Below are 141,884 nucleotides of genomic sequence, written 5' to 3'. Positions count from 1 at the left end.
GGCCTCTTTTGGTCTTTATTTTCACTTTGTATAGTATAACAGCGTCTCTACAAGCTATTCTATGTTGTTTTCAGCCATTTTTAGGAGCGGTCAAATTTTGACTTTTTCGCCATACTATACTATTGCCTTGTTGGCCATTTTTTTGACGTGCTAAAATATGAGTTTTTTGGCCTCTTTTGGTCTTTATTTTCATTTTGTATACTATAACGCGTCTCTATAAGCTATTCTGCGTTGTTTTCAGCCATTTTTAGGAGCGGTCAAATTTTGACTTTTTTCGCCATACTATACTATTGCCTTGTTGGCCATTTTTTTCGACGTGCTAAAATATGAGTTTTTTGGCCTCTTTTGGTCTTTATTTTCACTTTGTATACTATAACGCGTCTCTATAAGCTATTCTGCGTTGTTTTCAGCCATTTTTAGGAGCGGCCAAATTTTGACTTTTTTCGCCATACTATACTATTGCCTTGTTGGCCATTTTTTTCGACGTTCTAAAATATGAGTTTTTTGGCCTCTTTTGGTCTTTATTTTCACTTTGTATACTATAACGCGTCTCTACAAGCTATTCTATGTTGCTTTCAGCCATTTTTAGGAGCGGTCAAATTTTGACTTTTTTCGCCATACTATACTATTGCCTTGTTGGCCATTTTTTCGACGTGCTAAAATATGAGGTTTTGGCCTCTTTTGGTCTTTATTTTCACTTTGTATAGTATAACGCGTCTCTACAAGCTATTCTATGTTGTTTTCAGCCATTTTTAGGAGCGGTCAAATTTCGACTTTTTTCATCCATACTATACTATTGCCTTGTTGGCCATTTTTTTGACGTGCTAAAATATGGGTTTTTGGCCTCTTTTGGTCTTTATTTTCACTTTGTATACTATAATGCGTCTCTACAAGCTATTCTATGTTGTTTTCAGCCATTTTTAGGAGCGGTCAAATTTTGACTTTTTTCGCCATACTATACTATTGCCTTGTTGGCCATTTTTTTCGACGTGCTAAAATATGAGGTTTTTGGCTTTTTTTGGTCTTTATTTTCACTTTGTATACCATAACGCGTCTCTACAAGCTATTCTACGTTGTTTTCAGCCATTTTTAGGAGCGGTCAAATTTTGACTTTTTTTGCCATACTATACTATTGCCTTGTTGGCCATTTTTTTTGACGTTCTAAAATATTAGTTTTTTGGCCTCTTTTGGTCTTTATTTTCACTTTGTATAGTATAATGCGTCTCTACAAGCTATTCTACGTTGTTTTCAGCCATTTTTAGGAGCGGTCAAATTTTGACTTTTTTCGCCATACTATACTATTGCCTTGTTGGCCATTTTTTTCGATGTGCTAAAATATGAGTTTTTTGGCCTCTTTTGGTCTTTATTTTCACTTTGTATAGTATAAGCGTCTCTACAAGCTATTCTATGTTGTTTTCAGCCATTTTAGGAGCGGCCAAATTTTGACTTTTTTCGCCATACTATACTATTGCCTTGTTGGCCATTTTTTTGACGATGCTAAAATATGAGTTTTTTGGCCTCTTTTGGTCTTTATTTTCATTTTGTATACTATAACGCATCTCTATAAGCTATTCTGCGTTGTTTTCAGCCATTTTTAGGAGCGGTCAAATTTTGACTTTTTTCGCCATACTATACTATTGCCTTGTTGGCCATTTTTTTCGACATGCTAAAATATGAGTTTTTTGGCCTCTTTTGGTCTTTATTTTCACTTTGTATACTATAACGCATCTCTATAAGCTATTCTGCGTTGTTTTCAGCCATTTTTAGGAGCGGCCAAATTTTGACTTTTTTCGCCATACTATACTATTGCCTTGTTGGCCATTTTTTTCGACGTGCTAAAATATGAGTTTTTTGGCCTCTTTTGGTCTTTATTTTCACTTTGTATACTATAACGCGTCTCTACAAGCTATTCTATGTTGTTTTCAGCCATTTTAGGAGCGGTCAAATTTTGACTTTTTTCACCATACTATACTATTGCCTTGTTGGCCATTTTTTTCGACGTGCTAAAATATGAGTTTTTGGCCTCTTTTGGTCTTTATTTTCACTTTGTATAGTATAACGCGTCTCTACAAGCTATTCTATGTTGTTTTCAGCCATTTTTAGGAGCGGTCAAATTTTGACTTTTTCGCCATACTATACTATTGCCTTGTTGGCCATTTTTTTCGACGTGCTAAAATATGAGTTTTTGGCCTCTTTTGGTCTTTTATTTCCACGTTGTATAGTATAACAGCGTCTCTACAAGCTATTCTATGTTGTTTTCAGCCATTTTAGGAGCGGTCAAATTTTGACTTTTTTCACATACTATACTATTGCCTTGTTGGCCATTTTTTTCGACGTGCTAAAATATGAGTTTTTTGGCCTCTTTTGGTCTTTATTTTCACTTTGTATACTATAACGCGTCTCTATAAGCTATTCTGCGTTGTTTTCAGCCATTTTTAGGAGCGGCCAAATTTTGACTTTTTTCGCCATACTATACTATTGCCTTGTTGGCCATTTTTTTCGGCGATGCTAAAATATGAGTTTTTGGCCTCTTTTGGTCTTTATTTTCACTTTGTATACTATAACAGCGTCTCTATAAGCTATTCTATGTTGTTTTCAGCCATTTTAGGAGCGGCCAAATTTTGACTTTTTTCGCCATACTATACTATTGCCTTGTTGGCCATTTTTTCGACGTTCTAAAATATGAGTTTTTGGCCTCTTTTGGTCTTTATTTTCACTTTGTATACTATAACGCGTCTCTACAAGCTATTCTATGTTGTTTTCAGCCATTTTTAGGAGCGGTCAATTTTTGACTTTTTTCGCCATACTATACTATTGCCTTGTTGGCCATTTTTTTCGACTTGCTAAAATATCAGTTTTTTGGCCTCTTTTGGTCTTTATTTTCACTTTGTATAGTATAACGCGTCTTTATAAGCTATTCTACGTTGTTTTCAGCCATTTTAGGAAGCGGTCAAATTTTGACTTTTTCGCCATACTATACTATTGCCTTGTTGGCCATTTTTTTCGGCGATGCTAAAATATGGGTTTTTTGGCCTCTTTTGGTCTTTATTTTCACTTTGTATACTATAACGCGTCTCTACAAGCTATTCTATGTTGTTTTCAGCCATTTTTAGGAGCGGTCAAATTTTGACTTTTTTCGCCATACTATACTATTGCCTTGTTGGCCATTTTTTTCGACGTGCTAAAATATGAGGTTTTTGGCCTCTTTTGGTCTTTATTTTCACTTTGTATACCATAACGTCTCTACAAGCTATTCTATGTTGTTTTCAGCCATTTTTAGGAGCGGTCAAATTTTGACTTTTTTGCCATACTATACTATTGCCTTGTTGGCCATTTTTTCGACGTGCTAAAATATGAGTTTTTGGCCTCTTTTGGTCTTTATTTTCACTTTGTATAGTATAACGCCGTCTCTACAAGCTATTCTATGTTGTTTTCAGCCATTTTAGGAGCGGTCAAATTTTTACTTTTTTTCGCCATACTATACTATTGCCTTGTTGGCCATTTTTTCGACGTGCAAAAATATGACTTTTTTGGCCTCTTTTGGTCTTTATTTTCACTTTGTATAGTATAACGCGTCTCTACAAGCTATTCTATGTTGTTTTCAGCCATTTTAGGAGCGGTCAAATTTTGACTTTTTTTCGCCATACTATACTATTGCCTTGTTGGCCATTTTTTTCGACGTGCTAAAATATGAGTTTTTTGGCCTCTTTTGGTCTTTATTTTCACTTTGTATACTATAACGCATCTCTATAAGCTATTCTGCGTTGTTTTCAGCCATTTTAGGAGCGGTCAAATTTTGACTTTTTAGCCATACTATACTATTGCCTTGTTGGCCATTTTTTTCGACATGCTAAAATATGAGTTTTTTGGCCTCTTTTGGTCTTTATTTTCACTTTGTATACTATAACGCATCTCTATAAGCTATTCTGCGTTGTTTTCAGCCATTTTTAGGAGCGGCCCAATATTGACTTTTTCGCCATACTATACTATTGCCTTGTTGGCCATTTTTTCGACGTGCTAAAATATGAGTTTTTGGCCTCTTTTGGTCTTTATTTTCACTTTGTATACTATAACGCGTCTCTACAAGCTATTCTATGTTGTTTTCAGCCATTTTAGGAGGGTCAAATTTTGACTTTTTTACGCCATACTATACTATTGCCTTGTTGGCCATTTTTTCGACGTGCTAAAATATGAGTTTTTGGCCTCTTTTGGTCTTTATTTTCACTTTGTATACTATAACAGCGTCTCTACAAGCTATTCTATGTTGTTTTCAGCCATTTTTAGGAGCGGTCAAATTTTGACTTTTTTCGCCATACTATACTATTGCCTTGTTGGCCATTTTTTTCGACGTGCTAAAATATGAGTTTTTTGGCCTCTTTTGGTCTTTATTTTCACTTTGTATAGTATAACGCGTCTCTACAAGCTATTCTATGTTGTTTTCAGCCATTTTTAGGAGGGGCCAAATTTTGACTTTTTTCGCCATACTATACTATTGCCTTGTTGGCCATTTTTTTCGACGTGCTAAAATATGAGTTTTTTGGCCTCTTTTGGTCTTTATTTTCACTTTGTATACTATAACGCGTCTCTATAAGCTATTCTATGTTGTTTTCAGCCATTTTAGGAGCGGTCAAATTTTGACTTTTTAGCCATACTATACTATTGCCTTGTTGGCCATTTTTTCGACGTGCTAAAATATGAGTTTTTGGCCTCTTTTGGTCTTTTATTTTCACTTTGTATACTATAACGCGTCTCTATAAGCTATTCTATGTTGTTTTCAGCCATTTTAGGAGCGGTCAAATTTTGACTTTTTCGCCATACTATACTATTGCCTTGTTGGCCATTTTTTCGACGTGCTAAAATATGAGTTATTTGGCCTCTTTTGGTCTTTATTTTCACTTTGTATACTATAACGCGTCTCTATAAGCTATTCTGCGTTGTTTTCAGCCATTTTTAGGAGCGGCCAAATTTTGACTTTTTTCGCCATACTATACTATTGCCTTGTTGGCCATTTTTTTCGACGTGCTAAAATATGAGTTTTTTGGCCTCTTTTGGTCTTTATTTTCACTTTGTATAGTATAACAGCGTCTCTACAAGCTATTCTATGTTGTTTTCAGCCATTTTTAGGGCGGTCAAATTTTGACTTTTTCGCCATACTATACTATTGCCTTGTTGGCCATTTTTTCGACGTGCTAAAATATGAGTTTTTGGCCTCTTTTGGTCTTTATTTTCACTTTGTATACTATAACAGCGTCTCTACAAGCTATTCTATGTTGTTTTCAGCCATTTTTAGGAGCGGTCAAATTTTGACTTTTTTCGCCATACTATACTATTGCCTTGTTGGCCATTTTTTTCGACGTGCTAAAATATGAGGTTTTTGGCCTTTTTTGGTCTTTATTTTCACTTTGTATAGTATAACGTCTCTACAAGCTATTCTATGTTGTTTTCAGCCATTTTAGGAGCGGTCAAATTTTGACTTTTTCGCCATACTATACTATTGCCTTGTTGGCCATTTTTTTTGACGATGCTAAAATATGAGGTTTTTGGCCTCTTTTGGTCTTTATTTTCACTTTGTATAGTATAACGCGTCTCTACAAGCTATTCTATGTTGTTTTCAGCCATTTTTAGGAGCGGTCAAATTTTGACTTTTTTCGCCATACTATACTATTGCCTTATTGGCCATTTTTTGACGTGCTAAAATATGAGTTTTTTGGCCTCTTTTTGGTCTTTATTTTCACTTTCTATACTATAACGCATCTCTACAAGCTATTCTATGTTGTTTTCAGCCATTTTTAGGAGCGGTCAAATTTTGACTTTTTTCGCCATACTATACTATTGCCTTGTTGGCCATTTTTTTTCGACGTGCTAAAATATGAGTTTTTCTGCCTCTTTTGGTCTTTATTTTCACTTTGTATAGTATAACGCGTCTCTACAAGCTTTTCTACATTGTTTTCAGCCATTTTTAGGAGCGGTCAAATTTTGACTTTTTCGCCATACTATACTATTGCCTTGTTGGCCATTTTTTTCGACGTGCTAAAATATGAGTTTTTGGCCTCTTTTGGTCTTTATTTTCACTTTGTATAGTATAGCAGCGTCTCTACAAGCTATTCTATGTTGTTTTCAGCCATTTTTAGGGCGGTCAAATTTTGACTTTTTTAGCCATACTATACTATTGCCTTGTTGGCCATTTTTTTCGACGTGCTAAAATATGAGTTTTTGGCCTCTTTTGGTCTTTATTTTCACTTTGTATACTATACTTGCGTCTCTACAAGCTATTCTATGTTGTTTTCAGCCATTTTTAGGAGCGGTCAAATTTTGACTTTTTTCATATACTATACTATTGCCTTGTTGGCCATTTTTTTCGACGTGCTAAAATATGAGGTTTTTGGCCTCTTTTGGTCTTTATTTTCACTTTGTATAGTATAACGCGTCTCTACAAGCTATTCTATGTTGTTTTCAGCCATTTTTAGGAGCGGTCAAATTTTGACTTTTTTCGCCATACTATACTATTGCCTTGTTGGCCATTTTTTCGACGTGCTAAAATATGAGTTTTTGGCCTCTTTTGGTCTTTATTTTCACTTTGTATAGTATAACGTCTCTACAAGCTATTCTATGTTGTTTTCAGCCATTTTAGGAGCGGTCAAATTTTGACTTTTTCGCCATACTATACTATTGCCTTGTTGGCCATTTTTTTCGACGTGCTAAAATATGAGTTTTTTGGCCTCTTTTGGTCTTTATTTTCACTTTGTATACTATAACGTGTCTCTACAAGCTATTCTACGTTGTTTTCAGCCATTTTTAGGAGCGGTCAAATTTTGACTTTTTTCGCCATACTATACTATTGCCTTGTTGGCCATTTTTTTCGACGTGCTAAAATATGAGTTTTTTGGCCTCTTTTGGTCTTTATTTTCACTTTGTATACTATAACGCGTCTCTACAAGCTATTCTATGTTGTTTTCAGCCATTTTTAGGAGCGGTCAAATTTTGACTTTTTTCGCCATACTATACTATTGCCTTGTTGGCCATTTTTTCCGACGTGCTAAAATATGAGTTTTTTGGCCTCTTTTGGTCTTTATTTTCACTTTGTATACTATAACGCATCTCTACAAGCTATTCTATGTTGTTTTCAGCCATTTTTAGGAGCGGTCAAATTTTGACTTTTTTCGCCATACTATACTATTGCCTTGTTGGCCATTTTTTTCGACGTGCTAAAATATGACTTTTTTGGCCTCTTTTGGTCTTTCTTTTCACTTTGTATACTATAACGCATCTCTACAAGCTATTCTACGTTGTTTTCAGCCATTTTTAGGAGCGGTCAAATTTTGACTTTTTTCGCCATACTATACTATTGCCTTGTTGGACATTTTTTCGACGTGCTAAAATATGAGGTTTTTGGCCTCTTTTGGTCTTTATTTTCACTTTGTATACTATAACGCGTCTCTACAAGCTATTCTATGTTGTTTTCAGCCATTTTTAGGAGCGGTCAAATTTTGACTTTTTTCGCCATACTATACTATTGCCTTGTTGGCCATTTTTTTCGACGTGCTAAAATATGAGTTTTTTGGCCTCTTTTGGTCTTTATTTTCACTTTGTATACTATAACGTCGCTACAAGCTATTCTATGTTGTTTTCAGCCATTTTTAGGAGCGGTCAAATTTTGACTTTTTTCGCCATACTATACTATTGCCTTGTTGGCCATTTTTTTCGACGTGCTAAAATATGAGTTTTTTGGCCTCTTTTGGTCTTTATTTTCACTTTGTATAGTATAACGCGTCTCTACAAGCTATTCTACATTGTTTTCAGCCATTTTTAGGAGCGGTCAAATTTTGACTTTTTTCGCCATACTATACTATTGCCTTGTTGGCCATTTTTTTCGACGTGCTAAAATATGAGGTTTTTGGCTTTTTTTGGTCTTTATTTTCACTTTGTATACTATAACGCGTCTCTACAAGCTATTCTATGTTGTTTTCAGCCATTTTTAGGAGCGGTCAAATTTTGACTTTTTTCGCCATACTATACTATTGCCTTGTTGGCCATTTTTTCGACGTGCTAAAATATGAGTTTTTTGGCCTCTTTTGGTCTTTATTTTCACTTTGTATACTATAACGCGTCTCTACAAGCTATTCTATGTTGTGTTCAGCCATTCTTAGGAGCGGTCAAATTTTGACTTTTTTCGCCATACTATACTATTGCCTTGTTGGCCATTTTTTTCGACGTGCTAAAATATGAGTTTTTTGGCCTCTTTTGGTCTTTATTTTCACTTTGTATACTATAACGCGTCTCTACAAGCTATTCTATGTTGTTTTCAGCCATTTTTAGGAGCGGTCAAATTTTGACTTTTTTCGCCATACTATACTATTGCCTTGTTGGCCATTTTTTTCGACGTGCTAAAATATGAGTTTTTTGGCCTCTTTTGGTCTTTATTTTCACTTTGTATACTATAACGCATCTCTACAAGCTATTCTATGTTGTTTTCAGCCATTTTTAGGAGCGGTCAAATTTTGACTTTTTTCGCCATACTATACTATTGCCTTGTTGGCCATTTTTTTCGACGTGCTAAAATATGAGTTTTTTGGCCTCTTTTGGTCTTTATTTTCACTTTGTATACTATAACGCGTCTCTACAAGCTATTCTATGTTGTTTTCAGCCATTTTTAGGAGCGGTCAAATTTTGACTTTTTTCGCCATACTATACTATTGCCTTGTTGGCCATTTTTTCCGACATGCTAAAATATGAGTTTTTTGGCCTCTTTTGGTCTTTATTTCCACGTTGTATACTATAACGCATCTCTACAAGCTATTCTATGTTGTTTTCAGCCATTTTTAGGAGCGGTCAAATTTTGACTTTTTTTCGCCATACTATACTATTGCCTTATTGGCCATTTTTTTTTGACGTGCTAAAATATGAGTTTTTGGCCTCTTTTTGGTCTTTATTTTCACTTTGTATACTATAACGTCTCTACAAGCTATTCTATGTTGTTTTCAGCCATTTTTAGGAGCGGTCAAATTTTGACTTTTTTCGCCATACTATACTATTGCCTTGTTGGCCATTTTTTTCGACGTGCTAAAATATGAGTTTTTTGGCCTCTTTTGGTCTTTATTTTCACTTTGTATACTATAACGCATCTCTACAAGCTATTCTATGTTGTTTTCAGCCATTTTTAGGAGCGGTCAAATTTTGACTTTTTTCGCCATACTATACTATTGCCTTGTTGGCCATTTTTTTCGACGTGCTAAAATATGAGTTTTTTGGCCTCTTTTGGTCTTTATTTTCACTTTGTATACTATAACGCGTCTCTACAAGCTATTCTATGTTGTTTTCAGCCATTTTTAGGAGCGGTCAAAGTTTGACTTTTTTTGCCATACTATACTATTGCCTTGTTGGCCATTTTTTTTCGACGTGCTAAAATATGAGTTTTTTGGCCTCTTTTAGTCTTTATTTCCACTTTGTATACTATAACGCGTCTCTACAAGCTATTCTATGTTGTTTTCAGCCATTTTTAGGAGCGGTCAAATTTTGACTTTTTTCGCCATACTATACTATTGCCTTGTTGGCCATTTTTTCGACGTGCTAAAATATGAGTTTTTTGGCCTCTTTTGGTCTTTATTTTCACTTTGTATACTATAACGCGTCTCTACAAGCTATTCTATGTTGTTTTCAGCCATTTTTAGGAGCGGTCAAATTTTGACTTTTTTCGCCATACTATACTATTGCCTTGTTGGCCATTTTTTTCGACGTGCTAAAATATGAGTTTTTTGGCCTCTTTTGGTCTTTATTTTCACTTTGTATACTATAACGTCTCTACAAGCTATTCTATGTTGTTTTCAGCCATTTTAGGGCGGTCAAATTTTGACTTTTTTCGCCATACTATACTATTGCCTTGTTGGCCATTTTTTTGACGTGCTAAAATATGAGTTTTTGGCCTCTTTTGGTCTTTATTTTCACTTTGTATACTATAACGCGTCTCTACAAGCTATTCTATGTTGTTTTCAGCCATTTTTAGGGCGGTCAAATTTTGACTTTTTTCGCCATACTATACTATTGCCTTGTTGGCCATTTTTTTCGACGTGCTAAAATATGAGTTTTTGGCCTCTTTTGGTCTTTATTTTCACTTTGTATACTATAACGTCTCTACAAGCTATTCTATGTTGTTTTCAGCCATTTTAGGAGCGGTCAAATTTTGACTTTTTTTCGCCATACTATACTTTTGCCTTGTTGGCCGTTTTTTTTCGACGTGCTAAAATATGACGTTTTTGGCCTCTTTTGGTCTTTATTTTCACTTTGTATACTATAACGCATGTCTACAAGCCATTCTACATTGTTTTCAGCCATTTTTAGGAGCGGCCAAATTTTGACTTTTTTCGCCATACTATACTATTGCCTTGTTGGCCATTTTTTTCGACGTGCTAAAATATGAGTTTTTTGGCCTCTTTTGGTCTTTATTTCCACTTTGTATACTATAACGCATCTCTACAAGCTATTCTATGTTGTTTTCAGCCATTTTTAGAAGCGGCCAAATTTTCACTTTTTTCGCCATACTATACTATTGCCTTGTTGGCCATTTTTTTCGACGTGCTAAAATATGAGTTTTTTGGCCTCTTTTGGTCTTTATTTTCACTTTGTATGCTATAACGCATCTCTACAAGCTATTCTATGTTGTTTTCAGCCATTTTTAGGAGCGGTCAAATTTTGACTTTTTTCACTATACTATACTATTGCCTTGTTGGCCATTTTTTTTGACTTGTTAAAATATGAGTTTTTTGGCCTCTTTTGGTCTTTATTTTCACTTTGTATACTATAACGCGTCTCTACAAGCTATTCTACGTTGTTTTCAGCCATTTTTAGGAGCGGCCAAATTTTGACTTTTTTCGCCATACTATACTATTGCCTTGTTGGCCATTTTTTTTCGACGTGCTAAAATATGAGTTTTTGGCCTCTTTTGGTCTTTATTTTCACTTTGTATACTATAACACGTCTCTACAAGCTATTCTATGTTGTTTTCAGCCATTTTTAGGAGCGGTCAAATTTTGACTTTTTTCGCCATACTATACTATTGCCTTGTTGGCCATTTTTTTCGTCGTACTAAAATATGAGGTTTTTGGCTTTCTTTGGTCTTCATTTCCACATTGTATACTATAACGCATCTCTACAAGCTATTCTATGTTGTTTTCAGCCATTTTTAGAAGCGGTCAAATTTTGACTTTTTTCGCCATACTATACTATTGCCTTGTTGGCCATTTTTTTTCGACGTGCTAAAATATGAGTTTTTTGGCCTCTTTTGGTCTTCATTTTCACTTTGTATACTAAAATGCGTCTCTACAAGCTATTCTATGTTGTTTTCAGCCATTTTTAGGAGCGGTCAAATTTTGACTTTTTTTGCCATACTATACTATTGCCTTGTTGGCCATTTTTTTCGACGTGCTAAAATATGAGTTTTTTGGCCTCTTTTGGTCTTTATTTTCACTTTGTATACTATAACGCGTCTCTACAAGCTATTCTATGTTGTTTTCAGCCATTTTTAGGAGCGGTCAAATTTTGACTTTTTTCGCCATACTATACTATTGCCTTGTTGGCCATTTTTTTCGACGTGCTAAAATATGAGTTTTTGGCCTCTTTTGGTCTTTATTTTCACTTTGTATGCTATAACGCATCTCTACAAGCTATTCTATGTTGTTTTCAGCCATTTTTAGAAGCGGCAAAATTTTGACTTTTTTCGCCATACTATACTATTGCCTTGTTGGCCATTTTTTTCGACGTGCTAAAATATGAGGTTTTTGGCCTCTTTTGGTCTTCATTTTCACTTTGTATACTATAACGCGTCTCTACAAGCTATTCTATGTTGTTTTCAGCCATTTTTAGGAGCGGTCAAATTTTTGAGTTTTTTCGCCATACTATACTATTGCCTTGTTGGCCATTTTTTTCAACGTGCTAAAATATGAGTTTTTTGGCCTCTTTTGGTCTTTATTTTCACTTTGTATACTATAACGCGTCTCTACAAGCTATTCTATGTTGTTTTCAGCCATTTTTAGGAGCGGTCAAATTTTGACTTTTTTCGCCATACTATACTATTGCCTTGTTGGCCATTTTTTCGACGCTAAAATATGAGTTTTTGGCCTCTTTTGGTCTTTATTTTCACTTTGTATACTATAACGCATCTCTACAAGCTATTCTATGTTGTTTTCAGCCATTTTTAGGAGCGGTCAAATTTTGACTTTTTTTTGCCATACTATACTATTGCCTTGTTGGCCATTTTTTTCGACGTGCTAAAATATGACGTTTTTGGCCTCTTTTGGTCTTTATTTTCACTTTGTATACTATAACGCCTCTACAAGCTATTCTATGTTGTTTTCAGCCATTTTTAGGAAGCGTCAAATTTTGACTTTTTTCGCCATACTATACTATTGCCTTGTTGGCCATTTTTTCGACGTGCTAAAATATGAGTTTTTGGCCTCTTTTGGTCTTTATTTTCACTTTGTATACTATAACGCATCTCTACAAGCTATTCTATGTTGTTTTCAGCCATTTTTAGAAGCGGCAAAATTTTGACTTTTTTCGCCATACTATACTATTGCCTTGTTGGCCGTTTTTTTTCGCCGTGCTGAAATATGAGGTTTTTGGCTTTTTTTGGTCTTTATTTCCATGTTGTATACTATAACGCATCTCTACAAGCTATTCTATGTTGTTTCCAGCCATTTTTAGAAGCCGTCAAATTTTGACTTTTTTCGCCATACTATACTATTGCCTTGTTGGCCATTTTTTTCGACGTGCTAAAGCATGAGTTTTTTGGCCTCTTTTGGTCTTTATTTTCACTTTGTATACTATAACGCATCTCTACAAGCTATTCTATGTTGTTTTCAGCCATTTTTAGAAGCGGCAAAATTTTGACTTTTTTCGCCATACTATACTATTGCCTTGTTGGCCGTTTTTTTTCGCCGTGCTGAAATATGAGTTTTTTTGCCTCTTTTAGTCTTTATTTTCACTTTGTATACTATAACGCATCTCTACAAGCTATTCTATGTTGTGTTCAGCCATTCTTAGGAGTGGTCAAATTTTGACTTTTTTCGCCATACTATACTATTGCCTTGTTGGCCATTTTTTCGTCGTGCTAAAATATGAGTTTTTAGCCTCTTTTGGTCTTTATTTTCACTTTGTATACTATAACGCGTCTCTACAAGCTATTCTATGTTGTTTTCAGCCATTTTTAGGAGCGGTCAAATTTTGACTTTTTTCGCCATACTATACTATTGCCTTGTTGGCCATTTTTTTTCGCCGTGCTAAAATATGAGGTTTTTGGCTTTTTTTGGTCTTTATTTCCACGTTGTATACTATAACGCATCTCTACAAGCTATTCTATGTTGTTTTCAGCCATTTTTAGAAGCGGCAAAATTTTGACTTTTTTCGCCATACTATACTATTGCCTTGTTGGCCATTTTTTTTCGACGTGCTAAAGCATGACTTTTTTGGCCTCTTTTGGTCTTTATTTTCACTTTGTATACTATAACGCGTCTCTACAAGCTATTCTATGTTGTTTTCAGCCATTTTTAGGAGCGGTCAAATTTTGACTTTTTTCGCCATACTATACTATTGCCTTGTTGGCCATTTTTTTTCGACGTGCTAAAGCATGAGTTTTTTGGCCTCTTTTGGTCTTTATTTTCACTTTGTATACTATAACGCGTCTCTACAAGCTATTCTATGTTGTTTTCAGCCATTTTTAGGAGCGGTCAAATTTTGACTTTTTTCGCCATACTATACTATTGCCTTGTTGGCCATTTTTTTCGTCGTGCTAAAATATGAGTTTTTTGGCCTCTTTTGGTCTTTATTTCCACTTTGTATACTATAACGCATCTCTACAAGCTATTCTATGTTGTTTTCAGCCATTTTTAGAAGCGGCCAAATTTTGACTTTTTTCGCCATACTATACTATTGCCTTGTTGGCCATTTTTTTCGATGTGCTAAAATATGAGTTTTTTGGCCTCTTTTGGTCTTTATTTCCACTTTGTATACTATAACGCATCTCTACAAGCTATTCTATGTTGTTTTCAGCCATTTTTAGAAGCGGCCAAATTTTCACTTTTTTATATACTATACTATTGCCTTGTTGGCCATTTTTTTCGTCGTACTAAAATATGAGGTTTTTGGCTTTCTTTGGTCTTCATTTCCACGTTGTATACTATAACGCATCTCTACAAGCTATTCTATGTTGTTTTCAGCCATTTTTAGGAGCGGTCAAATTTTGACTTTTTTCGCCATACTATACTATTGCCTTGTTGGCCATTTTTTTCGACGTGCTAAAGCATGAGTTTTTTGGCCTCTTTTGGTCTTCATTTTCACTTTGTATACTATAATGCGTCTCTACAAGCTATTCTATGTTGTTTTCAGCCATTTTTAGGAGCGGTCAAATTTTGACTTTTTTTTGCCATACTATACTATTGCCTTGTTGGCCATTTTTTTCCGTCGTGCTAAAATATGAGGTTTTTGGCTTTCTTTGGTCTTTATTTCCACGTTGTATACTATAACGCGTCTCTACAAGCTATTCTATGTTGTTTTCAGCCATTTTTAGAAGCGGCAAAATTTTGACTTTTTTCGCCATACTATACTATTGCCTTGTTGGCCATTTTTTTCGACGTGCTAAAATATGAGTTTTTTGGCCTCTTTTGGTCTTTATTTTCACTTTGTATACTATAACGCGTCTCTACAAGCTATTCTATGTTGTTTTCAGCCATTTTTAGGAGCGGTCAAATTTTGACTTTTTTCGCCATACTATACTATTGCCTTGTTGGCCATTTTTTTCGTCGTGCTGAAATATGAGTTTTTTGGCCTCTTTTGGTCTTTATTTCCACTTTGTATACTATAACGCATCTCTACAAGCTATTCTATGTTGTTTTCAGCCATTTTTAGAAGCGGCCAAATTTTGACTTTTTTCGCCATACTATACTATTGCCTTGTTGGCCATTTTTTTCGACGTGCTAAAGCATGAGTTTTTTGGCCTCTTTTGGTCTTTATTTTCACTTTGTATACTATAACGCATCTCTACAAGCTATTCTATGTTGTTTTCAGCCATTTTTAGGAGCGGTCAAATTTTGACTTTTTTCGCCATACTATACTATTGCCTTGTTGGCCATTTTTTTCGTCGTGCTAAAATATGAGTTTTTTGGCCTCTTTTGGTCTTTATTTTCACTTTGTATACTATAACGCATCTCTACAAGCTATTCTATGTTGTTTTCAGCCATTTTTAGGAGCGGCCAAATTTTGACTTTTTTCGCCATACTATACTATTGCCTTGTTGGCCATTTTTTTCGATGTGCTAAAATATGAGTTTTTTGGCCTCTTTTAGTCTTTATTTCCACTTTGTATACTATAACGCATCTCTACAAGCTATTCTATGTTGTTTTCAGCCATTTTTAGGAGCGGTCAAATTTTGACTTTTTTCGCCATACTATACTATTGCCTTGTTGGCCATTTTTTTCGTCGTGCTGAAATATGAGTTTTTTGGCCTCTTTTGGTCTTTATTTTCACTTTGTATACTATAACGCGTCTCTACAAGCTATTCTATGTTGTTTTCAGCCATTTTTAGAAGCGGCCAAATTTTGACTTTTTTCGCCATACTATACTATTGCCTTGTTGGCCATTTTTTTCGATGTGCTAAAATATGAGTTTTTTGGCCTCTTTTGGTCTTTATTTCCACTTTGTATACTATAACGAGTCTCTACAAGCTATTCTATGTTGTTTTCAGCCATTATTAGGAGCGGTCAAATTTTGACTTTTTTCGCCATACTATACTATTGCCTTGTTGGCCATTTTTTTCGACGTGCTAAAGCATGAGCTTTTTGGCCTCTTTTGGTCTTTATTTTCACTTTGTATACTATAACGCATCTCTACAAGTTATTCTATGTTGTTTTCAGCCATTTTTAGAAGCGGCAAAATTTTGACTTTTTTCGCCATACTATACTATTGCCTTGTTGGCCATTTTTTTCGACGTGCTAAAATATGAGTTTTTTGGCCTCTTTTGGTCTTTATTTTCACTTTGTATACTATAACGCGTCTCTACAAGCTATTCTATGTTGTGTTCAGCCATTCTTAGGAGCGGTCAAATTTTGACTTTTTTCGCCATACTATACTATTGCCTTGTTGGCCATTTTTTTCGTTGTCCTAAAATATGAGGTTTTTGGCTTTCTTTGGTCTTTATTTCCTTGTTGTATACTATAACGCATCTCTACAAGCTATTCTATGTTGTTTTCAGCCTTTTTTTGGAGCAGTCAAATTTTGACTTTTTTTGCCATACTATACTATTGCCTTGTTGGCCATTTTTTTTCGCCGTGCTAAAGCATGAGTTTTTTGGCCTCTTTTGGTCTTTATTTTCACTTTGTATACTATAACGCGTCTCTACAAGCTATTCTGCGTTGTTTTCAGCCATTTTTAGGAGCGGCCAAATTTTCACTTTTTTCGCCATACTATACTATTGCCTTGTTGGCCATTTTTTTCGATGTGCTAAAATATGAGTTTTTTGGCCTCTTTTAGTCTTTATTTCCACTTTTTATACTATAACGAGTCTCTACAAGCTATTCTATGTTGTTTTCAGCCATTTTTAGGAGTGGTCAAATTTTTGAGTTTTTTCGCCATACTATACTATCCTTAATCTTCCCTGGGGTCTCCTTCCGGTGGGACTTGCCCTGAACACTTCACGAGGGAGGCGTCTGGGAGGCATCCAAATTAGATGCCCAACCCACCTCATCTGGTTTTTCTCAACGCGGAGGAGCAGTAGCTCTACTCCAAGCTCCTCCCGGATGACCCAGCTTCTCACCCTATTTCTAAGGGAGAGCCCAGCCACCCTACGGAGGAAGCTCATTTCGGCCACTTGTACCCGCGATCTTGTTCTTTCAGTCACTACCCAAAGCTTGTGACCATAGGTGAGGGTAGGAATACAGATTGACCGGTAAATCGAGAGCTTTGCCTTTAGGCTCAGCTCCCTCTTTACCACGACAGATCAGTGCAGAGTCTGCATTACATCAGACGCCGCACCGATCCGACTGTCGATCTCCCACTCCATCCTTCCCTCACTCGTGAACAAGACCCCGAGGTACTTAAACTCCTCCACTTGGGGCAGGATCTCTTCCCCAATCTGGAGAGGGAACTCAACCCTTTTCCGGCTGAGAACCATGGCCTCGGATTTGGAGGTGCTGATTCTCATCCTGGCTGCTTCACACTCGGCTGCGAACCAATCCAGTGAGAGCTGAAGGTCTGATGAAGCCAACGGGACCACGTCATCTGCAAAAAGCAGCAACCTAATCCTGAGGTCACCAAACCGGACCCCCTCAACGCCCTGGCTGCGCCTAGAAATTCTGTCCATAAAAGTTATGAACAGAATCGATGACAAAGGGCAGCCCTGGCGGAGTCCAACCCTCACTAGAAACAAGTCCAACTTACTGCCAGCAATGTGGACCAAGCTCTGGCACTGGTCGTACAGGGAGCGGACAGCCCGTATCAGGAGGTCTGATACCCCATAGTGCAGGACAACCCCCGACAGGACTCCCCGAGGGACACGGTCGCATGCCTTCTCCAAGTCCACAAAGCACATGTGGACTGTTTGGGCAAACTCCCATGCACTCTCAAGGATCCTGCCAAGGGTCCAGAGCTGGTCCACAGTTCCACAACCAGGACAAAAACCACATTGCTCCTCCTGGATCCGAGGTTTGACTATCCAGCGGACCCTCCTCTCCAGTACCCCTAAATAGACCTTACCAGGAAGGCTGAGGAGTGTGATCCCCCCATAGTTGGAGCACACCCTCTGGTCCCCCTTCTTAAAAAGAGGGACCACCACCCCAGTCTGCCAGTCCAGAGGCACTGCCCCCGATGTCCACACAATGCTGTAGAGTCGTGTCAACCATGACAGCCCCACAACATCCAGGGCCTTAAGGAACTCTGGGCAGATCTCATCCAACCCCGGGGCCCTGCCACCGATGAGCTTTTTGACCACCTCGGCAACCTTAGCACCAGAGATGGGAGAGCCCACTCCCGAGTCCCCAGGCCCTGCTTCCTTACTGGAAGGTGTGTCGGTGGGATTGAGGAGGTCTTCAAAGTGTTCCCTCCACCGATCTACAACGTCCCGAATCGAGGTCAGCAGCGCTCCGTCCCAGCCATATACAGTGTTGACAGAGCACTGCTTCCCGCTCCTGAGATGCCGGATGGTGGTCCAGAACCTCTTTGAAGCCATCCGGAAATCGTTGTCCATGGCCTCACCAAACTCCTCCCACGCCCGGGGTTTTTGCCTCGGCGACTGCCACCTCAACAACGGATGCACGGAACATGGCTCACTCGGACTCAATGTCCCCCGCCTTCCCCAGGACATGGTCGAAGCTGTCCCAGAGGTGGGAGTTGAAGCTCCTTCTGACGGAAGACTCTGCCAGACGTTCCCAGCAGACCCTCACAATGCGTTTGGGTCTGCCAGGTCTGACCGGTGTCCTCACCCACCATCGGAGCCAACTCACCACCAGGTGGTAATCGGTTGACAGCTCCGCCCCTCTCTTCACCCGAGTGTCCAAGACATGCGGCTGCAAGTCCGACGACACGACTACAAAGTCGATCATCGAATTGCGGCCTAGGGTGTCCTGATGCCAAGTGCACATATGGACAACCTTATGCCTGAACATGGTTTTTATTATGGACAATCTGTGGTGAGTACAGAAGTCCAATAACAAAACACTACTCGGGTTCAGATCAGGGGGGCCATTCCTCCTGATCACGCCCCTCCAGGACTCACTATCGCTGCCAACGTGAGTGTTGAAGTCCCCCAGCAGAACGAGGGAATCCCCAGAAGGAACACTCTCCAGCACCCCCACTAAGAACTCCAAAAAGGGTGGATACTCTGAGCTGCTATTTGGACCATAGGCACAAACAACAGTCAGGATCCGTCCCCCCAACCGAAGGCAGAGGGAGGCTACCCTCTCGTCCACAGGGGGAAACTCCAACATAAAGGCACCGAGCCGGGGGGGGGCAATAAGTATTGTCACCCCTGCCCGGCGGCTCTCACCAGTGGCAACTCCAGAGTGGAAGAGAGTCCAACCCCTCTCAAGAAGACTGGTTCCGGAGCATGTGCTATGTGTTGAGGTGAGGCCGACTATATCTAGTCGGAACTTCTCAACCTCACACACAAGCACAAGCTCCTTCAGCTGCCACCCAACTCACATCGCACCCGACCCCTTTGGCCCCTCCTGTGGGTGGTGAGCCCATGGGAAGGAGGTCCCACGTTGCCTGGGCTGTGAAACTTTGGACCATTTATGTGTTCCATCATAAGGGGTCTGGTGAGCTACACTTAGTCTAGTATGTCGAAAAAAGTCAAATTTTGACTTCTCCTAAAAATGGCTGAAAACTACATACAAAAGCTTGCAGAGATGCATCAATGTATAAAAAGTGGGAATAAAGTCCAAAAAAGGCCAAAAAAACTCATAATTTAGCATGTTAAAAAGTGGCAAAAAAATCGCCTAGTATAGTATGTCGAAAAATGTCAAATTTTGACATGCCCCAAAAAGAGCTGAAAACAACATAATAGCTTGTAGAGATGCGTCATTTTATACAAAGTGGGAATGAAGGCCAAAAAAGACCAAAAATCTCATAATTTTACTACTTTATTATGCAATTTTTTGCCACTTTTTAACATGCTAAATTAGGACGTTGTCCTTGGTCAACTCCATGCAGTAAACAGGAAGTTCGCTTTTCTCCTGCAACCTGTTTCCCTTTTGTCTTGTTTGATCTGTTTAAGCCACTCACCAGTTCCTCAGAAGGATGAAATGCAAACACCCAAGGATTGTTGAAAAGGTTAAAACTACTCGAGCCAGGCTTTACTCAAAGATAAAAAATGTCACATGCATAAATCAAAAACAACAGTTCCCTCACTCACTATTTCAGGAACTACATATACTGCTCAGAAAGTCACAAATAGACTCACACAATGGTCTGCTGTTCCTCTTCATCTGGAGGTTCGTCATGTCATCGCTTTCTCCACTCTCAGTCGCATTGGCTCGCCTTGGGGATGGCACGTTCAAGTAGAAACTTCCGTCTGCTGCTTGGGGTGTCATATGCAGGTAGAAACTTCCTCCTCCTACTGCAGGAGAGATTTCTCCCTTCCTCATGTAGTTTCCTGTCACTGTTTGCTCAGACGGCTCCTGCCGCTGGTTCATAAACATGTTAAACATGCTCATGAGCCAGCGTGCAGCCGCTTGCATGTTCATGAAGGGGTTCATTTCTCTTGGGAGGAAATGTACAACTTGTATTATGATTTGGGTGTGACATACAATAGCGGAAAAAAAGCCAAAAACTTCATAATTTAGCATGTTGAGAAAATGGCAGAAAACCACATAATATAATCTGGCCAAAAAATGTCAAATTTTGACATGCCCCCAAAATGGCTGAAAACTACATATTATAGCTTGTTGAGGCAATCATAGTACACAATGTTGGAAAAAAAAGGCTAAAAATGTAATTTAGCATATCGAAAAAAAGGCCGAAAACCGCGTAGCCCCAAAAATGGCTGAAAACAACATATAGCTTGTAGAAGCGCGTCATAGCATACAATGTTGGGGGAAAAAAAGGCAGAAAATGTCATAATTTAGCATGCCAAAGAAATGGCTGAAAATCACATAGTATAATATGGCAAAAAACGTCAAATTTTGACATGTCCCAAAAATGGCTGAAAACAACATATTATAGCGTGTCATAGCATACAATGTCGAGAAAAAAAAGTCACAGACATCATTATTTAGCATGTCCAAAAAATGGCATAAAGCCACATAGTATACTATGGCGAAAAAACATCATATTTTGACATGCTCTAAAAATGGCTGAAAACGTCATTTTATAGCTTGAAGAGGCCATCATGGCATACGATGTTGGAAAAAAATAAGCAAAAAACGTTCTAATCTAGCATGTCCAAGCAACGTCATATTTTGACATGCCCAAATAATGGCTGAAAACGACATATTAAAGCTTGTAGAGTCGCGTCATAGCATACAATATTGAAAAAAAGGCCGAAAACGTCATAATTTAGCATATTGAAAAAATGGCTGAAAATCACATAGTATTGCATGGTGAAAAACTACATATTATAGCTTGTTGAGGCAATCATAGTACACAATGTTGGAAAACAAGGCTAAAAATGTCCTAATTTAGCATATCGAAAAAAAGGCCGAAAACCGCGTAGTGTTGTATGGCCAAAAACATCAAATTTTGGCATGCCCCAAAAAAGAATTATAGGTTGTCGAGGCTATCATAGCATACAATGTTGGAAAGAAAGACCAAAAACGCCATAATTTAGCATATTGAAGAAACTGCCGAAAAGGCCAGAGTAAACTATATCGAAAAACATCAAATTTTGACATGTCAAATAAATGGTTTAAAAAAACAAAATATTATAGGTTATAGATATGCGTCATAGTGTACAATACTGAAAAAAGGCCAATGATGTCATAACTTAGGATGTCGAAGAAATGGCTGAAAACGCCATATTATAGTTTAGAGACAATTCATATTATACAGTGTTGAAACAAAATGCAAAAAGTGTTATCATTTACCATGTTGAAAAAATATCCAAAAATGCCACGGTATAGTATGTCGAAAAATGTCAAATTTTGACATGTCAAAACAATGGCTGAAAATGACACATTATAGCTTGTAGAGACGTGTCACAGTATACAATGTTTTAAAAAAAAAAGGCCCGAAACAGCATTTTTTGTCGAAAAAAATCGCTGAAAACGTCAAAGTATACTACAAATTTTGACATTTCGAAAAATTGGCTGAAGACATTATGTAGCTTGTAGAGACATGTCATAGTACCGCAGGCCAAAAATGTCAAAATATAGCATGTCGAAACCATGGCTGAAAACGACATATAGTATGTCGTCAAAACTGTCCCAAAATGACCAAAAAACATCATAGTAGAGTATGTTGTCAAAAATGGCACAAAATGGCACAAAATATGGCCAAAAAGTCATACTATAGTATGCCATCCAAGATATGACCAAATAGTCATACTAGTATGTTGTCCAATATATGGCCAAAAGTCATATTATAGTATGTCACTCAAATTATGGCCAAAAAGTCATACACTAGTATGTCATCCAAAATATGGCCAAAAAGTCACACTATAGTATGTCGTTCAAAATATGGTTTAAAAAGTCATACTATAATATGGGGTCCAAAATATAGTCAAAATGTAATACTACTTTATGTCGCCCAAAATATTACCAAATAATCATACTATAGTATGTCATCCAAAATATGGCCAGAAAGTCATAATATAGCATGTCGTCAAAATATGACCAAAAAGTCATATTGCAGTATGTCGTCCAAAATCACACAAACATCAAAATACATTATGTCCTCCAAAATAGCATAACAATGTCATAGCAAAGTATGTCATGTAATATATGTCACAAAATGTGGATATATGACATTTATTATTTCAGTCATCATATCTCATATAATTGTCATAGTATGTGAAAAAAAGTCATAAAAAGTTATATTGTGCATTGTAAAAAATGTACAATTAAAAAACATTAATATGTATAAAGAGTACTGCATCAAATCCACTCCAGTGTTCCTCTCTCCCTATGCTGCAGTATTCTATCTCTCTGAATGGGGATCAATGGTGAGGCACGTCCCAGAATGACAATGACCATCACTTGAGTTTTACATTCACCACTAGAGGGAGTTAATGTATTTGCAATTTTTACTGCAGCGTCAGGTGGAGAGCTGCTAATAACATTTAATTGGTCTTGTGTTAAGCACTCTGGCCATCCTATTCTATAAGAGAGGCAGGGTCAGTTTTACATGTTTCTTCGGGTGGATGTGCTGACGTGCTGCTGTTTTATCTGTGCCCTCTGGGAACAGTAGGGTAGAGAGAGTGATGCATCAGTGGCCCTGCTGCTGGGTTTTGTGCACTGAGGTGCAGCGATGCAGATGGAGATGGGCAGTATAGAGCTGACATAGGACATTATTTCATGTCAGAGATTTGTTGCTCTCCTGTAACTGCTTTACAGTTACAGTCCCAGGTGGACACAGTTTATGGCATCTATTGCTGCTGACCAAGACTGTGTACTCAAGTGAACTGAGTTCGATATAAAAGAAAAGACTACTTCACATGGTTTCTGGGTGGATGTAGACACAGCAAGCAACCTCTACTCACAGAAGTGCAAGATACTATTCTCAAGCAGTTTATAATTTTCAAACTTTGCTTGCTATGAGGAGGTTAACATGAGTTTAAATTCCGTTTATTTGCACAGGTTAAAGGGGACCTGTCATTAATCGAATGGGTTGCCACCTAAATGGACGTGGACAGATGCGACTGACAGACAATCTCCTCCATTGTTTGAGGAGCCAAAAGACTACCTGGCCTCTCCATCAACCGAAGTCTCCCTTGCAGAGGGAGAGCTAGCCCCATCACCCCCCCATTCCAGCCCCAGACCCCATCACCACCCAGACCCCAGCCCCTGACACCCACACTCGTATCCTCACTCTCCTCTGACTTGGATTCTCTGTCAATGCCAAAGAATAATGAAATTTCCAGTCACATCAAATCAGTAACTTTATCTGCCTATTAACATTTAAAAACATTTCCAGAGTCAGAGGAATAATGTCAAAGCAAGACCATCAAAGGCTCACCCATGCCTTTATTTCCCATAGGTTAGATTACTGCAACGGTCTGTTTGTAGGCCTTTCAAAACAAGCTGTTTGGCAACTTTAGCTTATTCAGAATGCTGCTGCGAGAGTCCTCACAAAAACTAGGAAATATGGCCACATTACTTCACTTCCAAAATCCTCACACTGGCTACATGTCACTCAGAGCACTGATTTTAAAATCTCGCTGCTTGTCTATAAATCACTATGTTGCTCAGCGCACAAATATATCTGACACGCTTGAGACATATGAACCCTCAGAACATCACCGGCTGGCCTAATGACCGTCCCAAGACTCAGAACTAAACATGGAGAAGCAGCATTTTGTTATCATGCGGCACAGACCTGGAATAACCTCTCAGATGAGGTTTGACAAGCCCCAACTCTGACCACTTTACTCCACCCGCTAATGACTATAAACTTATTTCAAACTTGATTTTAAATCATTTTTATCATTGCACCTCTTGTCAGCTTTAATCATTTAGTAATTGAGTTTACCTATTTGTATCTTATCTCTTTTCTCTTGTATAGTGAATGTCTTTTATTATGTTTTTATATTTTATTGCTCTGTACAGCACTTTTAATTCCCCTGTTGTATGAAATGTGCTATACAAATAAAGCTGCCTTGCCTTGCCTTTGATGGTTTTGGGGTTTTTCCTTTTTCTTTTTTGTATTGCATGGCATTTTTGTGGTTGTAAAAGATCTCCTAAGTAATAAATGAATTTTGAAGACTGAGCTAAACCCCAAAAAAAGCACAGAGCTAAAGGGAATGTCAAATACATGAAGTTGGGTTGAGAGACAGGAAAGGCAGTCAAGAGACAGGAACTTGAGGGAAAGACAAGAAGTTAAGTTAAGAGACAGGACTCATATATCAGTCAAGTTTTTGACAGACCTCACTGCTAATCCTAAGCAAAAGTGAATGTCAAAAGAGAAACTCATCAGAAGGTTTAGCTCAGTGGGTAAGTCTGAGGGTTAGTGTCCCTCAGGTTAAAAGTTCAAGCCTTAACTGGAAGGAGTGAATTCTACTTTTATGGCATAAATAAAATAAAATATTGGCTGATATATCTGTGTGCTCTGCTGATATTAGTCATCAATGACATACCTTGTAATGAACACTTAAAACAGTTAGAAAGCACACAGTTGTCTTCCTGTCTCCTGAATTTTCAGTACAGCCAATACTGAGTAAAACTGAACGTCGAACAAGATTGATGTGTCTGGAGGTTTAGCTCAGTGGTGAACTCCAGAGGTTAGTATGCCAGAGGTTGTTGGTTCAACATGCAAATTTTGAAGACTGAGCTAAACTCAAAGCAAGCACAGAGCTACAGGGAATGTTGAATACATAAAGTTGCATTGAGAGACATGAAGAAACAGGAAGTTGGGGGAAAGACAAGAACTTAGGTTAAAAGACAGGAAAGTCAGTCAAGTTACATGTAGTTGGGCTGTGAGACAGGAAGGACAGTCAAGATACAGGAAGTTGAGGTGAGAAACAAGTGGTTGGGTTGAGAGACAGAAAGGTTCGTGAAGTTACAACAAGTTAAGTTGAGAGACAGGAAGTTGAGTTGACAGACAGGAAGTTGAGTGAAGGTGGAAGATAGAGGTAGAGGATGATAGTATAAATAAAATATCAGCTGATAGAAGGGTCATATGGTGTTGAAATGCAAAATTCAGTACTGGCAGTGATGTCTGTTGACAACATGACTGACATATGAGTCGGGCCAAAATTTTTTGAATTCGACAGACGCATCTGCCAATACTGGTTTTACCTGTTTCAGGATCAGGTTACCTGATTTATCGGCCAAAACAATATATCACTCAACTTTATGTGCCTTAATTTGTTCTGTAATATCACAATCAGTGTCTAAACTGTATGAATTTTCAACCAAATTATATTTTATGGCATAAATTAAATTATCTTACTTTCTGACCCTTTCTCCTTTCTATTTTCACCTCTTATACTCTCATCCTCTACCTCCATCTTCTAACTTCACTCAACTTCCTGTCTGTCAACTCAACTTCTTGTCTCTCAACTTAACTTGTTGTAACTTTACTAACCTTTCTGTCTCTCAACCCAACCTCCTGTTTCTCACCTCAACTTCCTGTTTCTTGACTGTCCTTCCTGTCTCACAACCCAACTGCATGTACCTTGAGTGACTTTCCTGTCTCTTAACTTAGCTTCTTGTCTTTCCCCCAACTTCCTGTCTCTTGACTGTCCTTCATGTCTGTCAACCCAACTTTATGTATTCAACATTCCCTGTAGCTCTGTGCTTGCTTTGAGTTTAGCTCAGTCTTCAAAATTTGCATGTTTCAGATGGGTCTTGAACCATCAACTTCCAGCATACTAACCACTGGAGTTTACCACTGAGCTAAACCTCCAGACACATCAAGCTTGTTCGACGTTCAGTTTAACTCAGTATTGGCTGTACTGAAAATTCAGGAGACAGGAAGACAACTGTGTGCTTTCTAACTGTTTTAAGTGTTTGTTGCAAGGTACATCATTGATGACTAATAGCAGAGCACACAGATATATCAGCAAATATTTTATTTTATTTATGCCATAAAAGTAGAATTCACTCCTTTCAGTTAAGGCTTGAACTTCTCATCCCAGGTACATTAACCATCTGATTTTACCACTGAGCTAAACCTTCTGATGACTTACAAGTTTTTGACATTAACTTTAGCTTAGTATTAGCAGTGAGGTCTGTCAAAAACTTGACTGATATGAGTCCTGTCTCTTAACGTAACTTCTTGTCTTTCCCTCAACTTCCCGTCTTTTGACTGTCTTTCAAGCCTCTCAACCAACCTTCATGTATTTGACGTTACCTTTAGCTCTGTGCTTGCTTTGAGTTTAGCTCACTCTTTAAAACTTGCATGTTTCAAATGGGTCTTGAACCATCAACTCCTGGCATACTAAGCACTGAAGTTTACCACTGAGCTAAACCTCCAGACACACTGCCATGATGCTTCCTTTAACTCACTATTGGCTGTGCTGAAACTTCAGGAGACAGGAAGACAACTGCGTGCTTTCTAACTGTTTTAAGTGCTCATTGCAAGGTACATCATTGATGACTAATTTCGGCAGAGCACACAGATATATCAGCCAATATTTTATTTTATTTATGCCATTTTATTTATTACTCATTAAAGTTAAGGCTTGAACTTCTAACCTTAGGCACATTAACCATGTGATTTACCCACTGAGCTAAACCTTCTAACACCAAACCTGTTTTCGTCAGTTCACTTTAGCTTAGTATTAGCAGTGAGGTCTGTCGAAAACTTGACTGATATATGAGTCAGGCTGATAATCAACGAAGTTCTTGGCAGGGAAAAGTCAGTATTCAGTATATGAAAATTCAGGAGACAATGAGACAATTGCCTGTTTTACAAGTTCGTTACAAGGTACATCATCGATGAATTACATCAGCCGATATTTTATTTTAATTATACCATAAAAGTCAATTGTCACCTGTCCCAAATAAGACTCCATCCTCAGACATACAAGCTACCTCTCTTACCCACTGAGCTACACTTCCCAACAGCAAATGTTCTTCGACATTCTCTTAATCTCAGTATCGGCAATGACGTTTCTCGGAAATTCGACTGATATATGAGTTTTTGGCAGGGAAAATTCAGTATTCAGTATGTGAAATTTGGGGCCAAAATAGTGGTGAAGTAGTAAGTCTTAAAATGCAAAAGTCCATTAGCCCTTTAGCACTTCTGGTTCACTCATCTTAAAGCCTATAGGTTTTTGGTAAAACGCCTTAAATAAGGTCTGTGGTTAACACAGGCTAAAGGTATTTAGACAATTTGTTCTGCACTTTTGAGGTTTTACTTGTCTTAAAAAAGGTGGTTGCTGACAAGTGACTAAATGGGACTACAGTGTCTGTGGAGGACATTAGATGTCATCACACCGGACACAAAAACTCATTAAACCCACTTGTCCACCTTCACAGCTTAACAGTGTCACACCCAAACTTGTAGATTTACTGTTTATAATATTTGTCTATTGTATTTTAACGTGTTTTTACAGTGTTTGTAGTTTGTGCGACCGCAATGTAGTTCATGTATAGCTTAATAATAGCTTTTTGCTTCAGGCATACTCATTTACACTTCAAAACACACAAAAGTGATTATCATGCAAAACAAAACTTGTAAGTCTCATAAACTTCGCCACTGTATTGGCCGATGCAAAGTGAAGTTACAACAATTTCCTATTTGGCTGAAAATACCACGCCACCATGGCAAAAACATTAAGGGAAAACTCACAACCATAAAAGTTTTGTGCAGACCTTTGATAACTTTTCATCACCAAGGGGTTAAGATTGGACCCACCAAATTTGAAGTTAATAGGTCCAAGAGGCTTTTTTGTACGTCTGGACATGATAGACACGTACCAGATTTCATACATGCAGGTGAAATGCAGTGAGAGGGCTGCCTTGTTGAAATATTATAGGGGACACTATTGAGGCACATCAGCATACTGACAGAAAATTAGCATATAGACCTGCTCAGGGCTGGACTGAGGGACAAGTTCGCAAAAGTACGAGGCCTGAAATCGCTAAAAATAAGCACAAAATTCAAAATGGCTCACTTCCTGTTGGGATTCGGGGGGTGGGTCCAAGAAGCTCTTTTGTGCGTCTAGGCATGCTACATAAATGTACCGAATTTCATAATTGTAAATGAAACTGGCCATTGGGGCTACACGTTAGGGGGACTCTGTGGAGTCATTTTGCCATGCCCATTTCCGAAGCCACCAAAATACAAAATTGTTCACCAGGCCAGACATGCCCTACCAAGTTTCATGAGTTTTTGAGCATGTTTAGACCTCCAAAAATACTATTCATATAGCAGAAAAATAATAATTCCTTGCATTCCAAGAGGGTCCTCGCACCGTATCGTGCTTGGGCCCTAAATATTCTAATAGACCCCCAAAATACAAATATGATCCCAAAATGAGCATCATAGTGCGTCTTTAAAGTTGGACAAATAACCAGAGTTGTAAATGCAATATCATACAATTTCACGGCATTAGGAAGCAAGTGGGATAACAGGATTTAATAGATAAGCAATGCTAAAAATGCAATTTGAGAACATTTTTTATGAAGAATTACAGAAGTTGTATGCATCCTTATGTTGCCATATAAGTAGTAATGGTAGTACATAATTGTCATAATACATTATATAGGAGGGTTTTTTTGTGACTGTGAAATAGCCCCATCGTTTGGACATTACCATTAACTACAGCGCTTGATAAATTATGCCATCAACTGAATGAAGCTGCCTGGACTCTGCTCCAGTCAGCTCCATCTTCATAATTAACTGTGAATGTCATCACTCGCTGTCTGAATAAAACCCCGCTGCAGTCAGGCAGTCGGGTGGATGTGGGCGCGCGCAAGAAAGGAGGCATAAAGAAGAAAAAGGTATCATGTAAATTCAGTTTTTAATCAACATTTGAAAACAAATTGGACAAATGAAAGACTGTTTTTGCTTTTTATAAACTAGATGTGTTGTTTTTTTTTAGGTTTTTAAATCATTTAAGAAATCACATTTTTTTCCAGAGAGAGAAAAAAAAAGAAATTAAATGACAGTGACACTGAGAAAGCAGATTTCAGAAAGTAAGGAGTAACATCTCATAAGTGTTATCACTGACACAATCTCTCTTCAGCGCTGTCTTAAGCAACCAAAATGAAAGCATAGTCTCAAGCCCGTACAGTGTGAGCGTGTGGTCCTCAGAGAATCAAGGGCAGAAGATGAGGGAGATGAGAGAAAAGCACAGACAGTGTTTAACATCCAAACAACTACCTCTTGGATTAAGTGAAAAAACACTAACATAATAAAACCATGAACGCTAAACACTAAAATGTGAAATGATTTTGTTTGTTGTAATTTAGTTCACTAGACAATAACAAGTCTGAAGTCTGCGGGCTTTAAATTATCAATCCAGGTGTCCTAAAACGGGCCTCTCCAGTTATTAGTTTTAATGTTAACGTGTGTAAGAGTTATCGCTTATGAATTTATCTAGTTTGATGGGACAGAGAGAAGTTTTGTGGTTTTGGTTTCACTCTGCGGTACAACATGAGCCGTGTGTATTAGTCACGTGTTTATTTGGTCTTGTCAAAAAGGTGAGACTTTGCACAAAAATAACAACAGGGTCCAACACATCTTACACCCCAAATCTGCTGGGAAACAAGGAAAAAAAGAAATCTAGTGATGCAAGACTTGAGTACAAGAGAGTGACATCTATAAACATACAGACATCATAGATAGAGGGGCATGCCGAATTTTTTTCCTTAGTAAATTGACATGTAATAACATTAAGGCTTTTTGGTAAGGAAGATATAAATCCCCTATTAAATGCCAATCTGTTTGCCTCTCCCCATCTTCCTTTGTTTATTTCCTCTTGAATTAAATCAGGACTGAACTGCTGAGACACAACAACCTTGCCTGTTAAAAGCTGTGCACAAAAGATGGACGTAAAAAAAAAAAAGTTACAGAAAGTAGAAAAGAAAAACTGGCATACTTGAAAACTTTCGTTTCTGCAGCTCATGTTATTCTGCGGCCTGAATACAAGGTGATATTACAGCTCAAATCAGTGAAGCTACACACACAATTACAGTTGACATTCAGATAGAGTCCAATTAGACAGTATATTCTCTAACAATCATCCTGAGGGGGGCAGCAGTCTGATGAAAATGAAAGAACATGAAGATGGAGTCCAAACAGGAAAAAAAAGTCTCCTTTCACCTTTCTAATGATGGTGGCAAAACGGAAGTTGATGTTACAGCTACTGAATATCTAGACTAGATGATCAAACAAAAAAATGCCCTCATCTTCCTCTCCATCTCCCTCACATCTCCCTCTCACAAATAAACACTCCTGTTTTCTCTGTCCCCCCTTTCCCATCACATAAGTCCAGTTAGTTCCCAACTGCACCTCCTTCCTAATGTACTTAAAACAGGCTACCTCCATTTAAATACAAACCTTAAAGTGTGGCACCCCCCTCCCACCCAAAATGACATCCCTGTCTCACAAAGTATAAAAATTGTTAACCCCATCCTGGACCTATTATTACACACATTTCTCAAAAATCTTCGCCCCCCCCCCACCCACCCAGCTACACCCTCACCACCCAAACATAGCCCCCCCCACTGTTATGGACTGAATATAAACCCTGCCCCTTTTCTCCTTTTCCAATTCTGAATTTTTTTTTTTAACCTCTGGACGTTTCAAGTAGATCTCAAATTATAAATGGGATATCACCGAAGCTATTTGTCAGGTGGTTAATACTCCAAGATCTACCTGAAATGTTGTTTGGCCAATTTAATCAGGGGGCTGATTTGGAAATGGGCAAAACATGTTCCCTCCCCACCCCATCCCCTCTTGTTTTCGACCTCCTCTACCAGAAGTCCCGGCGGTGATAAGCGTCTGGATCGCAGTATTTGGTCACCACCACCCTGTTGGCAAACTTCCTTCCTGTCAGCCCCTGCATGGCCTTCTGGGAGTCAAAAACGGACATGAACTCCACAAAAATCTAGAAAAAAAGGAAAAAATAACCATTACAATAACAACTGATAGACTATCACCTTGAGGTACATTGGTTTCAAGGTGTATCTTAAACATATGAATATATGAACATCAACAGTTATCATACATCTGCTTTTCTACAGTACTGAAACTGTTACATTTGTGTTTGTTACATTTGTTTTCAAAAAGATTTTTTACACATACTTCTGTTTGAAAAACTGGTTTCCAGTTTAAGTTTTAATAAAACATTTGTTAAAAAAAAAACATTAATTTGAAAGGTCACTGAAACTGATAACAGTTTTAAACCCTACAGTGATATTATCTGAAGTTATCATACAATTAAAATCACACGCTGTTGCAACCCTAGTATCATCATTTAACAGAAGCTATCTAACTTTTTACACCGTGTACTATCTCAGAAATTATTACGCTTTATAAGTGCCACCATTTGATTAACTTAAACACACAGCGGTGTCAGACATACCTAGTTTAGCTGCAGACGGCTCAATCAGGAGGCAGGTTTGTAACGTCCTGTGTTCAACGCCTTTTTAAAATGTTACTGATGAAAACGGAGCGTATGCCTCGAGAAATCTTCGCATCTTTTTTTAAAGAGTGCTCCGGCTGTTTTGCGCACCGACGCTCCGTGAACTTCTAGTTGGACGTCTGAGCTTTTCAGAAAGGCGCAGGTGACATCTCCTTCAGTTACTGTACGATACGTCGCTCACAAATCACAAGGACAGGTAAGCGTGGGAACAGATCAGCAGGACGACGAATGTTCCTGAAATGTCACTTCATTCAAGCGCTTCATAAAATATGCGCTGGGATGAAGGGCTCCCCACCTCCCTGCCACGACTTTCCCGTTTACGAAAAATGCTGTGTGAACACACTCCCTGAGAAGTGTTTTATCGAGTTAACTCAAATCACTCTTGTTTTACACCATTCGCTGCTAGCAGGCAAAATTCAGCGTCGTCCGCTTCAGTTTGCAGCCACGACTGCAGTGATTTTAAACCATTCATTTTTTCTGTCGGTTTTCTCTCTTACCATCAGTTTAACTCAAAACTAATCATGGACATGTGTGAGCATGACGTTCATGAACGTTACTATGTTTGAATGCTAATACTGAAAATAGTATTGAGGAAAATTTATTTTACATTAGATATAGTATATATAATTTAGATGGGTTTTGTATACAGTGTTTTGTTAGTGTTACATATTTGAAAAATAATCTAATTTTTTTTTTAATATATTTCAGAGATTTCGCCTTAAACCACTAGAGGGAGACAGCGTGTCACCAGTGGCATATGTACAATAGTTTGAGACCAGTGATATATATATCATCTTTTTTTTTTGCTATCTAATTCAAGACAAATCCAATTATGGATTATCGAATCAAATATAGCTGTTCCTACCTTGCCGGTCCCAGGCACCTCAAGGCCGTCCACAGGTCGAGGTATCTCAATGCTCTTAACTTGGCCGTACTTGCTGCACTCGTCCCTGACGTCCTCCACAATCTCCTCATATTCTTCATCATCCAGCAGCTCCTCCGGGGCCACCATGTTCATCAGACACAGCACCTCAGTGGGCAGGCCACCCATTTGAGTCACGGAGCTGTTCAGACCTGGCACCTGCAGCGTCACCGGGGTCTGATTTATACTTGTCTGCAAAGACAGGCAGAAAGGTTGGAACAGGGTCAGCGGCATATTTTAGATAACAAAGTACTCCGAGCATTGCGACTTCTTCAATGTCCTACAATGTAGACCTAACGGAGGTGAAAAACAAGATATGTCATATTTATCTGCTGACTGGTGCTGCCACTTTTATAAAAAAAAAAAAAAAAAACTTACAGTGTTGGTTCACATTAATTACAAAACATCTCCTCACTGACCTCTATATATTTTTGTTTTACTTAACCCTAGGTACTACTTAAAGTGTGGAAATACTTTTTATTGGTGAGTTAAGTAAACCAAACATTAAAAACCCACATTTTAAATCCAGCCCTATGCTGTTGTGATTATTTGGCCGTAATCTGTAATTTACCGACAGTTCACAGTAGGTGAATATAGTGCACCACATGTCTCATCACCTGAAAATACATAAATGAGTATTTTCACTGGCACTACATTGCTTTCTGCACTGCCATTATACACATAATTAATCATAAATGATGAATGTTAGAAATAGTTGGTGCGCTGTAGTTGCCTACTGTAAAGCAAGTGGTTACAAGTTTAAAATCCACGAGCAGTGTGTTAAAATTCAATGTGCAAGAAGCTTAAACAGGACAAGTTTCATAGTAATCAATATCTGATGTGTATGCAAGATATTTTCTCGGACTACTTTGCAAACAAGTTAACTTAACAGGAAAAGTTAAACACTTGCACTTGTCAGCTGTGTGTCTGAGAGTGTGGCAGATATATTTGTACAGTAGATTTCATCAGCAATGTGTCTTTATCCATTTTAGCAACTCCAAAAGAGCATCCAGCCTCCCACCACCCTGCTGTCATCTGTCCAGCCTTTGCACACTCACCAGAGTGGCGTTCTTGGATCCCACACTGGCTCTCTGCACCAGGAGCTTCTTGTCTCCCAGCTGCATGCCATTCAGTCCAGCAATAGCCTGTAACAATATCAAGGTTTATGAATTATGCTTTCCAAACCCCCCATACAACTGTGGAGGCTTGAAATGATAAAGTAGTATTTGGACAGAGTGTATTTATAATTTTCCAGCATGTTACCTGGTCATTAAGGTTGACATCAACGTATTCACAAAAGGCATATCCTTTAGATAAGCCTGTAGCACTGTCCTTCACCAGGTTGAAGGCCTTCAGGGGGCCAAATGACGTCAATAGCTCCTTCACCTGAGACACAGAGGACAAGAGTCACTTTAAGTTCAGCGGTTTTCAAAAAGCTCCACTGACTCCAACTTTTCTATCATGTGAACGAAACTAAAACAATTTCTCCTTCAATGTTTTAACTGTCGCTTTGATAAATGTTTCAATAATGGTGAAATTAAAACAAATAAATAAAAAAAAAACACTAATATTTGAAGTGTAAACGTGTACAATTTTATAAAAACAGAGCATTCAACAAAGAGGAAGCAGCAGAAAAGGTCATCTGGAGCACTAAGAACTTCCTGACTGGATGAAATATAAATGTGCTGTACGGACAGAGCGTGGCACATTAGCTGTCGCCTAGTTTGGAGGCAAAGCTTTTTCATGCAGAAGTACTGACCTGGTCATCGTTCAGGTAGTTGGGCAAGCCGCCAATGAAGAGCTTGTGAGCTGAGTCTGGTACCACTGTGGACACAACACCTGCAGGAGACATGAGGACAACAGTAAGACAACACAAACAGACAAGCACAGAGAGCAAGCTCCTGTGATGTATTAATTTTTGAATACTCATGAATTATGCCACAAGTACTTAGGGTTAAAAACCATTAATTGGCTGTGTACCAGGCACATAGACACTGGGGTTCTCGCTCATGCCAGGCAGGGGCTGGTAATCGTGGGGACGACGAATCTTGAGACTCTGGCCTTGAAAGATGATGCCATCAAAGGCCATTGCCTGTGTTGTTTCGTCAACTGAACGAAACTAAACACAGACAAATTAGAGGTGATTAAATTCTAAATTGCCGGATTAAATCCGAGGAGAACAAATGAGATGTTTACGGGATATTATCTCACCTCAAGGAAGGCAAAATTCTTATCCTGGTTGATCTGTACTGCAAGGACAGGGTTTCCAGGGGCCTGAGTAAGACCACCCAAACGCATCTGGGCATTGAAGAAGTCCATCATGGACTCCTACAAAGAAGAGAGGGAATGAAGAAACACAGTTATTAAATTATAATGAAATAATAAAAAAAAAAAAACACTGAGGTGGAATCCCAAAAACTCCAGGTTCCTACAACTTTAAGACTATTTAAGACCTTTTAATGCCGCTCTGAAAATTAAGACAATTTACAACAGACTGAAGACAACTGAAGACAAAAAACCCCACAATTTTTGGGGGAAACACCTAGCGGTTGTTGACGTTTTTGATTCCCATCGTGGCAAGTTTGAAAAGCTTTTTGCTTGAAGTACACCGAGCCTTGTATGCGTTGCCTTTTAAAGATCTGACCCATGTTGCAAAGTCTTGGTTTAAAAAGACATTTTTTTGTTGAATTTGCAGAGTAACGCAGATGGTGGTTCCTCTGCTCTGAGCGTTCCAACCACGAACAAAATATGAGTGCTGGTGGTTCTGCTATCCTGATCTGTGACATTAATGTGAGATGCATTTGGTAAATTATTAAAAAAAAAAATAAAAAAAATAAAAAAAAAACAAACAACTAAGGCGTCAGCAATCCTACTCCAATGTTTTAGCATTTTTAAGACTTTTAACACATTGATTTAAGACATTTAAATACCCATTAAGGCCTTATTTTTAGATTAATTGTTTAAATGCCTTCTGAGGCTTTTTAAGGATCCGCAGTCGTGTTTCTCACCTCTGTGATACCAAAGGGGATGTTGCCCACGTAGAGCCGGCGAGCCTGCCGGGTCATCTGGCTGCCCACTACAGGGACAGGGGTGGGAGTAACAGCCAGGCCATCTGGAGTCATGGTTGGCAGGAGGGCTGTGGCCGGGATCTGTCCCGCAGCTGGAGAGCAAAGTCAAAGACGGATTCATTCATCAGTCTAATTACATTTTTCGTTCTTATCGAACAATAGCATGATACGCATATTAATGATGTGCTGGAGTAAGGTGACATCTAGGAAGCTTTTTTTTAAAAAAAATGCATCAAACACAAAAAGAGAACTGGGATGGTTACCTTGCATGGCTTTGTACTGCATTGGAGTGATGTGTTCAAAACCAGGCGGAGGGACATCCCAGTACTTCTTCACCTTGTTCTTCTTCTTCTCGCGGTGTGGAGAACGGCTGTTGGAGGAACAGAGGGTGAGATAACAGCAGAACCGACAACATATAATTATATTTCTTCTCGTTAGCTCTGCAGTAAAATATTAGATCAGATCATGTCTTCAAAAAGTATACGACAACATCCAGTAACTTTTGGGGCCACTGCATTAATCAGAAATGTGTAAACATGATGGGAAAGGGAATAAAAGGGACAGAATACCCCATCCAGGCAGATATTTACACAATGGGCCAATGCCACAAAGAATCAGAGGCAGGTCATTAAATTGCAGTTGTTGCAAACCAGCTTTGTGTTAGTTTTCTGTATTACCTTCCAGCATTGTCCTGGGGGTAGCTGGATGGTGAGCTGAAATGACATTGGAAGGGTTTCACATTTCTCTGAAATCACTCATGACATTCACCAACATTTCTACTTCACATAATGAGAACCTGCATTTCTATGAGCCTCACTAGGTACTACAGCTCACCGGCCTTGGCGATCAAGGCGCAAAATCAGTTGAAGTTCAGACGACAAACGGAGCATTCAGTGAGCCTCACAGCTGACATGCAATGCTTTTTGTGAACAACTAATGATGTCACAAAAGCAGAAATTATATCCTCAGAAACACACAGCAGCGGCAAAAGAGAGGGGTCAAATTTTGCATCTGCTCACACTGAGTGACCTCCAGTAACTTGTATTAACCCTTTGAAACCTGGACCGACATCTATTTTCTTTTCCTGCAGTCAGACATCATTCAAAAGCATTTAAACCTCTGAAACCTGAAAAAGTGGTTTGATTTCTTTAGAAAAGATTAGAAAAGTGGGGGGCAGCCGTGAGCAATTTGACAAGAAATGTCCCACAAAATTCAACATAGAAGTAAAAAACTACAAGAAAATTACCTAAAACTGATTAAGAGAGGGAGGTAATGTTGAGATAACTATATAGATAATTTTATCTTTAAAATGATGTTATAAAAAAAATACATGTTATTACATTTGATTTACTTTTTAGCACTTTTGCTTGTTTGTTTGTTTTCTAATTGTTCTTCTTTTTTATTGTCAGGGAATATACTTTTTACATTTTAATCTCCATACCATTTCTTAAATTGCTCACTGCTGTATTCCCATGATTTCAAGCCAATTTGCTCAGGTTTCATAGGGTTAAATTAGCACTGGGAAACGTGGAGCTACAGAGAGGCCAAAGGTCACATTCACAGCCAACAAGACCAAGCTTTATAAAAGTCCATATTTTTTTATTATCGGTCAGTGTTAGCCATCTGACCAACACTGACCGATACCAGGTTTACTGAAAGCATATTTTTAAAAATACATCATTTTCAACAATTTTAATCATCTCCAAAAATACAAACAGGTGTTTTGTGTCCAACATGTTTCCCTGACAACAGCCAGTATTGTCACATTGGTAGGTGTTGTCAGAGGTTTTGGCAGCGTTCTAGGAAGAACTTGCACCCATTTGAAAATGTCCCTATAGCCACAAGCCTAAATAGTGCAACAGATAACCACAATAATTGTGCACTTTTTGAAAAAAGCAGTAAAAATAGTTAGGGCATACCATGATGTTTATTTTCAGATGTGGAGGGAAGTTAGGCAAACTAAAGTTGGCAAATAAAACCTTCTGTAGCAGGTCCAGTTTTAAAGCTAGCCAAAAGACCCAGACATCATATTAAACTCGATGACAGCATGCACTGGTTGATAAGTGGACAACCCACTCTACCTCCTGAGCCAAAGCCGCCCCATAATGGTAATGGTAACACGCAAAATAAAAATAAAAAAAGGTCCTATACAGCCTCATTTTCACTGCACAAAAAAACCCACTAACAGGACCTTTATGTCCGTGGTAAGTGCACAGGTATGTCTTAGTGAAACTTAAATGTTTCTTGAAACCCAATTTTCACGTGTTTTGCGATTTATAGTTTGATTAGGCATGACATTTTTGTGATTATAGCCAATATTGTTGTTCCAGTTGTTTGTATGTGTTCAATAAGTCTAAAATGTTGTTAACATTTGGAAAGTAGTCTATCATACTTTACGGATGGGTATTAGGAATAATATAATTATAAATAAAGGTATTATATGCTATTATCCTTATGAGCCTGAAGCTTTGGATCACTTCCCCTTAAACATTAAAATCATGTCAAGAATTAATCCACTGTCACTGCAAGAAAGGATACATACATTGGACGGTGCAATTAGGTGATGTGAGGCTCTAAGGGCAGAGGGATGTCGTACACTTTAAAGCCCTCTGAGGCAAACCATGTTTTGTGATAATGGGCTCTATAAATAAAATTGACTTGACTTGTAAGTGTGTCAAAGCTCCACTTAAGTGCACTGCACAGTGCTTTAGTCCTGGACTGTTCGATTGTGATCACCATGATCATTGTTATCATTATCATCATTACAGCTAAAGGGACAGACCACCACCAAATCAAAAACACATAACCTTTCTTTTACCTGTGTTGCTGTTCATCAGTGTAAAATTTTGGTGTGAGTTGTCAGAAATGTCATTCTTAAAGAAGCAGACACTATGACCTGTTTACTCTGGATAATTGACAGACCTTGTTGTGAGCAGTTTCATGGAGGATTTTTTTTCTTTCTGTAATTTCTGCATATCACTGTGCAGAAGGAAGCATGCATCTATGGCAAGCATACCGCACCACTGAGCTAGCTAAGGTTACAGCTCAGTCGATGAGGACGACATCAATGTTTACATCTCGCTCTGTCGCGAGCACCAGCGTCTCATCCGTGACTCGATGCACGCTTCCATCTGCGTGTTGATGCAGTTGGTGGGCTTAGTTAGTTCCTGCATGATAGCGCCCACAACCATGTCTGTGGATTGTCTTGTGTAACTGGGTCATGATTTCTCGGAGTGGACATTGCCATTGAGTTTTTGAAATGTATTTCTTCTGGGGTTGTAAAAGCCATAAGCCAATTACTAATTAGTTCCATTATATTTGAGAGAAGTCAGACATCTCTACGGCTGATATCTCCAACACTCACATCAAAACTCTAAAATCTAAATCTAAATCTAAAATGATAAACAGCTATTCTAGCAGAATTCTGGTGATCTCAAAAGTGTAACCAAATGAATGGGCATCCCCAGTTTCATTGGAAATGACATCTCTATTGTTTTTCTGCACTGTTTGGTTCTAAAATTAAACATGTTTGAACATCAGATGGCAAGGACTGGTGGCCATCTTGGATGTGACCTCTCACAGTGCCCAGAGGTCAAATCTGACTTCCCTCCACAGCTGAAAATAAACATTATGGTATGCCCTAACTATGTTAGAAATGTCATGCATTTCTTAAAAAGCTTACAATTTTCACAATTTTGGGAGCTTATCCACTGTACTATAAACAGATTCCATCAAACAAAGCAGCTCAGGCTCATCATGATGAGAGAATCACACACGCTGCATGTGACAAAGACATCTGATGTAATGCGACACCAGAGTGAGTATGCAAATGAGCCAAATCACAAAGTAATTCTTGTCACAGAAGATCTATTAATACCAGTATTTGTGATTCATGGTTCTGGGGTGGATCTGAAATTCTTCATAAAATCATTTATAGTTAGTCTTGAAGCTTTGCGGTAAATTATCAAAAATACAAAGCAGCAGCTGTTGCTTTATGTATTAAAGAGCTTGTCCCATAAGCTTGAGGCAAAATTACTACAATGTCATTAGCACCTGTGACAAAAAGCTTAGGGATAAAGAACATAAAAATAACATCATCCAAAATAGACTGTATGACAGTCAATCTGTTAGTGAACTAATATTAATAATTCAGAAGCTTAAGTGCAGACCATTTTCAGTGGAGGCCAACCAGCTCATCTTAAGTCAGTCTAAACCAATCACTGTGATCCACAGCTTCACTTTACAGCCGCTACTTGCTGCAGACACCTGTCAAGCTTTCTGAATTTACACTGTGGCCAAGACTGGAATCTGCCAGTGTTGCTGCTACAAGATCAACACCCCAAATTTCAAAAGGATGACAGGAGCATGCTGGCGAGGACATGACTTAAGTTTGTTAACATATGCTTGAATTTGGACTTTGCAGCCATGTACGATACAGTAGGCAACTGGTTAGAAGCCAAGACCAAGTTGAGTGTGTGGAGACGACACGCTGGTGTGGCAACAACACATGTCTGTGTGCACACTCTGAGTGATGCCAAACTCCAAAAAGTGTGTGCATGCTTGTGTGTATCTGTAAAACTGTGAAATAACCTCGAAACAAAAGATTCTTTAAATGAATATGGTCAAAAACATTTTACCCATCTGTATTTACAGGGACGACATAATGGAGGTGCAGGGGTACATGATTAGATTACATTTTTTGGTCCAGGTGTAGGTACATAAAAAGTTCTCACCTGCGTCTGTGTCTGCGCTCCTTACTGTCCCCACGGCGGTCCCTGCTGCGTCTATCCCTGTCTCTGCTTCTCCTTTTCCTCTCTCTGCTGCGGCTGCGGGAGGAGGACCGGCGGTGGTGGCGGTTCTCTTTGTCCCTTTCAGCTGCAGAAATAAAGTGCTTATTAAATGACAGAACTGTTTCTACGATGTAATAAACAGCTAGTCAGTCTGTGGAACAAAGAAAACATAGTATGTTACAGATACTTATATCTGTCATAGCATACAGACAAGGACTCTCATATTATCTGATCTTAGATAGATAAGACATGCCATGAGCAACACTGTTCAGTATGACTGCCCATTTTAAATGTTGTTAATGTTCAGTTTTATTTACAAAGCTCGATATCACAAATCACCGTTTGGCTTAATGGGCTTTAAAGTATACAGCATCCCTTTGTCCATGGACCCTCAAAGCTGATAAGGAAACTGGAGAAAAAAACTTAATCAGGGAAAAAATGATAGAGGGGTAACTGAGGAGGGAACCCTCTTCCAGAACGGACAGACAGTGCAACAAATGTAGTGTTTACAGAGCAATACAATTACAGTAATCAATATAACAAAATGATACATAGGAAAGAGAGAGAGAGGAAGAGAGGGAGGGAGAGAGAGGTGCACAGCAACAACAATAATGATGACTACAACAACTATAGTAAAGATATGAATATCCATAAAAGTAGTTTATGATGATATGCATGTTTCATGGATGCATTACAGTGTATGTATGTGACAATAATAATCGCGTTTATACAGTCGGCATCAGGCAGGACAAAGGCATCAGCGCAACCATGGTCACTGTAAAATTGGTGGACTATGTGATGACACTTTTTGTGCAAGAGTCCAGCTTTCACGGTAGTGCATTGATGAAAAAATAGTTACCAGTCAATCTAATGATGTGTCTAATCTGTTTAGAATGAAAACTAAACAAAAAATATGCGTATAGTTTGAACTTTTGGTTCAACGTGCCAATTTGGCCAGCTCATGGGCTAATGTAGAGCACAACCAAGGAGCAGTGTATTAACTGTCCATGTAAATCTGGGTTAAAGAGAGCTTAATTAGGGATATGGGTAAAGGCTCTGGTTGGCCACGTTACTGGCTGGGTGAGAGAAAGCTGAAAGCAATAACAAGTAAATAGCAATGGAAATGTTCATCGGACGCAACAGCTGCAAATAATGCATGCTAGCTGCCCCAGTCATTCAGTCAGCTGGTACGGGCAGTTGGATTACCAAGATATAGACCGCCCCTGTCTTAGAGAAACAATGTTACCTTAACATAGCAACGCCTGCAACCGATATTCAGATACTATAAATCATAATCGGTCCGACAAGACTGCCCGAAAGTCAAAAGTAAAACTACACCACATCTCAAATGGTTCGAGAGTGTGGGCTAACAATTTAGCTTACAATGATCCAGTAAATAGACATATCCACAGTAAGCTGAACCGATAGCAGAAATTACAATTAAACGTTATATCACCGCCATTTCACATCTCTGATGTGCAGGCGGACTATTTACCTTGTTTGTTTTCAGAGAGCTGCCTCTCGAATTCGTCGAAGTCCGACATCTCTGTGGTTTGAGGGCTGCTACGCTTTCAGCGACTGCGTTGTTCAGTTGGCGGTGGCTAGCTTAAGCTAGCAACAAAGTGAACAACACTTTTAAAAGAAAGCGCCTCGCCGATGTAGTTCGACTAAGTTTGCCTCACCTAGTAGCCTACTTCACACAAGAACTACCAAAAATTAGTAAACCAGCACACACATCAGCGGTGTGGTATTTATTTACAACGTAACAGACAGAATCATTGAGAAAGAAAACGTGTTCGCATGGGTTAGCCTGCTAATGTTAGCTAACTAGCTTGTAGCAAAGTCCAGAAGAAAAGGCCCGCTGCTCCAGACACCAGTGTGGGAGCTCGTTAGCTAGTTAGCCTGCTAGCTTGCACGAAAGACGGATGAATGAGACTCGTTTCCAACACAGATGCAACCCCCGGGGGTCAATCGTCCACGAGGCGCAATTGTTTGACTATATCAGTCAAATGCGTACGCTTTTAATTGTTTAAAGGCGTGCGAAAACAATATAGATTTCGGTATGCCCGCTTTTTTGCTCCGTCTCCCAGGTACCCCGTGACACCGGAAGTTGATGAATGACAAGTTTCCGGTGACTGAAAGAGACGCCTCCGATCAAACCGGATTAAACACTCAATCCTTCAGGGTCCCTCAGAAGATAAATTCAGATTTTCACTTTTGCCTCTCCCCCAGAGACCCTGCTTTACTTATCAGAATATGAGAGCGGTTGGGGTGGGACTTTTCTTTATATCGGGGATACTCATTCTGCTTTGCTTAGGGGACATTTTTGCAAAATAATAGGAGGCCAGCTGCAACAACTCCATAGATTTGTCCAGGATTTTAGGACATTTCTGTGATTCTAGGAAGTTTCTGGGATTTTAGGACATTTCTCCGATGTAAGGACGTTTCTATGATTTTAGGATATTTCAAGGATTTTAGGACATAAGGGGCTTGTCAAGGGGTGCAGGGGATCCTCCACTTGCACATTTTTTGATAAACAAGCTCTGTTTTGATGCTGTTTTATGCACTCCTGATCCTATATATATATGTATATATATATATATATATATATATATGTCCATACCAGCATGTAAAGTTTTTTTTGGAATTAAGTTTTTTTTTTATTGTGGCTTAGATGAGGAGCATTCAACTTTAAATGGCTGTATTTTGTATCTATTTATTTTTTTCCCAACTTTTAAAATTGCAAAAATTACACAATTTATCATAGCCAGAAACTGTACAAGCAAAAATTACCATTAAATTTAATAATTTGCAAAGGTCCTTGAACACATTTTATGGGATGAATGCTTCCTAAAGACAAAAACATCACCAAATCCAAGCTTAACATAGGGATATTTCATCAAAACAACAATCAAACAACATTCTACATCTCATTTAAAATTTTGTCAAAAATAAATGTTTGCACCAACTAACCAGTATGTACAACATGAGTGAAAAACTAAGATTTTTCCTAACTTCAGGGTTTTGTCTTATCACTTTCAAACATCAAAGTAGAAGTTTTCAAAATCTAATAACTAATTCATGATAGAGAGGGTCAAGCATTTTTCCTAAGTCATACGGGCAAGTTCAAGGAGAAATATTTGTAATTTTGGAGAGGGTCAAAACCCAGACACCCCACTCCTCTAAAAAATAAAGTCCCTTATGTCATAAAGATCATATTTGGCATCTTCCTCCAAATTCTGACTACATCGTCTCAGCTTGAGAACAGAATTTCAAAATAAAGTGTTCAAAGGAAAGCCATATTTTGTTTTGGCCAAAACACTGTTTACTGCATAATGTGGTCGCCCAGTTTCTGATGCTCAAAAGAGAAAACAAAATCAATTTTACACATATTTCTTTGTATATGTAATTGGTGGGGTTCTATCTGCCACACTTGCCCACAAACAGACCAAAAGATATAAAAATTGGTAGCAATTTAATCCCCAATAATTAGCATTTTTCAGTAAGTGATGTTGGAGGTCACAGATTAATAAATCTACATTTTTGTAATAAAGGCCTTAATGAGAATAGTGCCTTACTGTACATTTGGTGAATGACAGGCATTGTTTCACGCAGTATACATAAACATGAGACACAAAAATGAGATAGATTATTGTTTAAAACACTCTACCCTGGTGTGATTTTGCACATCTCCTTGGCAGCTGCACAACACTGTGCACTGCATGCTTTTAAGCCATACAAACAACCAGACAATGAACATGACATAACCTTTAAGACAAGAACATTTTAAGGAAATTTAAAGCCAACGGTCACTGTATTTGACCGTTACCTGATCTGTTTTAAAATGAGATCTCTTTAAACATGACACATTATCGTACAATATAACCAACATGTCTGCTGCTTTGAGAATTCTGAATTTTGACTTCTATAAACTGCAGACCGTCAAATAGCTATTTTCATGCATTTGTAGCGGAGCTCTGGGAAGCAATAACAGATCCTCTGTAGGCACGAGCTAGTTGCTTTTGCTGTAACTCACGCTGTAGACTCGTTTGTGTGATTAATGCCCACAGTTTTCACACAGAATAGAAGAGTTACAAATAGCTAGCACAGTAAATGCTCTGTAGTGTTTTACAAAAGGTATTATTGTCACTAAAGCATTACAGCAAGAGCCTCAGTACCAGAAGCATAAGAAGTGACATTTAATGTAATTTAGTGCAGATCATTTACAAAAAGGGTCAATACAACCCTCAGTGGAATAACAGAGTAATGCAGCAGTGTTGTTGTTAAATCTGGGCCCAAAAACCAACAGGTGTCATTATGAGTCAAACACATACAATATCACCAACATACTATACGCATCTGTCTTTGATTTTTAACTAAAAACAAGTGAAACATGATGCAAGAAGTATGTCTCTGACAAAAATGCATCTGCACCACATAACACTGGACTAATCTTTTCTATAGTCAGTTCATGTTCGCATGTGTCCTTCTCCTCAGGGTGGAAGCAGAGTGAGGGTTTCTGGCACAACTTCACCAACTTCAAAGGTGCATGGAGAAGGAAGAAAGTCTTGAAGAGGTCAAAGAGCTCCAGCAACACTTGTAGTTTTGAGAACAACTTTATTAGACTCACGTGTTTTGGCTTGTGGCCTTCATGACTTTGATGAAGGCCGAAAGTCAAAACAGGTTTGTCTGATAAAGAGCTCTTCTCCTCAGGGTGCTCAGGGACTGAAAGTGGACCAAAGCGGTTGCTTGTTTCACACGAGGAAATTGCAAAAGACGCATTAAGGCAAGTGAAAATGGTTGATGATATAATGACAATGCCAAAAATAAAAAATACAATAAAATAACAGAACAATTTAAACACGATGAAATGACCAGGTTTTTTTTAAAAGTACAGTATAACTCTATAAAATCTATTAAGTGCAATATGATTTTAAAATACAAAGACATTGTGATTGAACGCTACCATATTTTTAGAACTGTGTCAAAATTGCACACAAATAAAGTGATAAAAATTGCTATACTTAAGAAATATTTGAAATGTCAGGAACTGAAACAATCGAGATAATCATTTAATGAGCGACTAACCACAAGCCGACCCCGATGTGCAGGAAAGAAAAAGTCTGTGTGTCTGCAGACACTGAGGCTAAAACATGAACGAGTTAAATTGGTTTACACTCACTGAAGAGCTGAAGAATCTCCTCTATAATCACAATAGTAAAGACACATTCTTACTCACTAAAGCTCACAGACGTGTCATGTTTGCTCTTATAGCACTGAGAATCATGTTTTTTTCCCTTTTCCGGCTGCAGCAGACACTCCCACGTCCTCAGTGTTCTTGGAACGATGGTGATGGATTTGTCAAAGAAACTGACATCCTATTGATAATAAAAGTGAGATGTGAAAAGTGTCTGTCTGGAAATCAAGGATCTCAGCCGCAGTTTACTTGGCCATACCCGGGACGCTGAGATATAATTCCTCAAGCCTCCAGATGTCTCTGTGCTGGGAGGTGAGCTGAATACCGAACCGTCAGTTCCACTGTTTTCCAGAGAGACGTCCCATTCCTCTGTCCTCCTGTCCTCAGTGTCTAAACCTGTAGGAGATGGGCAGGAGCAGGTTATTCTTCTTCAGGGCCTGCACCCTGCTAAGTGTCTCCTCATCCAGGGCAGTGTAGCAGCGCCGGGCGTAGTCCAGCAGCTTCTCCTTGGATGGGTCGAACTCGCCCACCTCTGCCACCTTCTCTGGGGCCACCAGTAGCAGCTCAGCGATGGGTGTGGTGGAAGCCACCGTGTTGCGGTCCACACCGTGGATTTGGAAGGCTTTGGACATATTTTTCAGACGCTGGTATGTAAGCAGGATCTTCTTGTAGCGAAACAGCACTCCAGCAGCATCTTTCACTGAAGAAGAAGAATGTAAAAGAGAGTTAGCTCCAGCAGATTTTTGGTAAGTAATGATACTGAAACGCTGATTGAGTGCTGATTAAGCAATTGATGATTAGGAAGACAAATGTTTGATAGGGGCTTTGAGACATTTTATGGATCCAATAGCACAATTTAAACTAGAAATATTGAAAGTTATGGTATAAGAAAGAATTAAAAAGAGGAATTCAAACACTGAAGGAGTTTATTTGTGATTTAAAGATTAGGCAAAAGGTTTATGATTCAATATTCAACGCTTTAAAACCTGAGCAAATGGCTCTGATTTCTTTCAAAAGTACTGGGAGAGGGCAACGAGCAACTAAACAAGACATGACCCAAAAATAAGCAAAAAAAAAAGTAAAAAAATTAAAATATGACTGATTAAATAAAAAATTAAAAAAAATACAATAAGTGCTGAAAAAAGATGTTAATTTTATATATTTATTCATATTTTTTCTGTAACATAGTAACATAGTATTCTGTAACATTTTTCTGTAACAATATTTCAAATAAATAATTGTTAAAATTATAAAATACAATTTTCTGATTTTTTTTTTTTTAATTTCATGATAATTTTCTAATAATCCTCTTCTTTTAAACCAAATTGTAGGTCAAATAGCTTAAACAAGGCCTTTGAACGCAGCACAAGAAAACTGGTGTCAGTCCAGGTTTTAAAGGGTTTAGGAATGGGCAGTGTGTCTGGTTTCAGTAAATGGCAAAAATAAATTAATTTCAAAGAGTGCTCTTGGAAACAAAGGGTTTTTTTTAGAAATGCAGTTAAAATGCTACTTTATAAAATAGATAAGCTCAGAACTCAGTGAAACGTCAAAAAAAAATGTGACTGTGACTGATTGTGGATGCATACAAACAGCTTTCTACCAAGAGTCGATGTTGCTGCACTCCTCTATTTATACTGTATGTCTGTGAAAACCCATTGAAACTTATGTGAGAAGAATTTCAGGATCCGTCCCTTACCTCTCTGCCGCTCTCTAGGTGCTCGGAAGACCCGCCTTCTCTTTAGCTGGTGTCTGTTGCTGTTGATGGTATCCTGCATCACATCTTCCCCTGATATCATTTCCTCCTCCTCAAGAAAGCCGTCCTGCTCCAAGTACTCATCAGATTCTCCCAAGAGTGAAAGTGAATCTGACAAGGACATAAAAAATAAAAACTAAAAACTTCACAAAACCCACAAGATAAAAGCCACAGGCAACATTTTCCCTCTCAATAATCAGGTCATGTAAGGTGATGGGATGCTGTGCCATTACCTGGACCTATGTTGCTATGTCCACTCATTTCATTCATTGATGACCTTGTGGCACTGTTGCTGTTGCTGCTGCTCCCGCTGGCAGTGGTATTGGGAGTATTATGGCTATGGCCTTGCAAGAGGGCTTGGGATTGTGTAGAGTTAAACAAAGCATTAATAGATGCAAGCTGATTGGTTAGAGGATTGGACACATTGTTTTTGGAAGGCACCATGGTTGGAGGGCCAGGCCTTCGTTGGATAAACTGACGTGAGGGGAAATGCTGCGACTCCGACTTCTGTTGCTCTATGAAAAGAGGGAAGCAGCATAAGTGAGAATACATACAGTATATGTTATATATTAAACAATGAAAATGCTACACTTAAAGGGTTACTTTGGTATTTTCAGTATGGACCCTATTTTCCTATGTTTTTGTGTTAAGAGACTAATAGGAACAACCATTTTTTAAACTGTCCAGTATAAAGAGACAGGGCTGCAGCAGGCAGTCCAAACAGGCTGCAAAGTAACCACATTGGGCAATTATGTACTGTCAGTTTACGTCCACCAAAAGGGCTTGTTTTTGCACCTGACAGGGTCCGATTGTTATTTTCTGTGCCTGACAGAAAAAACACCCTCCAGAGGTCGACCTTTTTGTTAAAGAGTAAGATCCTTTTTATTTAAACAGAAACAGCGCTGAAATCACTGTCACAAAACCCACCAGAATCCATTTTAATAAACAGATATTTTAGCGTGTATAGAGCCAGCAGCATATTCTTACACCTAACTGAGTGAATTTAGGGTTTAACTCAACCAACCTAGAGATAACTAACAGTGGAAAGATGGACCAAGATGGCTTTTCTTTGTTTTATTCTGTTGAATTAGGTGTTTCACAAAGATAATATTACTGTTATTTTAAATGGAACCTGGTAGTTTAGCAATTTTAGGGGGTGTTTCTGCTCCGACAGAAACGATCCTACTCAAAGAGGTCCATCTCTGCAAAGATCCTTCATGATGTTGTTCGACACTTAAAATTACTATCCGAACCTGTCAGTGTCAAAACAAGCACTTTTAGTGGATGCACACTGACGGTGCATAGTTGCCCCAAATGCCTCAGACATTACAGCCTGCAGACTGCAGCCCTGTTGCTAAATACTGGACTGATTTCAAAAATGTTTCTTCCTATTCGTCACTTCGACACAAAAACATGGGAAAGAAGGGTCCAGGTTGAAAAATATCTTAGTTATCCTTTTAGCTCAAATCTATCTCACCACATCTACACATAACCACTTTAAACTTGTCAGTTAAGTGCATAAATCTTTGTTTTACCAACAGGACGATCTTCCTCTCTTCTTACCCTCCAGTTGAATCGTCTGGATTCATAACCTACAAAGACAAATACCACAAGGTAAGAATTTGTTATCCATCCTTTGAAACTTTCCTTGCAAAAGTTCTGCTCCTGATCCATTTTTTTCCACAAATCCTTGTCAAACAGGTAATCATCTCACACCTGTCTCCTGTTCTTACCGTTACTGTACTGGCTCTGACTCTGCTCCTGTCCCTGGCTCTTCGTGGAGAAGATGAAGCGGTCCAGCTGGCAACGAAGGAAGTCCCTCTCCTCTTCCAAATCTTCAATTCTTTTCTGCAGCCAAGAATTTTTCTCCAGAGAGATCTGTAGCTGCGTCCGCAGGTTGGTGATCACCATGTATGAGTTGTTTACAGGAGACGGGCCAGCAGATGGGGGCGACTCTGAGGAGGACAAACAGGATAGTTTAGGAAATGAAATTATCATATGAATTGAGAGAGAGAGTGAACTTTCAGGTATGATTCGGACATTCACCATCAAAATTCTGATCGCTCTGGTTGAAAAATCCTTGCTGCTCAAAGTTGCTCTCCTCATAGGGGATAGCAATTTCATAGGTGTCCTCGTTTTTGGGAGCTGAGAAGGAAGAAATGTGCACAGTATGTATTAAATGCATTACCTAAATGCTTGAGACTAATATTTATTTGCAGTTTTAAGACCTTACTCTGCAGGTGGAGTGAGCCTGCGTGACTCTTGGATGTGGAAGCAGCATCAGTCCTGTTTCCGTCCTCCATCTCATAACGAATCAGCAGACAACGTGAAAGAAATGTTTATTAGTTTATTTGTCACCTCAAAAAAACTCTCGGGGACATTTCACACTTATACAACACAAAAAAATACTTCGATGCAGTAATACAGTGCTTGTGATCACATTTATTTACACAAAATAACGTTGCAAGCTCTCATTATGTGCTCTGACGTGTTTTTTGTTTTTTTTTTTGCAAGCCCTGACATCAAACAAACCAACGCTAATTTTATTAAATACTTCCCTGATCATGCACGCATAACCCAAACCCTTTAAACTGGATGTGCTACACAAACACACGTTTAGCAGCCAGGTAATGTGCTCACAATGTGGAAGCGAGTTAAGGTTTAGTTAGCTCAGCACTTCGTTAGCCCGGCTTAACGCTAGCACGAATTTAGCTGCGAATATAAAATTACAATTCCTTCCTTTCTGTACACTTTAGTGTTTAATTCGGTCATTCACACATTAATACAACCTCCGTGCTACCAATATATTGTGCAGAAATTGGTACATACCACTTTACGTTTGTAATAACTTAATCGCGCACATGTAATAAGACGTTATTACTCTGTCATATCTCCATTCACCAGTTCGACTGCTAGCTAACAAGCTAACAATAACAATTACCGATGTTTTATTTTTTCAACGCTGTCCTGCGTCATTTCCGGAAGTAATAAAGTTACCGGATGGGGCTTTGTTTGTAAAGTGTGAGACTGAATTTAAAGCAACGAGTCTTTTAAAACGACAACAATAATAATAATAATAATAATAATAATAAAATAATAATAATAATTTGTGTGCAGTTAAGTTACATATTCAGGAGAATTTGACGTTAGCATTATGTAATTATGTAAATAATGGATGCAAAAAGAATAATTTTGTGTGCATTCAGGTTATACATTCAGGAGGGTTTTTTTCTTTTGATTTGAAACGTTATATAAATAACGAATGTAAAAAAAAACATATAATTTTTAGTGCAGTTCTATACTTTCATACAAAAAAATATGCAACGTTATATAAATACTATGTAAATTGTGTGTTAGATATTTAGAAGCATTATTTTCTATTTATGTTATGTACATAATGAATCAAAAATACATATGTTACAAAGTTATATATGTGGGAGCAACTTCACTTAAAATATGTAATTTTATATGAATAATGGATGTAAAAAAAAGATTTTGTGTGCAGTAAAGTTACATAGGAGCGTTTTTGCCTAAAATACTTAGTTATATGAATAGTGGATATAAAAATGAATTTTGTGTGAAGTCAAGTTAGATTTTCAAGATTTTTTTTTTCTTTAAATATGTAACATTGTATAAGAAAGATATAATGTTTTTGTGCAGTAAAAGAAAGGATATTCAAATCAAATTTTACTTAAGATATGTAACGTTGTAGCCAATAAATAATGAATGTAAAAACGATGTTTTGTACAATAAAGTTTCATAGTCTGGAGCAATTTTGTTGATTTAATGGAAAATTATAATATAGGTCTTGGGCTAAATTCTGAGACAAAATGTGCACAAACATTTTTCAGTGTCGACACCATATGGTCGACTTACCGGTGGAGCAGGTGAGGAGGTGTCAGGTTTCAGTGTCGGTTGCTCGCTTTCTGGAGTTGATCCGGAAAAAGGGACGATTTCTTATGTGACGTTTGAATTTAATATACATAGTAACGTAACGGTAAGTTTGTTTTTTTATTTTGCCGTATATATATTTGTAATAATGTAGACTTTGCTGCCGCGTAGTTAGTCTGCATTTAAAAGAAGTCTGTTGAAACGCGCGGAACAGGTGTGGCACCTGTTTTGCTTGTAAATGCGGGACCAGTTTAAAACAGAGTACAGTCTTGTAAACTTTAAATGTACTTTTCAAGTTGCTGTTATTTTAAAATAACTGTGTCTTATAGACGTTGATGGGAAATATTGTTTTTCTAACCTATTAGTTGGTAAATGATTGAGTTTAGAATAATTGTCTTTCTTTTTATTGTGTTGAGGAAACGTCCTAAAGAAAAAGCATTTCACCCTTCACTCTCTTTCCTAGTGCAGTCATGGCACCTAAATATGATGGGTTGTCCCACTGTAAACTGGCCCTGGTGTTTGCTGTGCTCATGGACCTGCTGGGTGTGATATCCCTGCTGCTGGGGGTCTTTGCCCCTCTTGAGATCCAAGGCCGAGACTTTGGGGATCTGCTGGTGTACTCAGGAGCCCTGCTGGTGCTGTTCTCCCTGGCAGGCTGGGTCATGTGGTACAGTGGCAACATTGAGGGTCTGACCTCCAAAAAGGAGCTGGGAAAAACTTTTGGAGCTATGGATCGTCTCGCCCGCTCCCTGAGCCGCAGGATACGCATCCCCAGGACTCACAGCAGCCCCACATAGGAAGAGGAGTCCAAAGATACAGACTGACTGACTGTTACATGAAGGGCTGTCCTGAACCAGGCAGCTGGCCAAACTGCCTGAGGCAAAGGAGTGTCATTGCTGGTTGTCATCACTGAATTAACAAACACATGGTTCACATGGGAATAAAGTTCTCACTGTGATTTATCTTTTCGAAAAATAAAACTAGGAGAATTTGTATCCTCTCTACTTAAGAAGTTGTATGTGGACTACAATCAGGTTTGTAATGTAAAAAGCATTATCATATCCCAACATATGAATATTAAAAAGATTTATCTGCTGTATTATTTTGTCTCTATCCTCTTTGCTGTGTTGCACACTCGAGATTTTTATTTTTTTTTTAAACTCTTGGTGTCAGAATCCACTACATTTTTACTGTCTTGAACCTCTCGAACAGAGAGGACTCAGGATTTTATTTCAAGCCCAGTTAAGACTACAATTGCAGAGGCATCTCAAAATTGCCCTTTCAAGAAAGGAGTATTGAATATTTTATGATTGTTTGCATTTACTCATGGAAAACAAAGAAAATGCATTTACATAAAGTTCAACTCTGCAATGCATTTTGATTATTTTATCAAGACATTTATCATGGTGCATCTATACATATACAGTTATATACAGTTTGGCTTTAAAAATGGTGAATATAGAGGAATCTCCATTTCTTTTGTATGGTGTTTTTTTATGGGAATGTGGCTCTTTCAGATCAATTTCAGAAGTACCTATAGATTGCATATTCCACATTTTATTGTCACGCAGCGTGGGGCTCAGTGATCTGGTCTTGGTTTGATTTTGTTCTCGATACTCTATAGTTTTGGTCCTGTTAGTCTCAGTTTAGGTGGTCTTGAATACAACACTAATGGTTTGTGTTGCTGCAGTGGATCACAGCAAAACCACTCAGAATGAAAGTTACCACAGTAACCATTGAAGACATTTTTAATGACAACAATCATGTTTGCACAAGGCTGAGTCAGAAATACCCAAGTCTTAATTTTCTTCCCAAGAAGGATTAAGGAGATGCTGTGACATCAACATGAGTGCATATAAATACTGCATAGGACATTTTAAAGAATTCATCTCCCTTATAACACAGAAGATACTGAAATCAAATTAAAACATAAAACAAATTAAGACGTCAAAACACATTAAAGGCAAAGAACTCATTGAGAAAATAAATAATTTCTAATGGCAAGCACTGAAATAATTCATTTAGAAGATGGGATATCACACATTTAAAATGTGCAGTTTGTAATTACACCACATGTAATGCGGAGGGGTAGAATTTGAAAAGAAATTTAAAAAAAAGCAACACAATCACATTTAAAGAAGTTATACCTGATCTCTGCAGCATCAGGAGATAAGAGGTGTCTGATTGTCGTCACGCTGAGAGAAGATTAATACCTGTTCCAGTTCACAGTTAACAACAAAATATGTACACAGCAGCTTCTACAGCAGCCACATTATTACATTAAACTTTATGATCAACAGATGTAGGACAGAAAAACCTGGTGCCCTCCGGCTGGAATGAGTTTGTGAATGAATGAATGGTCTGGTAGAAAAATGCATCACAGAGCTGTATGTCAGGGAAATTACATGTTAGTGCAAAAGGAAAAATGAACTTTTGACAATCAGGCAGTGATTGACCAGTTCAACAGAAATTATATACAATCAGATGAAGGGACACAGTAAGGCGTCAGCATCCACCAAGATAATCCAGTCAAAAGATAGATGCAGAAACTGAACGAGGTAAATAAGGTGAAACATGTATTTTTACAAGGATGCGTTTAATGCTGCCGCACTGAGACGCTGGTACCTTCAGTTCCATGAAAGCGCCGTTTCAATGTTGTCTCTAGCTTTGCTGGTGTACAGTACATGCCTGTTGTGTCTTTATTTCACTCCAACGGGGCAGAACGAGGAGGTGATGGATGTCAGAGCGCGGGGCTGGGAACAGAGGGGGTGGGATTCTGCCAGATGATCATGTGACTGCGTTCAGACCGCTGAGGTGTAGCTTGGGACAACTCAACTGATCCCTCATTTGCATCGTCTCCTAAAAAAAAAAACAGACGGCTCAGTCAAGCATTTCATAAAGAAAGAACTGACTTAACTGCAGGTTCCCAACGACTGGCGCTCCCAACTACCACCAGGGGTCGCCAAAGCTTCATGGGGGGTCGTGAGGCCTTGATTTTAAGGGTTGTTAGAAAATATACAGTAGGACTAAATCTCAGCACTTAATTTCTGCAAGAAAACAAAATAAAATTATCATTTTTTAAAATGACTACTTAAAGTTTTTTTAGGGCTTTTTTGACCTCTCTTGGGCAGGACGGCTGAGCATGGAAATTGGAGAGAGAGAGGGGACGACATGCAGCAAAGGGCCAAGGGTGGAATCGAGTCTTTGTACATGGGGTGCCCACTGTACTAGGTGAGCTACTGGGGGCCAAAAATGTCTATTTTTAAGGTTCAGATCTTTATTTAAGATGTAAAATTTAAATAAAACTCACAGGATAAGAACTCACAGAGCCTTAACTCTGCTACAGAGCCGTGTCCATTAAAAAAGTGAGACATGATCACATCATTCCAGTTTCAGCCTCTTTAAATTGTTTCCCAGTATGTTTTAAAAATAGAATTTAAGATTTTACTGGTCACTTTTAATGCTCTTCATGGCCTCTCTCCCAGCTAAATCTCTGACCTCTTAGCACCGTATATGCCGAACGATCTTCCCAAGAAAATCAGGTTGGACGAGTCAGTGGTCTCTTTTAAGTCCACTCTTAAAGCATACGTTTATTGAAGAGCCTTTACTGATATGACTTGCCTTCTAATTTCCTTTAAATTGTCTTTTAATTCCTCGGTTTTATACAGCAAATTGTTATTTTTTTGTCTGTTATCTTTTAAAATCTTTTGATTATATGATTTGCCAAAATGCTATTAGAACCATGGTCAAGCGTTGGAGACGAAAACACTGAATTTGTCAACAAAAAAAAAAGAAGCCTATTAAGTATATGAAATATTAACAAGAAATAATTTTAATTTTGCTTGTTCTACACAAATTTCCTGCAGTTATCATATTCACAATTTGGGTAAATTGTATGGTTTATAAGTTTCTCTGTACTGTTATTATTATGCTTTTAGTATAATATGAAATATCCATAAAATATGTCACTTAGTTAGGGGTCATCACTTTACTCAATGATAGAAAGGGAAAAATGTTGGGAGCCGCGGGACTGAACTGTCAACAAATGCACCGTACACTAAGAAGCGCTGATCCAATGTATCAGACAAGTATCAACAATGTGACACCACAATAATATTTTCCCTTTACTCACCAATTCTGAAGTTAATATAGCCCTCTCCTCCACTGAGGATAAGCTGAGAGGTAGTGACAGTGCTGCAACCGGGAGAGACGATCAAACAAGCTGCGGGACAAAGAAGATCTCACGGTTACTGCAGGACCACTACACCATGCAAGGATCTCCCTGAATGAACAAGCTGTTGAAAATGTTTAGTATGTTCAGTTCAAAAATGATCCGATTCTTACCAGGAGCAGCGATGATGAACCTGACAGCTTGTCTATGTCCATGGTAACACAGCTGGGCGGATGAAATGGAGCAATATGGGATGGAAACATCCTCTGATGCTGTTGATGGTCATTGATACAGTTAATACAAAATGGAGCACATTTCTGACAATATAAGATTCAAGCATTTATTCGTCAGAGTGAATAAGACTCACTTATGGATAATGGGATGGAGAAAATGGCACCACCTCCCGTGCCCACCCACAGACGGCCCGAGATGACTATGAGAGACGAGATCTGCAGAGGAGCGAGTGTCAGGAAGGATTGGCCTGCAGAGGGAGACAGGAGCATGTTAGCTGAGCTGCAGGAACGAAGCTGTCGGACACGAAATAAACAAAAAATTAACACGGTTTGTTGAATTCAGATAAGGCATAAAGACATGATATATATCCAGTATTTGTATTCCCCCGGCTCTACCGATAACTGCTTTGTCTTTAGCAGGTAGACCTTTTGTCAGTTCTAATATGAGTTGCTGCCACACACCCACAGGGAAACTTGAAGCCGCAAGGGCTGCAAAAATATAAATCTCCTTAACGTGTGATATATTAACAAATACCATATCTCAGTGACAAAATTAAGAACAGGAAAACATAGCATACTAAAAACAACAAGATTTCAAAGTGTCCAGCTAATGACTGGTGTGAGTAGTGCTGTTATGAGCTTAAACTGTGCCTGCTAACATTATAGAAAATAACTACACTATTTTTAACTATACTGCAAAAACTGTAGATTCCAGTATATTCCAATGTATTCTTTTCACATTTAAAATGATTTGAAATAAAGAAAAAATACCTAATGTTTTAGTGACCAGAGCGGTAAAATCGACTTCCTGTAGCGGCCGTCCTGAGGACCAGTCAAACAGTCTGAGGATTGGGTCGAGTCGGCAGGACGTCCACACACCACTTCCACCAGCACACAGGAAGCGAACCTGCTGCTCGCTGCGCTCAGAGACTGAGAACGTTTGCTGTACGGTCAGATAAGGAGATTCAGTGAGTTCAAAGATGTCTGTAAACATGAGACACAAACAATTTTGGCGCCTCCATAATTTCTTACCTCAACCTTCTTGCTGTCAATGTCAACAACATGGACTTTGTTCCAATATCCCACCCACAAGCGGCCACCTTTTGCAAGGCAGCAGCGAATGGGCTGCACAGGGTTCGATCCAAGAGGCATCACCGAGTGCGACTGTAGATTCCAGCCACCTGTCAATAACAGCACTTACTGTTTTATTATTTAAGTCACTAAAGATTAAAAGTCGACGTGCTTTTCCAGGTTTTTTAAATGGAACGGCCCACAAAAGCAGCGACGGAAGTTGGGGTTAAGGGTTATTTCGGGTTAACTTGATTTTTTTATAAGTAGGGTTTTATGAGGTAATCATCTACAATCAGCGTATGTTTATCACTACTTTACCTTTCTGTCAGACAGCCCTTTATAACTTATACCTTTATAACTTTATAACATCCAGCTCCTTTGACAAAAACAGCAATTCTACCTTGTAGAATTACTGGTCTACCTCTGCCTCGATCGGTTAGTTAAAAATATGTATTTTATGTTATAAAATATCAAACAAAACAAAATAAAAGACAATTACACCATAAACGGATGCAGAAATGGCAACATTTGGAGCATAAAAATTTATCAGAATGTAGGAAATTGCTCAAAATGTCCCCCATATGTTGAAACTAAACCTACACACTTGTCAACAGCACACTCACAAAAAGGTACATTCAGCAGCTCTGGGGTTTATATGTGGCTATGTCACCATGCAGAAACCTACATTAGGTCATGCAGAAAAATGTTTTTAACAGGGCTTGGGAAAATTGCATTTTGACGTTACAACATACATACATACTTTACCCAAACCAAAATTTGAAAGTTCAAATTTGATTACTTAAAGAACAGTAGTTGGAAGCTACAGTATGATATTAAAAAAAAACAACTCAAAAAATAAAAACAAAGAAGCTGCCCTCTACATTATTAGAAGAATGCAAATTAAGGAGATTAACTGACAGCAAAATTTTTCAACAAAGAGGAAACAAAGAGATGTTACCTGAACTGTGTGAGAAAAATGCTAAAGTCCCATCAGCTAAACCGGCTATGACTTGACCCTCGGAATACCTGTCAGATTTAATCACCAAAACATAGCTTTTTTTTAAAAAAGATTTGTGGATGAAGATATGAAAATAACTCAATGCCACAACATAACATAATTGCATGCTTATATTTATATATGAATACGAATATTTTAAACACAGAGCAAAAAGAACTCACACGAGCGAGTGAACACCTTCTGAGAGAGAGACAGACTGCAGACAGCGCCTCCTGCCAGCAGAGGCTGAGTGTATCAATATACTGTGAGACAGAGACAGCGGGAGAAAGAAAAGGGAGATCAGAGGCAGAGAGTTGCTGACATGAATTTTCCTCAGAGAAAGTGTTATTTATTGGAGCGAGCTGTTTGTTCAGCACACACTACCTTCCTTCCTGAGTCCCAATCCACACAGTTCCTGCAGTGTCACCTGACAGAACAAGACCAGGGAGGAAATGAAACGAGCAGTGTTGATTTTGTGTTTCTAGCTGTCAGTAAAGTATGAGGGGATAATAAAAGTACAGTACACATTAGATAAGTTGTCTGTAGGCAGCTGTTGCCGCCCACTGTACTGGCACTGACCTATGGGAGGTACAGCACAGAGGCAGAGGGCCGGAGCTGTGGGAGGGAGGCTGAACTGATCCAGTACTGTGTTGGACCGTGCTGGGTCAATCACTGTAATATCACTGCAGGAGGCAGGCCCAGAAACCACCCACACAGAGCACTGGCAGAGAGGGGCAGATATGGAGTTTGGACAGATGAGTGGCGTGAAACAACTTCTCCACGGGCAGTGTTAGTTACGGTTGGGTGACATTGTACATGGTGATTAGAGTATGACTACAGTTGTTTTTAACCACGATAATGACAGACTTACTGTGGCCTCTCCTGAGATCTCAGGTGTGACTGCAACCGCACAGTTCAGCTGAGGAGAAAAATAAGTTTAAATGCACCGGAAATATGCAGGGTTCCTGCAGCCTAAGGCTAGGTAGATTTAACACTTTCTGAGACTTTTTTTTTAATGCCACAGTTTAAGACCAAATGACCAAAATTTAAGGACAATTTTATTTTGCTTAAATGTTTATTGTGACAAAAAACATTTTTGTCCAGTGAAAACTTTAGATTATCTATGCCAAATGTTTTTTAAAAAAACAAAAAAACATCTTTACAGTAAAAGACAATGAACGTGTTTCATTAAAAGTATAAAAGAATAAAAGTATAAAAGTATCTATTTGATTTACCAACAGAAGTGGGAAACATCTGCCGTTTCTGGCTGTTTTTCTTGGGAATTTTGTGTTTTTTACTCTGCATATGAGATTCCCAGCATTTATTTAATCATTTAATAAAAAAATAGATGTGACCAATTATTTTGAGATTTCACTATGCGGCGTCAGAAAAAAACTATTCATAAAATGCTTCCCATGTATGAGCATTTTATAAAACTTGGAAGTTTAATTTCAGCCTTATTTTTAGATGAATTAATTTAATTGAATAGAATATTCCTTTATTGATCCCCCATTGGGGGAAATTCCAAATGTTACAGCAGCATGAAAAAAGAAAAGTGAAATGTAACAAAGAAAATAACAATAACAAATAACAATAAATAATTAATAAAATAAGTATGTACATAGAGGAAATAAGGTATGTACACATAATAATAATTAAGTAATAGAATAGTATGTACACAAAAGATGGATTAGAGAATAAGATGGATTAGAGAATAATGCCTTTTTTATAATAATAATGCCTTTTTAGACTTTTTAAGGATCCGCAGGAACCCTGGTTTGATGTAAATGCTGCTTACTTCTTGCGTTAAGAGTTTGGCAGTGAAAAGATCTACCTTAGCTGTGGAGTCTCTTTGATCCAGCAGTCTGAGCTGCATTAGAACAGGCACCTCCTTCGGCTCGGGGACAGGTTCCTGGGATTCCTGCGATGATGACAGATAACCAGCAGGATATTGTTAAGATAGTGGAAATGTACACGCCTGAATACTCTTTGTGTAAAGAAGGCAAGATTGTTTTTTACTGGTTTAGATCAAATAAATGCTGTATGGTAATGAAAAAGCACAACTGCGTCTCATAAAAGCCAGGGAGTTTAAAGTGCTGCAGGACTGAGTGATGACACGTGGAAATGAGTTGGCGCTTTTCCACTTCCGGCTCACTTAAGACAAGGTTAAAGAAGTGGTTCACTGCTATAAAGATGGTCTTTTCACAAATCTGGGCTGTCTATGCAGTAGAAAAATGCAAATACTTTCAAAATTGGTGCTACACAAGCAGAGAAAACATACAAAAAAGACTGGCATTTGCCAGAGAGGTGGAAAATCCATAACTACCAGAATGCAGTGCGCCGCACCAGACAAATAAACCCTCCTACTGGTGCGTGACAGCGAGTTGCCCACCCAAAATTAATATGTTGGCCGGCTGGTAAAGCACAATCTCATATCACAGTTAAACAGTAAACTAAAAAATGTTAATAGAAAGATTTGGGGCGAGAAATAGAAAATACATTAAAAACAAAATCTTTGTTCACATTTCATCAGCACTGCTTTGTTTTGTCTTAGTTTGAAGAATACAGCAAGCAGTATGCTGCCCACTTCCTGTTCACAAACTTGTATTACAGCTAAACAGTGCACTAAAATATGTTTAGTGCACTGCTTGAGACATTTTTGTTCTGGTAAGATAGAGGGAAGTTTAACGTAACAAATACTACCCACAAAATTTGCAAAGTATCCCTTAGAGACATTTTCATGTTTTGTTCTACAGTTCAGAATATGACAGGAAATACACCAATGGTGATTTTTGAAGCTTTTATGTCTACAGCAACATTTAAGTCATGCAAACATTGTGTAGTTTATTTACAATTAGCTTTTTACTTCTGGGGACAGCAGTTAGTATGCTTCAAAAATCTCAAAAGTGGTGTGTATTTGTGAAGTTTATCTGAACAAAACATAAAAGTATCATAAACATTTATTTGCCACAGATATTATTTTCCACATAATCCAAAATCCAATGGCGATGCTAACTTTCAAGTTGGCCCACAAAAAAAACCCCAACTTATGCCTGCAGTACCCTAATCGCCACACCCATTTTTAATCGTGTACTCTTTAATATATTCCCCCTCAGACTGTAGCATTTCTGTGTTTCTATGTGCACGTTTCTACTACCTGTGTGTTTGCCAGAGGTGTGCTCCAGCCGTGTATCTGCCGTTTTCCAAGTGATCCCCAAATGTGGGAGCGAATTTCTTTGTAGAGTTCTCTCCTCCTGACACGAGGGGAGAGAACAGCAGGAGAAGCAGATCTAGAGGGAACGCTCCTACTGATTATTAATCAGCTCAAACGAGTGTTTTGTAATGATTCGACAAAAATAATGGAAATAATGACAAAGCACATCCAAGAGTGACATGGACAGAAACACTCGCTTACTCAGCATGAGTCTGAGCTGGTGGAGACTCCAGAGGAGAGCGAGTGAGTGACGGAGAGGTTGGCAGGGCAAATGCAGAAGAAGGAGGTGGAATTAAAGGTCCTCTGGTCAGGCCAAACAAACGGTTGAACCTGGAGTGAGAAAAAACAAAAACAAAACACAACAAAATACTAAATACTAATACTTGAACGGACCATAAATGACCGAATTGACTCTCTTTAATGCCATGTATTCAAGTACATCTAAAACAAAATTGAACCTGAAAAGGTAATTATCCCTGTGACTATTGAAGAATGTGCTCGCTACATAGCTACATTTCCACTGCTTTTGTATTTGATATTTTAATGTGTTTATTGACTACATGTTGCTGCATCACCAGACGGTCAATGCAACCTATCAAACTCGTGTTTTTTCCCTATTGTTCTTCTTAAATATCATATTGTTTCACACGTTATTGGTCTGCTTCAAAGTTCCCCTCTTGGTATGTAAAAAATACTTTGCTACGATTTATTTGACATTATTTTCTGATACAAAAAGTTAAAAACAAAACTCTGGAAAGGCGCTGTCAGCACATCTGTTCTTCGCCGGCATTTGTATAGACAACGATTTGCTTTCTAACTTGTAACGTTTACGTAATCTAGCTTGCCCAGTGTACATTTGAATCTCAGGGAGAAGAACACAAACATCTCCCCACTCAGTAAAGGAATGAGAAAACGCCTCTCTTGTGACAAACTTTCAGACAGAAGTCAGTCTAGTCAAGGTCAGACGTTTTAAGGGACATAAACGTAAGAAAAACATATATTTGAGTGGAGGGGATCTTCAAAGTAATCCATAATTACAGTATTTCAGTATCATAAGGCAGATTTACCGCCTCTGGCACACAGGAGCACAAGCACCATTTGGCAAACTATCCGAAATAACTAACCGAAGCTGCATCAGCCAGCATTTTGTGTTATGAGGACATAAACTGTACTGCAGTTTTTACAGAGAGGGGGATGGTTATGCAGTGTAATATAATTAGACAAACACTTACTTTCTCCAAACACTAGACCTTTTTTCCTCTGTTAACCTCTCCTCCTTTGTTGCTCTATAAAAAAAGAAGAAAAAAAATACAAAATCAGGGTTGGATATTTAAAAAAAAAAATCTAAAACACAACTTTTATTGTTTTAACCACATTAAATTACATTAAATTCTGTATTGGAACAGGAATCAGATTTAAAAAAAATGAAAGCATAAAATATATTCAACTATGCTGATTCAAAAGCAAAGTCACCTGAGTGTCTGACTCCGTCTTACAGCCTCCTGCAGCTCAAAGAGACGCTGCTTGTACTGGTTTTTCTCCATGACCACACGAGCCATTTCAGAACGAGAGAAGTGGCGCATGGATGCGGGTAGAGAGGCCTGAACGGAAAGACGTATGACATTTAATTGGGCATATGCATCTGTTTCATAAATCAAAATTAACACTGAGAAATTATTTAGTTTTATTATAAAATGCAGTGCTACTGTTGCTGCATGATACAGCAGATACAAATTGAAAATGAGCTTTGTCTCCTTACATCAGGATCCTCAGATTGGCATACTTCCAGTTCCTTTCGAAGTCTAAAAAAATAAAGCATATAGAGAACAAAATGACTGTAGCAGCATTTAGTATTTAGTATATTATATACTACAATTGTAATAAAAACAATAATGTGATTTTTTTTTCAAAAGAGACTGACAATTAACAGACATTATAATGGGAAAACATCTTCAACACCTCTTAATTTCCTCGTCCCTCTCCTTCATTCGCCCATCCAGTCGTGAGACTGTTTCCTCAAGAGAGGTCACCTCCAGTTTGAGAGATGAACGGTCATCAGTGAGCTCGACTACTCGATTTATCAAAGCCTTACGGGCAGCTTCTACCAACTCACTGAAAAAAGAAAAAACAGAGCAAAAGATAATTAACTTAAGAAAATACAGACTATCACTCTGGTAAAGCGTAAAGGTGGCGGAAAATGAATAAAGCATGGTGTCATGATATTTTTACATGGCAATATCAAATCAATACATGGACGCCAAGTATAGGTTAGTTAATTATAGAAATGATTAATATTACTAATAAAAAAGAAACTCTGGTAGCCCACTAGAATAAAATTCAGTTCAACAGATACATTTTGCTACAAAAAAAAAAGAGAAAGTGAAGAGACAAAATTTGCAGTTGAAAAAAAGGCAATGAATTGCAATATATGTTACTGCAATACTCAGCACATTAACACATGATTAAAATCATAATAATATTGTATCTTGACTTAAGTATTGTGATGATATCCCATTAAGCGGCTACAAACAACAACAAATTTGTGGCTGTAATATTTTTTGTCTAATCTATTTGTTTGTACTGACACAGGAAAACCAAGAGTTTGGAAAACCCCGACACACGGGTCAGAGAAATTAAATATAGGACTCACTGGGTGACTTTCAGTTCCTCGTACTGAGAAAGAATCTCCTCAAACTGGTCTGTACTGCCTGCACGGAGAAAAAAAAAAACTAAAATGTTTTAGCAGACAGAGAACGCAGAGAGAAGAATACGTCAAACTGGTGTTGATTTAAATGATGATGATAAATTATTTACTCTTCATTAAAATCCAAGAAGAAAACTATATAGAATGAGGTAAAATGACAAAAAGGAAGTAAAGCTGAAACTAACAGAGAGACCTTTTTAACTGAGGGTAAAAATATCCTCACACACTGATGTCTGTGATCATTTACTCTGTGCTTCAGTGCTGCTCAATACAGGCTTTGTTTGGTACTGAAAAATGATAACTGGCTAATTCCTGGCCAGTTGGCGTTTTGTAAACATAAATTAAACCTCTGGTCAAGATGAAGAGTAACAACATCAACTCCGTTTGTGAAAAAGATGTATGAATGTGTGGATTTACCTCTGACGCTGGCCCCTTGGTCTACACTCTCCACATAATCCCGACTCAGCTCTGACAGCTCAGAGAACACCGAGTCATTGTTGCGCAGCTCCCACTCCATACTATCATCTTCCTCCTCCTCCTCTTCCTCCTCGTCTTTTTCCAGCCTCTCTTCCTCTAGCACCTCTTCTTCTTTGCACTCCTTCTCCTCCACCTCCCTCATCTCGTCCTGCACGCTGGTCCCTCTCGGCAGCTCTTTGGCATTCGGTCTGACCGAGGTGCTGTAGAAGATGCAAATGAAAGAGTAAAAAACGGCAGATACACGTGAATTACTTTTCACTGAAATCTCCGGCTGACAAAAAGTATTTCATGGTTTAAGATTATTACCTTTCATCCATGCTGCCGTGAAACTGCCTCAGCTCGGGAGTAGAGCTTATGATGTCACTGATAAACTGATCTGCGGGGGGCTTTACTGCAATGTCAATCACCTTTTTTTCCATGGCTACTAGATCTTCTAAACAGGGGGGGCCAGAATGTGAATGTGGTCTCTGAATGATCTGCAGAAAAAAGGGGTGTAAATAACAGCTATTTCTCTGCCAAAACTGTACATTAAAATTGCTCAAAATAAAGTTACAGGTGTACAGCGAGAATATGTTCACCTTTTCGTTCACACTGGATTCTGATAAGGCTGGGTTGGATGGAAATTCAGCGTTCTTGGGACGCACATGATTCCTAAACACAACAATCAGTGTCACAACGTACAGCAAAGTCACCCAAACAAACAGTATCGATGTGCGATTCTTTCTTAACACTTTACAGCCCACTGCAGCCTGTGAATGCCTATATCCCTCCTGTGTGCAACACTATCCAAAGCATAAGAAATGAGTTATAGATAAATGAGAGCTGAATAAGAACAACCTTAAAGGAGAATCTCTTTCAGAGTCCTTTCTCTTTTCCAGAAGTTCCCGATATGTGTGAGTCAGCTAGAGGGGAGAACATCAGTGACATTTTAGAACCAGAGAAATGACAAAAAAAAACAGGTAATATTTAAAATACTCAAATACTTTTATTGCACAAAAATGCAGCACTGCGTTTACTTCCATGTTGTGCGACATTCCTGTTCATGTACAAATATTTTCATTAAAATACAACTTATTCACAGTGCATCTCCTCATAGCAAACTATAAATAAAATGGTTCCTTTTTTTCCCCCCAAAATTAAATCAACAGAGCACCGATATAATTTTAAAGGTGTGCTATATTCATGCTAAATAACATCAATTAAATAAAAAAAAAGATTTAAAATAACATTCTTCTCTACCTGAATTTAGTGCATGTCCTAAAGGCAAAATATAAATAAAATTCTGCCCAAAATATAGGCTAACTAAAAAATAAATATGCTGTTACACTATGCAACCAAATGAAAACAGTGTTTATGAGCAGAGCGCACATTTTAAACATTAATATCGCAGTCCATCGTTTAATAATGGGAAGACAAAATTGTGATCGCAATTAATATTCAATTAATCGTGCAGCCTAAATATATTGTAACAGGGTGTTTAAGAAGTCACTGTGTTGTGATACGAGAGACTGAGCAGCCGTATCTGACCTTGTTGTGTGTGTTCCTCAGTGTGCTCAGCTCTCTACTCAGATTTGCCTTCTGCTCTTCTAAAGCCGCCACTGCAAGAAAACATCACATGTAGCTTTAGAATTAGTCTCCTGATTCGATGCCACTCAGACTTTACAAACCACTGTAGCTCTAGATGCTGATATGCTCTCTATCATCATCATATATTTAAATACTCACACTGATCAGCTTGCCCTCTTGCTACCTTCTCGAGCTCTCTTTCCCGCCGCTCTCTCTCCTTTTCCCTCCCCCTCATGGCTCTCCTCTCTTGTTCAATTTGGTCGTCCAGCTCCAGATACCTCTGAGGAAAACAAATTGCTTTAACACCTCTGAGCACACACAGCTTTTAAACACACATTACCAGGGTCCCTGCAGCATAAGCCAAAGTAGATTTAAGACTTTTTTTTAAATTCCACTCGGAATTCAGTTTAAGACTTTAGATAACTTTAGATTATCTACGTCAAATGTTTTTACAAAAACAGCCCTTTATCCAGTGAAACACACTGAAGACAATGCACATGTGACATTATTTTAAAAGTATCTATTTGGTTTACCAACAGAAGTGGGAAATATCTGGCGATTCTGGACGTTTTTTTAGCGAATTTGTGTTTTTCACTTTGCATGTGGGATTCCACTGCTTGGATATTTAACGAAAAAATAGATGTTACCAATTATTTTGAGATTTCACTATGCACTGTCAGAATAAAACTAGTCATAAAATCCCGCTTCCCATGTCTGGGCATTTTTAAAACCTTTGAAATATCACGTTAAGTCAATTTAATACCAATTAAGGCCTTATCTTTTAGATCAGGCATGTCAAACTGGTCCACAGGGGGGCCGGTGTGGCTGCAGGTTTTTGTGCCAACCAACCAAGAGCACACAGTTTGACCAATCAACTGTCTGAAGACGGAGATCAGTTGATTAAATGAGTCAAGTCTGGTGTGCTGCTACTTGGTTGGAAACAAAACCTGCAGCCACACCGGCCCCCCTGTGGACCGGTTTGACATGCCTGTTTTAGATTAATGAACTTAATAACTTTTAAGACGTTTTAAGGATCCGCAGGAACCCTGATAACCTAAATCACGGTATACTGCACCACACTACATCAACACGACTCCATGAATCCAGACCTCCTGACTCTCTTTCCTGAGTGCTTTCTCTGCTTGATATCTCTCCAGCAGTTCTTCCCACTCAGCCTTGTCCCTCTCCACCTCTTCCTCCTTGTCCCTCAGCTGGGCTTTGCAGCTGGCCAGCCCCTCCAGGACCCACACAAATATGGGTACCAGTGACTCCACCACACCTTCACCATGGGTCTCAATGACAGTCTGTGATGGGGCAAAGAAGTAGTGAGAAACCAATCAGAAAAAATGAAAACAATAATGGTAAAGACGGGAAAAACAATTCAGAGAGCTGCTTTACCTGTAGCTCTGAGTAAAGCTTCCCTGCCTCTTCGCTCACAATGTTGGGGTCCAGCTCCACCTCCCCTGTCCCACACAGCACTCTCTCACTGTACTCCATTTTCCAATTACTTGTATCTGTTGTTAACTGTCAAAACGGGTTTTCCAAATCAACACTGAAGGTAAATTTTTTAAACTCTGTACACCAATTCTGTTGCTCCTCTAACTAAACTTCCTTACCAACCACTATAACTAGTTTATCTGGCTTTCTAACATTTCTGCTGACACCAGCACCACCCATCCCTCACAACATTATGTTTCGGTTGTCCTCGACAGGGTCAGCATCATCTTAGACTCCATTCTGCTTGTTTCTTTACTATGAAGTTTATTTGATGTCAGGGGGTGTTTTAGAGTCCATCCTGGGGAAGAAAACGAGGAAAATATAATCATATATAATAACAATCTCTCCTACAGTGCAGCTAAGTTTAATTGCAAAACTGTTTTGTGCAATGTGCAAGCTCAGACATGCATTTTCCCCCTTTCTTTCTCCAGCAAATTACCATCAGCTGATAAATGGTTGAACTTGGTCATGTGGTTTTCTGTTTTTATAATCTGTGAGTAACGTAGTTTAACAGCAGATAAAAAACAGAGGATCTGCTCAGTAGGGGTGATATTCAAATTTCAAGGGCTGTTTTTTTTTAAACTAAAGACATCTATCTCAGATCGGATCAGAAACACATCTGTCAGGCTTACAGACAGATGTAGTTGGACGCCTGGATGGATTTCTCTTTTAAGTCGCCATTCTCAAAGGCAAACACAAGTTAGGTGTATCATGTATTAGTAATTTCAAGCAAAAATGCCCAACACTCCCTTGATTCAGCTTCTCAGTTGGGAGAAATCCTTTCATTAATTTGTCTTATGTAGACAGAATATACTGAACTGTTGGGGGGTATTTTTGATTGTGTGTGTGTGTGTGTGTGAGAGAGAGAGAGAGTTTTGCTCCTGTGTAAGAGAGGTGGTGGGGCCTTTTACACATCTGTACCCAGGGGCCCATCGTCTCCTAATCCGCCCATGCTTACAATACTTTTAGGCTTTAGAGTCGCTGATGTGCTTTATAAGCTCTTTAGCATTTAACCTGAAGATGTTGGGGAACGTTATGTAAAATATTTATGTATCTCTAATGAGGATTATGTAATATGTAGACAGACTGTGTGCAGTGTGTGTGTGTGTGTGTATGTGTGTGTGTGCGTGTGTGTAATAGCGCCACAAATAGCACACAGAAATTCAAACGGTTAAATGTAAACACACAAACATGACAGCACGCGAACAGCGACAGGTTATTTTCGTCGCCTCTTCGGTTAGTTTAGCGGAATAAAAAGCCTTTAAGATTGACACAGCTGAATTGCCATACTGTATAAATAAGTAACATGACTGACAGTGGACACCTTGAGAGATCTCTGCCAGCAACTTTACAAAGTTGTAATTTGACTAAAGAAAACGAGCCGAGTGGTCGCGCGGTTCAGCGGCCGTTTGACAAACTCACCTTAAACGGATGTATCTTCCGTAACTTTCATTTAACTTCCCCGAAAAACACTGAAACTCCAGTCGTTTTTTCTTCGGGGACGATATCAATTACACATAAACGAGTTTAAAGAAGGAGGTGTTGTTTGATTCTGACGTGCGCAGACATGTCCTTACCTCAGCCAATCAGGGAGCTGTACTTTTCAGCGTAGCCAATAGGCGGGGAGAGGAGGCGGGACATCTGCAGTTTTGTTTTCACAGGGGGAAAAAAAAGTTTCCTGAAACTTGAACGATGACACGTGACCAAGGAGGTTGCAAAGGGCTGTCAGGTGACCTGAGTAATGCACTAAAGAGCCTAATACCTGTCAAAATACTTCACATACCTGAGAACCGGCTAGTCTCTTTCCAATCATCTCACCAAATGATAACAATAGTACATAAAGATACAATGTTTGTTTTGTGGACAGTTTTTGTAGGTCAGAGATGCTCAACTTGCCTTGCTTGGGGGCCACCTTTGCATTGTCACAGATGCCAGGGGCCAGTCATTTCTGGGATTTTAGGACAATTCTATGATTTTAGGACGTTTCTGGATTAACAATATTTATAGAATTTTAGTATTTTTCTAAGATTGTGGTACATTTTTAGGATTTTAGCACATTTCTAGGATTTAGGGACATTTCTAGAATATTTGAATGTTTGTAGGATTTGAGCACACATGGATTTTAAGAGGGCTCTAGGATTTTAGGTCATTACTAAAATTTAAGGATGTTTTTAGAATTTTAGGATGTTTTCGGCATGTTTCTAGGATTTTAGGACGTCTCTAAGATTCTAGGACATTCCTTGGATTTTAGGACCTTTCTCAAATTTTAGGACATTAGGAGCTTAGCTAGGACATCTGTCAGGGTTGTGTGGAAAAACATGCTCTATTGATGTGTTTTTATGCACTCTGGCACCTTATGTACTGTATGTAATTTATGTAAAAGTACATAAACAGTTTTCAGTGTGAATCACTTAATTTTTATTGTGAATTTATTTTCAAATTCACTATTGTTATCATCTGGAGTGAGATCGGGGGATAGCGGGCCAGATTTGGACTGTAAGCTGTAAATTGAGTATCACTGTTAAAGGTTATTCAGGTGTCAAGTTAAAAGGCAAAGGAGAAGTCTTTTTATGAGGACATCATTGCAGAACCGTTTTTGTTTTTATTACACAAAAATATGCTGTAAAATAATCACTCTGAAAACAGCTTGGACAAAGGTCAACACACTATTTCACACAGTGAGGGACAGCAGGAAACAACAGGTACTTTAAATCACAGTGAGGAACGTCACTGGATGAAGTACAGTTCATGTTTATTCCAGCAGATGGAGGTACTAACACATTTCCCCCTCGATGTCCTCCCTCTCGCTGCGTTCTTTTGATTTCTGTTGATGTTGTTGGTTTCTGTTCTGTTGACCTGAACTTAAAAGCCCTTTAAAGATATAATGCTACTTTTCTGACCTTAACTCTTTATATTCCCCTTTCTGCATGAATTCACTTCAAAACATAGGCCTACAACATCTTCCACATCCATCCTGACAAGTATTTACATTAGCCTTTTGAAACCTGAGTGAATTGGCCTAATTTCTTTCAAAAACATGGGAAGAAGGCAATAAGCATCGAGATCGAGAAACAACCCAAAAAAGCAAGAAATTAGTTACAAGAAAAACACCTAAAAATTAGCAAAAAGAAAAATGAAAAAATGAAAACAAATAAAGGTAAAGAAGTGCTAAAAAAGGGAGAGAAAAAAACTGTGACATAATTTTGAACGTCAATTTATAATTATTATAAATATAGTTGCCTGGGCACTTTTCCCTTTAAAAAAATCTTATAATTCTCTGTCTGTCTCTCACTCTCTCTTTGTTTTCTTTTGGTCACCTTTTGCTAATTTCTTGCAATTTGCTCATTGTCTTTTTTTTCCTATTTTTTTTTTTACAAAATAAACAAAAAAGCTTGGGTTTAAAAGATTTAAATGTTTGTGAAAGGTGTCTGAATGCAGCAAAAGAAAACTGATGTCAATCCAGGTTTGAAAGAGTTACAGGGTCACTTCATTAGCAACATAATACTTTTATAGCTGCTTACAAAGTGTAACAAAAGAAGAAAAGGTTATTCTGCCAGCAGTGGTTTAGCTGAAATACAATGCTGCGTTCAAATGGAGTCGTGTTTACTGTGTTCATAAGAACGCCTCCCTGATGTGGTATTTATGACATAAGCTGAAATTTTCGGAGAACTAAGAGTTACCGACTTTCTGTACACAACTTTAAATGGTTTAAACACAATTTCCAGTGAAACACAGCACAAGTTGCAATCGTTACCTTCACAGTTAAGGGCCCTTGTTGAACCATTATCTGTAGTTATCCAACTAATTTGAGATAGCCTATTAAAGTTATTTATTCTTTCTGCGATCAGTTTAGTAAACAAACTAACTCTTATACTAGCTGTCTGAAGTTAATTTGTTGCATGACAATTAACTGTTGAGCTAATTATTATGTGTTGTTTGGGTTTTTTTGCCCTTAACATCACTCTCGTGGGCGCTATAAATTTGTTTACTGAATTGATTAATGTGGTTTGTACTTTCTATAGGGACGTCTTAACCAGCCGCAGGGGGTATGGTAGGCTATTTTAGTAAGTCTGTGTTTATCATCGTGGCAAAATGTGGACCTTGATTCACCTATTGTAGTAGATTTTGTCAAAGCAATAGTGTCACAACTGCTCAAGATGCAGTCACAAAAATTTTCAGGTGTGCAGTTGAGATCACATTGAGCGCAAAGATTGTAGATAGACGTGGTCTGAGCAAAAGGAACAAACGTAAGAGGTAAGATGTCGGAAAGGTACAAGATACAAGGTTGATTTTTTTGTCATTTTTCTTCAACACGTTTTAAGAAGAAATGAAATTAAAGCTGACCCTAAATCATGCTACATCTTTTTACTACACACTTTACGTCCCAGGCTCACAAAACGTCACAGGTGTGCAGCTGGGATCACAGTGAAGGTCGAGCTCGAGGATAAGTATGGTCGGAACAAGGACGACGAAAGTACAATAAGAAGTAGGAAAGTGTCCATTACAAGCCTACATTCAAGTCACGCACAGCTGTAGTGCGGCTGGAATGATCCAATCACAAGATGGTTTCAAGTGATTCTGTATTTCTTAAAGGCATGAGGGCCAACATAGCTAATAGAAATGTGTAAATGATGTGTGAATGATTTGTCCCTTTTAGAATTTCACCATCACTCTATCACACCATCAGTCTCACTGGGACACTTGAGTTTGTCTCTGTTTTTGTATTTTATGACCGTAAAGCACTTTGGTCAACTGTGGTTATTTTAAATGTGTTCTACCAATAAAGTTTGATTTGACTGACCAGGTATTAGTTGTTTGTGCTTATCCTACCACAACAAGTCAAATTTGCTTAACTATTGCTGTAATGGTTCATTTTTACAGTCGGCCTACCTTAATCTTCATCTTCATCCTGCACATTTTTGTACTTATTTATTTATTAATATAGTTTATTTTGCACAGTATTATCTTGCTATTTTGCTATCCCTTTGCTGCTGCAATGTTGGAAATTTCCCCACTGTGGGACTAATAAAGGATTATCTTATCTTATCTTATCTTATCTTATCTTATCTTATCTTAACACAAATGGGACACATTTTACATGTAGTCCATTTATAACATACTTTATACAATCTGCCTAAATAGTACATGTCAAATTACCAGTTGTGAGATTAAAGAAAATATAGGCATTGTGGGTAAAAAAAACCCAAAACATATTTATCATGCAGCAGAATTGCCCCTTTCAGAGTATTATATTTAACCACTTTATATACTACTATGTAGTTTAATCTATAACAATCCAATAAATTATACAAAACAAAACATACAGGTTGATCATATGTTTTGTACGTAAAATCTTGATAATCAAACTAAGTGAGTTAAAATAGATATATATGAGATATACTGCAGTAAAAAGAATAGTTTCTTTTAAAATGTAGAGGAGGGGAAGTAGAGAGTATCATAAAATGGAGGGGATATTTTCTTATGAAAACAGGAATTGCATTTCTACATAATTTAGATCATATGATAAAGGGAAAAGCAGGGACTTTTTAAAAGATTACAATGTGTTTCCTGCCCAATATGGCTGTCTATTATTTACAGAAAGGTCCATACAAAATTTTATGCAAACTTGTCATAGATTTCTCTGATATTCTGTCGCTAATTCTTTACACCGTGACTTTTTTAATCACCCTCCCACTCTCTACAAGAACTTCTTTTCCATCCTCTCTCTCCTCTCTTGTCATCTCTCTCTTCTTCCTCGTCAGCAGGTAAAACGCCACCACGCTCCCCACCGTCACGAAGCTGAGGGCCAGAATCACAAGTCCAAGTCCCAGTAAGTGAGAGGTTCCACCTTTAGACTGGGTCAGCTGGTCCCACAGCCCCACAGAGATACAACTGAAGCCGATGAGAGTTCCCCAAAAACCAAACGCCATCATGCAGGATCCACAGGAAAGCTCAACACCCCCCGTCATCACTGTGATGCCCGCCACTGAGACGACCCCTTCTGGTAAGATCACTGTCTCAGATTTAGGGTCGTAGGTGACGGTAGAAGCCACGTCTGCTAGAGCTGAAGGATCAAGCGTTTCCATCTTAGTCGTCATGGTTAGTTTTAATTTCTTTGTCGAATGGCCAAAAGGGATTTTGCATGCAGCTCCTTCTTTCTTATTCCTGTAAAAGAACACATAGTCTTAAAACAAGCACTTTTAATGGATGCAAATTGACAAGTAATTGGTCCCTAAGTGGTTACATTGTAGCTTCTTTCACCTGTAAGCCGTGGCCCTCTCACTCAGTATCGGACTTGTTTTAAAAATTGTTGTTCCCGTTAATAACTTAGCCACAAAAACGCAGGAAAATAGCGGTCGTGGTTGAAAATAACGAGCCTACCCTTTAACATACTTAATCTTCAACCCAATGGATAACAGGTCTATTGTTAAATGATGTTATGCAAACAAAATTGCTCATAGAAAATGAAGATCAATAATTTTCCATAGATATATATCTTTACTTCTTAATCAGTTATAGAAGAATATATGACAGCTTACATCAGGAATCCAAATGCAATGATAAGTAATCAAAATACTATAGCAATACTATTAACTCAATAAAAACAAAAATGTTGTATTAGTATAATAAGTACAGCATTTCTTACCTTAGTGTTGAATGTGGATTGAAGATGTTGGTGGAATCTGTGTTAAATGAAGGACTTTACAATTCATAGATGTATTTTTTTATCCAGTTATGTGAGAGATTTTAGTGAAAGCCTAAAAGTGCTGCTGACTTTCTCTCTCTGGACGATGGGTGCAGAAATGTGAACAAGGGCCCAAAGTGCTGTTAGCTTTATCATCTACGTCACAACCTGAGGCCTCTCAAGATGGTGGACACAATTGTAAAGATTGTTGTCAACACTTGTTTGTTCCTCTCTTCCCTCGTGTTCAGTAGGAAGCTCTTGTCTGTCATTAAGCGTCATTATAACCCATTACCAGATATTTATCTAGGAACAACTCCCTTCCTCTTTCCCTCTCTCTTTCAGTCTCAAGATCTGAGTTGTGTCCCACTGAGGCATTGTTTGGGCTGAGATTGGATTTTTCTTTTTGTAAAATGTTTTCCTGTTCAACATACCAATTTCTCCAGTCACTGGCGGTGAGATGCATATGATTTCATCAGGGCTTTTTCTTCTGAAAACATTTCAAAAAACGAGATATGAAAATAATTAGCATGTCAAAATAAAGTTTTAAAATGAACTTTTTTTAAATGGCTTTTCTCAAGATAACGAGAACCACTCGTAAAATGATGACAAACTTTTTTCAATATATTGAGTGAGTATCGCAAAATAATACCTACCTCAAAATAATGAGACTTTAAAAAACTTTAAAAAATGAGAGACTTTCTCAGAATAATGGGAAATGTTCTCTGAAATAATGACTTACTTCCAAAATAATGAGAATTTTATTCAAAACTGTGTTAGTATCTAATAATAATTATTATAATTATCTCAAATTAATGAGAAACCTTGTGACTATCTTGAAATATGATAAGGAAAGATCACTGAGTTTCCTACTGAAACAGTGGAAAATTTAAGTGGTTACCAGGCCTTTATTTGGGAAACAACTATTAATAATCACACATAAATAAAGAATTTAAAGAAAGCTTTATTAAGCTTATTGTGTGTTTAGTTCTCCTACCATGTGAAACAGACAATGAATGGGCCTGACCTTTTGACACTGAGTGTGGCAGATTTACAGTATATATGTCAGTGCTGACGTTGAGTTGGCTCGCAGGTTGATACTGCAACACGCGTGAAGATACTGTCCAATTAATTGGCTCTAATGCTGCTGAGCCAACTGGGAGGTTTCCAGAAGTGAGTCACTGACCTCATTGCAGATATTTAAATGTGCTGACTTCTAAAAAACTTTCACCTGTTTCTGCAATATTTTTGTAATGCGTTTTAACTTTATTGCCTGCAAAGGGGATATTTATTGTTGCAAAGCAATACAATAGCTGCTGCAAAGAATTCATCATTTCTTTATTTCTGAGTGCCATCACTGGTGTTTTGCTTAGATAATATAGATTGTGCTTAGACATCCATGTTACTTGAATCCTCACCTTCACCACAGGCAGAAAAACACTGACCACAAATCCTTGCTTGCTTTAGCTCTGGCTATTAGTCGAGCTGAAGGTACAGGTCAGTTGTCAGAGAGTGTTTTGCGGAGAGGAGGGGGTAATTGTATTGGCAATGGCGCTCACAGGATGATGATGATGGTAATTGGCTAGTGCTGGATTGGGTGGGCTGGGGCAGGTCAGAAGTAATCCAATAGATGGACTCACTGACAGCTCGCTGACCTGGAACATGTATGTTAAGGGTCTCTGTAGCAGACTACAACAACGTCTGCACTTCTCACGGCTACTAAGAATTCATGGTGTCTTTGAGAGCCCAATTATATACAGCATAGCAGAGTGGTTTGGTAATCTCTCTTGCACTTCAAGTCTTAACTGGTCCGACTCATGCAGACTGCATAGATAACAGGTGCAAAACAGCATCCCTGCAGCCTACCTACAAACAGGCTGTTTTGGGCCAAACAATAATGACCAACCCTTCACACATGCAAGTACCAGCTATACCATCAAGGAGGAGGTTTAAAGTAGTTGTAAAAGTAGTTGACCACTAATAAGTTTTAAAAACGTTTTTATCAGTACTTTAGTTAAAAAATTAAATGTAACAGATCTCATAAATGAGGATGGAACTGAGAAAGATGTAGATTTCTTTCAGGCATATATAAAATGATGGGTTTGGGGGAACTTCACCAAAAAATTTGTATTAGATGTTTGTGATGTATTTCAGCATCGGGGTATTTATTATTATCATTATTATCATTATTATTATTTCCTTAGATGTGTGCTGTGGAAGCCCGATCCAAAATTCTTACAGTGTGGGACAATAAAGTGAAACTTGAACTTGATATTTATGGATAAAAAAATTAGGCTGCAAAAATAAGACATGAATGATTATCATAAACAAGAACTTTTATCATTTCAACACACACCCCCTTAACTTTGCCATCCTTTTCAACTTTCATGCTGAAATAGTCTCCATTCAGACAGAGACCCAGAGGACTGAATAGAAACTTTCAAACCAGTGAATATGAAAGTAAAGTAATGAGTGTGCATGTTTGTGCAAGTCAGGACTAAAACAGGACGCCTGAAGTGCACGAGATAATACTTTGTGAAGGGAAAACTCAAGCCAACAAAGTCCAAAACGAAGCAGAATTTGGCAGCCAGACAGGGGTGTCACAAGATACTGATATTGAACATAATTGTTGTTTTTGAAATTGAAATATTGATAGGTTAATAATACCCTGTTTCTTTCCCTAAACCTGGCCATAGTAACTTTACTTGCCTAAACCTTACCTCCATAACTTTACGTACGTAATGTTATTCATGGACCGTTAATTTTCAGCACCACAGCAGTTGTCATGAGTAGTGAAATTAGCAATCGAGACCAAAACTGTTTTTTTTTTTGTTTTTTTGTACCAGGCTACAAAGATGTTTATTAACATGGGAGTCTGACTCTGTTTTGGAGTCAACCTCAAGTGGAAATTGGAGGAACTGCAGTTTTTGGCAGCCTTGGAGGTTGCTACTTGGACAAAACGCACAATAAACAAAGTTGGAGATAAAGTTCACTGATAGTATTATTCATTTATTTTTTCAAATCTATTTATAGATATTGCGATAATATTGTTATTGTGAACTTGTTATTGTGAATAACAACAATTATTGCTTAGTAAAAATCTCATGCCAGCCCTACATAACAACAGCAAAAATGTAATATGGTAAGGAAAACACTTCTAAACATTTGGCTCAGTAAAAAAAAAAAAAAAAACTGACTAGTGACAGAAAAGTTAGTGAGAGGTCACATCGTCCGACCGGAAGGAGGTCATACACAGAGAAGGACGGCAGTGAGGGGCGTGGGTGGGATTGGAGGTGGAGGGGAGTTAAACTTCCTGGACAGATGGTAGTCTGGAATTAGATGTCAGTGGTCAACTAAAACCACTGAAAGGCCACTTCTGAAATAGCAGACACACTGCTGCCAAAGCTAGCTTTGAAAAGACCCCACGTGGAGCCGTGTGAACGTGTCTGTTGATCTGTTGGTCAAAAGTTATATTAAGGTCATTTTGAAGGTTTTCTGCAACAATCAAATACTTGCTGATTTTATGAGAGAGTTGTGCCCACAAGAATACCGTGAAATGCATTGATTTTCTGGTGATTGTTTTATACTGAGTCAAGACTATTAACCTCATAAATGCACTACCACATGGCATAACTCAGATTTCCTACACTTTATTTCACAGAGGAAATGAACACTTATAGTGCAGCTATTTCTATAATTCTAGACCCGATAGAGAAAAGTAGGATCCGGGGGATCATTTTAGTCAAAAGCTCAGCCAGGTAAATCCCGTGTTAACGTGATTAACCCACTCGCCCGTGGTAGGAGTGTGTTTCCCCCTCCCCTCCTTATCTCTCAGCGTCTTACTGTCCAGACACAGTCTCAATTCTCCAGCTATCAGCTGCCTGCACAACACACAGGTAAGCTTTTCCTATATTACTTCTGATCATCCTTGCAATGTGATTTAATAAGTGGTTTCAACCAATTTAGGATTTGATAAGTGGACTGAACCATATGTGTAATCCTCTTTTTTCTCTTTAAGGGTTCTCTTTGGCTTCTAAGATCAACTGAAGAGGTCGAGTAAGTGGTAAATATTCTGTACAAGGAGAAGTTCAGGCAGAAAAAAAGAAGAAAAACTCAGGTGGCAAATATTTGCCGGTGAGTTCGTCAAAACAAAGACACTAAAAGGAACCAGCATGGGAAATACCACCAGTAGCGCAATATCAAAGGAGATCCTGGAGGATCTGAAGCTCAACACCAAATTCACTGAAACTGAGATTTCCCAGTGGTACGAGAACTTTCAGACGCAGTGCCCAACGGGACGAATCACGCCAGAAGAGTTCGAGCAGATCTACGCTCGCTTTTTTCCAGACAGCGATGCCAAGAGCTACGCACGACATGTGTTCCGCTCCTTTGACACCAACGATGACGGCACTTTGGACTTCAAGGAGTACATCATCGCACTGCACATGACCTCCACTGGGAAGACTACCCGAAAACTTGAGTGGGCCTTCTCGCTGTTTGATGTGGACAAGAACGGATACATCAACAAGACAGAAGTGACGGAGATCTGTCAGGTAAGGCGGATACATGCAGCGATGTGATAGATAATGACAAAAAGAGTTAGTTGTGGTTCTAGTATGAGCAGTTCAAAGGTGCTGTATGTAACTGGAGAGAGATTTCGTTGATTGCTACGTCTAATTCCCAGGTTGTCAAATATCGGCGCTTTGGGTTGATTGGTTCAGTACAACTACCACATCAAAAAGTTGGTTTATGATGAAGTGGGAATGAGACTCAATTATTGTCTATCTTTGTCCAGAGTTACACTCATCCCTTTAATGGTATCCACAGTTTCTAGTGTAGAGTGATCTGCTCTAAATATTTTTGCCATTTCAGATTCATTTCAAAACATGCATCGTATCTTGTGGAGAGCAGAATCAAACTATGTCGACTAGAAGTGCTAAAGACATAAATGCTTTTTCATTTCACCATGTTTAGCTTTGCTGCTGTTACAATCATATAATATCAGAAATTTAAGCTGATCTGTTGCTCCTCAGAGAAATGTTTTTTTCTTAAGTTGTCAAAGCTACAAAACACACAAGATAAGAGGATTACTTGACATCATGCAATCCAATACGACAGTCTTGTAGTGAATACTACTTTTTAACTTTTCTTTTCCAGTGAAGTATTGATTTAACTCTTTAGTCATTTTTGAGGAAATAGTTTTGGAGAATTATCGTACCACACCATATTTTGAGGTTTTTCTGGTATTTCAACCCATTCTCCTCGAAATTATGTTTGTGTGTTACTAAACTGCTTTCTTAATTATCTTGTGGTAACTCACAGCCACTCCTGCTTAGGAGGACTTCTCTTTGCCACAAAACTGTTTTCCCAGTGCAATAAAATTATTATTTTTGCAAGAGTGCAGGAGTTTGTCTGCAGGTAACAAAACATCACAGTCTTGTACTGTTTAGGCTTTGCAAGCTAGGAAGGTGGGTGAACAAATGCAGGACTTTGACACCAGCACCCCAGGTTTACATCCAGACTCGTGTCTTATGCAACAAATGCAATTAATTTGAGGTTAAGTGAAAAATGTGATTTTGGTTAAATATTTATTTTTAAAAAAGTTCGTAAAACAATAATTCTGTAGCCAATCTGAGTGGATACTGTATTGCAAGATCGGCTATTTTGGCAGAAAACAATTGAAATACATTGTAAGCAAACATTTTGCTGTTCAGTACAAACATTTTTGCAGCTTTAAGTTCATTTCTAGGAGACAGGGCTGGGTATTTTGTTGAAGGAAAGTGAATATATGCACATCACAAAGGTGCAAGGCTATCAAAAAACTGTTTGCATGAAGAAAAAAAGTAACGCCTGCACGCTTACTTAACACCACAAACATTTTGCAGCATGATGTGCAGGTATTCATTTTTCCTGGAATTTTGCCCACTCCTTTTAATCCATGTAAAAAAAGTTGCTATTTACTGGAAAGCACCCATCCCTCTTACGGTATGTAGGTCCCAGCACTAATTGCCAGCCCAATTAGCTGGTCTATTTGAGCCTCAAACCCCTGGTAATCTCTGTGATTACAGGGTTGACTCTCAGACAATGTAGGCTGCGCTACTCTTAAGCAAGACTACCGTTGCATTGCTCCGTCTATAGAAGGACCGCTCATCATCCCTGAGTCTAATCCATGTTTCTCTGATCAACAAGGCTACCTCTTTGGACTGTAATTTACTGTATAGTAGCTGTTAGTCATTGTTTTCACATAATTAAATCTCTGATGGAGGTTGTTAACTTTCTTATCTTCTGTTTTAAGATGAATGATATAGAATTGTAAGAGGTTTAGACAGATCAGCTGAGCATCCAGCTGGCATTGTAATGGGATTGCATTCCTGGCCAACTGGGCTGAGGCCATATGCATCACGTTTACAACCAGTGTGCAAAATAGCTCCATTTTAAAGCCACCCTGCCAAAAGCTCAACAACATACAAAAGAATTAGACTCAGTGGAGAGGTAGAAGAGAAATAAATCTGCTATATGCACAGAAATGAATACCATTATTTAAAAAAAATAATCAAGATAGGACTATATTTGCTTTCGTTTGTGGGTTTGAATATGTGAGTAAGGAAGGACGGGCCTGCTAAATATTATTTAATCAAGTATAGTAAACTACACTGAATGATGAGACAATGACAAGTAAAAAAGAGTATAAATACGGTGTATCTTTGAGATTTCATCCACATATGTGCGTGATACAGATCTGGTTTAATTATTAAAAAATTATTGTTTGTCATCTATAAACTCAGTGTGAACTATGCAGACCACAAAATCAGAGGGGTAAAATGGAGTTACAGTCCAGGGAGAAAATAGAGGACATCTTGGTGTTTGGCCTGTGGCCTGAGTCTTGGCACTAATCCATGTTAATCTAGGTGTCTTAAATGTGGGAGATGAGTGCTTCCTCTCTAAGTGGGACACACTTAAAGGCCTGAACCTAAAGTGCACAGTCATTTAGTCATTTACAATCTGCTGGAATCTAAGTGGCATATTCCAGACTCAGAAATGGCACACAGGCCTAAAAGTGCTGCTGTGGGCTGCTTAGTAATGATTTATTATTATTTTTAGTTTGTATACATAGTCTACATGTGAACTGCGATGGGCAAGCCCTCCAGGATTGTTCTTGTAGCTGCTTCAAGCAGATCAGATGTCATGCGAGGATTGTAGGCTTAATTTTGTGTGAGACTTAATTGTAGGCTACTTGATTTTGTAGCATTCAGGCAAATTACGCAGCATGTACAATGGCTAATGACAGTAAACAGTGACTATGAGAGAAAGCGTTGGCCTGTAGCTTTTCTCTAAATGTCAAATTGTTTTGCATCAGACGCTCCACAAACCCAAAGACACTCATTATCTCGAGCTTACTCACTCGTCCTACAGGCTGCATGCTTCTTTGCTTGCACACACTCATTTAATTCTGTGTTGACGTTACATACATTATTTGTGTGTTAGAAATGATGCAGCATTATAACCAATCTTATACCCAACCCCCTCTCAGGCCATATTTAAGCTGATCCCAAAGGAGGAGCAGGCCAGGCTACGAGAGGATGAGAACACACCCGAGAAGAGAGCCAACAAGCTGTGGTCTTACTTCGAAAAGAAAGACAACGGTAAACAAAATCACACGCACGTGTGTCTAAACTGTGCCCCCGCAGTGCATGACAGGTCATCGTGTTCTTATCGCTACGTACTTAATGTCAGAGGGAGATAAAATCAGTGTATAAGCTCTTACTACCTTTCCTCAGCAGCTGTTCTTGCATCCTTTAGTGAAGATTACATTTTGCAGCTGTTTGGCTTCACAATAGTACATGTGATAAATCCACCTGGGGGCACATCCCAGCGTCACATGTGTCATGCAAGCTTTAGCATGATTGTACCAGCCATGTATCATGACTCCACTGCTTTGCATGTTACTGTCATACATACATACATTACATACACACACATGGGAGATAACACCGGATTTCTTAGATAAGACACATTATTCAACCTCTTCACCCCTCACTCTTTACTGTATATCTTGTTTACTGTTTTCTCTTTCTTTCTTTTCTCCTGTAGAGCGACTGGCTGAAGGCGAGTTCATCAAAGGAGTGATTGAAAATGAGAATGCAATGCGTCTTATCCACTACGAACCAATGAAACAATAAAGTAATTCCTCTTTCGTCCCCTCCTTCTTTCTCTCATTATACTCTTTGAAACTTTTATTTTCCCCTCTCAGACGTTTTCTTCCCTCCTCTTTCATCCACTTTGTGTAAATACTCTTCTTTGCAGTGTTTTGGTTACAACTAACTTTTCAGTAAGTTCATGTCATGTTTGTTTTGTTTGTCGATGAATTTATATCAAATAGAGGCTAAAAGAGGCAAATTATGGCGTAGTGTTTAAAATGTGTGTACAGCTAAAAACAAGATTTTTGGTGACTATTGTTGATGCTATACATAATATATAGGCAGATTTTATGTGCACCCAGGTGTTTGTAGCCAACAATGCTATTTGCAAGAGGGATGGGATAGTCAGTGTGGCCATTTACACCCACGCAAATGTTCATTTCTGGGTATCAAACGTCGAAATATAACGTGTCTATTCAGCTATTCTGCTTAAGTTTATATAAACAATGTGCATTCAGCAGCATTGTACTCAACTTCTTTTTAAAAAAAGGTCAATTAAGTTTACAAAGCCTATTCTCATTCCCAATTCATCAAATACTCCCCCTTGGTCAGTGATTTTGGTGTCAGATGCCAACACAAAAAGGCAACTTTCCAGGTGGTATGATGTGCAACCAGGTGGTGTCAGTTTATAACGCCACTGGATGGTGTTGGTGTGAAACACTGCCATTAAGGATACGCTGCAATCTTCGAAGCAGTATGATATACTGCTGCACCGCATCAGTTTGAAACGCTGCCAGTAACAACGTAATATTAGGGGCAGGAAAGTCCCAATAGGACAGGCAGGATGGGTGATTGACGGGTCCAGCAAACCCTGGAGAGCTCGCTGTTCGCTTTACGTACGAATGTAAAGCCAAAGCATGATGTTTTCTTTTTTTCTTAAACCTAACCATGTACTTTTGTTGCACAAGGAAAAAAATGGCAATACAAGGTGTTTTACCTACATTGTAAGTTTACTTTGACAAAGACTGTATGCGTCTAACGAGCAGAAACTGCACCTTTTATTTCAAAACAAAAGTGTATTTTGAAAAGCTGCGATATTTGATGAGTTGGGATGAGAATATGTTGGTCAAAAAATACTAAGCCAATGCTGACAGGCACAGCATTCAATCCCCAATCTCCCATATGTCATTCCTGCGCATGACAATTTCACCCACCCTCCATGTACTCTGTTGCTCTTTCACTACATCACCTGATTTTCTGGAACTTTATTTCCAGATCCTGAAGTACAAAGAGCAGCAACGAAAACAAACCTAGTGGAGCGGAGGGTTCATTAGAAAGTATATTTGTGAGTTTTTTCTGCCCGAGTTTTAGATGTTTCAGACCTCAGCACATCAATTTGACAAGTTTTAGTAAATCACAGCACATAGGTATACTGTGTTGTAGGGCTGGATGTAAATGGCCGAATAGCCAAATAGTCTTACTTTTCTCACCTGAGTGCAAACTGACAATATATCAATATATAAAGAATGTGTATGACAAATATTTCCCTATTGTTAATCTTTTAAATTGTTCAAATTAAATTTTGGATCCAGAGAAGTTAATGGTAATGACAACTGTATAGGCAAAGTATCATACTCAGTTCAGTTTTTTTTATATTACTTGAAATGTCTTAATAGAGGTGGTAGCTCTCACACATTGTACTCTATTCACTGTACAATCAATTAAAGGTTTTCTCATAAATATCTGCTTTGAAAATCAATTTATTTGTCTTTCCCAAGAAACAATAAATTATTAAATGACCTAGAAACATATGGTGTAATATAATGCTGTAGGTTGACAAAAGTAGCTCTTTAAGTTTTTCAGTTGTATTTATCGCCGACAGTAAATCCAGGAGTATCCCACATGTAAAACCTTCAAACATTCGAGGTAAATTTTGGTACATTTATTTAGAAATTGATGCTGTATAATCTTAAGTTAAACATACCGAATACCTGAATGTGATGTCCATGTAAAAAAAAAAAAACAAAAAAAAAAACCAAACAATTATTTCCCTGAAAGTGTGATGTTTTCATGGTGCAGATTGTGTTTGTGCAGTCTCTGGGTGTGCGTGCCTGCGTTTCTTTCCAACTTTCATGCTGACCCCCCACAACCCGCTCCCCCCTCCACCCCTCCATCCCTTCACATGCCTTCCATCTCGCCTCACTCTATTCCTCCTCCTCCTCCTTTCCATCCAACTCGGGATTACTGGTTTACACATAATCTTCTGTTCAACATCAGAGAGCAGACTTTTCAAAATCTCTGTAATCTTTCTATCACTATGTGTCTATCGTATGGGGTTTGTCTGTGCATCTACAGAGAGACTGTGTTTGTCGTAGCCTCTGGTGAACATGCATAGCAAGAGACAAGACACAAGAGAGAGAACAGCTCAAAAAAGGAAACATGTTGAATGTCCCACTCAAATAAATAAGAAATGATTTACTCTAAAGGACAGGCTGATCTGTTTAGGTATTAACAAGAAAAGAAACATCCACCCCATCCATGCAAGAAATTGTATCATCGCAATATTTTGTCCTGATACATTGCATGTTAAAGGTTCTGTATGTAATTTTTTATCACTATGAACTGTTTTTATTGTCAATCAGCCAATGGGTAAACAGGTTGTAACATAACTTTAAAAAGGAGACTTCCCCAGTACTTTTCCAGTAGCCTCCAGCAGCCTGTGGACTGACCTCTATGTAAAGTACTGCAAAATCCAGAGGAGGTGATGTTACGCATGTTCCAGAGTACCTTGCCTCTCTTCAGCTCTGCTACAGCGCTTACAGTTTGCAAAAATAGCTAACATTAAATGGAAATGGAGTCGACTAACGTCAACAAACGATCAGCATCCACCTAAAAACATTTTGCAACAGCCGCCCGGCAGAGAAGGACATGCACTTAGCGCCCTGCAGCAACTCAAAGTCCGTCAGAGCAAGATCAAACACCTGAGTGTGAAGGGTGTAATCGTAGACTTGCCCGAGTCCCGGGACCAGGACGCTTTGTTGCTGCTGTGGGCCACCAGCACGCTGTGAACCACCAGGCTGAGGTTTGCCCTTGCCAAATTGAAATCGCTGCAGCAGCTAAGATCTGAGATGCTGTCCGTTCTCTTACCTGAGAAGTAGTGGCCTGGAGGATGGGAGTGAGGGGGAGCTTACACAGGCAGTGCAAGATTGCTTATTCTTGTAAACCATTAAATTCAGGGCCCTATTTCATCATTTCAGTGCCTCCAGGTGCTAAAACGAAATCCTGAAATGTGCATTATATTGTGATCAGGCCAGTTCAGGCCTCCAGGAAAGCAGCTCAGTCTTGCTTCCAGTGGCCACTTGTGGTATTGCAGTGAAAAAAAAATTCCTGCAGTCCAAAAACATTTTCCTCATAGGCCACCATTATAAAAGACACGTCTGCAAAACTGTTAACAGGAAACCTCCAACTGCAAGTCAATTATGACTCTTTCTATTATTTATTTTTTGATTGATGTCGATTTTACTTATGTAAAACTTTCCTTGAGCCGAGAAAAGTGATTTAAAAATCAATTGCGTCATCACAATGTCAAGTTTTTGAGCCAAGCAGGAACTCGCGGGCGGGGCCAGCGAGAGAAACATTACTGCACATATGCAGTGGGCCGCATATTGAGGAAGTAAAACTGGGAGCTAGAAAATCTTTATGGCGAGCATATCCACTGGAATGAATAAGCGCCATCTTGACATCCATATCTAGTTATTATTATACATCTATGACTGCAGGTCACTTAACGGCCTCAAACAGAGGCGTCACATACAGAACCTTTAATATATACACAATAAAATAATATAATTTATGCATTTACGTATGAAGACAAAAATGTACTTTCCTACCATGAGGCACTGAAAAATACCCAGAAAACATGCAATCTTGCATGTCAGTGTGACATATCTATACACTGTAGTCTTTGCAATTAGATATGCGTTGAATCAACGACCGCAAAGTGCAATAAGTACGTCCCAACGTCACTGAAAGTCAAAGTGAAAGAGAAGAAACAACAGATCTGTTTGCTCACATCAATCCTTCTCCTGCACGGTGACAGCGTTTTTCCTTTTTCAGCCCTTTTAAGTTGATGAGTATAAATTCCCTAACAAGGTGAATCGACTCGGTCCATGGCCTCGTCCATCTCATCCATCTCTCTCTCACAGTCTTCACACCCCTCTGGCCCACAGCCTCCTACCAAAACCAACGTTGGCACATCCCCATTTCCCACTCCTACCACACTTCCGTTCGGGGCCCACGCTACGTCAATCATGCTGTCTGGACACTGCAGCAGGCCGCTGACAGAGTAGAGCCCACCTCCTGGAACAACCTCATCATAGGCAGGAGCGTGAGTGGCGGCTCTGGCTTCCTCCAAACGCAGCCTCTGTCTGCGGCGGAGCTCGATGATGGTCTTTGTGTAGGAATTGAGTGTGACCACAGCGGCTCCCATGCAGCAACTGAAGGACACCCAGGCAAGACTGGGAACAGATGAGAGAAACATTTCATCCCAGTCTGTAAATAACAACTTTTTAATTGACGTATTTAAATAATAAAGGCTTATATGCTGTCACTGAAGAGCAGACACCTACGCGAATGACCAGCCGTAGTCCCAGGACTGAGGCCGCCAGTCTTTGGGGCCCACAATGACTGTCATCTGAAACACTGTCGTGTACATCATATGGGCCACCATCCCAAGAAGACCTACATAAGGATGTGAAACAAACAAAAACAGACATAATAAAGAACCACAGAAACAGAAAATAACACATAGAGAAGCAGGTGGTTATGATCTTAGTGGAAGAATGAATCTTACCTGATAACACAGTACAGATCGCTGCATAGGCATTGATTTTTAGTGAGTGCATCTCTTTATGAGAACACAAGACCTCCAGCCACATCAGTAAGAAGCCCATGCCCAGCAGACCGATGTATGTAAACTCTGAAATGACTGACAGCCAGAGCACACCTGCAACATTGGAAAATACATGCACTATTCACACACATGCACCCATGTACAAAAAGTGTTGAAAAAGCAGCCAAATGTTTTTGCATTTTAGCCGATAACAACTCACCTTGTGTTTCTCCAGGTGTTAAATCTATAAAGCTTCGACATTTCTCCCCTGCCAACCAAATTAACAAATGGAGACAGAAATTAGTTCAAGGGACAATATTTTTGCAGAGAGTTGAGACTTAAAAGAATCTATGAAAACTAGTAAAGGAGTGTAACCAATATTGCAGCCAGTGGTGGACAGTGATGATGAAGTGCATTTACTTAATATTCTAAGACCTGGATTGAAAATAGTTTTCCTAGGCTGCATTCAGAAGCCTTTCACAAGCATTTAAACCTCATCAGTAGAGACAGGTAGAGACGAGGGGTCATCAACAGGAGGTTGTATTTGGTTATGCAGCGTTAGTATCACCCACGGCTGCAGATGGAGATGAAGATTCCCCACCAGATCACCCATGGCCATATCTCAAGTCCATGTTTGACATTTTTGTGACGGAGAGAGGTTTGTATCATTTTAAATGTTTGCTCTGTTTACTATGCAAAAACTTCAACACGGCCTACAAGATTATGGGCATCTCTTCTCTGCAGCATATTCAATAAGTACAGGTTCTATAGGCAAGTCAGTTCAGTCATTCAGTGGGTTGTTTTAGAGTCATTTGATTCTGTAAATGTGCATTGAGATTTAAAAAAAACAAACTACTTTCAATACTTAGTCATTTTTAAATGCAAGTACTCCAGTACTTTAACTAAAGTAATAATTTGACTGAGCAACTTGACTTGTTTTGGAGTAACATTTGACCAGGAGTACCTTTACTTTGAATCAAGTAACAGAGTTGACTACTTTGTCCACCACTGACTGCGATTAAGAGCAACTTTCGTAGTTTACGTGTGACTGGACGTCGGCTTTGTGACCTCACCATCATTGTGTTTCTCGCAGCTTTCCCAGAAACCAGTGTGGAAGTATCTGAAAGCAAACTTGTCTTCTCCCGTCTCCCAGATGTATTGAACTGCGTTGGCCAGCTGCCTCTGTCTGATTTTGGCCAGCTCTTCCCGCCTGGCTGGAGACAGGGTGCGGTTGAAGGGGTTCTGAGTGGGACTCTCTGTTTGACAGAACAAGAGGAAGACAACGAGCATTTTAGGCACATTTTTGAACCTGCATGTTCCTCTCATGATGATGGAGTTAGTGGCTGGAGCATTGTGCATGTGCATTGTGTATGACATTTCCATATTTGACATATTTCTATGGCACATTCCCTCCTTTTGATCACTCGTGTACTGATGGCAATTAACACCGGAAATTTAACTTAGTGCACCCCTCACATTCAACACGAGGCATCTCTTTACAGACTGATACAAACTCCACCACAGAACTGGCTGACAAAGTCATTTTGAAGGTTTTCTTTTACTCCACTCTCTGTACTGCTCCATGTACATACTCCATTATTTTGGAGTATGTGCATGGAGCAGTACAGAGACAAAAACAGGCCCAATGCATGGCGACAAAGAAGTGAGGAGGTTGATCTGTCAGGTTTGTTTTGTAAAATATGTAGTTAAAATACATACGATGTCGTCAGAACATGCCGATGAACATTTCACTTAAAAATAATGTATAAATGGAGCTGTGATACATTTATTAATCTGTTGGCTAATTCGGTTTTATACTAACTTCCTGAGGCACAGTGCAATTTGTCGCAAATCTGACGCAGCAGTTCAATTTTTTCAATGTACTCAAAGTAAATCCCAGACCAAAAAAAAAACAAAAAAAAAAACAGAAAGAGGAGTTTTGTAAACACATCAGAGATCACAGAGGTTCTCATAGGAATTAATGGACTTTTGTTTGACTTGTATATCTACAAATAGCAATGCGGAAACAAAGGGTTACCACTACCGTAATATCAGTGCAGCGTGGCAGGGTAGAAGCACAGGTTGTTAACTTGTTTGCTCAGAGCGTGAAATTTAAGTTGAAAACAAATCGCGAGCATCCATGCTTTCTATCTCCATCAAATGTTATTTTGCTCTTCCATTAGTCAAATATGTTTCATTAAATGCCATTTATGACTATTTATTATGTATTCAGGTCTTGAAGAGTCCCATTTTATAAGGGAAGAGTTCAAGGAAAATGGGATTGGGCCATAGACACCAACACATTGGCACTCACACATATCTGTGGCCTCAATCCAGATCACATTTCTGAAGAATGTGGAAAGGAAACCCACATACACAGAGGCAATATCATGCAAACATCGAACAACAACAGGACCCTCTTCCTGTGAACTACCAGCATCAACATTCAAAGAGTTACATTCATTACATGTACATAAACACAGAAGTGCATTCTGCAAATGCAGTCATGCCTCATAAATATATAACTTTGACTGAATATTTTCCAATATATCAAAAACTGGATGCACCAAAAAGTTAGAAAATGTAATGACTACCACACACTGCATGCAGATGTGTGTTGATCGAGAACTGTTGGAATAAAAAAAGGAGTATGCGCTTAAGAATAAGAGACAGTTTCAAAACAGTGAGCACAACACAAGTTAATTACACCATGGCCTCAAAAGTAACACGGCTCTGTGTTTTCCAGTCACATGAAGGCTTGGCAGACTGCACCTTGTATCCAAAATGCACCGAGTGGATCATTTCTTCACAGACATAAAGAGACACCAAAACATACATGCATACATCCACGTGTGTTTGTAAATCAGGTTCAGAAGCATAAGGGAGAGTTAAATCCAGCACTGTAAAGGTAGATCTTTCTGTACAAGTACACAAAGTACATGCAGCAATCAAAGATGATTCCTCCGTGCAGTAAGAGCTGGTAATCTCATTGTGGATTAAACATATCTGTTGAGAAAATAAAAAAACAGGCAGCAGGCAGCGCACTATCCCCCACAGACCAATAAACCTTTGGGATCTACACTCACACCCCACAGATTTATTCTAAGCCATAATTCACTGTGGGACTAAGGTATGTGCAAAAAGAGATTAAAAAACATCAAACCAAGGACAATCACACAAGGAGACGCCTGTCAGTTTATCCACTCAGATTAGTTTGAGGTATTGGTTGTTATGCAGTGAAAAAAAACCCTCAATACTTGTGTAATCAGGTCAAAAGTCAAGGCCAAAATTTTGGTGAAGTTAACATCTCAAAACTGCATTTTATGCCTTTGGCGCACTTTGGAAGAGATAGAGCACAATAACAAACTGATCACACGCACAGACGCTCAAACAAAGGTAAACATAACATACCATGTATGCACAATTGTAGGGAAAGTTCATTTCAAAATCAAAAATACATATTCTTCCTCTTCCCTGTAGCACTATTTATCAGTCTAGACTGTTTTGGTGTGAGTTGCTACCAAAGTGTGTTGATTTTCAGGGCCGATACCACGACCGATTACTAGTAGTTAATGAGACCAATGAATGATATCTGGAACCGAAATCCATTTAAAATAAACATGAAAATCTTTCTGTCAATACTTCGAATTTGAAACTTAACAAACTCCAACATAAACCATTGTTTAAATGCCTTTAGCAAATGTTTAATCAAAACTAAAACGTTCAAAATCATATATAGCAAGTTCCCAGCAACTTTTTAAAATAAAGTTGAGTGATTATTGAAATAAGAAATGAATAAATAAAACTAGTTCCCTGAGGATTTACACAGTAAAAGTTCCTTCCATGCTGACACTTTCTTTGCACTTTTTAATTAAATAATTTTATCGGCGATCATTAAAATAAAACGCTGATACAGAAAAGTGGCAAAATGAAGAACATCGGCCCCAATAATTGGCCAGGCCGATAATCTGTCGACCCCTATATCAGACTGGAGGTGTCTGTCTTCTCTCCAATATAATGGAACAAGTTGGCACTCAGCAACAGTGTCTCTTTCCAGAAATCATGACCCGGATACACAAGTTAACCCACAAGCCTTGTTGGGAGCAGTTTTCTTTCTACTACACCCACCAATCAATTCACTGCACAGATCAATATTTGTATCTACTGCCAGAACACCTCGCACCACGGAAAGATCTCTAATCACATCGAACAGTCTCAAAGAGTTTGTTTGTTTGCGCTCGATGGAGTCTAACGATGACGGACATGAGATGCAGTGAAAAAGTTCCAAAAAAAGCTTGTAAGTAGACCTTCAGTTAGGATTGTTTTGTCAAACTATGATGCATATTTTTCAGAAGTATATAAATAATAAAAATACCTGTTTTTCATTGGAAATCAGACTAATGTTTCTTCAATAACTTAAAACAATGATGCATTATGAAGCTAGGAGTAGGCCTTTAAAGCTGAAAAATATCAAACCGTGGCGATAATGGGTGGAACCTGGTCAGTAAATATGTTTCAACATTGAAATTATGCCTAACTATTGCAAAAGCCTGGGAGGACATCTGGAAAACATCTGACTGTTGACGTCAGGAAGGATGAATCCATATTTATGACAAACTGTGAACATGTTGCAACAGATACTGAGGTCAGCAGGCATCTTATAGTTCAGTATTGTCTTATTTCGCTTTAGCCGAGCAAAGTTTAATATTGTGAAATACTCATATTCGCCATTGTGGAGTCATAAACTTTGATAATAATGTGGAACATTATAGATATTTACACTTACTGGTTTGAAGATTAACATCTTACATAAAAACAGGACCATATCATGAAAAATATGATGCCAAAGAGAAAGTTAAATCATTTAAATTAGCTCCATCTCAACCAGTTACAACACTGAAATGCTCTGCAGTATTTTTACACTGTAGTATCTCCACATTTGGGTCATGATTTCTGAAAAGAGACATTGCTGTTTTTTTCATGTGTTTTTCGAAGCGCCACAAGCTGACTGTCATCTAGTCCCATTATATTATAGAGAAGGCAGACATCTCTAATGCTGATATCTCCAACACTCTCCAACTCAAACCAAAATAATCCAGACTATCAAAGAGCAGTACAGGAAAAATATGCATTTTTAATTTGGGGAGAACCGTCCCTTAAACAGTAGCTAAACTTCTACACCCTGCTTAAACACTTAAATGTTCTGTTGAGACTCAGATTATTGTCAAAGTCAGATACGAGCTACTTGCATAAATGTGGGTGTGCTCCTCAAAAAAATAGATACCTCAGATCCAGTGAGTTGGATTTAGGGCCATGCATTGGCAGAAATCATATAAAATAATAACAACGATATTTTAATGAGTTTAAAATCACATGAAACTAAAACTTTTTGGGTTTTATCACCCTAGAATGAGATGTTTATATTTATATATAAAGCCCTTCCCACCGAGTCTGCCATGTTTTTCTACGGTAGCCCAGCACAGACAAACCAAATACTGGCTCTAGATAAAGCCGTTCCCTTTTCTGTGTTTTTGTATCGGCCACCATTGTTCCTTACACAACCTCAACGTTCTACCTTGCTTTTGCCAACAGGGCCCCTCGATTTTGGGAATGACCTGCCTGAGGAGATGAGACTCGGAGAACCAGTGACATCTTTTAAATCACTTTTTAAAACTCACTTTTACAGCCTTGCTTTCATGTGATGTCATCTTTATTTATTTAATCTCTCTCCTTCTGTTCATTCATTTTGCTGCTCTTCATCTGTTCCTTATCCTTCGTATGTCCTGTTCTTACCATCATTTCCTGTTTTAAATGTATTTACTTGTTCATCTATCTCTTATTTATTTTTTTAATCTTCTTTTCTTTGTTTTAACCCCACTGATGTGATGTCTTCTTCTTGTATTATTTCTTAGATTATTTTTATCATCTTTTATTGCATTTATTCTTTTATATTTTCTGTTATTCATTTACTACTTTAACTGCCTTTTCAGGATTTGCCTGCTTTATTCCTTTTATTTGCTTTATTCTCATTTTGTTTTCACATTTTGTTCTTGCCTTTTTGTTTGACTTTTATTTGCCTCTTCTTTGGCATGTTTGTTAATGTTACCTGAGATTGTGCCTTTGCTTTGTCTGTAAACAACAGTTTTTTAAAGATGCTATATAAATAAAGTTATTATTATATGCCACTAAATCCTACACATAAAAATAAATGTATGCCCACAAATTTTCCAATAACAGTAAACGAACAATGTAAGTTCCAGTATACTTAAAAAAAACAAACCAAAGAAAGAAATATGATGCACAAAACACATTTTTACATGTAGAGGTCAAAACCAAAGTGACACCTACCTGTGGTGTAAGGCTCGCTGTTGTTCTGACCACAGTTCTTCATCTTGACGGGCGACAGGCAGAGGGGCTTCACCACCTTGTGGGTGCCCTCACACCAGTAAGAGGTGCAGAGAGCCAGGATGGAGAGGGCCAGAGCCAGAGTGGTCAAGGTCAGGGAGAGCAGGGAGCGAGAGCGACGGGACAGACGCTCCAGCATGGCCACACAGGTGAAGAGAGACGCGGGGGGAGGCCAGAGAGAGACAGAGAGAGGGGAGAGTCAGGCCAAGAGGGGGCAGCTGCTGCACGTGGGAATAGGACAAAGAGGACAGAGGGTACAACTGCAGTCACAGATGGAGCCGTGAGGGCAGCACAGATGTTTAGGGGTGGTTTAAAGAGGTGATGATCTGCCAGGTTTTAAACGGAAAGCAAAAGATAAATGTGATGTAACAGTACGGACAGAAGATGACAAAACACAGCTGACAAAGTGATACTGTAAACTCGGCGTGATTAAAAGAGAGATAGATAAAGAGAGAGCGTGAGGGGAGGGAGGCGGATAAGATGCTCTGAAGTTGATACACGTGGGAAAGGACAGATGGGACAAAGAAATGAACAAGAGGGGATTTAGGTGGACGACTGTAGGAGAAATGCAAGGATATAACAGTATGCTGACCAGACAGCTTTAATGTGATATCCTGCTATTGATCCGTGTGGCCATACATCCCCTGACCTCAGCGGCTGGAGACCCTTTAGTGTGCACTCGATAAGTCAGTGTGACTCTTCCAAAAACAAAATAAAAGATCCTGGAATTTATCGTTAAAAAAAGAGGAGATAGAGGACATCCTTAAACCCAATCCATCATCTGGCAAGAAAGCCAAATTAAACGTTGAATGGGACACACAGAGACTAAAACCAGAGTGTCCATATGGTGACATCTAACATGAATGAATGTCAGCAAGAGCCATAAAACCGCCTGAGGTCACACACGTCCTCCAGCTGTTTTTAAGGAGAGGTTATTAAAGAATAAGTAATGTTTGCTATGCTGCTAATGTCTCCCTGCTTCCTGATCAACACACTCAGGCCGGACCCTCGTTATGAGCCCCGCAGCTGGACCCTAAGTGGAAGAGAAGACGGAGGGGAGCAAAAACAAGAGATTACTGTTTTTGATGAAATTATGGATAAACCACAGATCTAAATGAGTTTTTGCCAGTAATCCCTGATAATCTGCTTGTGTTAGGTGTGTTTTAGTGTGAAGTGTATTCTGACCATGACTGCTGTGTGTCTCTCTCATGCAACTTCTCACTGCCAGCCCACAGCCCCTGAAACACAACAGAACATCAGTTAGGTGAGAGAAATTAGCAAAAAAAAAAATTTAAAAATAAAAATCTACCAGGAACTGACCCATGTTGGTTTCTAGTATCTGACTAATAATAATAATAATAATAATAATAATGGCAAAAAATAGGTCACAACATTTTTAAAAAGACAATGAATAAACAATACATTATGTCTACATATTGAAAAGAATACAATCTGTAAAAATCTGTTTCTTGACATAGATTTTATTTTACTGAATCTGTAAAATATTCTCAATTAACCCTTTGACACCTGAGCAAATTGGCCTGATATCTTTCCAAAACGTTGAAAATACAATGCGAATCTTATCAAGAAATTACTCCAAAATAAACAACAAAAAAAGAGTAAAAAGTACAAGAAAATTATCCAAAAAGACAGACAAAAAAAGAAAAATTTTTTTTTAAAGAAAAATTGGAAAGATGTGAAAAAAGTGGCTAAAAATAATAACAATTCTGTAAATATTTTTTCATTTTCCTTTCCTTTTTCGATTTTTAATTACGATAATTATAAATATAGTTTTTGCGGTATTTATGCTAGATTTTAAAAATGAATCATTTTCCAAATTTACTAATTTCCTCACATAACTTTGTGCCAAGATGCTCTTTGCCTTCTTTACATTTGCATTTACATGTTTCTGAAAGAAATCAAACTCATTTGCTCAGGGTTCGAAGGGTTAAAAACCTGTGAAGGGCATCTGAAAGCAGCACAAGAAAAGTGATGTTGATCCTGGTTTTCGAAGGCTGAAGAACATTACTCTAAAACCTTTGGTTGTAATATATTAAACACGAAATACAGTGTGACCAATTTAAATTCGCAAACGTTTACAGTATGAACAAGCTGGATGCAAACAAACCCATAGATTTTTTCCTAGAATAACCACTATCTAGCATAAAGATGATAACACCGATATAACTTTTAGTTAATCATACAAAGAAAATTGGTGAAAGCTTTTTTATAAATCATTGAGGGGTTTTCTTGTCTTCATAAATAATAAGTATAGAGCTGCAACTAACCATTATTTTCATTATCGTTAGATCTGACAATTATTTTTACGAGCAGTCAAACATTATTTAGTCTGTAAAATGAAAAAAAAAAAAAGAAAAAAGCTCATCGCAGTTTCCCGGAGCTCAAAGTGACATTTTCGAATTTTGTCTTTTATCCAACCAACAGCCCAAAACCCAAAGACAAACATACAATTACTGCATCATAGCTCAAACAATATCATAAATCCCAAATAAAAGCACCGATTTTCACATTTCAGGAGGTAGACTCTGCAAATGTTTTATAGTTTTGCTTAAAATGACTGAAACACTTAATTGATTATCAAAATGGTTGATTTTCTTTTTTCAGTAGACTAATTACTGAATTGGCTGATTGTTGCAGCTCTAATTAAGTAACCAATCAAAGTGGAAACTGGACACACAACCGTTGGCCTCATTTAATCTGCACTAACCAAAATATCTGAGAGCTGTAATACTGGTACATCAAAAAAGATCCATTTGGGCTAATATACGAAAAGCAATACATGTCTTGAAATAAATAAATTATTTTATCTATTTATCATTTAGAAAATAGTGAAAAATGACCATTATAATTCTAAGGAACCTAACAAGAAATTTTCCTTTACTTGTTTTATTGGAACATCAGTAGAAAAGAAAAAGCTTCTCAGTTTTACTATTATAAACGACAAAGAAAAGCATCAAATTCTCACATCTGACAATCTCAAAACTGAAACAATTTGTTTTCTGTTGATTAACTAATCTTTACAACTGTAGTTATTCTCATAAAAAAAGAGACGTACCTACCAAAGATGTTTTTCTTGCTCCGTGTAGTACTCCAGGTCTAACATGAAGTTCAACAACCACTTTTAAACACTTTCAGGATTCACTTTTTGCCGCCCTACAGCCCTCCGTTATCTCTGCTCTTAATCAAAAAGCTCCATAAGACCTCGTTGCTCCATCCTGACCAGACTCTCGTTGTCACTGCCCTCTTCGTCTTTTTCTGTATCTGTCACTAGTATTCCTCCTCCAGGATGAGCATCAGTGACCCTTACCTCTCCAGCTGCCCTCCTCCCTTTAATCCTCCTGGCCAATAGTCGGTCGGAGATGCAAGCCCGATGGAGCGACTGAGCGTCTGTCTCCACGCCACTCTACTCTCTTTTCTGTCTTTCTTGGGAATTTATGTCACAAACCCATCCTGAATCATGTAATCCCTCTAAGTCCATCTGTTACTGTAGTGCCCCCTCTCTTCCTGTGTCTGTCCCTTATTACACTCGGTTCCTTCTCAACCTCACAGAAACCTTCACCTCCAGCCTGAGCTCCTCACCATTTTGACTTCACCAAGCATTCAGTTATTACACTAATAGATTGGATGAAAACTGTGGACTAATGGACTAAACCAATGCATCCGTATAAATGGGCTTTTCCTTTTTTCTCCCTAATCAGCTCCAGCGCTGTGCAAAGCCAAATCCTGTGCCCACTAATTTAAGAGTTTATTTTTGGGTGCCAAAGTGACGCTTAGAAAAACAGTGGGAAGAGATTTCTATAGTTACAATAATTTATTTACAATATGTATGTACAGAAAAACTGAAAAAATGCCAAAAATGGAGAAAAAACAGGTGTGCATGTTGGGAGGATAGATTTAAGAAAGGAGGAGTTGTAGAGTTTAACCCCAGGCTTGAGATTTACAGTAATGTAGAACCAGCTTTCCATCGCTGCCAAAACACTGAAAAAATGAGAAAAAAAATACATAAATGTTAATTTTAAATAAAGACAGATGAATGATACAACAGTGCAGTTTCATAAATGAATGTGTTCAAAACTAATATTAACTGGTAAATGTAAACTGACTTTGATCTGTCAAGCTGTGCAGTGGATGTCCAGTGTGAATTCTGGACTCGGCTATTTCTTATTTTAATCAGTGGTTTAGGATTTTGGCTTTTGAAACATGGAGCGTCCCTCTTGTTGCCCCCTCTGCTGGTCAAATCCCACATGACAAATTCACTTCTATTGACTGAACCTTGTAGGGCTGCACAATATAATATGTACGCATTTCTCTTTTAAAAGGTAAAGGAAATACTTTCATGTTGATATTCTCGAAAGGTTTTCATCTATAGTCACTGATAAGGCTCTGCTCATTTGCTTCACTTTTTGAATACACAAAACAAAACTTTAGTTTGTGATTTTGGCAAGTAGTGACGTAAATATTATTAAAATTGTCTTTTGTGTGTGTTGCACTTTTACTCAGAGACATGATTAATGTTTGCATGAGAGGTCCAGTTAGCAGCTTTTTCTGAGCTCTTAACCACATATAACTGGAATTTAACTGGATTTTGCAGATGATTCGGGTGAAAAAAACTGGTGAGTGGACTTTAGAGGTGAGATTATTTAGTTACACGTTCTGAGCCGAAGGTCATGAATGAACTTTCATGCTCGTGTCTTAAGTGACAAATGTGACTAGCATTTATCTGTAGTTTGTTTCTATTTGAAAGCACTCTACATAGAGAGAGCATTAAAACAGGCATTGTACTCACATCAAAGAGGACGCCTACTTCTTGATCCGGTGAGGGGGCAAAAGACTGGTTGACATATATGAACTGGAAAAAAAATGAGAGCAGATGTTTATAGAGTTGCAAGACGTGATGCATGTTTTCACAAATATGATTTGGGGAAGTGAAAAATGTAAACAAACTTTATTCTTACCAGTTGTTCACTGCCATCAAGCTTGAGGAAGCGAGAGATAAACTGAGAAAGGGACTGTACCGTCCTCCCCCTGTCCACTGCCCACTTCTTTGTTTTCATTATAGGAGTGTCTCCAACTGCCTTCAACAGCACGTCAACTATCAAAACAGAAAAAGTAAAAAGTGAAAGCGCTGCTACCAGGGGGGTATTCCAGTAAGGAGGTTCAACAAACTCTGAGTCTAACCCTGAACTCTGAGTTTATTTACTCAGAGATGAGAAACTCTGAGTTCAGTTGATCTGAATTAGTTCAATAAACTCTGAGTATTTTCACCTTGAGTTTAGCATGTGCACGACCTCAATAAGAAGCCATCATCAATGAACCCCGATACCTCGATTCACCATGGCAACCACTGAGAAAAAAAAAACAAGCTACTTTTCCCCATTGGAACTAGTGGTCCTCATGCTGCCTAAGGCGAATATGAGCCCATATTTAGAAAGAAAAATAACACAGTTGCAGCAACTAAGGAGAGAAAAGCAGCATTGGAGAAAATCGCTGCCCATGTCATTTGTGTCAATGCTTAAGTTTGAATGCATGTGTCTACAGACTGAACATTAACCTCATATTATTAAAATTGTAGCATACAGGTGAAAAAGTGGTGGATTGATTTTCATTGATGTGCAATCCCACAGGGGGAAATGCACTTAGAAGCAACTGAAAATGTATATATATATATATATATATATATATATATATATATAAATTACAATAAAAGATAATACTACAGTAGATTGGTATGCAGTAGTAATTAGTGAATTAACTGCAATATAGACAGGATAAAAGAAAAAATACTTAAATAAATAAAGAGATGCAGAGATGTAAACAGATAGTAACAAGAAGTAGAAGTAGGTCCAGGGCTAATAAAACTGGAGTTTATCTACTTCTCATAATAAACATGGTGAACTACAGCCAATGTGCAGGCATTATTTATTTAAAAGTGTTTATTTATTTACTTTGATATGATTACTTTTACTTAGAGTATTAAGACACAGTGATGTAATATTATGAGTTCAAAATTATATGTATGGCGAGGCGACTCTTTGATGATTTTCAAATTGACCCTGATTTCAATTCAATGGTTTAATATCATGGTTGTTGATAACAGGCTATAAAATTGTTTAATTTATTTATTGTTTAGTGAAATAACTCTAAATAAGAAAACAACTCACATTACATCGCAAACAACTGATGAAAAAAAAAAAATAATAAAAAATTTTAAAAAAGAGGCTGTCTCGCAATTTCTTAAGAAACGTAGTTAAAATCCCCAAAACATAAAACACCATATTTGTTTTTTAATAAAACTGGGCTGTGACAGTTTGACAGTTTTAAGCTAACCGGAGTTTGTTAGCTTAATATTAGTAAAGTATTATTATGTGCAGACGTGTGGTTGCTACTCGTGCCAGAGTAAAACAATGCTTGATACCTTATGGAAATAAACCGCCTATCTCTAAAAATATATATAACAAACTTTAAAGTCAAAATTTGATGTTTCCTTCGCAAACATTAGCTTTAGCTTTAGCCATTCCCCACAGGAAGCACCACATGTTTAAAGCAAAATGTTTATTGGCTAAACAGAAAAAAATAAGCCTTCCTATTGGTCAAAATCCTTGTCAATCGTCTTTTACGTCACATACCCGGAATTGTTTCTTTCCGCACTGTCAACAACCCTCGTAAACAGATAGCTATTATTCGCTAATTTCGTATGACTTTCGATATATTGGACTTTCTTACTTTTCTTCTTATCATCGTTTGTCGTCGAGTCGTCTGACGGCGGTTGTGACTCCTCTTTTTGCGTTTCTGTTGGGGACTCTGCATTGTCGGACATCTTCAGGTGACCACTGAGGGTTGAGTTCCCGCCCACCAGAGCAAGCACGGCGATTGGCTGCGAACAGAGGCTGCTATTGGCCAAGAGAAACGTCAATAACTTCGACACGCAATTCTATTGGTCAATGCGCTTCTGAGAGTGGTGTTTGTCAAAGAACGGTGGTTAAACTTGTCTGTCTCCTTTGCTACATGCTAGGTTAGTTATTGTTTTGACTTTGGTTTATTATATTTGATATAACGAAATCGTCTCATAATGAATTCAAATGTTGATTGTTTGAATGGGTGATCTCGTGCCGCTTTGTTTCGATATTGAATGCGTTCTTCTTCCTTCACGTGCAAGTAAAATAGGCACATTTTCTGTGGGTTTCTTATTACACAGGACGCGTCACATGGGACATTATACTTTAACCTGACAGCTAACCTTTCTGCAGCCCTGTTTAACCTGTCACCCACTGCCCCTTCTCACTGTCGGACCATTCAGACAACAACAGTAAGTTTATTTTTTTTATGTTTATGTTCGCCACATCAATTCATTTGTGTTACAAAAACCATGCAACACCATTGAGGATTTTTTTTTGTATGAGGAAGATAACTTATTTCCTCCTTAACCCTTCGAGACCTGAGCAAATTTGCTCGGTTTCTCCATAAAACATAGGAGGAATGCAATGAGCAATAAAAAAAAAAACGACCCAGAAATCAGTAAAAAGAAAAAGAAATTAGTAAAAAGTACAAGAAACTTACCTGGAAATTAGTTAAAAACAAACAACAACAAAAAACACACACACAAATGAAGAAAAAAAGAGTTAAAAAGTTAAAAAAAGACTCGGAAAGTGGTTAAAAATTTATAATAATTCTGTAATATTTATTATTATTATTTATTATTATTTATTATTTTTTTAAAAACTACACATCTTCCCTAGCTTTTTAAAAATATATACATTTTATAATCTACTAATTTCTTTCAATTTGTGAAATATTTCTTACCAAGTTCCTCATTGCCTTCTTTTCCCCACATTTTTGGAAGAAATTATACCAATAAGCTCAGAGTTTAAAGGGTTAAATATTGTGAAAGGCATCTGAAAGCAGCAAAAGAAAAAGGATGTCGCTCCAGGTTTCAAAGGGTTAAGTAGACATAGATTGCACCAATGTGAAAAACTTGATTTAACATTGCAAAGATGTTTAAGAGTTGCCAAGTGTTCCTGTAAGCCAGTGGACCTCTGAACACAATTATTAATTTTCTGTAACCTCGTTCTTGAAGTGGCGAGCGTTGGCCGGCTCTCCACCAAGGATGCAGTGCTCTTCCTGTGTGACATGCAAGAGAAGTTCAGACCCAACATCTTCCAGTTCACCAACATCGTGAGCAATGCTGCCAGAGTGCTCCAGGTTGGAAATACTCACCATCATGCAGCCATATCAGCCAGTAGGGTTTCAGTAGTATAATGTGAAACAGTATACCAAGATATTGAAATTGGCAGTCATCACACTGTGTGCATTTGCTTATCTATGGTAGTGAAAAAAAAAAATTGCAAGTGGACGAAGAATCTCACCTGCACGTGTGCATCTTCCATCCTCCTTCTTGCTTCTATTAAAAAAATGGTTTAAAATTTCAATTACAACACAGCATCGGTTCAACCAACCATTCCTTTAACTAACTGAAATGTCACTGATTCTAATAATATATACCATGAAACCATGGTAATTTCTGAGACAGGTGTTGTACCGTGAGAATCTCATACTATTGCGGCTCTACTTAACATTTACATAAGTTAATAGCCTTAGACATTCATTTTTAAGTAATAACTATTTCTCTCCTCCTTCTTACAGGCCAGCCGTGTTCTGGGTATCCCCTCGATTTTGACGGAGCAGTACCCAAAAGGTCTGGGTCCCACAGTACCAGAGCTGGGAGCAGGAGACCTGAAAGCTCATGCTAAGACGTCATTCACCATGATGATCGAGGATGTGGAGAAGGAGCTGCAGGCCCTGGGGAACCCCAAACAGGCTATACTCTGTGGAATCGAGGCACACGCCTGTATTGCAGTATGACCAGATTACTGTTATAATTACCCAGCATTGTTTGCAGCATCACAAAAGAACAAAAACACAAGTGAATACATAAATGTTTACAGTCACGATCATCTTATTCTTAGTTTGCTACAATGTGTGCATCATCAAGCCTAAATGAAGCATTTTTAACCCACTTTATTTTTAATTTTTGTTTTGTGTGCACTAGGTTTAACTCCTCTGTTTCTACTGTTTTAAAATCAGGCTGACTATGCTCGTACACATCAGCATGTGACTTACGCACTGACTCTAGCATGAATTCTTTATTTTTAGAAAAAGACCTACCTTCTTTATAAGTGGCCCTTTTTGAATATGAGCCTCTAACAAAAATTTAAGGTGCACTTGAATAGATGTGCTTGTATTATATGTATAAGACAATTATGAGTTCCTGCAGTAAAAAAGACCTAAAAAAATGATCACGAGGGAGGAAATGGTGTGATCATTGAGCTGTTATGCTATCTGGTAATGTAATTATTATGTCCGTATGTGCCGCAGAGCTTCAGTTAATGAACGAGGACATCTGTTTTGTGTGATTTTCTCAGTGCACAACATTTGACCTGCTGGAAAAGGGAATGGAGGTTCATATTGTGGCTGATGCCGTCTCATCCAGAAGGTATCTGTGTATTCTGTGTTTTTTTCTGCTATATAGCATAATTTCGGTATAACCTGTGATAAATATAAATTTGTTCCTGTGTGTCTCCCTCCACAGCCAGACAGACCGTCTGTTTGCTCTGTCCCGACTGAAGCAGAGTGGAGCTTATCTCACTACCACAGAGGCCGTTCTGCTGCAATTGGTTCAAGATGCCAAACACCCCAACTTCAAGGAGGTGCTTAAATCAAAAGCTGTTACACTCCTGAGTTACTTTTGTTTGTTTCGATGTGATTTGAATATAATGCTGCATTCTATTTATCGCGGGGAGTTTATTGTGTTCCAGTACAAGTAATAAAAGCCAAGATATTGTTAATTATACTAGTTCATAACAAAGGATTACGCTGTATTTTGGGCATACAAACACTATAGCAATATGTCCACAGATACAAGTCTGACAGGACTGTTTGTATGACTGCTTTAATATGACACAAATAAGACAGAAGTGCTATAAATAATATGTTACTATAGATTTCATCACTGCTAGATTTTGAGGTTGGTGAAGTTTCCCTGACTTTCTGAGTCGAAAATCCGACTTCAGGGGGTGCTCCAGTTGGAGCGTCTGTCTGGGAACTCAGACACAGACTGTTTATATACGTGATTTATTGAAGTTATTAGCACTTATTTTGTTTCAGCTCAGTGTGAGAGTCTCGCATTTAGTGCTCGGTGTTTCTCCGCTCTGCTTTGAGGAGAGGAGAGCAGAGTTTACTACAATCACACTCACCACTGCAAGTATGCAAGCTCCACAACCAAAAAGCCATCATGTAGTAATGAAGCGTCATCAGCCCAAAAGATGTGAGGATGACAAAAATTAACACTCAAGGGAACACAGCTCATTCAGGTGACTGAAATACAGGCTGCCCTGAAGCAACAAACACTGCAGAACAGGCTACTCCCTTAAAGGGACAGACACTCCCCTGAGACAGGCCAAAAAGATTAAACGGACGTTTTGCCAGTTCATATTTTTTTGGTGAAATGAATAAATAAATAATAATAATAATTGGCGAATGCATTGCAGAGCTTTTGATTTATTCATATTGTCAAGCATAGGCTATACATTTGATTGATTTTAATAACTAAGGAGCCTACTTAAAGTGTGCACTGTGCCCCTGTATTATCAAGGGAAATTGAAATATTGGATCAGGACTCTGAATTGGCAGATACTTGATATAAAACGACTGAGATCAGGGGCAAAAAAACTTTATCAGGACATCCAGAGTTATTTCTATAGCTTCCCCAACTATAATGCGCAAAACACCAATATTTGATTTTGAGGTTGAACTTTTTCAACTGTCAGTATCGGCTTGCGACTTCCAAAATTTTGACTTCCCAGTGTAAATGGAACGCACTAAACTGGCAGTAAACCCCAATTCAAAATTTAATTTGCACATTCCCAGACTGCTGTCAGTCAAGAGACTGCAGCTTCGGGGCTGCCAAAAATGCGCTGCCTACAATCTCTATCACTGACACTGTCGACCAACTAAAGGTGACCTTAAACTGTGGTGAGGGAAGCCCTCATACTTAACACAGAACACAGTGATCAAACCTAAGTGTGCCGTTTCTTTCTGTGTTTGTAAAGCTGCCATCTTGCCCTTGAAAACATGCAGAGACCGATTTCATTCTGATCTGCCAGAGTAAGTGATGAAGGTGACAAACATATACTCTCTTTTTTACAGATCCAGAAGCTTCTGGCCCACCCGTCCCCTGACACCGGCCTCCTCGCCTTCTTCAGCGCTCTGTAGGGAGATCATCACCTTTCATTCTGTCCCAAAAGATACTGTACAGAGTTTCACTGCTTCCAACACACTGATAAAGAGCTTCAATAAAGTGATGCTGCTACAAATCTGCTCTGCTTCTGTGCTCGTGTTTCTGAATCAAACCCTCATGGCTTGTTCGGGAGGGTCTGGGGCCTCGTGGGTCAGAATAGTCCGAGGAGAAACGTACAGGTCGTCCCTCTTTATTGATATCCTGCTCAGCCCAGAAAGCTGCAGGAACTTGTACTACAAGCTGTGAGAAGCTGAAGAGGAGGGCCCAGCTCACAGAGGAGGGCCCAGCTCACAGAGGAGGGCCAGGCTCACAGAGGACGGCCCAGCTCACAGAGGAGGGCCCGGCTCACAGAGGAGGGCCCGGCTCACAGAGGAGGGTGCAAAGAGTTATGTCACTAAGAGGGAGGGTTAAGTGACATCATTCTGGTAGAGTCAGAAAGGGAGGGGAAGGAGACAGGGAGAGAAAAAGGAAGCTCTCCGACAAGTTTTTGTGTGTATTTCTTCAAAGTTACACAAAGTTTCACAATCTAAAGGTATTACTGGAGGCCTGGTGGGGATCAACATGCTGAGGAGGGACATCTGAAGGGAGGGACGGACATCTGTTTGCCAGCAGTCGTGCACAGCTGATGACAACATCAAATATAACACTTTTTAAGGCCTTGGGCCTCGAGTGACCATAAGAAGGTAAGCAAGTCTCTCTTCTTCCTCAGAAAATAGAAAGTGATGGTGGAATAGTCACATTTATCTGCAGTCACATTCTTGCGGATGTCTTTGCACGTGAGTGGAGAGTTTCCTGAGCAGCACAAAGTGTCTGAACTTGCTGGGTGAAGTTCAGGAACGGAGCGAGTGACAGTGTTACATTACAGCCAGAGAGGAATCTAATAAAGCATTCACAGTGTGTTTGTGGCTGCTGTGTCCAAAGTGAAAGAATCCAGTGCTTCCTATTCTGATCCCTCAGATCCTGGACAGAGAAAAGGACACAAAATGTCCTCTGAACTGGACTCCAGTCTCACCAGTATTGACTGGCTGCCTCAGCTGGGAATCAGTACCCTGCGCTCGGGGAGAGAAAGAGGTGGAGGAGGAGGAGGAGGAGAGAGGGACAAGAAGAAAGACAGAGGGAGGGAGAGAGACTTTCTACCCTCTGTGCCGGACCCCTCCCCTTCTAACTACAAAGGAAAACCTCCTCACAGCTACGCCACTCTCATCGCCATGGCAATAGCAGCTGCACCTGAGAGGAAGTTGAGTTTGAATGACATCTACACCTGGATCAGTGACACTTTTCCCTACTACAGCCGAGCCGGCCGTGGATGGAAGGTAAGCTTTAATGTAGAACAACAGCATAGTATCGTTGTGAAAGAAGACAAATAACTCTGTTACTAACGTATAAGTTTATGGTAAGAGGTGATTCATAAACAATTTTCATATTATTTGCATCACAGGCTGGTTTATGACTGACTCATTTCATCACTTTGTGTTTACAGAACTCCATTCGTCACAATCTGTCCCTGAATAAATGCTTCAGAAAAGTTCCTCGGCCTCAGAATGACCCCGGCAAGGTGAAGTCATTTTTTATTTCTATGTCATGATCTTAAGCATATATGTGTTTTGCATCACTGGGATGGAGAAATGATTGCTTAAAAGAGCATAAAGATAGGAACTTACTGGATACTGGGTGCTGCGTTTGTAGGGCTCATACTGGACGATGGATGGACCTGCAGAGGTGAATCAAGCGAGGGCACCGAAACGTCCCTATCCAGAGGAGGAAGAGCAGAGGCTGGATGTGAGTTGTTCAGTATCAGTTAACTTGTTGACTGATTGTTGTTAAAATGTCAAATACTCAAAGGTGTAAAGCAGATATATAATGTATAAATTTGGGGTTCTGGCATTTTATCCCCATATTTTACTTTCTTTCTGTACTTCAGTTGTAATATGATACTGTTATAATCACTAGTTCCTTAGGAAATTAAGATTTTAAACTAAAAACATCCTTTCATTTTATTTATTTATTTATTTATTTTCATGATTTTTTTATTGGTGAAAGTTCAGGCACAAAGGTAAATAACAAAAACAAGAACATCCTTTTATGAATTCAATTATACAAATTATTTCACAATTAACTATCTGAAGGGACCAGTTTTTAAGGACACATTTTATTACTGAGAGCTGTTTACTTTAAAGGGTCAGTTCACCAAAAGGACATAGTCTATTTTTTAATTTAACTCTAGTATTTAGTCATGGAGATACTGGTTTTATTTGTCTGAGTTTTGAGAATATGCATCTCTGAGATATCTACAGCCACAGGAACAAAAATGGTGAATGAAAGCTGATTTCTGATATTTTACACAAAAAATATCTAAATATAAATATAAATATAAATATAAATATAAATATAAATATAAATATAAATATAAATATAAATATAAATATAAATATAAATATAAATATATTACATAAAAAATTTAACACCAATAATAGCCTGTTTACTTCTGATGATCTGCAGAATTTGGTGTTAGCAGTTTTAATAGGGCGTTCATTTACATCGCATTGGAGGGCAGGAAGAAAAATCGCAATCTGGGCGACGAAATCCTGGCCACGAGAGCAAAACTGATATTTCTCTGTATTATAGTATTTTGGGGAATTTGGGGAAAATTTAAATTTTCACATTTAGAAGTTTTTGTCAAGTGCTTACAAATACCTAGATGCCTTAAAAGAACATTTCACCTGCAACTTAATTTAATTTCAGTTACTCACCTCATGATACACTGAATTTGTGAAGAAAAGGTTTTTTTTCTCACATGCCTCCACAGTGAATGGAGAATCAAATATATGTGAGTATTCTTTGAGAGGGGTCCGTGTCAAACAACAGCTAAACTATATCAAAACCTCTGAGTACAAACTCTCACACACCTGACACAGTTTAATCCAAGTCTCATTTATCCAGGTGTATAGTCAGTACTTTTGTAAAATCCTACAATGTAAAATATTTGAGCCTATAAGTAGCGCGCCTGAGCATGTGTGTGCTCACAAGCTCCACTTTTGCAGCTCAGGCAGTGTGCATCTGAACATGACCCGTCACTGCATGACACTGTACTAATATGTTTAAAATGTTTGCATTTTAGTGAAAATGCATTTATTTAGGAAGTACTGAGCATGCAACTGGATAAATGAGATTGCAGAAGTTGTGTGAGAGTTTTTAAATGGAAGGTTTTTTTTTTCAGTTTTACTGTTGTTAAATATTGTCCCCATTTACTTCAATTCATGAAGAATGTCTTTTTCCATTCCCCATGAAGGCAAACAAGAAAGCTTTCTTTAGGAGCTCAAGGTAACATGTTGTAGGTAACTGATATATAAATTGATCATATTGTGGGTAAAGTATTCCTTCAAATTATCTCAGCTGTAACTCCTTTGCATCATTTAGTATGCACAGATCTATGAATATGCAAAGTAGACTCACCCGTCAGTCGCTCGCCTGCTGCTCAAGTGTAGCCGGTCAACTTCAGTTTGCTCATCAAACGCACAAATCTCTGCCTGTAAACAGAAACAGATATCATGAGGCCTTGGCTTGGCTCCGTTATTCAACACCTATCAACACTAATGTGTTTCTAATGTTAGATAACCCTGCAGTGCTGACAAGTTGAAGTGACAGTGAAACCTAACCCTCAAAACATACATATGTAACTACATCTGGCTTCTCCTCTGATGCCCCTTGTCCAGCTGTAGCGTTATGGAAAGCCCCACCTCGCAAGTTGTCGGGATTGGTTGCTCAGGTTTGTGATGTAACAAACCTGAGTGTCAGAATTCATGTTCTCGAGACTGTTAATAGTGCCGTGCAGTTCCAAGAGAGAAATGCGCAGCCATGGCATTAGGGGGGTTTCCATGACAGATTTGTGCAAAACTTAAGCAATATTTTTGAAATGTTGATAAAATACAATTGCGAGTGACGTTATGCAACTTCTCTTCTTGCGCTAACATTTCAAGAAGCATGGCAATAGATGTTCAAAACATTAACAGGTTTATTTCTGTTGCAGCTACCACACGAGATGTCATTATTTTCAATCGAAGGCGACATAAGCGTGTTATGTGGGTGATAATGGAAAGTCAAGCCCCTTATACATGGGAGCGGCCATGTATGAGTGATTTCTGTGAGTTCATAGTCAACGACTTCACAGAGGAATAAAAAACTTCTGCACTATGCGCTCAACTTTTGAAGTTATGTGATGCAATAACACCTCTTGTAGCACCTGCTGCATGATGCCCGAGGCAGCCAGTTCCTACCAATAAGTGCATCACCATCATGTGACTTATAAAAGCGCCAAAAGAGTTTCCATTGTTGTTTTGCAAATATGACTTTTTTGAATCACATGAATGAATGACGTGTTTCCATTGGGCGTAGTTTATATTCATAATTTCAATTTGCGTGATTTGAAACCCATCTACTGACTGCTTATTTTGCTCATGATAACTGTAGCATAGAAAAAAACACCATATGGACATGTTTCCAAGTTTAAGAACTTGATTTTCTACTTTTACGTCTCTACAGGATGTTAATACCATCGCCAACTTTTCAAATCATAACACTGCGCTCTTACAGGTTCCTCAAGTCCAGGGGACACAAGCAGTGAGAGGAGCCTCTCCTCATCAACCGCCACAACCTCCCTCCCACACGGACCACCAGCTGCTCAATACAGAGCCACTGGGAGCTATCCAGCAGCAGTCGCCCCACTCTGCGTCCCTCTCTCCTCCCCCATGCAAGGTACCGTCATTTCCTCCCCTCTTTATCACAGTCAGCATTACAGCATCTTATCTGATTATTTCCTAGTTTATCTTCCATTTTTCCTTTAAGTAATGATGAAAAATTGTAGATTTTGATTCTGAGTATGTGGGTGTATGCATGTTTAATTAATTAGAGGTTTGAATTAATAAGGAATTGGTTAATAAAAATTCAGTGATTTATGGAGAAGGGGTGGGATTAAATAAGTTTTTAGTACTTCTTCTCACACCTTTCCGAATACGTAAACCAAGTCATCATATGTTTTTGTATGTTTATTTTGGTTTATGTTTTTCATTGTTTGTAAATTTTACTATTTTGTCTGTCTAATTTTGTATAATAATTTCTCTATTTACTTTTTTACATGTTCGAAATAAATCAAATCAGATGTCTTTATCTTCACAGCAACCGTCACCCTACATGCCGAGCCCTGGGTCCACTCACCCTGTCCATCATCCCTCTGCTTCTCCTTCAGCTGGGCTCCCACCTGCTCCCCCCATTTCTTCCATTAACTCCTTCCCACCTCCCCATCCACCCGGCCCCACTTTCTCCGTCCCCACTGCCTCTGCTACCCCTCTGTCTGCAGCCAACATGTCTGCAGCGTCTCCAGTGGCTCCCTCTTTCTCTGATGCCACTCTGTCCTTCCCTGCTAACTCAGTATCTGTCCCCACTTTCTCCTGCGCTCCTAATGCAGCACCTGTGTCTGTCTGCACCGTGTCAGGACCCATTCACTCCTCTGTGTGTGTCGTCCCTTCATCTGTTGCTCCTGTTGTCTCAGTAAACTCCTCCACTGATCCTCCGCTGCGCTTCACCTTCGATGAGATGATCTTACCAGACCTGTACGCGTCTTTCAAGTCTCTATTCAAGACCATGCGTGAGAGGGGAGGCTCACAGTGTAAGTACTCTTGACTGTAAAAGTACTCTATTACTCTGCTAGAACAAGTCCTGCATTTAAAATTTTACTTATGTAAAAGTATATGAGTAGAATCGGGAAAATGCATCAACAGTAAAAGTACTTGAAGCAGAAACATTGTAGTAAATCAAATATTATTAATAAGCGCTAAAATAATAAAAAGGAAAAACAAGTTGTCATTTTTGCATGTAAAATTAAATCAATTTTCTGGTCAAAATAATTGCCAGATAATTTCCTAATCGGTCAACTACTGTTGCAGCTGTACTTGTATGTTTTCATATGGTTCGTATGATTTTTAATATTTTTTTTAATATATAACATATAATATATATTTTAATTTGATGAAGGATCTGAAGTCATCGTATTTCTGGATCTTAAGTTATGAAAGAAACAAGCTGATTAAAAAGCACTTTTGTAACCTTGTTAAGAAAAGTGCTACATAAATAAAGTTTATTATTATTATTATTATTATTTGCATCAGCTCAGCTCTAACCTTTGCTGTGCCTAATAACACTGGAGAAACACTTATTTTTTTAACATGAAAGTGTTTGTAACGGTTTAAATCACTCGGTCTGTTTGTTTCGGAGCGGAAGAAACCTCTGGACCTCTGAACATCTGGATCTTAAATTATCAGATAAAAGGGGGAGCAAACAATAGCAGGTGTGTCATCGCTGTCATGCCAAACACCATCAGAGAAACACGGATATGTAACTGATTCATTCAGTGTTTTTAATGGTTTAAATTACCTTGTCCGTTTTTTTTCTGACGATAATTCAGCTCCTCAACAATAAAAACTGAAGGACCACAAAGACAGCATTGCTCTGTCTTTTGCTACTGATTTTACTGAGACCCCCAGCAGCCGAAAATTACATATTATACTTTGAATTATCTCTACAACTTGTAAAGTTAATTAATGTTATCAAATAATTGTAGGGTGTAAACAGTGAAATATTTCCCTCTGAGGTATAGTGGAGTATAAATGGAAAGTTGCACGAGGTTAAAATACTCCAGAGAGTAAACGTTATACATGGAAGCAGCTTAACCCTTTGAAACCTGGAGCAACATCACTTGTCCTGTGCTGCTTCAGACGCCTCTCACAAGCATTTATACCTTTCAGTCCTGAGCATATTAGTACAATTTCTTCAGAATACATGGAAAACCACATTTATAATATTATAATCAATATTTAAAATATGTTCCAAACTTTATTCAGCACTTTTCCATGTCATTTTTTTTCTTTTTTCCCTCTTTCTCAACATTATTATTATTATTACTTTTTAGTTATTCATTTTTTAATGATCTTTTTAAAATTTTTTTTAAACTAATTTTCTTATTCTTTTTTATTTATTTATTTATTTATTTAACTAATTTCTTGCTATTTTTGGGGTCATTTCATCTACTCTTTTTACAGGAAATCAAGCCAATTTGCTCAGGTATGAAAGGGCTAAATGAATGACTTCTTCATGTTCTTTCCAGCGGATGTTGCTCCTCTGGCTGTTCCGCACAACGACACTACCCCGCTTCACACTCCGACCCTGCTACCGTTGTCTCCTCCCCCTGCGCCTGCACTGCCTGCACCACCTGCACCGCCTGCGGCAGCTGCACCAGCTGCACACCCTCCTGAGACGGAGCGCATCCCACAGTACAGTGAGTCTCACATTACCGTACAGACCACAAAAATGCTCTTACTGTATTAACAGCAGCAACGTGACACGGGAAAGATCAGTGCTTTCTAAAGTTACCTTCCTCCATTCCACTTTAGCGGTGCCAGCTGACTGGTTCAGTAACCCAGATTCTCTGAAGGAGAGCTTCCGCATTGCCAGCAGTCTGGACTGGGCAAACATAGACCTCTCTGGTCATCCAGGTCTGTGCTGTTTACCAGAGTCTTGTTTGAAGGGCAGTTTCAAGTTTCACTCAAATCACAAAATAACATTTTCTCGCTTACCTATGGCGTTAGTTTGGGTTTTATCTGCTGATGTTTTGAGATATCAGTCGAGTGTCACTATGATTCATCTACAGAAAACTCATCAGTCTGGGAAGTATTACATAAATTAAGACAAGAGCCAAAATGTTGAGTCAGTCACTGTCCCATTTTTACAAGTTAAAAACATGATGAGACACAGCAACGTGCTTACCTCCAAAAATCTTTCACAATATATAAAGGTGCACAGTTGTGCACCTTTATATATTGTGAAAAAAAAATCTTTAAAAAATCCTAATTGCGATCTCTTAGCATTTTTAGATTAATCAATCCAATGCCTTTTAACATTTTTTTAAGGATCTGCGGAGACCCTGTTAGGCTAAATGTAATGTTTTTCAGTGGGATGACAACCTAATACCAAATACCAAATTCCAGTTGTCTAAATTATATTAGGGTGCAGGAAGAAATCTCAAAGACGGATATCTCAACAAATAAAACTTTTTGGTTTAAAAAAAAACTAGAATAAGTGAGAAAATGTTTTTGTATTTTTGTCATTTGGGTGCACTGTCCCTTTAAGATGTTTGTATGTTTTTTTAGCTCACGTAACAACATTTTATTAGTCGTAATGTCTGACTGATGACAGATAATGAAACAATAAATATGACCATTTAAATTTTTGAAGAATGATAGAAATGTTAGTAAATGCATCATCTGCATCGTTTAAATAGGGCTTTTCCTTTCTTGATGACTTGTTTTCTTCTAAAAGTCGTTCACTCTCTGTCATCAGACCTGCTGGAGAGCATGCGGCAGGCGGAGCTCTGTGACTGGGCCCTGGACCCGGCCATCTTCACTTCTCTCTGTGACTCTCTGAACCGCTTCTTCACTCAGAAAGGCATGATCACCTCCGGGAGCAACTCCCCACTCGCCCTCGGGGCACCTCACGTACAGGTCCCACCGTTCCCCTCCAACGCTCCTCCTACCCTCGCCAGCCTCACTCACCCCTCACCCCTTCCTTACTCTCCCATGGCTCACCCCATCAGCGCGGTGCAGCCGCCCCGAAGGGCTCTGCACATGCAGGGACAGGGCCTTCAGAGACAACAGCTAACACAACCTGCAAACACCACCGGTAAGATCTTCATGTTCTAAAAGAGGTTTTAACTTTTCCAGTATGTGGAAGGATAAGTGCACATTTTTTGAGTCTGATTTTAAAAAATATTCATGTTAGCTGAAAGATTACTAGTAGTCACTCTCATCACTCCTCCTGTCTGAAGAGATTACTTCTTACTGTCATTTAATTTAAGTTAAATTAACACATTTTACATGTGACTGTGTCCTCCACCACCAGCAGTGAATGTAACACAGTATTTATTTGAGTACTGTATTAAGTACAAGTGTTCCATTTTATGCCATTTTGCAAGTCTATACAGCATTTTGGGAAATATTGTATTTTTGACACCACTACACTTATCAGACAGCTTTAAGATTTTTGCGCAAACATCAAATTAAGTTTCTGAATTTTTTTGTTATAAACTACCCACCTGTTTAAACAAGTGCTGCTGAAATAATTAATCAATTAATCTAACGACAGAAAATGAAATGGCGATTATTTTGATAATTGTTTGTCATTTTTCATACAAAAACATTTTTACCCAGCTTCAGAAATGTGAAGGGTTACTGCTTTTTCTTTTAATACTTTGAATGTATTTTGTTAAATTTGTGGTTTGGACTGTTTGTTGGAACAAAACAAGCATTGTGGGCTCTGATAATAATCAGATGAATCCATAATGGAAAATAATCATTAGTTAAAGGGGCTCTATCAAGGAACAGTGCTGGGCATTGAAGCTAATTTTATAACATTGGCCAGACTGTGAAATTACAACTTTCAGGTTCATCACATGAGGCCTGTGGCCCAAAAATATTTTTTCCAATTGACTTACTTTGTGAGAGAGACTTCTGTAAAAAAAAAAAATTTTCATGTCACAACCCCCCACAAAATGTTCCTCATTTAAGTTAGAGGAGCGCTTAACTGGCGAGCCCTGCACCTGCTCTATGAGCCCCATGATGCAGAGGATCTGGGTAAATATACACCTGGAAAGTCATACTTTTTCGGCTTTGTACGCCACCAAACAACTTTCATAAGAATGAACAAGGCCCCACCTCCAACACTGTATCCATTTCTCTTTAAACATCTGTGGGCTTTAGGCAAAAGTTATAGTGCATAACTTGTCTGCACACAGGTGGCTGAGCCAGTGGCCAGCAGCTAACAGTGCCAACTCCAACTCCACGCATTAAACAACAGCAACAGTGTTGACAGAGCTAACAGTGTTAACCGGAGGGGGGGTTGGGAGGTCGAAAACGCTGTCCTGATATCAGTAGTAACTGCCGTAAGAGCACAGAGCAAAGTGGCAGTGATGAGTTAGCCAATGGGATACACACAAAAACCCACATATACGCACAGCCAGACCAGTTTCCACAACAAACCACAGAGAAGCTCAGATTACAACAGAGGAAGTATGACTTCATTCTCTGCTCAGACCGCCACTACTCTACTATATCTTAACATAGCAAGTTGAGGTTTTCTGCCAGAGGAGGTCGAAACAGGTGAGCAAAGTAGTGGTGACACTTCCTCAAAGAAGAAAAGGGTTGGTGCTCGCTCCCGTCGTTCCTCCGCCTCCCACTGATCCTCCTGCCCCCATCACTCCTCCAGTCACAGGAAACAATTTTCTGCATCTGTATATTTACTTTTAACACTTAAAGTAGATTTCCTATTTATAATAACACTTTTATGTAACATTTTAAATGCAAAACTTTTTAGGATCTGAATACTTCCTACATTACTGCCTGTCACTTAAATTAAAATTGCATCAGGAAGGATTCTTTTCAAGGCCAGCGGCAGCACGTACATACACATGTGACTGTTTTAATAAGAGAAAGAATTTGAACCTAACGTTTTAAGTTTCTTAGCTGTTTCCTGGAAACAGTAGACGCAGTTCACAGTAAAGGAGAAGTCATTTCCATAGAAATAAATCCTCCCAGTATAATCTCACTTCCTTTTAGCTGTGTGCAAACCTGGTCATGTTTCTGTCTCTGTCTCAGCTGGGATGCAGCCTCAGTCTATGACTCCTCGACAGCGTCCTCCGTTAAAGAGTCTGCACAGCAACAGTGAGGAGATCCAGGACGACTTTGATTGGGACTCTCTGCTCGCCTGAGCCTCGCCGTCTGTGTGGAGAAACGATCACAAGAGAACTTTTCAAAAAAATGTAGCTCCTCGCAGCCGACTTCACTAAACTGTATGCAGAGGTTGCCTCATTCGTGGGATCAAGTTTGTCACATATGACTGAATGCTGTATTTCAAAGTTGATATATTTTTTTCACGTTTTATTCAAATTCATATGCTGTAATAACTTCTGTTAAGCTTTTCTTCTGCAGGTAATTAGCAGGGTGTTTTTTTCTGTCAGATTTTAGATTTCTAAACATGTTCACTAAAGAAAATAAAGTGTACAATCATTCCTGTCAAATTATTGCTCTCTGCAGCAAAAACCACATATTGACATTAACTACAGAGCAAGCATGAAACAAGCCAAACACACATCCGGTGTTTTTGATTTATTTCATAAATTCCTTTTGATTTTTTTTTCCATTTTACTTTTCAAATGTGAATGTTCACAGTCATCACCACACAAAATTCAACCTTACCCGATAAAAGAGATATTTTTGTTGTTGATATAAAATAACAATAAATTCATCAAACTAAATTAAAAGAACAGCATGGAGCATGTTGTCAAGTCCCATTTTTTTCTTCCTTTCATTCATTGAAATAATTGTCTTTTATTTTTTAAAGAAGCATCAGTAGCTTTCCCTCCTCGGAGGACGGAGGGATGAAATGGGGGGACAGTGGCGCTCTGGGACACCTGGACACCAGGGATCTCATATGAAATGTGTGATTGGATAAAAAAAAAACCAAAAAAAACAACTAATGCTTCTGATTAACAAAAAAATATGATTGGCAGAGAAATGTGTGACCCTTATAATACCTCATTTGAAATCCCAACATTACATAGTATTAATACAAGTGACATTTTTTTTAAAAACAAAAATAATGGATGTCATTTCTTCCTTTCTGAGTCACTGAAATAAGATGGGACACAGGAAAAATGGAGACAGATATTGATACATATACACAGAAACAGGCATTTGCACTATTGCATACTTGCACACTCACAAATGAGCATTCTCATTCGCACATAGCTGCAAACACACACATTCAACAAACATCCCATCGCTTTTCCCCGTCAGACAACAGATGTCCGAGCTCTCTTTAGTTTTCTACAATAGTAAGGAAGGGGGGGGAAATTAGCATTTGATTTGAATGGCATCGTCGTGTGATTTTCCTTGTTTATTTGTTCCCAAAAATTGGAAAAAAATAAATTACATTTAACATTAAATTAAATTAAAAGTGAAATAGTTGAAACAATTTGACCACATTGTGCCTGAAATGTTAATGCAGGTTTTTCAGTCCGTATCTCAGTCTGGAGTTCGTTAAAATTCTTCCTTCATGCACTCGTTTCATGTCAGTGGTTCAGTGTTTGTCTTCATCTAGAGGGAGAGAAGAGGAAGAGGCAGGTACAACAGTTTCTCTGTTCAGTTTGTTAGTGGCTATGTCCCCTCTCCCTCTGTCTCTCTCTCGGTGCAGTAATATTACAATATAGAGTGACACTACTGAATAAGCCTGCTCTCACAGACTCACCTTCACCTCAAGACAGGACTGAAAAAAACACAACATGAGGAACGATACAGAACAGAACAGGATTAAAACAAAATAAATAGATCTCTATTTCCCGCCCAAAAACATCCCAAACTGAAATGAAAGGAACTAAATGTGGAAAATTATTCTGAAATGAAATAATGCTTTCCAAGGAAAAGATAAACAAAATTTTTGATTTTTTGTTTTTTTTTTCTTTAAATATAGAGATGTACACATTTTTCTTTTTGGACACAAATTGTGTTGAGGGGGGGGTGAATGACGGGGGCAGCAGGTACGACAGAGGAGGTCGAAACAGGTGAGCAAAGTAGTGGTGACACTTCCTCAAAGAAGAAAAGGGTTGGTGCTCGCTCCCGTCGTTCCTCCGCCTCCCACTGATCCTCCTGCCCCCATCACTCCTCCTGTTCCAGCGGGCCCACCCAAAATCAGCTGAGGAGGTGCTGCACCTCCGGGCCCCAACAGAGCCGCGCCCGGGGGGGCCATAGGCGAGAGGCCGCTGTAGGGCATGCCCATGGGGCTGGCCTGCATCATGCCCAGGCCCATTCCTGGAGCCCCCATACCCACACTCATTGGCCCCATGCCCATCCCGGGTTGCACCATGCCCAGCATGGGGTTGGGAGGCACAGGACTGGAGCGGAGGCCGCTCAGGCCAAGTGATGAGGGCTGAGGTGAGATGGAGGTCATGGGTGGAGCCACGCCGAAAGGGTTGGAGGAGGCAGGTGTTGGAGAAACCCCCCGACTGGAAATGGTGCTGCCTGGAGTCACTGCCATACCAGGAGCAGGAGATGAGCCTGAGGGTCAGAGGTGTCACAAAAAACACAACATAATGAGAGCCACTTGATATATTGCGAGTAAAATTAGGCAATATTACATTATCTGCCTCCTTAATTTTGTTCTCTACTGACTCCTAAAGTCAGTGGCTGCAACCTCTGGTCATATAGGCCACTAATGTACAGCATGTCAGTCCTCAAACCCACATTTTCATTGGAGAGAGAGCTTTTAAAAACTGCCGCCTCATCTTGGTGTCAGCCTTAAACTGGTTTATATTATTTGCATTCTTTATACCAAACACCTTATCAAGAAAATAACTGACAAATTCAAAGAAAAAACAAAACAAAACAATTTCTAGAGTGAACGCATGGACGAGAAGGAACATATTGCATTTTCATAAAAGTATGTATTTAGTTTACAAACAGAAGTGGGAAATCTAGCATTTTTCTGGGCTTTTTTGTGTTTTTCACTCTGCATGAGATTCTGCTGCTTAGATTCACATCATGATAAGTTTCAGAAGAGGAATTGAATAAATTATTTAACGAACAAGTAGATGTTACCAAATATTTTGAGATTTCACTATGCAGCGTCAGAATAAAGAAACTCATAAAATCCTACTTCCCATGACTGAGCATTTTAAAGACTTTTTTGTAAGATTAACTTAAATCAATATAATACAAATGAAGACCTTATTTTTAGATGAATGAATTCAATATCTTTTTAGACTTTTTAAGAATCCACGGGAACCATGTTAAAATAAAATGGTCTTTTTCTACAAGCTGTATTTATTGTGAATATAAAAACAGTTGAAGACGGCATTTTTAAAACTTTGTGTGGACCTACACGGCTCTACCTGAAAATGGAAAACACTTCCCAGGAGCCTGGTAAGACTGTCTAAAGAAAAAATGCTGCGCTTAATGAGGAGCAGTTTCTTCTCTTCTCTTAGGTTACATGGAGACGACACGATCGCCGTAACTAACCTGTGTTCTGGAGGAAGGGGTTGTGTGCTGAAGAGGAAGAGATGGAAGGAGGAGGCGGCTGTTTGGGTTTGGGTTTAGATGACACCAGGGAATCAAGATCCACCAGCGCTGCGTTGGGGCCGAGGAAGGACTCAGGAGTCTTACGAACAGGAAGTGAAGAACCAAGAGATGAAAGGTCAAAGGGCACCGGTGAGCCTGTGCTGTCACAGCCTGCTGCTGGGGACCCTCGTCGCTCTGGGTCTCCTGAGGAGCACAACCACGAAATTAGAACTTCTCTCACTGTCATAAAATATAACTTAGAGGAACATAACCACAGATACTAGAGGAGGATGAAATGTAGGACAAGACAACTGTTGTGTGCATGCAGCTGAAAATCTGTAAGCCTTTCTCAATATCCGGTTCGCCTACTTCAGACTTGTGAAGTCGGAAGTTCTAACTCAGCGAGCTCGACCCGGGAGCACAAATTACCGAGGACGGGAAGACGCAGTACGGTCGCGCTGCTATTGGAAGAGCAGCGTGCTTGATGATGCCATCTAAGCTTGGCTTGGCAGTAGCCTAGATGTCTATACCACATATCTTCACTGTAGTGTTTACAATACAACGAAATATGATATAAACACAACCCTGCCTCCTTTCATATTATATGCATATTATATACATACACATATATACATATATATATATTTTGAGTGTTTCTACATCTATAGCAAGTGGCACGAAAAAGTTTATTGTTGTGGACGTAGGTAGACGAAATTTCAGATATCAGATATTGAAAGAAATTGTGAGTCTTTTCTGCCTCTGCCATTGCCGCTCGTTGGTGCGAAATGCATTATGGAATACATGGCTGTCCCAAGTCCACACAAGTCATGTCCAAAAGCATCCTCGATTTAACAGGCAGAGCAAGGCCGCATCCGGGCATTTAGACCTGACTCGGCTAGATACGGACTTTGAATCGGAACAGCAATTGGGCTGCGATTGATTATGTTTCACAAGAACACAAGTACCGTCAAGAGGTCAGACTGAGAAAGGCGTGTCATCCCATAAAAAGTGTGCACCAGTACCTCAGTGTTTGTGAGTCCATGTAGCTTCAAGTGTGAATGTACCTGTGCCGTTTGTGTGTTTGGCGGTGCCACTCCAGATGTCGGAGGTGATAGGGTCAGAGGCAGGGACAGGCCCGTCCCTTGCCCAGGGGTCTACTGGCCCCCCCGAGGAGGATGTGCTGGGTGGCACTGGGGGGCCCCAAGGGTCGGCACTGGGGGGGGTCACAGCTACAGGGGGAGGGGAGGAGACGCAGGGGAGGGGAGGGTTAACACAACACCTTACAGGTACAGTCCACAGTAAGGAGGGAGCAGGAAGCTGGGCTGGGTTCCAACACTGGTGTTTCTCTCCTTAACCTCTGCAGTCCCACTGACCAGACAGGTGAGAGCAGATTCTCTGTAGTTGTTAATGTCACCTATTTAATATCTGAAGTAGGCATGGACGGTATCACCTCATTACAGTATATCAGGGTATTTAGAAATCTCAGCGGTGTGATTTTAATAACCGTCAAAAATATGGATCCTCATCTTTCTATTAACTTCATACATGAAAGGCTGTATTGAGGGTGTTTTAAATGCAGTGCGCATCACGTGCCCTGGAATTTATGCCTGGTGTGTATTCACACTAGCAGCGTTTGTTGTTGCAGTGCTGCTGCAGAGCTGCCTGCCGTTATAACTACTGTATTTGGAATTAAAAGCACATACTCCACTCATTGAAGCTACTGCACTGTCAATAACACAGTGCTGCAAATGTTTCACAGTAAAATGCCTTGTGTCTGAGGGCTTTTACCAGTAAATCAGTATCAGTAAAACAGTAAAAGATTGAGTAAATAAAATATATTTTGTATTTCCTCATGTCTGTGACAAAAAAAGAAATTGAAACTATAGTAAAAGGTGGTGAAGAGTCAATATAATTATCAAATTTATTATTCAGTTTTGAATGTCTATTTTTACTGAAAACTGTGTGCATCACAGGGAAATAAAATCAGCACAATATGCCGCAGCTGAGCAGCGTTGCTCACGCCACTAGCATGGTATCAGCCTGGTAACACTGATGCCAGGAAAAAAAAAAAAAAAAACAGGTTCCGCAGTGCAGAAGACTTAGTTTTGTTAAGAGAGGGAGAAACATGAATTCAGAAAGTGTACGGCTCTCGTTCTCTGTTCAATATGGAAAATGGACGTAAGAATTTTACCTCTGGTTGACATCTTGTGAGTGTACTGTCGATTGAGTAGACTGTTCGTACACCATCGTATACCCTGATGAAATTCCAGGAAAGAACGAAGGTATGGAAAGATAGATACCGTCCAAGCCTAATCTAAAGCTTGATGGAGGTAAAGGAGAGATAAAAAGCAGCTACCCCAAACATTAAAAAGGCACAGAAGGGTAAAAGAAGAGACAGCTCTGGTTGAGACACAGCCACAGTCAGTCCTGAGTAGAAACAAGAGGATAAAAATCCCTGGTTTAGACACAGAGGGAGAATGGATTTAGCATGCTTGCTTTCCTCAATACAAACTGAAAGCATGTGAGTGTATGAGAAGATTTGACAGCATGGCGACATACAGAAAATGTAAGAGGGCTGTAATGACGACAGAGAATGGAGCAGTGGAGTTAAGAGGAGTAAAAGTCGAGAGGTCTTCACATCCTCTTTCACCCACAGAGCAGGACACGCTTCTCTTTTTATACTCATCGATGAGTTCATTCCCAGCAACCAGACTGAGCTCATACAGGACCAGTTTCTCAGCTGCTTACCGGAGCTCCCCCAGGGGTCGACGTTGTTTACTCTGTTGGACGTCTCTCCCCAGGGGTCTGGAGGAGGAGCTATAGTGGGCGGAGCTCCCCCACCCCAGGGGTCAGAGCTTGTAGGTGACGTGGGTGACGCTACCCCCCATGGGTCTGCGGGGGCGGTGCCCCATGGACCTGAGGCAGCAGGGGCAGGGACTGTAGGTGGAGGAGAGGGGCCGGCGGAGCCCACAGTGGTGGCAGCGGCAGCAGCAGCAGCAGCAGCAGCAGGGGCCCCCCAGGGGTCCACGGCACTCAGCTCCATCAGAGAGCCCTGCAAGAGAGAATATATTATGGATTAAAGGTGGAGTCAGCGAGTGGGTTTACATATACAAAATAGTCTGATTTTTAACATTATTCCACAAAAGACAATTTTCTTACTAATCTGTTTACATGTCTAATTAAAAAAATAATATTCATCTAACACCCCCATTTACATGCAGCCCTGTATAATCTAATCAAGGTCCCCTAACAAGTCATTTATCACATCGAAATATGGAAAAGTAAAACAGCTGCAGCCACTTGTCATTTTGCTTCTTTGCATCTGAATAGGATTTCACTGTTGTACTGGTGGCGGACTTGTTGGACTGTCTCTTTCCTTCTTTCACTTTCTTGAAAAAGGTTGGTGCTGCAAAATGTGTGCATATCCAAAAACCTCTTGGTATTCAAGTCTTTCATAAAGTTTAAAGCAGGTGTGTTTCTCCTTCCAACCAGAAATGTGAGATTTTCTTTTGCATGCATCTCTAACCCACAGCTTTGTGAGTTTGTTTGTGTACATTGTATCCATGACAACGCACAGAGCCGGCCATATTTCAGTGTATTGCATACTGAATTCCTTTTCAGAATTGCCTATACACATGCCCAAATAATGCTCCTAAAACCCAAATAATAACAGCATATCCCACAGGTCTTAATCTGAAAATGCTAAATTCCAAAAATTTCCTACTTCGGTATATTTAAACAAAATATGCTGTTTAAATACCCTCATCAAATTCAGAATATTGTAGTATTTGGAATAATAGTGGAATACTGGTGTGCATGTTACCATAGCCACAAATATTGGACAAAGTTTGATGATTATTGGACTCAACATCCAAACAAATACACCCTCCTGTCATATGCCAGTTTTACCATCCCTCTCACTCCCGCTGCCTCTCTCATTAAACATCCATGGCCTTTCCCGTGTCCTGTGCCCCTGTTGCAGCTTGGCTGGAATAGTGTTGTGTGGCTCAGTCCAAGCAACTTTCTTTTGTTTCCCTTTTTCAGAGCTAGGGCAGTGTAAGAATACCAGTTTATTCTTCATCACGCACTGAAAACAGATTGCTATTGAGCCACAAGGAGATTTCTAAGGAATTTAATATTAAGTGCATTGAATGAGAAACGCTGGCTGCACCTTTAATGTTCCTTCAGCTTTATATAAGAGAAATGTAAGACACATTCACCCCACAGTGCTGAGGTTAGATGATGGTGTTGTGATAAGATCACAAAACAGAGAAGTAGACAGAGACTTGCAGACCACACAATTACATCACAAAGACGATGAACGAAATCAGCCTGAAATTCTGATAATAAATTCTTCTTTTTTTTGTCTGTACACCTTCAGTATAACTTCATGAAACTGACACAGGATTTCTATCTTTTTGCATTTTGCACTATGTACACAGATGTCTAAAGTCACACACACTAACAACAAATGCTGCACTAAGTGGAGTTATGATAAGAGCCTTATAAAAATATTTGAGTTTGTTTACTTTATTTTGTCAAAATAAAATAAAAAACCCTTAAGGATCTGTTTGTAGAGAATTTTTCTTGTAGTGGATTGCAGCGTTATTAAACTGTTAGGCATATACACTGGATAGATTTTAATAACTTTAAATGACTTGAAGAGTGCATTGTGCAGCTGTATTATCCAGGTAAATATGAGTATCATATCGGGATCCAGTAACAGCAGATACTCAATATCAAGTGACTCGGATCGGGATGGGGGAAAAAACTTGATCGGGACATCCCTAATAACCACTGCTATTTGAAACTTCTATGTGGCTAATTTCATTGGGCAGACTTAAACCAGCGCCAACGCAATGTTCGAGGGCACAAGTACAGTGAATTGGGAGAACAGAGACGCAGCTAGAGGAGGTAATGAAAGGAGAGACACATGTACATTTAGACATACCTCCTCAGGCTTGGTCTTTTCTCTCTTGCTCTCCTCGATGGCCATCTGCAGCCTCAGGTCATCCCCTCTGCGCAGTCGCTCTTCCTGTCAATCACACACACTGTGATGTCAGCAACTTGAGAGACACAACCTCAGAAACACACCACGGGTACAGAGTCAGGATCAGTTTACAATTAAAGTCTGAATCAGTCAGAGTGGAAATTGAAAACCTGACCTTTAATCAGTATCTACAGTCATCAGAAAATTAACATAAATCAACCAAACCCTGTAATTGTCTGCAAACAATTGTTGATTCTCACGATAGTTCAACAAAACACAAATCACACGAATGCTTGTTTCACACAGAAAATGAGGCAGCTTATCCAGAACCACTATCACATGACTACCTCAAATAACACTGAGGACTGAAGAGCTGCTGTGGCGAGACTGTTTAGACACAGATAGGATGTGAATCCCAATAAACAGAAAAGTGAAGTTTAAAAGCAGTTTCAACTAACAGCAGCACTGAGGAGGCAGAGGCAGCTGTAAAAGCAGCTGTGGTTAGTTTGCTTGCTGACATGCTGTCATTGTGAATAATCCACAGAAAGTGTTGGCTGGTTTTAATCTGTGTGCTGCTTGTGGTTTACTTGCTCACAATGTTGTGCACTAGTCTTTTAGCTAAGCGCAGAGGAGATATATTATCATCCAACCTACTCGGAGTACAAAAGATTAACAATAAAAAAAGCAGTGGAAATGAAGCAGGCTTTATGTTACCATTATTAAAAAAACAGCCTTGATCAACCCTGATACAGATCTTGCAGATCATCCTGGGACATCCCCACCTAATGCCACCTTTTACCAAACCTCTTAACAAGGACTGACTATGAAACAGCACAACACGGACTAATCCATGAGGAAACAGGCCGTGTCTGCTGCAGAGCTGAGCAAGTCTTTTGCTTGATGGCACTAAGCAGCAATAACAATGGCATTATCCCTCTTAAGACCCTGCATTAATTTAGAAACTTATCCAGTCAAGTGGTAAAGTAGGTTCGTGACTCTAACCACTTGCAAACAACAGGCAAACATATTTTGCACTCAGTGAACACAGAACAAGGAAGTTTCAACAGCAGACAACAGGTGCAACAGTTCAGGAAAAGAGTGCATTTCAAGTTAAGACTACAGTTGAAAGCATGCCATCAGAGAGAGGGACAGGGAGGAAAGAAGAATTAGTGTTAAATCTAGTCAATTATGATAAATATTTGCCAATGCCATGCAAATTCAGGAATCAAATTGGATTCATCAGTTCTCTGGGAATTCGCTTTTGACAAGGATTTGAAAGCACCTACACTTTTAATATGTGCAAGTGCCATAAAAGAATCTGACATTGTGCTGCAAACTAAATTATCTCAACCAAATTACTGCAATCTGATGCAAATTTTTCTCTTTAAGAAAATGACACATGACAAATATGAGCATAAATTCATTTTTGCGACTGATCAATACTTGATGTATGTTTGAGAAATTCCAAATGAAAGAAAAACAGATAGGTGATGACTGGATGGCCAGTCAGCTGAGCACACTCTCTGCCCCTGACCTTTTGTTGCATCTCTTTGCTGAGTGTGATAGCATAGCGGAGCTCTGCGTCCTCCAGAGGGTCCTTGCTAGACTGGGGGAGGTCAGGCGTTACATGGTGAGAGCAAAGCTAGGTGCGTGCAGTCAATAATACCAGCAATACCCCTTGTGTGCAAACAGGTGCTGCAAAAGACCGTACAAACTGCAAACTTAGCTGTACTTTGTTATAGTTATTAGGGCTGATCCGTTAAAGATGGAGATTCAAATCAATAGTTAGAGAGCTCTCAGTCGACCAAGGTTTTTCTTTTGTCTCTCAGTGTGCAGTGTAGTTCTAGGGATGTTTCGGTCGTCAAATTTAGCTGCAGAGTGAGTTCTCCCCGCTTTCACGCTGCTCTCCGGTAGAGGAAACTGTGGACCGCCTTGGATAAGTCTGAGTGAGACGGAGGCAGCTACCCGGAGGGAGAGAGGCTTTGCCTGGTCAGGCTCTGAGTTAACATTATCTTCTGCCTACTGCAGTCTCTGGCTTTTGTATGATTTCTAGTGTCAACAAAACATGTTGAACATTTCTGATATATCGTTAGCGTAGTTAGCAACCAGTGGCTTGGAAGGCTACTTTGGCATGTTTACTATACTACAGGACCATCACTTTCACCTAAACATCCCACCAAACCCTGTTCAAACGCTCAAACTCTTCATGGAAAACAGGAACCAACAGTCTTATGTAATGAAAAGCGATAAAACAAGACAGCTGCTTAAAACTAGTAATAGTACAAAAAAGATGGCACTCTTTGATACAAGACATAAACAAATCTAGAAAAAACAGGAAGGAACCAAGGCACTTGTCTTCAGGGAAAACAGTTAAAATGCCTTTATTACATTGGCAGCTTCTAAAGGTAGAACATGATTAACAACTATTACTTCTTTGACGCGTTTCGGAGTAACATTTTTCCTAAAGACGAATGTTTTTTCTTATCTAATATTTATATTGAACAGTCAAATCCGATTCCACTGATATAATTTGGGTACAGCCCTGAGAGTTATGCTTTAATCCTTATGTTACGAGAGCAGTTACTTAGCTGTTTCTGCCTTGAATGTGCTGCTTTGTATTACCTGTTCTGCCTCTTCTTTACTCATGGCCAAAGCCAGCTGGAGCTGCAGATCTTCCTCTCCAGAGCTCTGTGGCCACGCCTGCTCAGGGTCGGCCCCTCCAGAGTGGGAGCCCACTGACAGGCTGCCCCCCAGGCTGGGTGCTGAGGGAGCTGAAGAGGCTGCAACAGAAGCAAATAAGCATATGCATGAACGAGAGCTTAATTTACATCCTTTTTCCACACACGTAAGCTGGCTTGGCTTGAGTTGGTATGGTTTGGCACATCAGCCCAGTGCGGCAGGGATTTGCAGCAGTAACCTAACACGACTCCTGTAGCGCTGAAAGCGAGTATGAAATAGTAAAATAAAGCAGCTATTTGAAAGTACAAAAAGGATGCAGGAAAGAAACTCTAAAACCACAGAGATGAGTTTAGAAAATACAAAAGCAATTGGAGCTAAACAAACAGAAACTTTAAAAAAGTTTTTCTCTCTGGTCTCCTGCAGACTGAAAGACGCGAGTTGTGTCTCGCAAAACACGCTTGTTTCTGGGGATTGGCTACAGCCGGGATGACGTCACCACTACCCACTTGGAGGCTGTCCAGTGAATTTTTGGCCCTACTCAAGAGATGATCCATCTCTGGCACAGCTCGGCACGTCTTAACTGATAAGACAGCGTGGCATGGTTTGACTCGGCAAGGCCAAAAGCGGTAATGGTAAAAGAGTATTTAACTATCAACTTCTCAGAGCCAAAGGGCCTTCATGCTGTTGTAAGCCAACCTTTCTCTCAGAGTGTAAAACTGTAACTCTGAGCACTGGATGAATCTTTTAATACATCTGATTAAAGTACCCAGCTCACCACTGGAAGTCTGTGCCATCTTTTCTTTGGTTTTGAGGGCGTGGATCCTCTCCTCTCTTAGTCTCTCTTCATCTTTCAGCAGCGTCACAAGCTGTTTGGCTTTCTCTCGCACATTCACCCCCTTGAAAAAATACAAGTACACAAATACATGCTGCAAATTAGTGCACCCTTTTTAAATGATAAATATTACATAAGCAGACATTATTTTGATAACTGAGGCTGTTATTACACTGCACTGTTAGTGTAACAGCTTGTTAACTTCACAGTTTCAGTTATAAACTGCCCATAAAAACTTTTATGGCTGCCTTCGTAAGTTTGCACAAGAGGTCAGAAACTCATTGTAAAATGTCCTTGAATGACACACAGCGGCATGTTTGACAAACCGTGCCTGCATTCCACAGAGGTGGACCTTACTCACTAAACACTTCAACTTTCTGTGTAGCTTTGTGGGCATGGGTGTGTGCTTGTGTGTGTGTGTACCTGGTCTTTGCCGTCCCTGTCTATGTACTGAAAATCCTTAAGGGTCTGGACTGCGTATATGTTCTCTCGGCACTGTTGGGCAACTCGTTCTGAACCCGTCTTGATCAGGTACTCCATAAGAGTCATAGCCTGGTGAGAACACAAACACAACTAATGACCAACTATACAAAAGGTCTGGATAGTGACACAGAAAAAATACAAATATCAAAATCAGTTAACAAGCTACAATTAATCCCCCTGTTATTTTTCACGTCCATTCACACACACATAGAACTTTATAGCTATGTAGTCTAGGAGTGGGGGTCACTAAATAACTCATTATGTGAAAACTCTAATTAAAACATCATGAAAATACCATAAAAAATCTATAACTCATACATTTTATAAAACCATGTTATTAAGGCTGTATCCGAAAATCACTCCCTCGCTTACTCATGGACTACATCTATGCAATAAACACAACAGTTTGCTCTGTAGTGGGCAGTAAAACCAGATTAAAGACATTTCTGCATCATAACTGTCAGCTGTAGTGTTGCAACTGTAATTTTTGCCTCTATAAAAGGCGACGCATTGCACTGTGGGACCAGAAAGTTAATCACAATATGTGAACGCTACCTTTTCAATTCTGGGAATATTCAAAGGCATTAAACAGGATATAAACTTCACGCTCAAATAATAATGGAAGACAAAAAACAGAGTGTACTGTAAATAGGAAGTGATACTAGACATATCCTGTTCCAGAATACTGTAAATGACACATAAATACAAGCACATACATCACACTGCAAAACTGCAAATACAATACTGTGATATATTGTTTAATGTGTGTTGTGATAGCAAGCCACAGTAATCATTTCCAGCCACAGGTGTAGTGCTGCCAAAGCGAATCAGAATGCCACCCTTTTTTCTCCAAGTAAGGATATAAAAATAAATAAAAACAAATAGAAGGGTCAATGTAGTCATATTGACATTTAGGGTGTGTCTATTGATTCAAGACGTCAAAATATGCACTGAGTTGCATACATGTGATCACTCAGTTAAACTTACTAATGAAGGCTACGTAAACTTGCCAGGAACAATAGTTACATAATATTCGAAGGCCCACAACTCATAGGTTTCCTCCAATACTTAAACAAATAGCACTACACTCCTGGCCTCTACACACACACACGCACGCACGCACGCACACAAACCTTGTACACGTGTCTCCAGTTCTTGCCGTGGTCATTGAGGCGCTTCCACACCATGCTCATGATTTCCGAGAAGGCCACAACATTGTAGGTCAGATCAGCAATCTCTGACATCAGAGAGCTGCTGGGGCCCCATGGGTCATTGGATGTCGCCTCTCTAACCTGTAAAACAACACAGAAAGTGGCAAACTTAATTAAATCCATATAAAACTGTCCATGATACGAAAACTTGGGGCCAATATTTTGTGACAATTTAAAGTTACATGACTAGAGAAAAGATAAAAAAGGACGCTTTTTACTCAAGAGGTAGAAAACCTACAACTACCAAAATGCACTGCGTCTCACCAAACTAATAATAAATGCTCTGGCTGGTGGGTGACATAATTCGACTTTTTCTGTTTGACACATTGGCAGCCAATCTCGTATTACAGTTCAACAGTAAGCTAGAAAATGTTTCTGAAAACATTTGAGGTGAAAAATAGGCAATGCAGGAACAGAATTTCAGTTTATATTTAATCAGCGCTGTTTAGTTTTACAGTTTGATCTCTAATTTTTTTCAGCCTCTGTTTTCACGATGCAGGAAACAGTGTTATGCCCACTTTCAGTTCACAGTCACTATTACAGCTAACGGGGCATTAAAATATGTTTCTGAAAACATTCAGGTGAGAAATTGGAAGTGCAGTGAGATAATTTTGATTTGAATTTTATCAGCGCTGCTTAGTTTTACCGTTTGATTGGATTTAATCGGAGAGAGGAAAGCAGGTCTGTCCCTTGATCCAGCTCTATATTGTGTCTGCAGTGGCGGCATGAGCGGCGGGCAATACAAAAATGCTGTAGGACAGCCTGTAGATTGAGCAACAGCTGCAGAGGCAGCGAAACCCTTCTGGATAACACATTTTGCACTTATATGTGTTATCTAACGGAGTTTCGTCCCAGGGTGTGGGGTATCTATGCACTGGGTTGAAGGAAGTTAGTTTACCACAGTTCATCTGCGCATACTACCCACATTGTTTTGATACAAAGCTGGTTGAAAATCTTTGAAGTATCCCTTTCAATTACTCCAAATGCAAACTGTCCGTGATAAGAAAAAAATTGGGCCAATACTTTGTGACAATTTAAATGGTCCACAGTGTTCTGAGTAGCAATGCAAACTCAATTACGACACAAGCTGGACAGAGGAAAACGAATCAACGGATAATATGATTAGATTAGCGTATATTATGTTTAAAGAGGGGAAAAAATGAGAAGGTTGCTCCAAAGAAATATTAGATTATCAGCAGCTATGTTATGTCACATGTGCTGTGGAGATACACGGGCCATTTTAAAGCCGTGGACATATGGGGGATGTGGGTGTGAGAGGAGAGCAGGAGAAGAAAAAGTCAGATAAGCAGAGGGACACATAACCTTGATTTCAGCCTCTGAATAGTTGTGGACGATGTTCTTTACTTGTCGCCGTAGCGATGAGGTCGACATGGCAACGGTCTGGCCGTCGAGTTCTGTTGCAATCTGAACAGCAGATGGAGAAAAAGAGTTGAAAAATATAGCTAATACAAAACAAACGGTGGCAGTGCAATGAACATAAAACAAAGACAAAAAGAATGAATTAATTTGTTTATACTGCTAAGAAAGCGTGCAAGAAGATAAAGAGTTAAAGAGACTGGAGACGATGCATGCAAGTACAAGAGTCTGGATGAAAAGAGTGGGAGACCTTGAGAAGAACAATCAGAGAGTGAAAGATGTACAAAAGATCATTCAGATATCATGTGACTGCTGGTATCAAGAGAGGAAGAGAGACAGCGTCATGCACACCTGTTACACAAGAATGATGCAGAATAAGGGTCTCTCCTCTTGGTATCTTTTCGTTTTTTTCTGGCTTGTGAGCCACTCATTCATGGATTGTATGTCTCAGTTTGTCTGTTTCTTCCCGTGGCAACATTGGGTCCCAAAACCTTGAGCGTAGGGAGATGAAAACTACAGAGCAAAATTGAGATTAACATTAAAAGATAACTCATATTCACTAAGAGATAACTACTAAATCACAGCAAATAATAAACAAGAACAAGCTAAAACTTAATACCAAGTCTAATTCCAAAGTAGGCATTAGGAAATAAGGACAAAGCAGATATTCAGCAACAAATCACAGGACTTGTTGATCCACACATGGCTTATAGTCAGAGATACAACGTTTAAGTTATATCACTATCACCCTACTAAAATAAATACAAGAGACGCTTTCAAGAAAACATTAAAAGAGTACTTAATGCAATTAACTGTATGAATGAACAGTAAATTAAATGATTTCACTTGTGGAATTTTGCTACTGGATTTTGTTTTTTAGGGTCTAACATCTAACACGTGACCCCCCCCCCGCCCTTTTTTGTACTTAATGTAATGTTTGAACATATATAATGTACATAAGTGTATGTTAAATTGTATTTTTTATGTGTCAGACCACAAGGAAAATAGACCAAACAGGGGATGGAGATGCAGCTGCTGAACAGAGCCATAATCCATTTTGGAGACCAATAAAAAGGAACATAATCGTGAATATTTAGATAAAACAAGAAAATAAATAAAATAATAAAATATATATAATGATAAAATAATAATGTTATTGTGTGTTTTTTAATCTGGTCCAAGTATTTTTCAGTCAAAGTTGAAAAATCAAAGATGGGTATAGTGTGATTTGCTGTACCCATCCCACTGACTCCAAAAGAAATGACACTAAAACCTGGCTCGCCAGACGCAGTCACTATAGTCCTAAATTTTCCTTCTTTTTAGTTTCCTTGTCGGACCCCGGAGAGACCAACTGATGCAAGGGTGGGATCCACATCAGCTGAGTAGAAACAAGCTTCACGTTTAAAGACACATGAGTTTTACTATACATTGCAAACTAGTGATTCATTAATAGTTTGGTCAATAATTACTTTCACAATTTAAAACTATTTAGACAACTTCTAGTTTTGTTTCAGTGTCAAGCTATTCTATAGCAGTACTAAATAAATATTGTATTTCTAATGAAAAACTGGATTTTGAACTTTGCTGCCTGCGGCAGAGTACCATGTATCAACTTAGTTAATTTCAGGTTATAATATTCCTCATCATTAGATTGATTACACTATAAACTGTTATCTTAAACTCATATTACCAGCCTGTAACATCCCATAGAATAAAGTGTCCTAGTAAAGAGTCCTAAAATACAGAAATCCAACAGTAATTCAGCACCTCCAGTTACCTGATCTCAAAGTCAATGGGTTTTTTTGAATGGGTTTTTGGTTGGAAACCTAAAATAAGGTCTGTAGTTACAAAACTTTTATGTTTTGGTTTACAACATAAAGTACATTAGTAAATACCCCACTGGTAAACTTTGAAGCTTTTACGGTCTTAAAAAAGGCAGTTGCTAACAAAGGGCCTAATGAGACTACAGAGCATCATCATGCTGCACCGCACCAAACACAGCTTTACAGCCTTGTTGTGGTGGCGACGTTAAATCACGCTACCGCAATGTGGTTCATAGCTTTTTACTTCTATTGATTGTATTTAGGCCTCAAAAATCCTAAAAGTAGAATCTGTTTGTTAATGTTGTCTTGCCGAACAAAACGTATCATAAACGTTTGTTTGGCATGGAGCATTTTTTCTGCCATAATCGAAAATCCAACGGAAAGATCCCGCAGACTTTTTGAAGAGGAAAAAATGGCAAAGCTTACTATCACTTCAGCATACAGAAAAATGTCACTGTGGGGCACTCAGAGTTTACCGAGAACGGATTACAAAAAACACTTCAAGAGTGTGGGCAAAGACACAGTCATAGGAGCATAGCAGGACATAAAAAGGGCCAAAAAGCTATGCAGATATGAACTTAATAAGACACTATGTTATAGAGCGTGTCAGAACATACAGCTGTCAAAACTCAAAAACAAGAATGTCAATGTTTTACTCCTATCAGTGATTAACAAGCCAGGTGTAAAGTGAGGAAGTTGCCAGCTGAACCTGAATGATTGGCAAGTGGAAACATTGTCAGGTGCAATAAATGACTATTTTCTATTATGCCACGCTGTTAGCAGGGTCTGATTTTGACAAAAACAACACAGACCCATCCTTTCTGCTGCTGTTAGTGGTGGTGTAATGGCATGCGGAGAATGATTTTGTGGCACAATATTGGATCCCTCGGTACCTACTGAGCATTGTTTGCGTTTGATTGCTTACACAGCAGCAGGCTGAAACATTGTTGCTGACCAGATGCATCCTTTCACTGCCACAATCTGCATTTTCTCAACAAAATAAATACCATCTCAGCCTGAGTTACAGAGCAACATAATGAACCAAAAACTTTCTGAAACTTACATTTGAAGTCACTAATTCACTTACTGACATCATTTTGTTGTCAGGACACTTGAAAGCTCTCGGTGGAATTTTTAAGAGCTAGCATTAACCCTTAACTTTCTTGTAAAAAAAAAACAAAAAAAAAAACACCCAGTCATTATCCAGTTATTCTTCTGCCTCTTCATAATACTGAACTATAATTATATTATAGCTTGAGTTTGGACATGTTCTTCTCTTTAGATGCACTTAATGGAAAGAGGAGAAGTTTAAGCAAGCTCAGCAAAGGGCATTTAAGATCATCTTTAAACACAGCGCTTGGCCACTCCCTCAACTGCAATCTCTTAAAGGAGGAAGGTACTTCTTTTTTGCCAAAGAAGATAATAAATTCATCCCACCCGCTGCATGAATATTACCTCCAACCAGGCAAATGAGCGTTGGAAGGAGAAACAGTGCCGCTCTCTTCGTTCCTGCAGTCTCCAGCATACTGCACTCAGATTCAACACAGATTCAACAGTGACAGGGAGGTAAAAAGACAGACCTCTATGGCATTTGCTTTAACAGGCATGAAAATGCTAGATTTTTTTTAACTTTATGGGTTTACAGTTTTGGTTTTTCAACAATGTAAATAAGGATATCCCAGTCAAGTTTTTTTTTCGCCGATCCTGATCCGAGTCATTTGATATTCAGTATCTGCCTATACGAAGTCCTGTTCTGATACTTGTATTTACTTGAATAATACAGCTGCACAATGCACACTTCAAGTTTTTAATTTATTAAGATTTTAAGTTATTAAGATCAATTCAGTGTATGTGTTTAACAGTTTAATGCAATACAAGAAAAATGTCTGCATCAAAACAGTTCCTTATGGATTTTTTAATTATTTGTTTATATTTATTTATTATTTAATTTTATTTGTACAAAATAACAAAGTAACAAACTAAAACTGTTTTTATATCGCTCGTATCACAATTACACTTAGCACAGATTTTTTTAAAATAAAATAACCAAGTAAACAACCGAAAATGTCTTTAGAAATTGCTCTCAAATCCACTTAGTGCACCTTTATCTATTTCAACAAAATAACAAAGAAAAGAAAGTAAGAGAGAGTAAAGAATTAAGTATGTCTTTGGAAATGCTCTCGAACTCACTTAGTGTAGCATTGTTATAAAAGTACAGAACACTAATAATAAGTAATATAATCATAAATATATATTATAGGTTATATATCATATTATAAATGAATAAATAGTTATAATAAACATTTACAGTCACAACTATTAAAAATAGGTCACAAGTCTGCTTATTAAAGCATTATAGTAAAACTGGTTCACCAAAAATGAACAATAAAAATTTAAATTCCACTTAAAGTCGTGTAGCAGGTTGAATATGAGAAAAAAAAAATCTACTTATTGGACTAAAACTATTACAATAAAATCTGAATATCTGCTGCAAATTGTGTTCTCTGTTTATGACGCCTGTGTGACGGTGGACATAAACAAGGATCGGCTGGGGCACTCGCTAAAAAACCCTCAATCAATTAAAAAAATGCATTAATCGGGCCCAATACCAATCCTTTCGATCCAATTCGTACATCTCTAAATATAAAGAACAATTGCATGTTCAGTGCCTGTGTACTGTTTTCTACACTCAGAATTTAATTTTTTTTTTTTTAATTTTTAAAAATTAGCCTATTGACAAAAATAACAGATTTTATATGCATTTAGACATGACTTGTTCCGTTTTTAAATGTACCTCTGTACATAAGTAAACCAGTAATATGACAAATATGCTATACTGAAGAAACAACTGAGCTGTATACTTTCAGAGTGCTTCAAATTAGCCTGACACATATGCATGTCTGTGTTTAGATTTGTAGGTCAGACAAACAGGAGACCACGTTGCATAAATGAACATAAGGCAACTATTGCAAAAGCTGGTCTGCGGACTCTTGAAGCTTTGTACCAAAGTTCAGACACGCTAGCGGATCTCTGATAAGGGACTTTACATGATGCCCTTGGTATCTTGTCGTCTCAAACTTCTCCACTCTCACATACAATCTGAGAAAATTTAATTAACTACATTTAAATTCTGCTGCTTGGAAACACTGAGGGACAGAAAATAAAATCACTTTTTCATCTGCTATGACAGACAGATGCCTCACTTCAATCAGAACACAAGACCCAATGTTAATGACATGTTGTAAGTGATTGAGTACCAAGAAATTCCAGTTACACTGATGTTATGAATGTAATGTTATCTTTGCGTTAGCAACCAGGTGAAGAGTTGGCATTAAAACTAAGCTATTATTGCAGCGAAGAAATAACCCCCTGAGCACAACCTGTTGAAACTTCTCCCCTGTGTAAGGTGCTACAGAACACCGTGTGCCAAAATAACCAGACATAAGAAAAGTTTCTTTCCAGACGCACTATGACGAACGGTTAACATCAGTCATATGCTGGTAATAACTTTGTAACTGTAAGCATCCACTTTAACTGTAAATGATGTATTTTATAAGTTATACATGCTATTTAAAAAAAACAACAAAAAAAAACAAACAAGCAGAACACAGAAAATTTCAACTTATTTAATATGGGCAAAGTGATGAGAAACTGGTGTAATTCAGCTACAGAATACATCGTCATCATCTTTGTAGCTGAACCACGTCTACTTCTGTTAATTTTTGCCCATAAAAAATAAGTGAAAGTGAAAGTGTTCTGCTTGTCTTTGAATTCTCGCCAAAACTTTGCACCTCTACATATTGTCACAGATTTTTTAACTTGTGCGTGCAGCTTTTTTTCATATTTACACAGTTCTTTAACATGTAAATATTATCACTGTAAATATGATATAAGCCCACTGTAGGCAATATATTGTTACATTAACTTTGCAACAGCAACCTGTTACATTAATTTCAAATTTATTCCAGCACCCTTTACACTCTGTATCTGTGTGTATATATATATTTATTTATTTATTTTTTGCCGGCCCTACCATGTTATACTAGTTCGCCAGAAAGGGGGCTAGATTTTGCCGTTTCAACGCTGGCGTTTTACAGAGGTCCCTTGACCTCTTACCTCAAGATATCTGAATGAATGGGTTCTACAGGGGACTCCAAGTACCCATGACTTGCCCACTTTAGCTAGTCCCATGCAGTTTTTGCTGTTATTTGATTCCTTGCTCGCTGTCGATTCAGCTTCGCTGTCGAAAGGACAGATACAGGAAATCTTTCCTGCCACAAGCCATCCACCTGTACAATAACTTACCTCTGTCTGCGCTTTAAACTCCGGTCTTAGCTCCATGTCATTCTACACTGCTGACTTTATTTTTATTTATATTTATTCAAATACTGTTCCGCACTTTACACATGTATATATGTAGATATGTACAGTCTCTTAGTTTTTTTTTGTTTTTTTAAAGCATATTCCTTTATATTCTATTAATAATGTGTGCTCTTTATTCTCTGTTCTTACTGTATGGCGCTGCTACATCCCAATTTCTCAGTTTTGAGATCAATAAAGTATATCTATCTATCTATCTTATCAAGACAATCCGGTAAGAATTGCTTTACCCTGTCAATATGGACTTTAAAACTGTTTTGAAATGCGAAAAAAAAATTTAATTTAAAACATGTTAATAAAAAAAATGCAATTAACTGCAATAAACTTAAAATTCTGCAATTACTCTGGATTTTAAAAAATATATATATCATATGACAGCCCTGATAATAATACTGTATTACCTTACACAATGCTAGTACCATAAAATCTCATCACAACCCTGTCTATCTCTGTGTTTTATTGTTGTGATTTAATGTGTAGAGCACTTTGTAACGCATGTTTTGAGAAGTACTGTACAAATAACCTTTATTGTTTTTGTTATTACTATTTTATGATATAATGCTTACATTTTACCCAGCCGCAGTATGTGCACACTGGCCAATAAAAGCTGAGTCTGATTCCTCCACTTGCATGCAGTTGTTGTTGCACAGCCGAATAAAGAAGTTGCACACACCCTGTTGACTTGCACACAGATAACGTCCAGCACCGTTAACCATCCAGCTGCAGCTCTCCCTGTCACACCTACCAAGTTAGCTTATGTCCACTGACGTTATGCTAGCTAACCAGCGACTGTTAACTCAACGCTGGTTGCTGGACACAGCGAAGAGTGTCTAGACTCAGAGTTAATGGTTACCCTGTCATCAACGTTATACAGCAGTGTTACTAAGAGCACATCTGTGTCACAAAGACAAATTTACGAGCAGTTACAAACGTTAGCTGTCAACTGTTAGCTTACACTTAGCAAGCAAACTCTCCCATATGAGCTAATCGAAACAGTTTGCTAGCACTTTGCCACCAGGGTTTGTTAAAGTCTGAGTAAAGTATAAACAGGGGTACAGAAGGGTGTAGCTTGGTAATAATTGGCAGACAAACTAGCGATAAATTAAAGGTGATTTTCTTTTCTTAACAGTGAACCACAGCAGAGAAAAACGTGCGTTAAGGTTGCCTGCCAGTTTGACTGATAAAAGAAATCACTTGCTGCTGCTGCAAGGGAAGATTAGCCTGCTAGCAAGGTAGCAGTTAGCCAGCTAGCTCCTGCCAGTTAGTTCGCAACAGGACTGCTACACTGTACAAGCTTCAGCAAGGACGCGTCCTGCTCCGGGACAATGTTGAATACACACGTTTGAACCACAAGCCAAAAATGTCAAGAAATACAGACAACACAGCACAGTAAAAATTCAAATCAAGTGTGTACTGACCCTGTAGTAGCTTGAATGTACGAGGAGATGGCCGAATTTCCGCTTCCGTTCTCGGCTACAGGAAAGACCGCACCCCCTGTAGCTTTGTTTTCCTGGGATGGTAGTAGAAGACTCATGAATAATTAATTGACTTTTTAACAGCCTAAATTAAAGTCCCAAATGAATAAAACAAAGAAAACGATGTTTTGATGTTGTTTAAACCATCCGAGGAGATTTAGGAACGCGACTTTTGATTGGTCTTCTGGACTAATTTCCTTTTTATTTAAATGACATCTACGGTCTGAGAAAGAGACAGAAATCACATCCTCTTTCATGGTCCTCTGTATTTCCTTTTTATAGTTTAACCCTTTGAAACCTGGCAAATTGGCTTGATTACTTTCAAAAACATATGGAGAAGGCAATTAAATTTGCAATTTAATCGTATATACGTGTGTATATATATATACATTTATATCTATCATAGATAGATAGATACAAATTAACAATTCCATGCAACGTTTTCAAATAAGGTTTGGTGAAAATTTAAATTAAAAATGAATGAATAAAAATAGCTTCCTGAGGTTAGAAAAGTTCCTCCAGTGCTGACACTGTCTTTGCATGTAATGCACACTGCCTTTCCTGTTGTTTGAGTGCTGTATGCTGTATTTCCTGCATCCTTGTGACTTCTTGTGCAGCAACTTGTGCCTTTTCTGCATCAGTTTATAGTGTAAATGTATTTAATTTTGTCAAAATAAAAGTCTTCTGCTACTTTCATGGTTTTATTGTAAATATTAAGGGGGTTGTGCCCCCTGCTTCTCCCTCCAAAAAAATCTTGAACTATACCTAATAAAACCAGAAAATATTCACATTTTAAAGGCTGGAATCAAATACATTGTATTTATTTTTTTCTTCAGGAATTGCTTGAACAGATTAATCAATCAACATATTAATTGCTGATTAATTTAATAGTGGACAACTAATGATGATTAATCGTTGCAGCTCTATTTTATAATCATCCTCATCTACATGTGTCCTTTTTAATTCATGTTTGCCATTTAGGCACTGGAGCTGGAGGTTACATAATTTTAAAAAATTATCATTAGCACAAATAGTTATAAATGTACCATATTTTTTCCCACAAAGACTCTCCATATGACCTCTTATCAAACAAAAGTCCTCTTGTCTGGGGTACTGCGTGGTGAAACACATGAGCAGCCCGCTGATTTATTACCCCCAGTTCACATCATATCAAGACCTACAAACCTAAACAACATATATTTAACCTTTAAATTTAAGTTTACAGCACTTTAACTAAATCAAGATCAATCTAGAAATCCAAAATCACTCTCTAAACTTCATTTTTTTTCCCTCTGTAATGTAATAGCACACATTGTCCACAGAGAGGCATCATTTAATTAACTCTGACAACAAGTGAAACCAGAACAGCTTCCCTCAGAGCGGCCTGTCACTGGATCCATAAATAATACACAGTAAGCCTCATAGATCAGAACAACACAGTAACAGCTGGGGCGCATGTGAGGTACAAACCCCCCTTTTATCTTCCATCTCTTTATCCTTTTATCTTTGCCTCCTCTCTGGGGAGGAGGGTACTGAAGGAATCATTGCAGCATGACTCAAGCAAACTATATAACTGCCATGCACTGCTTTGGAAACACTAATCTCATGCAGACAAACAAACAAACGCAGGTGATTTGAGCGAACATAAAAGCTATTTTGACACGTGTTGTTCCACTGTTATGTCACAGAGGAACTTTATACAGTATTTCCTTCATGCTCACACTGGCCCTACTGTGTTAGAGAGGAGTTGGTGATTCGTGCAGGAGCACAGAATCAATGTTTCGCAGTGTGACATCAAATCTAAAACTCAAGGTAACTCAATGCGTCTGCTATTCTAATCATTCAGATAAACAGTTTCTGGATGGAGGATACATTCATTTCCTCAAGGTTAAAAAAAAAGAAAACAAAGATGCACATATTAACCATAATTCTCCCAGATTCACTAGTGGATTAGTATATCCTCTTAAGCACTCAAATCTGATCAAGAAGATGTGCATAGATGTCTGTGCCTCTGTAGGCTACATGCAGGTTTAGCTTTTAGGTTGGTCACTGTCACTTGACATTATATTGCAATGTTTCTTAAACTCTTTGCACATCTGTATATACATATTTATTTACACTTCTGACATGCATATACTTGATTTATACACTGATTTATATTTCCTATTTTATCCTTTATTTAAACTTGCACTACTTTATGAACTTATATTTAGATGATTATTTTTACCATCATCATTTCCATTATCATCATACTAGTAGTAGTACTAGTAGTAGTTGTTGTAGTAGTATTAGCATTATTATTATACAAGTTTAAATTGCATTGCCTGAGGGAGTCTGTGACTCAAGTTTCTCAGTGGCAATGACATCTACTCCTGTACCTGTTGTTCATTTGACAATAAATAACTGAACTTTTAAACTTCGAGCTGAATCATCTCAAAACTAGAACAGCATCCAACATATTATGTTCACGGTCTCTCAAAAGTGTAGCTTTTTGTCAAATAAGTCATGTTATCTTCACTGAGGATGAATGAATGATTTGAATTTGGACTGGTGTTTTTGTTTTACAATGAATTCTCAACATTGTCATTCATATTTGTAATTTGTGTTATTAGGTACATACGAAGAAAAACAACTCTGATTCTCTGATTATTTTTTTTAAATATAATTTGCAAACTGTTGAAGTGTCTTTTTTTGTTTTGCTTCTTCCTCTTTTGGGAAGTGTTGATTATTTCATTGCACCACTCTTACAACATGTACCAGGAAACGGAAATAATGCATGACCTACAACTATAGGACTTATAGTGCTAGGGGGTAGGTAACCATATGTAAATGAACTAGTAATTTAAACTATAATTTGCAGTTGCAAGCAGGTAGTTCAACTAGACTCATCTTTGCATAGTGATTCTAGTAGTTATACTATCTTTCATTTTTGTGTAGTAAACTACTGAAACTACAAAGGAATGTTTTTTTTGTATTTTACAATTACTGTTTTACTGTAATGACCTTTTATGACCACAGTAATAGGTATTGATTATTGTTATGTATGTATTTTGGAAGTTACTATGGTTAACCGAGTCATCATCCGTGGTGAAATGCTCCCACCACCTGCCTCTAGTTTCTGAAAGGCTGGTGTCTGACTGAAGGACAGTGTAGAGGTATAACACCAAAGCTGACAGTGCTTGTACTTTAACATGGAGAGTTTTTGACCTGTGAGCAACTGGGAACTTTTACAAAAACCCAATGCTGTCATTTAATGCTGGCATTTGATTATTTTTGTATTATATTATATAATTTTGTATCACGTGTACATTGTCAATTTGTTCCATTTTTACAAAGTAGTTTGAACTACTTTTACTGGGTAGCTTTAGTTAAACAAACTAGTTTTCTCCCTCGGGTAGCTTTGCTGTGGCTCAACTTCCTCCAGCAAAGCTTTCAAAGTCTTCCCAGAAACTGAGTACTAACATATTTAGTTAATTACAAACAAGTATGATTTCCTGGAATTAAATATTACATCAATGTATTTCTTGTTTCTATCTTTAAAAGAGAAGAAAAACAACTTCCATACTTTTTGCAGTTGATATATCATGTTAGTTGTACAGCAGCATACCACATATTTCTAAATACAGTATATCTAGAGTGCAAGAGTTCAAGAACTGAAAGAGAAGACCACTTCATCTGTAGGATAAGTATAAACAATTTCCTTTTTAAGTTGTCAAAAGCACTCAAAATATGGAGGTGTAATCAAATAGCAAAGGTGTACATTATGTAACT

General features: G+C 38.7%; 11 protein-coding genes across 21 annotated transcripts; 4 read left to right on the top strand and 7 right to left on the bottom strand.

Annotated features, from left to right (window-relative positions):
* Positions 1-30,780: 30,780 nt before the first annotated feature.
* Positions 30,781-42,641, bottom strand: u2af2a (U2 small nuclear RNA auxiliary factor 2a). Of its 4 annotated transcripts, none has more exons than XM_042489887.2 (12): positions 42,005-42,641; positions 40,453-40,594; positions 36,397-36,432; positions 35,983-36,089; positions 35,660-35,811; positions 34,863-34,979; positions 34,614-34,770; positions 34,411-34,490; positions 33,915-34,037; positions 33,710-33,796; positions 32,595-32,843; positions 30,781-31,192 (listed from the first exon to the last, which is right to left on the bottom strand). In XM_042489887.2, the coding sequence occupies exons 1-12, from the start codon at positions 42,051-42,053 to the stop codon at positions 31,058-31,060; spliced, it is 1,434 nt and encodes a 477-aa protein (XP_042345821.1). In that variant the 5' UTR covers positions 42,054-42,641; the 3' UTR covers positions 30,781-31,057. The 4 variants fall into 4 exon arrangements, with proteins under 4 accessions (XP_042345821.1, XP_042345822.1, XP_042345823.1 ...); XM_042489888.2 differs by having other exon boundaries at positions 30,782-31,192; positions 34,632-34,770; positions 42,005-42,640; XM_042489889.2 differs by lacking the exon at positions 36,397-36,432 and having other exon boundaries at positions 30,782-31,192.
* A 1,326-nt stretch (positions 42,642-43,967) lies between these two features.
* On the bottom strand, positions 43,968-50,442 carry ccdc106a (coiled-coil domain containing 106a). Its single transcript, XM_042490829.2, has 8 exons — positions 50,289-50,442; positions 49,693-49,762; positions 49,506-49,604; positions 49,193-49,414; positions 48,995-49,051; positions 47,693-47,974; positions 47,403-47,570; positions 43,968-46,406 (listed from the first exon to the last, which is right to left on the bottom strand). The coding sequence occupies exons 2-8, from the start codon at positions 49,760-49,762 to the stop codon at positions 46,090-46,092; spliced, it is 1,215 nt and encodes a 404-aa protein (XP_042346763.2). The 5' UTR covers positions 50,289-50,442; the 3' UTR covers positions 43,968-46,089.
* An 880-nt stretch (positions 50,443-51,322) lies between these two features.
* Positions 51,323-52,449, top strand: tmem238b (transmembrane protein 238b). 2 transcript variants are annotated; one of them, XM_042490941.2, is made up of 2 exons: positions 51,323-51,456; positions 51,819-52,449. In XM_042490941.2, exon 2 carries the CDS (start codon positions 51,821-51,823, stop codon positions 52,145-52,147), a length of 327 nt encoding a protein of 108 aa, XP_042346875.1. In that variant the 5' UTR covers positions 51,323-51,456; positions 51,819-51,820; the 3' UTR covers positions 52,148-52,449. The 2 variants fall into 2 exon arrangements, with proteins under 2 accessions (XP_042346875.1, XP_042346873.1); XM_042490939.2 differs by having other exon boundaries at positions 51,324-51,456; positions 51,814-52,449.
* Positions 52,450-53,080: 631 nt separating this feature from the next.
* Positions 53,081-68,837, bottom strand: LOC121945764 (C-Jun-amino-terminal kinase-interacting protein 4). Of its 3 annotated transcripts, none has more exons than XM_088084423.1 (28): positions 68,703-68,837; positions 67,182-67,578; positions 66,893-67,087; positions 65,943-66,063; positions 65,745-65,815; positions 65,055-65,119; positions 64,796-64,868; positions 64,524-64,693; positions 64,158-64,417; positions 63,687-63,744; positions 62,996-63,148; positions 62,796-62,838; positions 62,510-62,637; positions 62,269-62,322; positions 61,238-61,366; positions 60,980-61,127; positions 59,657-59,743; positions 58,694-58,741; positions 58,402-58,543; positions 58,207-58,249; positions 58,005-58,085; positions 57,784-57,851; positions 56,787-56,935; positions 56,526-56,697; positions 55,889-56,002; positions 55,695-55,793; positions 55,483-55,572; positions 53,081-54,209 (listed from the first exon to the last, which is right to left on the bottom strand). In XM_088084423.1, exons 2-28 carry the CDS (start codon positions 67,278-67,280, stop codon positions 54,091-54,093), a joined length of 2,979 nt encoding a protein of 992 aa, XP_087940549.1. In that variant the 5' UTR covers positions 67,281-67,578; positions 68,703-68,837; the 3' UTR covers positions 53,081-54,090. The 3 variants fall into 3 exon arrangements, with proteins under 3 accessions (XP_087940549.1, XP_042346027.2, XP_042346028.2); XM_042490093.2 differs by having other exon boundaries at positions 60,980-61,112; XM_042490094.2 differs by having other exon boundaries at positions 60,980-61,076.
* A 1,037-nt stretch (positions 68,838-69,874) lies between these two features.
* LOC121946377 (uncharacterized) lies at positions 69,875-74,266 on the bottom strand. The gene is made up of 2 exons (XM_042490945.2): positions 73,927-74,266; positions 69,875-73,445 (listed from the first exon to the last, which is right to left on the bottom strand). The coding sequence occupies exon 2, from the start codon at positions 73,376-73,378 to the stop codon at positions 72,944-72,946; it is 435 nt and encodes a 144-aa protein (XP_042346879.2). The 5' UTR covers positions 73,379-73,445; positions 73,927-74,266; the 3' UTR covers positions 69,875-72,943.
* A 3,555-nt stretch (positions 74,267-77,821) lies between these two features.
* rcvrn2 (recoverin 2) lies at positions 77,822-82,159 on the top strand. The gene is made up of 4 exons (XM_042490573.2): positions 77,822-77,858; positions 77,981-78,515; positions 81,494-81,605; positions 82,054-82,159. The coding sequence occupies exons 2-4, from the start codon at positions 78,135-78,137 to the stop codon at positions 82,140-82,142; spliced, it is 582 nt and encodes a 193-aa protein (XP_042346507.1). The 5' UTR covers positions 77,822-77,858; positions 77,981-78,134; the 3' UTR covers positions 82,143-82,159.
* A 1,683-nt stretch (positions 82,160-83,842) lies between these two features.
* Positions 83,843-97,058, bottom strand: LOC121945755 (germ cell-specific gene 1-like protein). 3 transcript variants are annotated; one of them, XM_088084421.1, is made up of 8 exons: positions 96,473-97,058; positions 94,582-94,634; positions 93,340-94,429; positions 88,065-88,247; positions 87,212-87,259; positions 86,953-87,105; positions 86,729-86,840; positions 83,843-86,617 (listed from the first exon to the last, which is right to left on the bottom strand). In XM_088084421.1, exons 3-8 carry the CDS (start codon positions 93,533-93,535, stop codon positions 86,245-86,247), a joined length of 1,065 nt encoding a protein of 354 aa, XP_087940547.1. In that variant the 5' UTR covers positions 93,536-94,429; positions 94,582-94,634; positions 96,473-97,058; the 3' UTR covers positions 83,843-86,244. The 3 variants fall into 3 exon arrangements, with proteins under 3 accessions (XP_087940547.1, XP_087940546.1, XP_087940545.1); XM_088084420.1 differs by having other exon boundaries at positions 96,477-97,058; XM_088084419.1 differs by having other exon boundaries at positions 94,582-97,058.
* A 151-nt stretch (positions 97,059-97,209) lies between these two features.
* Positions 97,210-100,298, bottom strand: atg12 (ATG12 autophagy related 12 homolog (S. cerevisiae)). The gene is made up of 4 exons (XM_042490613.2): positions 100,141-100,298; positions 98,373-98,509; positions 98,204-98,266; positions 97,210-97,395 (listed from the first exon to the last, which is right to left on the bottom strand). The coding sequence occupies exons 1-4, from the start codon at positions 100,232-100,234 to the stop codon at positions 97,336-97,338; spliced, it is 354 nt and encodes a 117-aa protein (XP_042346547.1). The 5' UTR covers positions 100,235-100,298; the 3' UTR covers positions 97,210-97,335.
* Positions 100,273-104,786, top strand: isoc2 (isochorismatase domain containing 2). Its single transcript, XM_042490442.2, has 7 exons — positions 100,273-100,429; positions 100,613-100,723; positions 101,492-101,616; positions 102,058-102,270; positions 102,837-102,907; positions 103,004-103,121; positions 104,620-104,786. Coding segments are annotated over exons 2-7 (594 nt in total). The 5' UTR covers positions 100,273-100,429; positions 100,613-100,722; the 3' UTR covers positions 104,686-104,786.
* A 341-nt stretch (positions 104,787-105,127) lies between these two features.
* foxj2 (forkhead box J2) lies at positions 105,128-116,084 on the top strand. Its single transcript, XM_088084418.1, has 10 exons — positions 105,128-105,393; positions 105,668-106,023; positions 106,191-106,265; positions 106,397-106,489; positions 109,301-109,462; positions 109,883-110,372; positions 111,867-112,037; positions 112,153-112,254; positions 113,099-113,437; positions 115,408-116,084. The coding sequence occupies exons 2-10, from the start codon at positions 105,694-105,696 to the stop codon at positions 115,518-115,520; spliced, it is 1,875 nt and encodes a 624-aa protein (XP_087940544.1). The 5' UTR covers positions 105,128-105,393; positions 105,668-105,693; the 3' UTR covers positions 115,521-116,084.
* epn1a (epsin 1a) lies at positions 115,903-138,200 on the bottom strand. 3 transcript variants are annotated; one of them, XM_042489460.2, is made up of 13 exons: positions 138,057-138,200; positions 130,787-130,948; positions 130,382-130,483; positions 128,981-129,139; positions 127,788-127,916; positions 127,308-127,428; positions 126,476-126,633; positions 125,388-125,459; positions 123,815-123,898; positions 121,612-121,915; positions 119,928-120,092; positions 118,825-119,067; positions 115,903-117,864 (listed from the first exon to the last, which is right to left on the bottom strand). In XM_042489460.2, the coding sequence occupies exons 3-13, from the start codon at positions 130,448-130,450 to the stop codon at positions 117,398-117,400; spliced, it is 1,971 nt and encodes a 656-aa protein (XP_042345394.2). In that variant the 5' UTR covers positions 130,451-130,483; positions 130,787-130,948; positions 138,057-138,200; the 3' UTR covers positions 115,903-117,397. The 3 variants fall into 3 exon arrangements, with proteins under 3 accessions (XP_042345394.2, XP_087940543.1, XP_042345395.2); XM_088084417.1 differs by lacking the exon at positions 119,928-120,092; XM_042489461.2 differs by lacking the exon at positions 125,388-125,459.
* Between the last annotated feature and the right edge of the window lie 3,684 nt (positions 138,201-141,884).

This window comes from Plectropomus leopardus, chromosome 11 (assembly GCF_026936395.1).
Source record: "Plectropomus leopardus strain MGB_pleo_1.0 chromosome 11, ASM2693639v1, whole genome shotgun sequence".
Lineage (NCBI taxonomy): Eukaryota > Metazoa > Chordata > Actinopteri > Perciformes > Serranidae > Plectropomus > Plectropomus leopardus.
Note: the sequence above shows the minus strand (reverse complement) of the source record. Positions and strands in the feature narration are given on the sequence as shown.

Bases quoted from the DNA above. Each gene is read 5' to 3' on its own strand.
- u2af2a (XM_042489887.2), bottom strand. From the start codon at position 42,053: ATGTCGGACTTCGACGAATTCGAGAGGCAGCTCTCTGAAAACAAACAA. The intron at 34,771-34,862 runs GTGAGATAATAT...GTCTGTGTTTAG, and splicing joins AGAATTTTGCCTTCCTTGAG to TTTCGTTCAGTTGACGAAAC. The intron at 34,491-34,613 runs GTTTTTAACCCT...TGTCTCCTGCAG, and splicing joins TGGTACACAGCCAATTAATG to GTGTTGTGTCCACAGTGGTA.
- ccdc106a (XM_042490829.2), bottom strand. From the start codon at position 49,762: ATGGAGGACGGAAACAGGACTGATGCTGCTTCCACATCCAAGAGTCAC. The intron at 49,605-49,692 runs GTAAGGTCTTAA...CTTCCTTCTCAG, and splicing joins AGGCTCACTCCACCTGCAGA to CTCCCAAAAACGAGGACACC. The intron at 47,975-48,994 runs GTAAAACAAAGA...CTCTTTTCATAG, and splicing joins AGAGGAAGATCGTCCTGTTG to AGCAACAGAAGTCGGAGTCG.
- tmem238b (XM_042490941.2), top strand. From the start codon at position 51,821: ATGGCACCTAAATATGATGGGTTGTCCCACTGTAAACTGGCCCTGGTG.
- LOC121945764 (XM_088084423.1), bottom strand. From the start codon at position 67,280: ATGGAGTACAGTGAGAGAGTGCTGTGTGGGACAGGGGAGGTGGAGCTG. The intron at 63,149-63,686 runs GTGAGTCCTATA...TTCTTTTTTCAG, and splicing joins GAGGAACTGAAAGTCACCCA to TGAGTTGGTAGAAGCTGCCC. The intron at 61,128-61,237 runs GTAAGCGAGTGT...AATAATCAGTAG, and splicing joins CCAGCTCAGACTCATGCTGA to GAGCGTTCCCTCTAGATCTG.
- LOC121946377 (XM_042490945.2), bottom strand. From the start codon at position 73,378: ATGACGACTAAGATGGAAACGCTTGATCCTTCAGCTCTAGCAGACGTG.
- rcvrn2 (XM_042490573.2), top strand. From the start codon at position 78,135: ATGGGAAATACCACCAGTAGCGCAATATCAAAGGAGATCCTGGAGGAT. The intron at 78,516-81,493 runs GTAAGGCGGATA...ACCCCCTCTCAG, and splicing joins AAGTGACGGAGATCTGTCAG to GCCATATTTAAGCTGATCCC. The intron at 81,606-82,053 runs GTAAACAAAATC...TTTCTCCTGTAG, and splicing joins CTTCGAAAAGAAAGACAACG to AGCGACTGGCTGAAGGCGAG.
- LOC121945755 (XM_088084419.1), bottom strand. From the start codon at position 93,535: ATGCTGGAGCGTCTGTCCCGTCGCTCTCGCTCCCTGCTCTCCCTGACC. The intron at 87,106-87,211 runs GTGAGTTGTTAT...CCAATGTTGCAG, and splicing joins AACACCTGGAGAAACACAAG to GTGTGCTCTGGCTGTCAGTC. The intron at 86,618-86,728 runs GTAGGTGTCTGC...ATCTGTTCCCAG, and splicing joins GACTACGGCTGGTCATTCGC to TCTTGCCTGGGTGTCCTTCA.
- atg12 (XM_042490613.2), bottom strand. From the start codon at position 100,234: ATGTCCGACAATGCAGAGTCCCCAACAGAAACGCAAAAAGAGGAGTCA. The intron at 98,510-100,140 runs GTAAGAAAGTCC...CTGTTTTGATAG, and splicing joins AAACGATGATAAGAAGAAAA to TTGACGTGCTGTTGAAGGCA. The intron at 97,396-98,203 runs GTGAGTACAATG...TCATTTTTTCAG, and splicing joins AAGTAGGCGTCCTCTTTGAT to TGTTTTGGCAGCGATGGAAA.
- isoc2 (XM_042490442.2), top strand. The intron at 102,271-102,836 runs GTATGACCAGAT...TGATTTTCTCAG, and splicing joins AGGCACACGCCTGTATTGCA to TGCACAACATTTGACCTGCT. The intron at 103,122-104,619 runs GTGCTTAAATCA...TCTTTTTTACAG, and splicing joins AACACCCCAACTTCAAGGAG to ATCCAGAAGCTTCTGGCCCA.
- foxj2 (XM_088084418.1), top strand. From the start codon at position 105,694: ATGTCCTCTGAACTGGACTCCAGTCTCACCAGTATTGACTGGCTGCCT. The intron at 112,255-113,098 runs GTCTGTGCTGTT...CTCTGTCATCAG, and splicing joins AGACCTCTCTGGTCATCCAG to ACCTGCTGGAGAGCATGCGG. The intron at 113,438-115,407 runs GTAAGATCTTCA...TCTCTGTCTCAG, and splicing joins ACAACCTGCAAACACCACCG to CTGGGATGCAGCCTCAGTCT.
- epn1a (XM_042489460.2), bottom strand. From the start codon at position 130,450: ATGTCGACCTCATCGCTACGGCGACAAGTAAAGAACATCGTCCACAAC. The intron at 129,140-130,381 runs GTTATGTGTCCC...GTTGTTTTACAG, and splicing joins ATTCAGAGGCTGAAATCAAG to GTTAGAGAGGCGACATCCAA. The intron at 123,899-125,387 runs GTCAGGGGCAGA...TGTGATTGACAG, and splicing joins GCAAAGAGATGCAACAAAAG to GAAGAGCGACTGCGCAGAGG.